Here is a 108943-nt window from a genome sequence, read left to right as displayed (position 1 = left end):
CTCTCCCCTCCCTCTAATATATACCTCCCTCCTCTCCCCTCCCCTCTAATAATACCCTCCCTCCTCTCCCTCCCCTCTAATATATACCCTCCCTCCTCTCCCCTCCCCCTAATATATACCCTCCCCCTCTCCCCTCCCCCTAATATATACCCTCCCTCCTCTCCCCTCCCCTCTAATATATACCCTCCCTCCTCTCCCCTCCCCTCTAATATATACCCTCCCTCCTCTCCCCTCCCCTCTAATATATACCCTCCCCTCCCCTTCACTATATACCCTCCCTCGTCTCCCCTCCCCTCTAATATATACCCTCCCCCTCTCCCCTCCCCCTAATATATACCTCCCTCGTCTCCCCTCCCTCGTCTCCCCTCCCCTCTAATATATACCCTCCCTCCTCTCCCCTCCCCTCTAATATATACCCTCCCTCCTCTCCCCTCCCCTCTAATATATACCCTCCCTCCTCTCCCCTCCCCTCTAATATATACCCTCCCCCCTCCCCTTCACTATATACCCTCCCTCCTCTCCCCTCCCCTCTAATATATACCCTCCCCTCTCTCCCCTCCCCTCTAATATATACCCTCCCTCGTCTCCCCTCCCTCGTCTCCCCTCCCCTCTAATATATACCCTCCCTCGTCTCCCCTCCCTCGTCTCCCCTCCCTCGTCTCCCCTCCCTCGTCTCCCCTCCCTCGTCTCCCCTCCCTCGTCTCCCCTCCCCTCTAATATATACCCTCTCTCCTCTCCCCTCCCCTCTAATATATACCCTCCCTCGTCTCCCCTCCCTCGTCTCCCCTCCCTCGTCTCCCCTCCCTCGTCTCCCCTCCCCTCTAATATATACCCTCTCTCCTCACCCCCTCCCCCTCTAATATATACCCTCCCCCTCTCCCCTCCCCCCCCTAATATATACCCTCCCCCCTCTCCCCTCCCCTCTAATATATACCCTCCCTCCTCTCCCCTCCCCTCTAATATATACCCTCCCTACCTCCTCTCCCCTCCCCTCCCCTCCACTATATACCCTCCCTCCCTCCTCTCCCCTCCCCTCCCCTCCACTATATACCCTCCCTCCCTCCTCTCCCCTCCCCTCCCCTCCACTATATACCCTCCCTCCCTCCTCTCCCCTCCCCTCTCCTCCACTATATACCCTCCCTCCCTCCTCTCTCCCTCCCCTCCCCTCCACTATATACCCTCCCTCCCTCCTCTCTCCCTCCCCTCCCCTCCACTATATACCCTCCCTCCCTCCTCTCTCCCTCCCCTCCCCTCCACTATATACCCCTCCCTCCCTCCTCTCTCCCTCCCCTCCCCTCCACTATATACCCTCCCCTCCCTCCTCTCTCCCTCCCCTCCCCCTCCACTATATACCCTCCCTCCCTCCTCTCTCCCTCCCCTCCCCTCCACTATATACCCTCCCTCCCTCCTCTCTCCCTCCCCTCCCCTCCACTATATACCCTCCCTCCCTCCTCTCTCCCTCCCCTCCCCTCCACTATATACCCTCCCTCCCTCCTCTCTCCCTCCCCTCCCCTCCAGTCCAAAGTGAATCAGACTGGATCACATGAAACACTTCCCTTCAAGTGACATCATCCCTCAATGGAAGATTACAACATCCCCCTTTCTTTTTAAGGATACTTCCCCCTTCCAAACAAGTAGGACTATTCTCAATCCACCTTCATGTTTAGCTCCCATTGAATCAGCGGATAGGACTGGTGAACATTTGAGTCTCTGAAGCGTCGAGGTTACGCCCGGTTCTGCTGATGGTAACCTTGTCTGGAGGTGCCTTTCATCGCTCAGTGATCTGGGAGATTCTCATTCTTGGCTGTCGATCTGATTTGGGATCTGGTCCTCGATGTAAGAGGACTGTACAGTGGTTGGGAAGCGGGACTGGATCTGATTTATCCTTGGTTACCTGTCGCCGCTGTGCCCTTGTGTGTGACGCCTCCATTGCACCTTGGTTCTGAACAAATCCTTGTCACCTCGGCTGGTGTTCACGAACCTCCTGTGGGATCCTGGTCGTGAACTTATTGTCCCCACTGTAAACTTGGCAACTCTGTGTCTGCACCGTTAGCTTGCACGTTGGACATCTGCTCTGGGAGTTTGAACAGTTGCTCTCTGGTTTCTGAGAGTGTTGAATGGGTAAGAGGAGGTCAGTTGGTGCAGACTGGTCTATCAGACATGAGCTCTGCTGGTGATGGAATAGTTGCATTAAAGGTGTCGCTCTCAGGTGTAACATTACAGGGAGTGGACCTTGCTCGGTCTGTCTACATTTGAGAACGAGGGATTTCACCATGTGAATCATTCATACAGCCAGGCCGTTGAATCTAGGGTAGTGAGGAGAAGAAGCAGTGTGATCGCTATTCCACTTCCCACACACATCCTGAGATGGCTGGCCAATTAATTGTGGACTGTTATTCGTAATGATCTCTCTAGACGCACCAAACAAACTGAGTGTATGTGACAGTTGTGCTCGATGTGTTGTGTGACTGTCGAATAACGGGGTACTTGGTAAGGACGAAGTCAGTGCCAAGGGCGTGAAAGGGAGCGGATGTGATTTTGGACTCAGGATGGGCAGGAACGACATGTGGAATCAGTGGTTCTTTGTGCTGACTTGGCCCATGCACTTGACATGCCTCCCACTTCTTGACGATGACTTCAATCTCAGTGCTCATTCCCGGCCAACAGACTGTCTCTCTTGCGGTTCATCTCACAGAATCACGGAATTTAAACAGCACAGAAGGAGGCCATTCAGCCCATTGTGTCTGCACCGGCTCTCCAAATGAGCATTATGACCTAGTGTCATTGCCCTGCCTTTTCCCTGTACCCCTGCACGTTGTTTCTATACAAATAATCATCCACTGCCCTCTCGAATGTCTCGATGGAACCTGCCTCCTCCACACTTCCAGGCCGTGTATTCCAGACCCCAACCACTCGCTGTGTGAAAAAGTTTCTCACCTCGCATTTGCTCCTTTTGCAAATCACTTTAAATCTGTGCTCTCTCGTTCTCGATCCTTTTCTGAGCGGGAACAGCTTCTCCCTATCTACTCTGTCCAGCCCCCCTCATGATTTTGAGCATCTCTATCAAGTCTCCTCTCAGCCTTCTTCTCTCCAAGGAGAACAGTCCCAACCTCTCCAATCTATCCTCATAGCTGAAGTTTCTCATCCCTGGGACCATTCTTGTAAACCTCTTCTGTGCTCTTTCCAATGTGTTCACATCCTTCCTATAATGTGGCACCCAGAACTGTACACAATACTCCAGCTGAGGTCTAATGAGTGTCTTATATAAATTCAGCATAACCTCCCTGCTCTTGTACTCTGTGCCCCTATTAATAAAGCCCAGGATACTATTCCCTCCTTTCACCCCCCACACCCTCATACCCCATCCCCCATACCCCCTCTGCTCCCTCATCCCCCCATTCACCCTCCACACCCTCATTCCTCCTCCACACCCTCATCCCCCAATACGTTCCCAGACCCTCAACACCCAAACCCCATTCCCCCTCCACACCCTCATCACCCCCATTCACCCTCATCACCCTCATTCCCCCTCCACACCCCCATTCCCCCTCCACAACCTCATTCCCCCTCCACAACCTCATTCCCCCTCCACACCCCCATTCCCCCTCCACACCCCCATTCCCCCTCCACAACCTCATTCCCCATCCACACCTCCATTCCCCCTCCACACTCCCATTCCCCCTCCACACCCCCATTCCCCCTCCACACCCTCATTCCCCCTCCACACCCTCATTCCCCCTCCACACCCCCATTCCCCCTCCACACCCCCATTCCCCCTCCACACCCCCATTCCACCTCCACACCCTCATTTACCACCCTACGCCGTTCAGCACCCCGCCCCGCTTCACCCCATTCCCCCTTACCGCAGGCTTTCTCATCGCTGTAATCCCCACAGTCGTTGACTCGGTCACACATCCAGAGTTTGGGTTTACACATTCCGTTAGCACAGGTAAACTGATCGGCCTCGCACTCTGTGACAGGGAGAGAGAGAGGGAGAGACGGTGGGGGGAATGGGCAGAGGGGATTGATGCGGTTAGAATGACTTCACAATTCATCTCCCCGATCGTCAGACTCAACACGTTCATCAAACCCCCGCTCGATACACTCACACTCACAGCACTCCCGCTCGATACACTCACAGCACCCCCGCTCGATACACTCACAGCACCCCCGCTCGATACACTCACACTCACAACACCCCCGCTCGATACACTCACACTCACAGCACCCCCGCTCGATACACTCACACTCACAGCACCCCCGCTCGATACATTCACTGCACCCCCGCTCGATACACTCACTGCACCCCCGCTCGATACACTCACAGCACCCCCGCTCGATACACTCACAGCACCCCCGCTCGATACACTCACACTCACAGCACCCCCGCTCGATACACTCACACTCGCAGCACCCCCGCTCGAAACACTCACACTCACAGCACCCCCGCTCGATACACTCACACTCACAGCACCCCCGCTCGATACACTCACACTCACAGCACCCCCGCTCGATACACTCACACTCACAGCACCCCCGCTCGATACACTCACACTCACAGCACCCCCGCTCGATACACTCACACTCACAGCACCCCCGCTCGATACACTCAAACTCACAGCACCCCCGCTCGATACACTCACACTCACAGCACCCCCGCTCGATACACTCACAGCACCCCCGCTCGATACACTCACACTCACAGCACCCCCGCTCGATACACTCACAGCACCCCCGCTCGATACACTCACTGCACCCCCGCTCGATACACTCACACTCACTGCACCCCCGCTCGATACACTCACACTCACAGCACCCCCGCTCGATACACTCACAGCACCCCCGCTCGATACACTCACAGCACCCCCGCTCGATACACTCACACTCACAGCACCCCCGCTCGATACACTCACACTCACAGCACCCCCGCTCGATACACTCACTGCACCCCCGCTCGATACACTCACTGCACCCCCGCTCGATACACTCACTGCACCCCCGCTCGATACACTCACACTCACAGCACCCCCGCTCGATACACTCACAGCACTCCCGCTCGATACACTCACACTCACAGCACCCCCGCTCGATACACTCACAGCACCCCCGCTCGATACACTCACACTCACAGCACCCCCGCTCGATACACTCACACTCACAGCACCCCCGCTCGATACACTCACAGCACCCCCGCTCGATACACTCACACTCACAGCACCCCCGCTCGATACACTCACAGCACCCCCGCTCGAAACACTCACAGCACCCCCGCTCGATACACTCACAGCACCCCCGCTCGATACACTCACAGCACGCCCGCTCGAAACACTCACAGCACTCCCGCTCGATACACTCACAGCACCCCCGCTCGATACACTCACAGCACCCCCGCTCGATACACTCACACTCACAACACCCCCGCTCGATACACTCACACTCACAGCACCCCCGCTCGATACACTCACACTCACAGCACCCCCGCTCGATACACTCACACTCACAACACCCCCGCTCGATACACTCACACTCACTGCACCCCGCTCGATTCACTCACACTCACAGCACCCCCGCTCGATACACTCACACTCACAGCACCCCCGCTCGATACATTCACTGCACCCCGCTCGATACACTCACACTCACAGCACCCCGCTCGATACACTCACACTCACAGCACCCCCCGCTCGATACACTCACAGCACCCCCCGCTCGATACACTCACTGCACCCCCGCTCGATACACTCACACTCACAGCACCCCCGCTCGATACACTCACACTCACTGCACCCCCGCTCGATACACTCACAGCACCCCCCGCTCGATACATCACCACCTCACAGCACCCCCGCTCGATACACTCACACTCACAGCACCCCCGCTCGATACACTCACACTCACAGCACCCCCGCTCGATACACTCACACTCACAGCACCCCCGCTCGATACAACTCACACTCACAGCACCCCCGCTCGATACACCTCACCCCACTCACAGCACCCCCGCTCGATACACTCACACTCACAGCACCCCGCTCGATACACTCACAGCACCCCCGCTCGATACACTCACAGCACCCCCGCTCGATACACTCACACTCGCAGCACCCCCGCTCGATACACTCACACTCACAGCACCCCCGCTCGATACACTCACAGCACCCCCGCTCGATACACTCACACTCACAGCGCCCCCGCTCGATACACTCACACTCACAGCGCCCCCGCTCGATACACTCACACTCACAGCGCCCCCGCTCGATACACTCACACTCACAGCGCCCCCGCTCGATACACTCACACTCACAGCGCCCCCGCTCGATACACTCACACTCACAGCGCCCCCGCTCGATACACTCACACTCCCAGCGCCCCCGCTCGATACACTCACACTCACAGCGCCCCCCGCTCGATACACTCACACTCACAGCGCCCCCGCTCGATACACTCACACTCACAGCGCCCCCGCTCGATACACTCACACTCACAGCACCCCCGCTCGATACACTCACACTCACAGCACCCCCGCTCGATACACTCACACTCACAGCACCCCCGCTCGATACACTCACTGCACCCCCGCTCGATACACTCACTGCACCCCCGCTCGATACACTCACTGCACCCCCGCTCGATACACTCACACTCGCAGCACCCCCGCTCGATACACTCACACTCGCAGCACCCCCGCTCGATACACTCACACTCGCAGCACCCCCGCTCGATACACTCACACTCGCAGCACCCCCGCTCGATACACTCACACTCGCAGCACCCCCGCTCGATACACTCACACTCGCAGCACCCCCGCTCGATACACTCACACTCGCAGCACCCCCGCTCGATACACTCACACTCACAGCACCCCCGCTCGATACACTCACACTCACAGCACCCCCGCTCGATACACTCACACTCACAGCACCCCCGCTCGATACACTCACACTCACAGCACCCCCGCTCGATACACTCACACTCACAGCACCCCCGCTCGATACACTCACACTCACAGCACCCCCGCTCGATACACTCACACTCACAGCACCCCCGCTCGATACACTCACACTCACAGCACCCCCGCTCGATACACTCACGCTCACAGCACCCCCGCTCGATACACTCACGCTCACAGCACCCCCGCTCGATACACTCACGCTCACAGCACCCCCGCTCGATACACCCACGCTCACAGCACCCCCGCTCGATACACCCACGCTCACAGCACCCCCGCTCGATACACCCACACTCACAGCACCCCCGCTCGATACACCCACACTCACAGCACCCCCGCTCGATACACTCACACTCACAGCACCCCCGCTCGATACACTCACACTCACAGCACCCCCGCTCGATACACTCACACTCACAGCACCCTCGCTCGATACACTCACTGCACCCCCGCTCGATACACTCACTGCACCCCCGCTCGATACACTCACTGCACCCCCGCTCGATACACTCACAGCACCCCCGCTCGATACACTCACAGCACCCCCGCTCGATACACTCACAGCACCCCCGCTCGATACACTCACAGCACCCCCGCTCGATACACTCACAGCACCCCCGCTCGATACACTCACAGCACCCCCGCTCGATACACTCACACTCACAGCACCCCCGCTCGATACACTCACACTCACAGCACCCCCGCTCGATACACTCACAGCACCCCCGCTCGATACACTCACACTCACAGCACCCCCGCTCGATACACTCACACTCACAGCACCCCCGCTCGATACACTCACAGCACCCCCGCTCGATACACTCACACTCACAGCACCCCCGCTCGATACACTCACACTCACAGCACCCCCGCTCGATACACTCACAGCACCCCCGCTCGATACACTCACACTCACAGCACCCCCGCTCGATACACTCACACAACAAACACACACTCACAACACCACACTTGATACATCCCACCCCATTAAGCTGAACCCACTGTCAGTCACTCTCTCTCCTGCCAGATATAGAAATGTGTTTGTATGTAAGTTTTATGTGACTCACCACACTGCAGTTCATCGCTCAGGTCCCCACAGTCATTCCAACCATCACACCGAAGACTGGAGCTGATACACAATCCAGATTTACAGGCAAATTCTCCTGGACAGGCTGTGTACACACAGAACAGATCGATCACAGATAGCAACATGTACTAGAGAGACCGAGATCAACACAGAGAACATGGACCACGCAGGGGACACGGAGAGTGACACGGACAACACAGGGAACACGGAGAGTGACACGGTCAATGCAGGGAACATGGACAACACAGGGAACACCGGGAACACAGTGACAGGGAAAACACAGGGAACATGGGCAGTGACACGGACAACACAGGGAACACAGAGAGTGACACCAACAACACAGGGAACACAGAGAGTGACACGGACAACACAGGGAACACAGAGTGACAGGGAAAACACAGGGAACACGGAGAGTGACACGGACAACACAGGGAACACAGTGTGACACAGACAATACAGGGAACACGGAGAGTGACACGGACAACACAGGGAACACGGAGAGTGACACGGACAACACAGGGAACACGGAGAGTGACACGGACAACACAGGGAACACAGTGTGACAGGGAACACGGAGAGTGACACAGACAACACAGAGAACACGGAGAGTGACACCGACAACACAGGGAACACAGAGAGTGACACCGACAACACAGGGAACACGGAGAGTGACACGGACAACACAGGGAACACGGAGAGTGACACGGACAACACAGGGAACACGGACAACACAGGGAACACGGACAACACAGGGAACACGGACAACACAGGGAACACGGACAACACAGCGAACACGGACAACACAGCGAACACGGAGAGTGACACCGACAACACAGGGAACACGGAGAGTGACACCGACAACACAGGGAACACAGAGTGACAGGGAAAACACAGGGAACACGGAGAGTGACACGGACAACACAGGGAACACAGTGTGACACAGACAATACAGGGAACACGGAGAGTGACACGGTCAATGCAGGGAACATGGACAACACAGGGAACACCGGGAACACAGTGACAGGGAAAACACAGGGAACATGGGCAGTGACACGGACAACACAGGGAACACAGAGAGTGACACCAACAACACAGGGAACACAGAGAGTGACACGGACAACACAGGGAACACAGAGTGACAGGGAAAACACAGGGAACACGGAGAGTGACACGGACAACACAGGGAACACAGTGTGACACAGACAATACAGGGAACACGGAGAGTGACACGGACAACACAGGGAACACGGAGAGTGACACGGACAACACAGGGAACACAGTGTGACAGGGAACACGGAGAGTGACACAGACAACACAGAGAACACGGAGAGTGACACCGACAACACAGGGAACACAGAGAGTGACACCGACAACACAGGGAACACGGAGAGTGACACGGACAACACAGGGAACACGGAGAGTGACACGGACAACACAGGGAACACGGACAACACAGGGAACACGGACAACACAGGGAACACGGACAACACAGGGAACACGGACAACACAGCGAACACGGACAACACAGCGAACACGGACAACACAGCGAACACGGAGAGTGACACCGACAACACAGGGAACACGGAGAGTGACACCGACAACACAGGGAACACAGAGTGACAGGGAAAACACAGGGAACACGGAGAGTGACACGGACAACACAGGGAACACAGTGTGACACAGACAATACAGGGAACACGGAGAGTGACACGGACAACACAGGGAACACGGAGAGTGACACGGACAACACAGGGAACACAGTGTGACAGGGAACACGGAGAGTGACACAGACAACACAGAGAACACGGAGAGTGACACCGACAACACAGGGAACACAGAGAGTGACACCGACAACACAGGGAACACGGAGAGTGACACGGACAACACAGGGAACACGGAGAGTGACACGGACAACACAGGGAACACGGACAACACAGGGAACACGGACAACACAGGGAACACGGACAACACAGGGAACACGGACAACACAGCGAACACGGACAACACAGCGAACACGGAGAGTGACACCGACAACACAGGGAACACGGAGAGTGACACCGACAACACAGGGAACACAGAGTGACAGGGAAAACACAGGGAACACAGAGTGACAGGGAAAACACAGGGAACACGGAGAGTGACACGGACAACACAGGGAACACAGTGTGACACAGACAACACAGGGAACACGGAGAGTGACACGGACAACACAGGGAACAGGGAGAGTGACACGGACAACACAGGGAACACGGAGAGTGACACTGACAACACAGGGAACACGGAGAGTGACACGGACAACACAGGGAACACGGAGAGTGACATGGACAATGCAGGGAACACGGAGAGTGACATGGACAACACAGGGAACACGGACGACACAGGGAACACGGACGACACAGGGAACACGGAGAGTGACATGGACAACAGGTTCAATGAAGAGTACAGGAGGGTATTCCCAGAGAAGCACCAGGCATATCTAAAACTGTCAACCTGGTGAAGCTATAACACAGGACTACTTGCGTGCCAAACAGCATAAGCAGCAAATGATAGACAGAGCTAAGCGATCCCACAACCAACAGATCATGTCTGAAGTCTGCAGTCCTGCCACATCCAGTTGTGAATGGTGTTGGACAATTAAACAATTCACTGGGGGAGGAGGCTCCACAAATATCCCCATCCTCAATGATGGGAGAGCCCAGCACATCAGTGCAAGAGATAAGACTGAAGCATTTACTACAATCTTCAGCCAGAAGTGCCGAGTGGATGATCCATCTCAGCCTCCTCCGGAGGACCCCAGCATCACAGATGCCAGTTTCAGCCAATTCAGTTCACTCCACGTGATATCAAGAAACAGCTGAAGGCACTGGATACTGCAAAGGCTCTGGGCCCTGGCAATATTCCAGCAATAGTACTGAAGACTTGTGCTCCAGAACTTGCTGTGCCCCTAGCCAAGCTGTTCCAGTACAGCTACAACATTGGCATCTACCCGGCTATGTGGAAAATTGCCCAGGTATGTCCTGAACACCAAAAGCAGGACAGATCCAACCCAGTCAATTACTGCCCCATCAGTCTACTCTCCATCATCAGAAAAGTAATGGAAGGGATCATCAACAGTGCTATCAAGTGGCACTTGCTTAGCAATAACCTGCTCACTGATGCCCAATTTGGTCCTGCCAGGGTCACTCAGCTCCTGACCTCATTACAGCCTTGGTTCAAACATGGACAAAAGAGCTGAACTCCTGAGGTGAGGTGAGAGTGACTGCCCTTGACATCGAGGCAGCATTTGACCGAGTGTGGTATCAAGGAGCCCCAGCAAAACTGGAGTCAGTGGGAATCAGGGGGAAAACTCTCCACTGGTTGGAGTCATACCCAGCACAAAGGAAGATGGTTGTGGTTGTTGGAGGTCAGTCATCTCAGCTCCAGGACATCACTGCAGGAGTTACTCAGGGTAGTGTCCTCGGCCCAACCATCTTCAGCTGCTTCATCAATGACCTTCCTTCCATCATAAGGTCAGAAGTGGGGATGTTCACTGATGATTGCACAATGTTCAGCACCATTCACGACTCCTCAGATACTGAAGCAGCCCATGTCCAAATGCAGCAAGACCTGGACAATATCCAGCCTTGGGCTGACAAGTGGCAAATAACATTCACACCACACAAGTGTCAGGTAATGACCATCTCCAACAAGAGAGAATCTAACCATCACCCCTTGACATTCAATGACATTACCATCACTGAATCCCCCACTATCAACATCCTGGGGGTTACCATTGACCAGAAACTGAACTGGACCAGCCATATAAATCCTGCGGCTACAAGAGCAGGTCAGAGGCTGGGAATCCTGCGGTGAGTAACTCACCTCCTGACTCCCCAAAGACAGTCCACCATTTACAAGGCACAAGTCAGGAGTGGGATGGAATACTCCCCACTTGCCTGGATGAGTGCAGCTCCCACAACACTCAAGAAGTTCCCCTCCAAGTCACTCACCATCCTGACTTGGAAATATATCAGCCGTTCCTTCACTGTCGCTGGGTCAAAATCCTGGAACTCCCTCCCTAACAGCGCTGTGGGTGTACCTACACCACACGGACAAAATCCTGGAACTCCCTCCCTAACAGCGCTGTGGGTGTACCTACACCACAGGGACAAAATCCTGGAACTCCCTCCCTAACAGCGCTGTGGGTGTACCTACACCACAGGGGACAAAATCCTGGAACTCCCTCCCTAACAGCGCTGTGGGTGTACCTACACCACACGGACAAAATCCTGGAACTCCCTCCCTAACAGCGCTGTGGGTGTACCTACACCACACGGGGACAAAATCCTAGAACTCCCTCCCTAACAGCGCTGTGGGTGTACCTGCACCAAACGGGGACAAAATCCTGGAACTCCCTCCCTAACAGCACTGTGGGTGTACCTGCACCAAACGGGGACAAAATCCTGGAACTCCCTCCCTAACAGCACTGTGGGTGTACCTGCACCAAACGGGGACAAAATCCTGGAACTCCCTCCCTAACAGCGCTGTGGGTGTACCTACACCACAGGGGACAAAATCCTGGAACTCCCTCCCTAACAGCGCTGTGGGTGTACCTACACCACAGGGACAAAATCCTGGAACTCCCTCCCTAACAGCACTGTGGGTGTACCTACACCACACGGACAAAATCCTGGAACTCCCTAACAGCACTGTGGGTGTACCTACACCACACGGGCAAAATCCTGGAACTCCCTCCCTAACAGCACTGTGGGTGTACCTACACCACACGGACAAAATCCTGGAACTCCCTCCCTAACAGCGCTGTGGGTGTACCTACACCACATGGACAAAATCCTGGAACTCCCTCCCTAACAGCGCTGTGGGTGTACCTACACCACATGGACAAAATCCTGGAACTCCCTCCCTAACAGCACTGTGGGTGTACCTACACCACACAGACAAAATCCTGGAACTCCCTCCCTAACAGCGCTGTGGGTGTACCTACACCACACGGTGACAAAATCCTGGAACTCCCTCCCTAACAGCGCTGTGGGTGTACCTACACCACAGGGGACAAAATCCTGGAACTCCCTCCCTAACAGCACTGTGGGTGTACCTACACCACAGGGGACAAAATCCTGGAACTCCCTCCCTAACAGCGCTGTGGGTGTACCTACACCACACGGGACAAAATCCTGGAACTCCCTCCCTAACAGCGCTGTGGGTGTACCTACACCACACGGGACAAAATCCTGGAACTCCCTCCCTAACAGCGCTGTGGGTGTACCTACACCACACGGACAAAATCCTGGAACTCCCTCCCTAACAGCGCTGTGGGTGTACCTACACCACAGGGACAAAATCCTGGAACTCCCTCCCTAACAGCGCTGTGGGTGTACCTACACCACAGGGGACAAAATCCTGGAACTCACTCCCTAACAGCGCTGTGGGTGTACCTACACCACAGGGACAAAATCCTGGAACTCCCTCCCTAACAGCGCTGTGGGTGTACCTGCACCACACGGGGACAAAATCCTGGAACTCCCTCCCTAACAGCGCTGTGGGTGTACCTACACCACAGGGGACTGCAGCGGCTCAAGAAGGCAGCTCACCCACCACCTTCTCAAGGGGCAATTAGGGATGGGCAATAAATGCTGGGCCCAGCCAGCGAAGCCGACACCCTGAGAAAATACACATTTTTAAAAGGATGGGCACAGATTGCCAGGGAATCTCACAGAGCGAGTGAGGGTTATACAGAGGTAATTAACAGGCAGGGGTAACTCACAGTTATACAGAGGTGATTAACAGGCAGGGGTAACTCACAGTTATACAGAGGTGATTAACAGGCAGGGGTAACTCACAGTTATACAGAGGCGATTAACAGGCAGTGGTAACTCACAGTTATACAGAGGTGATTAACAGACAGGGGTAACTCACAGTTATACAGAGGTGATTAACAGGCAGGGGTAACTCACAGTTATACAGAGGTGATTAACAGGCAGGGGTAACTCACAGTTATACAGAGGTGATTAACAGGCAGGAGTAACTCACAGTTATACAGAGGTGATTAACAGGCAGGGGTAACTGACTGTTATACAGAGGTGATTAACAGACAGGGGTAACTGACTGTTATACAGAGGTGATTAACAGGCAGGGGTAACTCACGGTTATACAGAGGTGATTAACAGGCAGTGGTAACTCACAGTTATACAGAGGTGATTAACAGGCAGGGGTAACTCACAGTTATACAGAGGTGATTAACAGGCAGGGGTAACTCACAGTTATACAGTGGTGATTAACAGGCAGGGGTAACTCACAGTTATACAGAGGTGATTAACAGGCAGTGGTAACTCACAGTTATACAGAGGTGATTAACAGGCAGGGGTAACTGACTGTTATACAGAGGTGATTAACAGACAGGGGTAACTGACTGTTATACAGAGGTGATTAACAGGCAGGGGTAACTCACGGTTATACAGAGGTGATTAACAGGCAGGGGTAACTCACGGTTATACAGAGGTGATTAACAGGCAGGGGTAACTCACGGTTATACAGAGGTGATTAACAGACAGGGGTAACTCACAGTTATACAGAGGTGATTAACAGGCAGGGGTAACTCACGGTTATACAGAGGTGATTAACAGACAGGGGTAACTGACTGTTATACAGAGGTGATTAACAGGCAGTGGTAACTCACAGTTATACAGAGGTGATTAACAGGCAGGGGTAACTCACAGTTATACAGAGGTGATTAACAGGCAGGGGTAACTCACAGTTATACAGAGGTGATTAACAGGCAGGGGTAACTCACGGTTATACAGAGGTGATTAACAGACAGGGGTAACTGACTGTTATACAGAGGTGATTAACAGGCAGTGGTAACTCACAGTTATACAGAGGTGATTAACAGGCAGGGGTAACTCACAGTTATACAGAGGTGATTAACAGGCAGGGGTAACTCACAGTTATACAGTGGTGATTAACAGACAGGGGTAACTGATTGTTATACAGAGGTGATTAACAGGCAGGGGTAACTCACGGTTATACAGAGGTGATTAACAGGCAGGGGTAACTCACGGTTATACAGAGGTGATTAACAGGCAGGGGTAACTCACGGTTATACAGAGGTGATTAACAGGCAGGGGTAACTGACTGTTATACAGAGGTGATTAACAGGCAGGGGTAACTCACGGTTATACAGAGGTGATTAACAGGCAGGGGTAACTCACGGTTATACAGAGGTGATTAACAGGCAGGGGTAACTGACTGTTATACAGAGGTGATTAACAGGCAGGGGTAACTCACGGTTATACAGAGGTGATTAACAGGCAGGGGTAACTCACGGTTGCTCGGGTCATAAGCCTGGTAAAATCCGGTAAATCCTTTGTCAGTGTGGGACTCATCGGAGTGGAACCGGACATCAACCTCAGATCTCTCAATCCGCAGAGTGATTAAAGAGTGGTCACCGCAGTACCTGTTAGAGAGGGGTCGACCAGAGGATCAGAGGTCAACCAGAGGGTCAGGGGTCAGTGAAAGAGAGAGAGAGAGAGAGAGAGCACGGGGTCCGGTGTCAGTGAGTGCGAGCAGGGTAAAGGTTCCACGAGAGCGAGGGGAGTGGGGTGAGGGGTCAGTGAGAGGGAGAGAGAGTGGGGTCAGCGAGAGTGAGAGGGAGTGGGCTCTGGGGTCAGCGAGAGGGAGAGTGAGCGGGGTCAAGGGTCAGCGAGAGTGGGGGAAAGGTAGTCAGGGATAGGCTCAATGGGAGAGTTAGGATCAGCGAGATGAAAATCGTGGCAGGTATCAGCAAGAGGGAGATAGGAGGTCAGGGGTCAGCGAGAGGGAGCGAGTGGGGCCAGGGGTCAGTGACAGGGAACGAGTGGGGCCAGGGGTCAGCGACAGGGAACGAGTAGGGCTAGGGGTCAGCGACAGGGAACGAGTGGGGCTAGGGGTCAGCGACAGGGAACGAGTGGGGCTAGGGGGTCAGCGACAGGGAACGAGTGGGGCTAGGGGGTCAGCGACAGGGAACGAGTGGGGCTAGGGGTCAGTGACAGGGAACGAGTGGGGCTAGGGGTCAGCGACAGGGAACGAGTGGGGCCAGGGGTCAGCGACAGGGAACGAGTGGGGCCAGGGGTCAGCGACAGGGAACGAGTGGGGCTAGGGGTCAGCGACAGGGAACGAGTGGGGATAGGGGGTCAGCGACAGGGAACGAGTAGGGCTAGGGGTCAGCGACAGGGAACGAGTAGGGCTAGGGGTCAGCGACAGGGAACGAGTGGGGCTAGGGGTCAGCGACAGGGAACAAGTGGGGCTAGGGGTCAGCGACAGGGAACGAGTGGGGCTAGGGGGTCAGCGACAGGGAACGAGTGGGGCTAGGGGTCAGCGACAGGGAACGAGTGGGGCCAGGAAAGGTCAGCGAGAGGGAGTGAGTTATAGATACTGTGAGTATTTAATGGGTGAAGATGAAATTGGAGTGTACCTCTCCCCATCAACCTCCAGATAATCTTTGATACAATCACCATGTCGAACTCCCGGCTCCTCCATACGAATCATCTCAAACCTCAACCTGATCTTCAACTGTGATGGAACCTGGTCAGAGAGACCGAGAGACAGAGAACAGACACAGAGATTAACCAGCACCGAAACTGCCCATTCCGCCCATCTGCTCCATGCTGGTGTTCCTGCTCCACACCAGCCACCTCCTACCCTCACTGTCCATCTCATCCCAACCCCATATCCTTCTATTCCTTTCTCTCCCTCATGTATTTAAGGGGGAAGCTGGATAAACACATCGACACTATTCACCTCGACCACTCCCTGTGGGAGCGAGTCCCACATTCTCCCCACTCTCTGGGTAAAGAGGTTTCTCCTGAATTCCCCATTGGGTTTATTAGAGATGATCTTATATTGAAGATCTCTAGTTTTTGGTCTCCCTCCCAGTGTAGTCTAACCAAGGGATATGGAGACCGGAACTGTGCACAGTGCTCCCAGTGTGGTCTAACCAAGGGATATGGAGACCGGAACTGTGCACAGTGCTCCCAGTGTGGTCTAACCAAGGGATATGGAGACCGGAACTGTGCACAGTGCTCCCAGTGTGGTCTAACCAAGTGATATGGAGACCGGAACTGTGCACAGTGCTCCCAGTGTGGTGTAACCAAGGGATATGGAGACCGGAACTGTGCACAGTGTTCCCAGTTTGGTCGAACCAAGGGATATGGAGACCGGAACTGTGCACAGTGCTCCCAGTGTGGTCTAACCAAGGGATATGGAGACCGGAACTGTGCACAGTGCTCCCAGTGTGGTCTAACCAAGGGATATGGAGACCGGAACTGTGCACAGTGCTCCCAGTGTGGTCTAACCAAGGGATATGGAGACCGGAACTGTGCACAGTGCTCCCAGTGTTGTCTAACCAAGGGATATGGAGACCGGAACTGTGCACAGTGCTCCCAGTGTGGTCTAACCAAGGGATATGGAGACCGGAACTGTGCACAGTGCTCCCAGTGTGGTCTAACCAAGTGATATGGAGACTGGAACTGTGCACAGTGCTCCCAGTGTGGTCTAACCAAGGGATATGGAGACCAGAACTGTGCACAGTGTTCCCAGTGTGGTCTAACCAAGGGATACGGAGACCCGAACTCTGCACAGTGCTCCCAGTGTGGTCTAACCAAGGGATATGGAGCCCAAAACTGTGCACAGTGCTCCCAGTGTGGTGTAAACAAGGGATATGGAGACCGGAACTGTGCACAGTGCTCCCAGTGTGGTGTAACCAAGGGATATGGAGACCGGAACTGTGCACAGTGCTCCCAGTGTGGTGTAACCAAGGGATATGGAGACCGGAACTGTGCACAGTGCTCCCAGTGTGGTCTAACCAAGGGATATGGAGACCGGAACTGTGCACAGTGCTCCCAGTGCGGTCTAACCAAGGGATATGGAGACCGGAACTGTGCACAGTGCTCCCAGTGTGGTCTAACTAAGGGATATGGAGACCGGAACTGTGCACAGTGCTCCCAGTGTGGTCTAACCAAGGGATAGGGAGACTGGAACTGTGCACAGTGCTCCCAGTGTGGTCTAACCAAGGGATAAGGAGACTGGAACTGTGCACAGTGCTCCCAGTGTGGTGTAACCAAGGGATAGGGAGACTGGAACTGTGCACAGTGCTCCCAGTGTGGTGTAACCAAGGGATATGGAGACTGGAACTGTGCACAGTGCTCCCAGTGTGGTCTAACCAAGGGATATGGAGACCGGAACTGTGCACAGTGTTCCTAGTGTGGTCTAACCAAGGGATACGGAGACCCGAACTCTGCACAGTGCTCCCAGTGTGGTCTAACCAAGGGATATGGAGCCCAAAACTGTGCACAGTGTTCCCAGTGTGGTCTAACCAAGGGATATGGAGACCAGAACTGTGCACAGGGCTCCCAGTGTGGTGTAAACAAGGGATATGGAGACCGGAACTGTGCACAGTGCTCCCAGTGTGGTGTAACCAAGGGATATGGAGACCGGAACTGTGCACAGTGCTCCCAGTGTGGTCTAGCCAAGGGATATGGAGACCGGAACTGTGCACAGTGCTCCCAGTGTGGTCTAACCAAGGGATATGGAGACCGGAACTGTGCACAGTGCTCCCAGTGTGGTCTAACCAAGGGATATGGAGACCGGAACAGTGCACAGTGCTCCCAGTGTGGTCTAACCAAGTGATATGGAGACCGGAACTGTGCACAGTGCTCCCAGTGTGGTCTAACCAAGGGATATGGAGACTGGAACTGTGCACAGTGCTCCCAGTGTGGTCTAACCAAGGGATATGGAGACTGGAACTGTGCACAGTGCTCCCAGTGTGGTCTAACCAAGGGATATGGAGACTGGAACTGTGCACAGTGCTCCCAGTGTGGTCAGAGCACATTTCTGTACACGGATTAAACAGAACATCTCTACGTGTCATTTCTATCCCTCTGGATAAGTGACCTAATTCTCTTTCTTTATTTATGATATTATTAACTTGTGTTGCTACTCGGAGTAAATTTCCCCACTGTTCCCCAGAATCCTCTGCTCCACCATCCCATTGAGATCCTTATTATCCGGTGGGAGGGGGGGGGTGAGACTGCCTTAACGTTCCTGTCGAAATGCAGCAACTGACGGTGATCGATATCGGGTTTGATTCGTCAACGACACGGCCTTTCCTGTAAACGCCTCGGTACCTCGCTCCCCGCTTCGGTACCTCTCTCCCCCCTTCGGTACCTCTCTCTCTCCCCCCCTCTGTACCTCGCTCTCTCCACCCTCTGTACCTCGCTCTCTCCACCCTCTGTACCTCGCTCTCCCCCCCTCTGTACCTCGCTCTCCCCCCCTCTGTACCTCGCTCTCTCCACCCTCTGTACCTCGCTCTCTCCACCCTCTGTACCTCGCTCTCCCCCCTCTGTACCTCGCTCTCTCCCCCCCTCTGTACCTCGCTCTCTCCCCCTCTGTACCTCGCGCTCTCCCCCCTCTTTACCTCGCGCTCTCCCCCCTCTCTACCTCGCTCTCCCCCCTCTGTACCTCGCTCTCTCCCCCCCTCTGTACCTCGCTCTCTCCCCCTCTGTACCTCGCGCTCTCCCCCCTCTTTACCTCGCGCTCTCCCCCCTCTGTACCTCGCTCTCTCCCCCCCTCTGTACCTCACTCTCTCCCCCCCTCTGTACCTCGCTCTCTCTCCCCACTCTGTACCTCGCTCTCTCCCCCTCTGTACCTCGCTCTCTCTCTCCCCCTCTGTACCTCGCGCTCTCCCCCCCTCTGTACCTCGCTCTCTCCCCCCTCTGTACCTCGCGCTCTCCCCCTCTGTACCTTGCGCTCTCCCCCCTCTGTACCTCACGCTCTCCCCCTCTGTACCTCGCGCTCTCCCCCCTCTGTACCTCGTTCTCTCTCCCCCTCTGTACCTCGCTCTCTCCCCCTCTGTACCTCGCGCTCTCCCCCTCTGTACCTCGCTCTCTCTCTCCCCCTCTGTACCTCGCGCTCTCCCCCCTCTGTACCTCGCGCTCTCCCCCTCTGTACCTCGCTCTCTCCCCCTCTGTACCTCGCGCTCTCCCCCCTCTGTACCTCGCTCTCCCCCTCTGTACCTCGCTCTCTCCCCCTCTGTACCTCGCTCTCTCCCCCTCTGTACCTCGCTCTCCCCCCTCTGTACCTCGCGCTCTCCCCCCTCTGTACCTCGCGCTCTCCCCCCTCTGTACCTCGCGCTCTCCCCCCTCTGTACCTCGCGCTCTCCCCCCTCTGTACCTCGCGCTCTCCCCCCTCTGTACCTCGCGCTCTCCCCCCTCTGTACCTCGCGCTCTCCCCCCTCTGTACCTCGCGCTCTCCCCCCTCTGTACCTCGCGCTCTCCCCCCTCTGTACCTCGCGCTCTCCCCCCTCTGTACTAACCACAGACACCGTCGCGCTCAGTGCAGTTGGGGAGGGAGTGGTTTCTGTTTTACTGGCCCCAGTGCTGCTCTCTGTCTAACCTCCCACCATTTCTCCATCCGTCCCCCGGACCGTCTGGCCTGTTCCATCACGAGCGTTGCTTCCCCATTCAGTGCCCCGTCTCCGGAATCCACCCCCTCCTGATCTTAGTCAGGATCCCACGCACCGCGCTGAGTCCGCTCACCGTGCCTCTCTCACGCTTTCCTCCTGAACGACAGCGAGTCAGCCGCTCGTTCCGTGACTTCACCCAGGGACACACACCAACCAGGAGCAGGAGGAGGCCATTCAGCCCCTTCATCCTGCTCCACCATTCAACAGGACCAAGGCTGACCTGACAGAGGCCTCAACTTCACTTTCCACTGACCCCCCCCTCCTCCTCCTCCTCCTCCTCCTCCTCCTCCCCCGCCCCCCGCTAACCTTTGACCCCCTTGTGCGTCCAGAATCTGACCACCTCTGCCTCAAAAATATTCCAGGACCCAGCTCCCGGGGGGAAGAGACTTCCACAGACTCTCAGCCCTCAGAGGGAAAAATCCTCCTCATCTCCACTTTAAATAGGAGGAGACCCTTATTTTCAAACTGTGTCCCCTCGTTCTGGTCCGTCCCACAAGGGGAAACATCCGCTCAGCACCCACCCTGTCAAGTCCCCTCAGGGTCTTTATATACTTCACTAAGATCACCCCTCGTTCTTCTAAACTCCAGCGAGTACGGGCCCAACCTGTCCAACCTTTCCCCGTAAGACAACAGACACCCCCCCCTCATCCCAGAAATCCATCGAGTGAGCCTTCTCTGAACAGCTTCTAACACATCTACTGCCTTTTTTAAACAAGGAGACCACAACTGGTGCACCGCTGTCCAGATGTGGTCTCACCAACCGTAGCTAAACATCCCGACTTTTATATTCCACCCCCCCTCGCAACAAAGGCCAACATTCCACTTGCCGTCCTGATCACTCGCTGGTCCGACACACTAACTCTTCCTTACTCGTGTACCAGGACGCCCAGGTCCCTCTGTGCCCCAGAGTCCTGCAGCCTCTCTCCGTTTAGATCATTTGCTGATTTTCTATTCTTCCTGCCCAAGTGGACGAGTTCACGTTTTCCCACGTTATGCTCCATCTGCCAAATTTTTGCCCAGTTACTTAATCTCTCTACGTCCCTTTGCAGACTCCTCATGTCCTCTTCACAACTCACTTTCCTGCCTATCTTTGTGTCATTAACAGACTCAGCAAAAATACATTTGGTCCCTTCATCTAAGTCACTGAGATAAAATGTAAGTAGCTGAGGCCCCAGTACTGATCTCTCTGGCGCCCCATTCGTCACATCTTGCCAACCTGAAAAAGGCCCATTTTTCCTTACTCCCTGTTTTCTGTTAGCTAACCAACCCCCTAGATGTCTGAAGGTGAGTCATACGGACCCGAAACGTTAGCTCTGTTTCTCTCTCCGCAGACGCTGTCAGGCGTGCTGTGCTTTCCCAGCATTTTCTGTTTTTGTTCCAGGTTTTCACTTCCACGATGTCTTGCTTTTACCCAATCCTCTATCCGTGCTAATGGGTTCCCCCCTCCAAACCTGAGCTCTTATTTTGTGTAGTGACCTTTGACATGGCACCTTGCCAAGTGTCTTCTGGAAATCTAACTACAGCACATCCACAGGTTCCCCTTGATCCATGCCGCTTGTTGCTTCCATAAAGAACACCAATCAATTAGTCAACTGTGATTTCCCTTTCACAAAACCATGGTGACTCTGCCTGATTACATTGGGATTTTCTAAGTGCCGCGCTCTAACCTCCTTAATAATAGACTCCAGCATTTTCCCTATTGCAGGTGTTAATCTAACTCGTCTGTAGTTTCCTGCTTTCTGTCTCCCTCCTTTCTTGAATAGAGGAGTCACATTCCCTATTTTCCAATCTGATGGGGCCTCTCCAGAATCGAGGGAATTTTTGAAAATTAAAACCAATGCATCCACGATCTCAGCAGCCTCTCCTTTTCAGACCCGAGGATGAAGTCCATCAGCACCCGGGGACTTGTCAGCTTTTAGTTCTAATCATTTTCTCAGTCCCCCTTCTCCTGGGGATCGGAATTGTTTTAAGTTCCTCCTTCTCTCCCACCTCCTGATTCACAATTATTTCTGTGGTGTTATTTGTATCCTCTACAGTGACGATGCAAAATATCTGTTCAGTTCATCCACCATTTCCTTATTTTCTGTTATTAATTCCCCAGTCTCGCTCTCTACAGGACCAATGCTCACTTTACTCACTCTTTTCCTTTTTAAATACCTGCAGAATCTCTTACTATCTGTTTCTAGCTGTTTCTCTCACACTCTAACTTCTCCTCCCTTATTATTTACTTAGTCATTCTTCGCTGTTCTATATATCCTGTCCAATCTTCTGATCTGCAGAATTATATGCCATTTCTTTCAATTTGATACTATCTTAGCCACATATAGCATGTCCTTCCCCTAGAGTCTTTCTTTCTCACTGGAATGTACCTTTTCTGAGTATTCTGAAATATCTCCTTAAATTTCTGCCAATGTATCTCTACTGACCCATCCCTTAACCTAATTTCCCAGTTCACTTTAGCTAGCTCTGTCTTCATGCCCTCATGATTACCCCTATTTCAGTTTAATTTTTAATTTTACTTTTTAACATTAGTTTTAGATCCACTCCTCTCTCCCTCAAACTGAATGTGAAAATCAATCATATTATGATATGAGGTCATTAATTAATTCTGCCTCATGCACATTACCAGATCAAGTATAGCCTGCTCTCTGGTTGGCATTAAAATGTGCTGCTCTAAGAAATTGTCTCGAAAACACGCTATGAACTCATCATCCAGGCTACCTTTGCCAATCTGATTTGTCCAATCCATATGTAGATTAAAATCACCCAAGAATATTGCTGTACTCTTCTCACAAAATCACTCAAGCCTTACCTTGATCGTCCAGGTGCAGTCTATGTTCGGGGGGTAGAAGGTCGGATAGTATGGAGTGCTGATATTCCCAGCTAATTTCGTCAAAGTGCCTCCACATTCTGAAAGAGGAAATATTTCACATATTGACCGAACTTTAGCAGGAAAAACACTTACAAAACAAAGAATTAAAGGAACAGGAGGAGGCCCATTCAGCCCCCTCGAGCCTGTTACACAGGAACAGGAGGAGGCCCATTCAGCCCCCTCGAGCCTGTTACACAGGAACAGGAGGAGGCCCATTCAGCCCCCTCGAGCCTGTTCCTCCATTCTATGAGATCATGGCTGCTCTCTGTTCTCACTCCACATACCCACCTTTACCCATATCCCTTAATATCCCCTTTGGATAACAAAAATCTCTCAATCTCAGATTTAAAATTAACAATAGATCAATTTCCATTTGGGGAAAAGAATTGAAACTTCTCCCCGTCCGTGTGTGTCGAAATCTTTCCTAATTTCACTCCTGAAAGATCGGCCTCTCACTTTTAGGCTCTTCCCCCCTCGTCAATGTAAGATTAACCCCCACCCATGGGTGCTGCTCAGTGTGGGGTACTCACCGTCCATCTGTGGGTGCTGGTCTGTGTCGGGGTTTCACCTCATCCCTGGGTGCAGCTCCATTTAGGGAACTTGCTCCCCACCCGTGGGTGCAACTCCAGTGGGTGTCTCACTCCCCCCACCCATGGGTGCTGCTCCAGTGGGTGTCTCACTCCCCCCACCCATGGGTGCTGCTCCAGTTGGTGTCTCACCCCCGCCCCACCCATGGGTGCTGCTCCAGTTGTTGTCTCCCCCCGCCCCACCCATGGGTGCTGCTCCAGTTGGTGTCTCCCCCCGCCCCACCCATGGGTGCTGCTCCAGTTGGTGTCTCACCCCCCCCACCCATGGGTGCTGCTCTGTGGGCGGGGCCCACAGCCGGTTGACTGAGCTCTCTTGAAGGTTGAGCTCACAAACTCACCTTTCAGTTTCTCTCGCTGGCTGAAATTGGCTGAGAATCCTTTGAAGCTCTCGTTCTCATCACTCAGGAGAGTGACAAGCATCACATTGCCAGACGATATCACAGAGAGGTGGTTAGTGGAGGGTCGCTTCCCACACTTCCTGTGAGGAAAGGGAGAGAGAGTATGAGAGAGAGTCCGGGACAGAGAGGGAGAACGTCGGAGAGAGAGAGGGAGAGAGAGTAAGAGGGAGAGTGAGAGGAGCGATTGAGGGTCACTCACTCGGAGAGAGGAGGGTGAGGAGCGAGTGATGTTCGCTCACTCGGAGAGAGGAGCGTGAGGAGCGAGTGAGGTTCGCTCACTCGGAGAGGGGAGGGTGAGGAGTGGGTGAGGTTCACTCACTCGGAGAGAGGAGGGTGAGGAGCGGGTGAGGTTCACTCACTCGGAGAGAGGAGGGTGAGGAGTGGGTGAGGTTCACTCACTCGGAGAGAGGAGGGTGAGGAGCGAGTGAGGTTCACTCACTCGGAGAGAGGAGGGTGAGGAGTGGGTGAGGTTCACTCACTCATATTTCTAATGATAAGAGACAAAGAGAGTGACAGTAAGATGGACACAGAGACACACAGAGAGACACACAGGGAGAGACACAGGGAGAGACACAGGGAGAGACACAGTAAGAGAGACACAGTAAGAGAGACACAGAGAGAGACAGTAAGAGACACAGAGTGACGCACAGAGAGACAGTAAGAGAGACACAAAGAGAGACACAAAGAGACACAGAGAGACATAGAGAGACAGAGACACACAGAGACACACAGAGAGAGACAGTAAGAGAGAGAAAGTAAGAGAGACACACAGAGAGAGACAGTAAGAGAGAGAAAGTAAGAGAGACACAGGGAGACACACAGAGAGACACACAGAGAGAGACACAGAGAGAGACACAGAGAGAGACACAGAGAGAGACACAAAGAGAGACACAAAGAGAGACACAAAGAGAGACACAAAGAGACACAGAGAGACATAGAGAGACATAGAGAGACATAGAGAGACAGAGAGACACAGAGAGACACACAGAGAGAGACAGTAAGAGAGAGAAAGTAAGAGAGAGAAAGTAAGAGAGAGAAAGTAAGAGACACACAGAGAGACACACAGAGAGACAGTAAGAGAGACACACAGTGAGAGACAGTAAGAGAGAGAACGTAAGAGAGACACAGGGAGACACACAGAGAGACACACAGAGAGAGACACAGAGAGAGACACAGAGAGAGACACAGAGAGAGACACAGAGAGAGACACAGGGAGAGACACAGGGAGAGACACAGGGAGACACAGAGTGAGAGACACAGGGAGACACAGAGTGAGAGACACAGAGCGAGAGACACAGACAGAGACACAGACAGAGACACAGACAGAGACACAGACAGAGACACAGACAGAGACACAGACAGAGACACAGACAGAGCGAGGATTGAGGGAGCACGAGGCGGAGGGAGGGTGAGTTGGAGAGAGTAAATTATGATTCAGCCAACAGTCTAACATCAGAGGGTAAACCCTGAAGCCAAAACGAATCAGAGAGAATTATCACATAAGACTCAGCTCATGTATTGTGAATTCCCTGATCCATACACTCATAAAGACTCAGGACAGGTACAGCACGGGGTTAGATAAAGAGTAAATCTCCCTCCACACTGTCCCCATCAAACACTCCCAGGACAGGTACAGCACGGGGTTAGATACAGAGTAAATCTCACTCTCTACTGTCCCCATCAAACACTCCCAGGACAGGTACAGCACGGGGTTAGATACAGAGTAAATCTCCCTCTACACTGTCCCCATCAAACACTCCCAGGACAGGTACAGCACGGGGTTAGATACAGAGTAAATCTCCCTCTACACTGTCCCCATCAAACACTCCCAGGACAGGTACAGCACGGGGTTAGATACAGAGTAAATCTCCCTCCACACTGTCCCCATCAAACACTCCCAGGACAGGTACAGCACGGGGTTAGATACAGAGTAAAACTCCCTCCACACTGTCCCCATCAAACACTCCCAGGACAGGTATAGCACGGGGTTAGATACAGAGTAAAACTCCCTCCACACTGTCCCCATCAAACACTCCCAGGACAGGTATAGCACGGGGTTAAGAGTAAACCTCCCTCTACACTGTCCCCATCAAACACTCCCAGGACAGGTACAGCACGGGGTTAGATACAGAGTAAAGATCCCTCTACACCGTCCCCATCAAACACTCCCAGGACAGGTACAGCACGGGGTTAGATGTGGAACACATGGTGACCGCTTACTTGGTGATGACATCATCCTCTGCCGGGCTCAGCGAATCGTGAACCATGACGAAATCATTGCCACAGTCATCGTCAGTGTTGAAGTCCAGGAATTCGAGATAGATGACGTGATCTCTTGTCGCTCGTAGGATCCACTGGCAATGAATGTTGTTGGGATATCCGTCTTTGTTATATCCCGGAGAGGTGAATGTCATGTCTGTGTCCTTTGCATGGAAAGTGTGATAACAGGCTCCTGTGGATATACCATACAGAGCATTAAAAAATCCACCCAGCAGAACAGGTGTCCAACTGTGAGTGAGAGAACGAGAGATAGAGAGAGAGACAGGCCGATAGGGAGAGAGACAGGCCGATAGGGAGGGAGACAGGCCGATAGGGAGGGAGACAGGCCGATAGGGAGGGAGACAGGCCGATAGGGAGGGAGACAGGCCGATAGGGAGGGAGACAGGCCGATAGGGAGGGAGACAGGCCGATAGGGAGGGAGACAGGCCGATAGGGAGGGAGACAGGCCGATAGGGAGGGAGACAGGCCGATAGGGAGGGAGACAGGCCGATAGGGAGGGAGACAGACCGATAGGGAGGGAGACAGGCCGATAGGGAGAGAGACAGGCCGATAGGGAGAGAGACAGGCCGATAGGGAGAGAGACAGGCCGATAGGGAGAGAGACAGGCCGATAGGGAGAGAGACAGGCCGATAGGGAGGGAGACAGGCCGATAGGGAGGGAGACAGGCCGATAGGGAGGGAGACAGGCCGATAGGGAGGGAGACAGGCCGATAGGGAGGGAGACAGGCCGATAGGGAGAGAGACAACCGATAGGGAGAGAGACAGGCCGATAGGGAGGGAGACAGGCCGATAGGGAGGGAGACAGGCCGATAGGGAGGGAGACAGGCCGATAGGGAGGGAGACAGGCCGATAGGGAGAGAGACAGGCCGATAGGGAGGGAGACAGACCGATAGGGAGAGAGACAGGCCGATAGGGAGAGAGACAGGCCGATAGGGAGAGAGACAGGCCGATAGGGAGAGAGACAGGCCGATAGGGAGAGAGACAGGCCGATAGGGAGGGAGACAGGCCGATAGGGAGGGAGACAGGCCGATAGGGAGGGAGACAGGCCGATAGGGAGGGAGACAGGCCGATAGGGAGGGAGACAGGCCGATAGGGAGGGAGACAGGCCGATAGGGAGGGAGACAGACCGATAGGGAGGGAGACAGGCCGATAGGGAGAGAGACAGGCCGATAGGGAGAGAGACAGGCCGATAGGGAGAGAGACAGACCGATAGGGAGGGAGACAGGCCGATAGGGAGGGAGACAGGCCGATAGGGAGAGAGACAGGCCGATAGGGAGAGAGACAGGCCGATAGGGAGGGAGACAGGCCGATAGGGAGAGAGACAGACCGATAGGGAGGGAGACAGGCCGATAGGGAGAGAGACAGGCCGATAGGGAGGGAGACAGGCCGATAGGGAGGGAGACAGGCCGATAGGGAGGGAGACAGGCCGATAGGGAGAGAGACAGACCGATAGGGAGGGAGACAGACCGATAGGGAGGGAGACAGGCCGATAGGGAGAGAGACAGGCCGATAGGGAGAGAGACAGGCCGATAGGGAGGGAGACAGGCCGATAGGGAGGGAGACAGGCCGATAGGGAGAGAGACAGGCCGATAGGGAGGGAGACAGGCCGATAGGGAGAGAGACAACCGATAGGGAGAGAGACAGGCCGATAGGGAGGGAGACAGGCCGATAGGGAGGGAGACAGGCCGATAGGGAGGGAGACAGGCCGATAGGGAGAGAGACAGGCCGATAGGGAGGGAGACAGACCGATAGGGAGAGAGACAGGCCGATAGGGAGAGAGACAGGCCGATAGGGAGAGAGACAGGCCGATAGGGAGAGAGACAGGCCGATAGGGAGAGAGACAGGCCGATAGGGAGGGAGACAGGCCGATAGGGAGGGAGACAGGCCGATAGGGAGGGAGACAGGCCGATAGGGAGGGAGACAGGCCGATAGGGAGGGAGACAGACCGATAGGGAGGGAGACAGGCCGATAGGGAGAGAGACAGGCCGATAGGGAGAGAGACAGGCCGATAGGGAGAGAGACAGGCCGATAGGGAGGGAGACAGGCCGATAGGGAGAGAGACAGGCCGATAGGGAGGGAGACAGGCCGATAGGGAGGGAGACAGGCCGATAGGGAGAGAGTCAGGCCGATAGGGAGGGAGACAGGCCGATAGGGAGAGAGACAACCGATAGGGAGGGAGACAGGCCGATAGGGAGAGAGACAGGCCGATAGGGAGGGAGACAGGCCGATAGGGAGGGAGACAGGCCGATAGGGAGGGAGACAGGCCGATAGGGAGGGAGACAGGCCGATAGGGAGGGAGACAGGCCGATAGGGAGAGAGACAGGCCGATAGGGAGGGAGACAGACCGATAGGGAGAGAGACAGGCCGATAGGGAGAGAGACAGGCCGATAGGGAGGGAGACAGGCCGATAGGGAGGGAGACAGGCCGATAGGGAGGGAGACAGGCCGATAGGGAGGGAGACAGGCCGATAGGGAGGGAGACAGGCCGATAGGGAGGGAGACAGGCCGATAGGGAGGGAGACAGGCCGATAGGGAGGGAGACAGGCCGATAGGGAGGGAGACAGGCCGATAGGGAGGGAGACAGACCGATAGGGAGGGAGACAGGCCGATAGGGAGAGAGACAGGCCGATAGGGAGGGAGACAGGCCGATAGGGAGGGAGACAGGCCGATAGGGAGGGAGACAGGCCGATAGGGAGGGAGACAGACCGATAGGGAGGGAGACAGGCCGATAGGGAGGGAGACAGGCCGATAGGGAGAGAGACAGGCCGATAGGGAGAGAGACAGGCCGATAGGGAGAGAGACAGGCCGATAGGGAGGGAGACACGTGGAGAGAGAGAAAGGGAGGGTGAGACAGACATGCGCGAGAGGGTGAGCCGGGGGGAGAGAGAGGGAGAGCTGGGGGGGGAGAGAGGGAGAGCTGGGGGGGGAGAGAGGGAGAGCTGGGGGGGGAGAGAGGGAGAGCGGTGGCGGGGGGAGAGAGAGAGCGGGAGGGGGGAGAGAGGGAGAGCGGGGGGGGGGAGAGGGAGAGCGGTGGCGGGGGGAGAGAGAGAGCGGGAGGGGGGAGAGAGGGAGAGCGGGGGGGTGGAGAGAGGGAGAGCTGGGGGGGGGAGAGAGAGAGAGCGGGGGTGGGAGAGAGGGAGAGCGGGGGGGTGGGAGAGAGGGAGAGCGGGGGGGTGGAGAGAGGGAGAGCGGGGGTGGGAGAGAGGGAGAGCGGGGGTGGGAGAGAGGGTGAGCGGGGGTGGAGAGAGGGTGAGCGGGGGGGGGGGAGAGAGGGAGAGCGTGGGGCGGGGGGGTGAAGAGGGAGAGCGGGGGGCTGGGAGAGAGGGAGAGCAGATGAGGGGAGAGAGGGAGAGCGGGGGGTGGGAGAGAGGGTGAGTGGGGGGGGAAGAGGGAGAGCGGGCACCGGGAGGAAAACACGGCCCAAAAGAAAGAAATGGCATCGGAGAAACAGACCGAAGGCGAAGAGCTGGACAGACAGACGAGGGGAGACAGATGGACAGATAGGTTATTGCTGACAGACAGACAGGGGGAGACAGACAGACGGGGGGAGACGAACTGTTAAACAGACGTGGGTGAGACTTACGTACAGACAAGGTGAGACAGACAGCCGGACGGGGGGACAGACAAGACAAACGGGCGGGGGGATAGACAGACAAACATGCAGAGGGAGACAGGCAGTAGGGGATGGGAGAGGAGAGGGGCAGATCAGGAAAACAGGCAGGACTTACTCTCTTCAGGGTTCATCACCAGCTTCGAGTTAGCAACTGGGGAAGGAATTCAAGAAAGAGTTAAATATTTAAATATAATCACCCCAGTGAGAGTCAGTGTGTGTGGGACCCGTAAACCAGTGAGGGTCAGTGTGTGTGGGACCCGTACCCCAGTGAGAGTCAGTGTGTGTGGGACCCGTACCCCAGTGAGAGTCAGTCTGTGTGGGACCCGTACCCCAGTGAGAGTCAGTGTGTGTGGGACCCGTACCCCAGTGAGAGTCAGTGTTTGTGGGTCCTGTACCCCAGTGAGAGTAAGTGTGTGTGGGACACGTATTTCTGTGAGAGTCAGTGTGTGTGGCTCCGTACCCCAGTGAGAGTCAGTCTGTGTGGGACCCGTACCCCAGTGAGAGTCAGTGTTTGTGGGTCCTGTACCCCAGTGAGAGTAAGTGTGTGTGGGACACGTATTTCTGTGAGAGTCAGTGTGTGTGGCTCCGTACCCCAGTGAGAGTCGGTGTGTGTGGGACCCGTATCCCAGTGAGGGTCAGTGTGTGTGGGACCCGTACCCCAGCGAGAGTCAGTGTGTGTGGGACCCGTATCCCAGTGAGGGTCAGTGTGTGTGGGACCCGTACACCAGTGAGAGTCAGTGTGTGTGGGACCCGTACCCCAGTGAGAGTCAGTGTGTGTGGGACCCGTACCCCAGTGAGAGTCAGTGTGTGTGGGACCCGTAAACCAGTGAGAGTCAGTGTGTGTGGGACCCGTACCCCAGTGAGAGTCAGTGTGTGTGGGACCCGTACCCCAGTGAGAGTCAGTGTTTGTGGGTCCTGTACCCCAGTGAGAGTAAGTGTGTGTGGGACACGTATTTCTGTGAGAGTCAGTGTGTGTGGCTCCGTACCCCAGTGAGAGTCGGTGTGTGTGGGACCCGTATCCCAGTGAGGGTCAGTGTGTGTGGGACCCGTACCCCAGCGAGAGTCAGTGTGTGTGGGACCCGTATCCCAGTGAGGGTCAGTGTGTGTGGGACCCGTACCCCAGTGAGAGTCAGTGTGTGTGGGACCCGTACCCCAGTGAGAGTCAGTGTGTGTGGGACCCATACCCAGTGAGAGTCAGTGTGTGTGGGACCCGTACCCCAGTGAGGGTCAGTGTGTGTGGGACCCGTACCCCAGTGAGGGTCAGTGTGTGTGGGACCCGTACCCCAGTGAGGGTCAGTGTGTGTGGGACCTGTACCCCAGTGAGAGTCAGTGTGTGTGGGACCCGTACCCCAGTGAGAGTCAGTGTGTGTGGGACCCGTACCCCAGTGAGAGTCAGTGAGTTTGGGACCCGTACCCCAGTGAGTGTCCCTGTGTGTGGGACCCGTACCCCAGTGAGAGTCAGTGTGTGTGGGACCCGTAAACCAGTGAGAGTCAGTGTGTGTGGGACCCGTATCTCAGTGAGATTCAGTGTGTGTGTGGGACCCGTACCCCAGTGAGAGTCAGTGTGTGTGGGACCCGTATCCCAGTGAGAGTCAGTGTGTGTGTGGGACACGTATCCCAGTGAGAGTCAGTGTGTGTGTGGGACACGTACCCCAGTGAGAGTCAGTGTGTGTGGGACCTGTACCCACTGAGAGTCAGTGTGTGTGGGACCCGTACCCCAGTGAGAGTCAGTATGTGAGGGACCCGTACCCCAGTGAGAATCAGTGTGTCTGGGACCTGTACCCCAGTGAGAATCAGTGTGTCTGGGACCCATACCCAGTGAGAGTCAGTGTGTGTGGGACCCGTACCCCAGTGAGGGTCAGTGTGTGTGGGACCCGTACCCCAGTGAGGGTCAGTGTGTGTGGGACCCGTACCCCACTGAGAGTCAGTGTGTGTGGGACCCGTACCCCAGTGAGAGTCAGTGTGTGTGGGACGTGTACCGCGGTGGGAGTTAGTTCGGGTGCTGGTACAGCTGTCGATCTGTATACTCACGGGAAGATGTCACTGCGGTGATGGTCACATCGGTGAGTAGTTGTGATCGGCGAACTTGTTGAACAGTCTGCCGCAGGCTCCCAGTCAGCGCATCCTCACGGAACTTGGGAAGCACATCCTGATTTTCCGGAGGTATCTCGAATTGGGCGTAGTAATAAACCTTCAGGTCAGGGCCATCACTAACAGAGGGAGACACACACCGGGGAATGGGGGTTACATTTCACCTCCAGAGGACTGCCCCAAGATTCACAGCCAGCGAAGCAGCTTTTACTTTTTTGGAAGCGAGGTCACTGTTGTAATGTAGGAAATGCAGCAGCCAATTTGGGCACAGCAAGATCCCACAAACAGCAATGTGTTTGGGGGATCCATTTTGTCCCCAGGACATCAAGGAGATCTCCCTCCCTCCCACCCATCCCCCCACCCGACCCCGATCTTCTCCCAAATAGTGGCCGTGGGATCTTTTACACCCACCTGAGAGAGCAGAAGGGACGTCGGTTTAATGTCTCATCTGAAAGGCTCACCCTCTGACAGTGCAGCACTCCCTCAGTACTGACCCTCTGACAGTGCAGCACTCCCTCAGTACTGACCCTCTGACAGTGCAGCACTCCCTCAGTACTGACCCTCTGACAGTGCAGCACTCCCTCAGTACTGCCCCTCCGACAGTGCGGCACTCCCTCAGTACTGACCCTCTGACAGTGCAGCACTCCCTCAGTACTGACCCTCTGACAGTGCAGCACTCCCTCAGTACTGTCCCTGCGACAGTGCAGCACTCCCTCAGTACTGACCCTCCGACAGTGCAGCACTCCCTCAGTACTGTCCCTGCGACAGTGCAGCACTCCCTCAGTACTGACCCTCCGACAGTGCGGCACTCCCTCAGTACTGACCCTCCGACAGTGCGGCACTCCCTCAGTACTGACCCTCCGACAGTGCGGCACTCCCTCAGTACTGACCCTCCGACAGTGCAGCACTCCCTCAGTACTGACCCTCCGACAGTGCGGCACTCCCTCAGTACCAACACTCCGACAGTGCAGCACTCCCTCAGTACTGACCCTCTGACAGTGCAGCACTCCCTCAGTACTGGCCCTCCAACAGTGCAGCTCTCCCTCAGTACTGACCCTCTGACAGTGCAGCACTCCCTCAGTACTGACCCTCCGACAGTGCGGCACTCCCTCAGTACCAACACTCCGACAGTGCAGCACTCCCTCAGTACTGACCCTCTGACAGTGCAGCACTCCCTCAGTACTGGCCCTCCAACAGTGCAGCTCTCCCTCAGTACTGACCCTCTGACAGTGCAGCACTCCCTCAGTACCGACCCTCTGACAGTGCAGCACTCCCTCAGTACTGACCCTCTGACATTGCGGCACTCACTCAGTACTGACCTTCTGACAGTGCAGCACTCCCTCAGTGCTGACCCTCTGACAGTGCGGCACTCCCTCAGTACTGAGCCCCCGACAGTGCAGCTCTCCCTCGGTACTGACCCTCCGACAGTGCGGCACTCCCTCAGTACTGACCCTCTGACAGTGCAGCACTCCCTCAGTACTGACCCTCCAACAGTGCAGCACTCCCTCAGTACTGGCACTGGGAATATCAGCCTGGATTTTGTGCTCCAGTATCAGGATTGGAATCTTGAACTGACAACCGCTTTATCCAGAACCAGAGGAGCCTCCTGCTGATCAACCCCCAGCCCAATTCCCTCCTTACCTGTAGTCAAACACACGCGATGTCACAAAAAATGAGGAGAGTTCAGGTACTTTCCTACAAGAGGCATTAATCTGCAACAAGGAACAGAACAGCATTCACCATTAGAGGCCCCATGTTACAGTGCATTACACACACACACACACACACACACACACACACACAGAGACACACACACACACACACACAGACACACACTGACTGTCCATTACATGCTGACACACAGTATTACAGTCCAACACGCACTATCACACATAGTGTTATAGTCCATTTCATACAGTAAGGAACATATCTTATTATTTTCTGTTAGACTGTGGATTAGAATTACAATGGCTACAGTCTGAAAGACATGTCTACTGGAACAGGATGAGAGATATATACAATGCTGCAGTCCTGGAACAGTGTGCCTCATGAAAGACAGGATGGTGCCATAAAGGAGTCCTGGACCAAGGGAGCTGCCTGACAACAGCATTTTAATTGGCTCCTGACTAGGTGACCAAGGTTTTGTGTGAGAGCAAATAAACTCCTAGCCTGAAAGGAAAAAGACCTAAAACCTCTCTCTCCTGTGTGTGTCAGGTTCCAGTAATTCTACAATAATAGCGAGCTGGCTTTTTCTCCACATCTCTCTATAACCTGCTCTCTCTCTGAAAACACCTGTCAAGAGGAAAAGGGGAAAATCACTGTTAGAGACACTGAAAGGGTAAAGGCTCAACCAGTGAACTAAAGACTGAAAGTGCTGGAAAGACACCTCATGTCATCAATAAAGAACTGAAAGGAATCTGGGAGACATCGATCAAAATCAACCCATCGAATCCTGTACTCTGGGATTGGTGCAATTGAACTGTTTTATCCTACCCTTAAAATCCATGTTTTTCTGTGAATTTAATATTTATATATTTAAGGATTTAAGAATTTAAGGATTTAAGAAGGAGGTGGAGTTTAAATTATAGAGTTAGAAGTTAGCAGTTCATATTTCTTTCTTTTGTCGCTAGTTAAAGACAATTTGTTCAATAAACAGTTAAGTTTACAAACCCGGTGCTCGTATTCTGTTAACCCGAAATTAAACAGTTAGGTGGAATCGGGGGATTCTGGTGGTTTGATCAAACCTGTCCACATTTGTCACATCTCAGGGAGGAGTGGGGCTCGATGTTACAGTCCAGTGTCCCCTGTGATTCCTGACAAATCTTGGGGGCTCAAACGAGATATGTTGGAACAAAAGACCAGGACGATTGGGGTGTGGATTTAGTAAGTAATAAAAGACGGAAGGAAGCAAATATAAGATGGCACAGGAAAATGCTAGAGATTTCCTGCAAGTGGGAGAGAGTTCCCTGACAATTTCACCAGGGATCCCAAAAGCCCGGTTCATCGAAATGGCAAGTGAACTAGGAGTGGGATTGCCTGCCAAAGCTATGGAGGCAGAGATAATCGAAGAGGTGGCACAGGATTTAAAACGCGAAGGAATAGCCGAGAGACTGAGTTCTCCAAGGGGTGGTACATTGGAATGGGCTCGAATTCAGTTGCATGTTAAAAAAAACCTGGAACTAGAAGCAGTAGAAACAGGAAAGGAAAGAGCGAGAGTATTCCGAAGGGAAGTAGAAATGGCGAGGTCAGAAATGGAGAACCATAAACTGGAACAGGAAAGAACAGGAAGAGTAAAAGAGAGAAAATTCCACTTTAAAATGCTGGCAGCTAAAAGAGAGAGGCCAGTAGGTGAGACAGGACTTATTTCCAGATCTCCCCAGTGGGGGAGATGTTTAACTTGGTACAAGCCCTTCCAAGGATTGAGGAAAGGGGTGTTGAAGGACGTTTGACATCGTTTGAGAAGACAGCTAAGCAGGTGAGCGGGCCAAAAGAAGCCTGGGCAATGCCAGGGGGGAGTAAATTGACAGGTAGAGCACAGGAAGTTTATGCTTCACTGTCAGAGGAGGTTTCTCGGGGAGTGGAAAAGAGCTTTGAAATTTAAGGAAACAGCCAGGGCAAACTTACCATGAATCTGAGAGGAATAAGCAAAGTAATTTTGAAAGGTGGATACGGGCATTGGGATTTGAAACTACATATGAGGGTGTCAGAGGGACCATTATCTTGGAAGAGTGTAAAAGCCCATTATCGTCTGTAATAAGAACCCATGTTAAAGACCAAAAGAGTTACAACTGCTGGACACTGTCAGATTCCATTACACACTGGAGTAACACAGTGTCACAGTCCATTACACACTGGGGTACACACACTGTCACATTCCATTATACACTGGGGTACACACAGTGTCACAGTCCATTACACACTGGGGTACACACACTGTCACATTCCATTATACACTGGGGTACACACAGTGTCACATTCCATTACGCATTGGGGTACACACAGTGTCACATTCCATTATACACTGGGGTACACACAGTGTCACAGCCCATGGCAAACTGGGGTACACAAAGCGTCACAGCCCATTACACACTGGGGTACACACAGCGTCACAGTCCATTACACACTGGGGTACACACAGTGTCACAGTCCATTACACGCTGGGGTACACACAGTGTCACAGTCCATTACACACTGGGGTACACACAGTGTCACAGCCCATTACACACTGGGGTACACACAGTGTCACAGCCCATTACACACTGGGGCACACACAGATTCACAGTCCATTACACACTGGGGTACACACTGTGTCACAGTCCATTACACACTGGGGTACACACTGTGTCACAGTCCATTACACACTGGGGTACACACAGTGTTAAAGCCCATTACAATTTGGGGTACACACAGTGTCACATTCCATTACACACTGGGGTACACACAGTGTTAAAGCCCATTACACACTGGGGTACACACAGCGTCACATTCCATTACACACTTGGGTACACGCAGAGTCACAGTCCATTACACACTGGGGTAAACACAGTGTTACAGTCCATTACACACTGGGGAACACACTGTGTGAAATTCCATTACACACTGGGGTACACACAGTGTCACATTCCATTGCACACTGGGGTACTCACTGTGTCACAGTCCATTACACACTGGGGTACTCACAGTGTCACATTCAATTACACAATGGGGTAAACACATGGTCACAGCCCATTACACACTGGGGTACACAAAGTGTCACAGTCCATGGGTCAAAGAGGTACACACAGTGTCACAGCGCATGGAGCACTGGCGTACAGACAGTGTCACAGTCCATTACACACTGGGGTACACACAGCATCACATTTCATTACACACTGGGATACACATAGCGTCACAGTCCATTACACAAAAGGGTACACACAGTGTCACAGTCCTTTACACACTGGGGTACACACAGTGTCACAGCCCATTACACACTGGGGTACACACAGTGTCACAGCCCATTACACACTGGGGCACACACAGATTCACAGTCCATTACACACTGGGGTACACACTGTGTCACAGTCCATTACACACTGGGGTACACACTGTGTCACAGTCCATTACACACTGGGGTACACACTGTGTCACAGTCCATTACACACTGGGGTACACACAGTGTTAAAGCCCATTACAATTTGGGGTACACACAGTGTCACATTCCATTGCACACTGGGGTACTCACTGTGTCACAGTCCATTACACACTGGGGTACTCACAGTGTCACATTCAATTACACAATGGGGTAAACACATGGTCACAGCCCATTACACACTGGGGTACACAAAGTGTCACAGTCCATGGGTCAAAGAGGTACACACAGTGTCACAGCGCATGGAGCACTGGCGTACAGACAGTGTCACAGTCCATTACACACTGGGGTACACACAGCATCACATTTCATTACACACTGGGATACACATAGCGTCACAGTCCATTACACAAAAGGGTACACACAGTGTCACAGTCCTTTACACACTGGGGTACACACAGTGTCACAGCCCATTACACACTGGGGTACACAGTGTCACAGTCCATTACACACTGGGGTACACAGTGTCACAGTCCATTACACACTGGGGTACACACAGCGTCACACTCGATTACACACTGGGGTACACAGAGCGTCAGAGCCCATTATATACTGGGGTACACACAGTGTCACGTCCATTACACTCTGGGTACACACAGTGTCACATTCAATTACACAATGGGGTTCACACATTGTCACAGTCCATTACACACTGGGGTTCTTACAGTGTCACAGTCCATTACACACTGGGATACGCACAGTGTCACATTCCATTACACACTGGGGTACACACAGTGTCACTTTCCATTACAACCTGGGGTACACATAGTTTCACATTACATTAGACACTGGGGTACACACAGTGTCACAGCCATTAAACACTGGGGTAAACCAAGGGTCACTTTCCATGGTGCAACTAGGTGCCCACAGTGTCACAGCACATGGAGCACTAGACTACACACAGTGTCACAGACCATTACACACTGGGGTACACACAGTGTCACAGTCCATTACACACTGGGGTACACACAGTGTCACAGTCCATTACACACTGGGGTACACACAGTGTCACAGTCCATTACACACTGGGGTACACACAGTGTCACAGTCCATTACACACTGGGGTACACACAGTGTCACAGCCCATTACACACTGGGGTACACACAGATTCACAGTCCATTACACACTGGGGTACACACAGATTCACAGTCCATTACACACTGGGGTACACACTGTGTCACAGTCCATTACACACTGGGGTACACACAGTGTTAAAGCCCATTACACACTGGGGTACACACAGTGTCACATTCCATTACACACTGGGGTGCACACAGTGTTAATGCCCATTACACACTGAGGTACACACAGCGTCACATTCCATTACACACTTGGGCACACGCAGAGTCACATTCCATTGCACACTGGGGTACTCACTGTGTCACAGTCCATTACACACTGGGGTACTCACAGTGTCACATTCAGTTACACAATGGGGTAAACACATGGTCACAGTCCATTACACACTGGGGTACACACAGTGTCACAGCCCATTACACACTGGGGTACACAAAGTGTCACAGTCCATGGGTCAAAGAGGTACACACTGTGTCACTGCGCATGGAGCACTGGCGTACAGACAGTGTCACAGTCCATTACACACTGGGGTACACACAGCATCACATTTCATTACACACTGGGATACACATAGCGTCACAGTCCATTACACAAAAGGGTACACACAGTGTCACAGTCCTTTACACACTGGGGTACACACAGTGTCACAGCCCATTACACACTGCGGTAGACAGTGTCACAGTCCATTACACACTGGGGTACACACAGCGTCACATTCGATTACACACTGGGGTACACAGAGCGTCAGAGCCCATTATACACTGGGGTACACACAGTGTCACGTCCATTACACTCTGGGGTAGACACAGTGTCACATTCAATTACACAATGGGGTTCACACATTGTCACAGTCCATTACACACTGGGGTTCTCACAGTGTCACAGCCCATTACACACAGGGGTACACAGAGTGTCACAGCCCATTACACACTGGGATACGCAGAGTGTCACATTCCATTACACACTGGGGTACACACAGTGTCACTTTCCATTACAACCTGGGGTACACATAGTTTCACATTACATTAGACACTGGGGTACACACAGTGTCACAGTCCATTACACACTGGGGTACACACAGCAATACAGCCCATTACAATCTGGGGTGCACACAGTGTCACTGCCTATTACACAGGGGGGTACACACAGTGTCACAGACCATTACACACTGGGGTACACACAGTGTCACAGTCCATTACACACTGGGGTACACACAGCGTCACAGTCCATTACAATCAGGGGTACATACAGTGTCACAGCCCATTACACATGGGGGTACACACAGTGTCACAGACCATTACGCACTGGGGTTCACACAGCTTCACAGCCCATTACACTCTGGGGTACACACAGTGTCACAGCCCATTAAACAGGGGGGTACACACTGTCACACAGCATTACACACTGGGGTACACACAGTGTCACAGTCCATTACACTCTGGGGTACACACAGTGTCACAGCCCATTACACATGGGGGTACACACAGTGTCACAGCCCATTACACATGGGGGTACACACAGTGTCGCAGACCATTACACACTGGGGTACGCACAGTGTCACATTCCTTTACACACTGTGGTACACACTGTTACAGTCCATTACACGCTGGGGTACACACAGCATCACAGCCCATTACACATTGGGGTACACACAGCGTCACAGCCATTAAACACTGGGGTAAACCAAGGGTCACTTTCCATGGTGCAACTAGGTGCCCACAGTGTCACAGCACATGGAGCACTAGACTACACACAGTGTCACAGACCATTACACACTGGGGTACACACAGTGTCACAGTCCATTACACACTGGGGTACACACAGTGTCACAGCCCATTACACACTGGGGTACACACAGTGTCACAGCCCATTACACACTGGGGTACACACAGTGTCACAGCCCATTACACACTGGGGTACACACAGATTCACAGTCCATTACACACTGGGGTACACACAGTGTTAGAGCCCATTACACTTCGGAGTACACACAGTGTCACATTCCAATACACACTGGGGTACACACAGTGTTAAAGCCCATTACAATTTGGGGTACACGCAGAGTCACAGTCCATTACACACTGGGGTAAACACAGTGTTACAGTCCATTACACACTGGGGAACACACAGTGTCACATTCCATTGCACACTGGGGTACTCACTGCGTCACAGTCCATTACACACTGGGGTACTCACAGTGTCACATTCAATTACACAATTGGGTACACACAGTGTCCCAGTCCTTTACACACTGGGGTACACACAGTGTCACATTCCATTACACACTGGGGTACACAGAGCGTCACATTCGATTACACATAGGGGTACACAGAGCGTCAGAGCCTATTATACACTGGGGTACACACAGTGTCACATTCAATTACACAATGGGGTTCACACATTGTCACAGTACATTATACACTGGGGTACACACAGTGTCATGTCCATTACACTCTGGGGTACACACAGTGTCACATTCAATTACACAATGGGGTTCACACATTGTCACAGTCCATTACACACTGGGATACGCACAGTGTCACATTCCATTACACACTGGGGTACACACAGTGTCACTTTCCATTACAACCTGGGGTACACATAGTTTCACATTACATTAGACACTGGGGTACACACAGTGTCACAGTCCATTACACACTGGGGTACACACAACAATACAGCCCATTACACTCTGGGGTACACACAGTGTCACTGCCCATTACACAGGGGGGTACACACAGTGTCACAGACCATTACACACTGGGGTACACAACGTGTCACAGTCCATGGGTCAAAGAGGTACACACAGTGTCACAGCGCATGGAGCACTGGCGTACAGACAGTGTCACAGTCCATTACACACTGGCGTACAGACAGTGTCACAGTCCATTACACACTGGGGTACAAACAGCATCACAGACCATTACACACTAAGGTACACACAGCATCACATTTCATTACACACTGGGATACACATAGCGTCACAGTCCATTACACACTGGGGTACGCACAGTGTCACATTCCTTTACACACTGTGGTACACACTGTTACAGTCCATTACATGCTGGGGTACACACAGCGTCACAGCCCATTACACATTGGGGTACACACAGCGTCACAGCCATTAAACACTGGGGTAAACCAAGGGTCACTTTCCATGGTGCAACTAGGTGCCCACAGTGTCACAGCACATGGAGCACTAGACTACACACAGTGTCACAGACCATTACACACTGGGGTACACACAGTGTCACAGTCCTTTACACACTGGGGTACACACAGTGGCACAGCCCATTACACACTGGGGTACACACAGTGTCACAGCCCATTACACACTGGGGTACACACAGATTCACAGTCCATTACACACTGGGGTACACACTGTGTCACAGTCCATTACACACTGGGGTACACACAGTGTTAGAGCCCATTACACTTCGGAGTACACACAGTGTCACATTCCAATGCACACTGGGGTACACACAGTGTTAAAGCCCATTGCACACTGGGGTAAACACAGTGTCACAGTCCACTATACACTTGGGTACACACAGAGTCACAATCCATTACACACTGGGGTACACACAGTGTCACAGCCCATTACATACTGGGGTACACACAGCTTCACATTCCATTACACACTGGGGTAAACAGAGCGTCACAGTCCATTACACACTAAGGTACACACTGTGTCACAGCCCATTACGCACTGGAGTACACACAGTGTCACGGTCCATTACACACTGGGGTACACACAGTGTCACAGCCCATTACACACTGGGGTACACACAGCGTAACAGCCCATTACACACTGGGGAACACAGAATCACATTTCATTATACACTGGGATACACATAGCGTCACAGTCCATTACACAATTGGGTACACACAGTGTCACAGTCCTTTACACACTGGGGTACACACAGTGTCACATTCCATTACACACTGGGGTACACACAGTGTCACATTCCATTACACACTGGGGTACACAGAGCGTCACATTCGATTACACATAGGGGTACACAGAGCGTCAGAGCCTATTATACACTGGGGTACACACAGTGTCACGTCCATTACACTCTGGGGTACACACAGTGTCACATTCAATTACACAATGGGGTTCACACATTGTCACAGTCCATTATACACTGGGGTACACACAGTGTCACGTCCATTACACTCTGGGGTACACACAGTGTCACATTCAATTACACAATGGGGTTCACACATTGTCACAGTCCATTACACACTGGGATACGCACAGCGTCACATTCCATTACACACTGGGGTACACACAGTGTCACTTTCCATTACAACCTGGGGTACACATAGTTTCACATTACATTAGACACTGGGGTACACACAGTGTCACAGTCCATTACACACTGGGGTACACACAACAATACAGCCCATTACACTCTGGGGTACACACAGTGTCACTGCCCATTACACAGGGGGGTACACACAGTGTCACAGACCATTACACACTGGGGTACACACAGTGTCACAGTCCATTACACACTGGGGTACACACAGCGTCACAGTCCATCACACTCAGGGGTACATACAGTGTCACAGCCCATTACACATGGGGGTACACACAGTGTCACAGCCCATTACACATGGGGGTACACACAGTGTCACAGCCCATTACACATGGGGGTACACACAGTGTCGCAGACCATTACACATTGGGGTACACACAGCGTCACAGCCATTAAACACTGGGGTAAACCAAGGGTCACTTTCCATGGTGCAACGAGGTGCCCACAGTGTCACAGCCCATGGAGCACTAGACTACACACAGTGTCACAGACCATTACACACTGGGGTACACACAGTGTCACAGCCCATGGAGTACTAGACTACACAGAGTGTCACAGTCCATTACACACTGGGGTACAAACAGCATCACAGACCATTACACACTAAGGTACACACAGCATCACATTTCATTACACACTGGGATACACATAGCGTCACAGTCCATTACACACTGGGGTACACACAGTGTCACATTCCTTTACACACTGTGGTACACACTGTTACAGTACATTACACGCTGGAGTACACACAGCGTCACAGCCCATTACACATTGGGGTACACACAGCGTCACAGCCATTAAACACTGGGGTACACACAGTGTCACATTCCATTACACATGGGGGTACACAGAGTGTCACAAAACATTACACACTGGGGTACACACAGTGTCACAGCCCATTACACATGGGGGTACACACAGTGTCGCAGACCATTACACATTGGGGTACACACAGCGTCACAGCCATTAAACACTGGGGTAAACCAAGGGTCACTTTCCATGGTGCAACGAGGTGCCCACAGTGTCACAGCCCATGGAGCACTAGACTACACACAGTGTCACAGACCATTACACACTGGGGTACACACAGTGTCACAGCCCATGGAGTACTAGACTACACAGAGTGTCACAGTCCATTACACACTGGGGTACAAACAGCATCACAGACCATTACACACTAAGGTACACACAGCATCACATTTCATTACACACTGGGATACACATAGCGTCACAGTCCATTACACACTGGGGTACGCACAGTGTCACATTCCTTTACACACTGTGGTACACACTGTTACAGTCCATTACACGCTGGGGTACACACAGCGTCACAGCCCATTACACATTGGGGTACACACAGTGTCGCAGACCATTACACACTGGGGTACACACAGTGTCACATTCCTTTACACACTGTGGTACACACTGTTACAGTCCATTACACGCTGGAGTACACACAGCGTCACAGCCCATTACACATTGGGGTACACACAGCGTCACAGCCATTAAACACTGGGGTACACACAGTGTCACATTCCATTACACATGGGGGTACACAGAGTGTCACAAAACATTACACACTGGGGTACACACAGTGTCACAGCCCATTACACATGGGGGTACACACAGTGTCGCAGACCATTACACATTGGGGTACACACAGCGTCACAGCCATTAAACACTGGGGTAAACCAAGGGTCACTTTCCATGGTGCAACGAGGTGCCCACAGTGTCACAGCCCATGGAGCACTAGACTACACACAGTGTCACAGACCATTACACACTGGGGTACACACAGTGTCACAGCCCATGGAGTACTAGACTACACAGAGTGTCACAGTCCATTACACACTGGGGTACAAACAGCATCACAGACCATTACACACTAAGGTACACACAGCATCACATTTCATTACACACTGGGATACACATAGCGTCACAGTCCATTACACACTGGGGTACGCACAGTGTCACATTCCTTTACACACTGTGGTACACACTGTTACAGTCCATTACACGCTGGGGTACACACAGCGTCACAGCCCATTACACATTGGGGTACACACAGTGTCGCAGACCATTACACACTGGGGTACACACAGTGTCACATTCCTTTACACACTGTGGTACACACTGTTACAGTCCATTACACGCTGGAGTACACACAGCGTCACAGCCCATTACACATTGGGGTACACACAGCGTCACAGCCATTAAACACTGGGGTACACACAGTGTCACATTCCATTACACACTGGGATACACACAGTGTCACATTCCATTATACACTGGGGTACACACAGTGTCATAGCCCATGGTACACTGGGGTACACAAAGTGTCACAGTCCAATTAACACTGGGGCAAACACAGTGTCAAAGCCCATTACACACTGGGGTACACACAGCGTCACATTCCATTACACAGTGAGGTATACACAGCGTCACAGTCCATTACACACTGGGGTACACACAGCATCACAGTCCACTACACACTGGGGTACACACAATGTCAAAGCCCATTACACACTGGGGTACACTCAGTGACACAGTCCATAACACACTGGGGTACACAATGTGTCTCGTTCCATTAATCACTGCGGTGCACACAGCGTCACAGCACATTACACACTGGGGTACACACTGTGTCACAGCCCATTACACACTGGGGTACACACAGTGTCACAGTCCATTACACACTGGGGTACACACAGTGTCTCATTCCATTAATCACTGGGGTACACACAGTGTCACAGCACATTATACACTGGGATACACACAGCGTCACAGTCCATTACACACTGGGGTACACACAGCGTCACAGGCCTTTACACACGGGGGTACACACAGTGTCACATTCCATTACACACTGGGATACACACAGTGTCACATTCCATTATACACTGGGGTACACACAGTGTCATAGCCCATGGTACACTTGGGTACACAAAGTGTCACAGTCCAATTAACACTGGGGTAAACACAGTGTCACAGCCCATTACACACTGGGGTACACACAGCGTCACATTCCATCACACAGTGAGGTACACACAGCGTCACAGTCCATTACACACTGGGGTACACACAATGTCAAAGCCCATTACACACTGGGGTACACTCAGTGACACAGTCCATAACACACTGGGGTACACAATGTGTCTCGTTCCATTAATCACTGCGGTGCACACAGCGTCACAGCACATTACACACTGGGGTACACAGAGCGTCACATTCCATTACACACTGGGGTACACATAGCGTCACAGTCAATTACACACTTGAGTGCACACAGTGTCACAGTCCATTACACACTGGGGTACACACAGTGTCACAGCCAATTACACACTGGGTACACAGTGTCACAGTCCATTACACACTGGGGGACACACAGTGTCACATTCCTTTACACACTGGTGTACACACAGCGTCACAGTCCTTTACTCACTGGGGTACACACAGTGTCACAGCCCATTTCATACTGGGGTACAGTGTCACAGTCCATTACACACTGCGGTACACACAGTGTCACAGCCCATTACACACTGGGGTACACACTGCGTCACAGTCCATTTCACACTGGGGTACACACAGCGTCACAGCCCATTACACACTGGGGTACACACAGCGTCACGGTCCATTACACACTGGGGTACACACAGTGTCACAGTCCATTACACACTGGGGTACACACAGCATCACATTCAATTACACAATGGGGTACACACATGGTCATTGTCCATTATACACTGGGGTACACACAGCGTCACAGCCCATTACACACTAGGGTACACACAGTGTCGCAGTCCATTACACACTGGGGTACACACAGCATCACATTCAATTACACAATGGGGTACACACATGGTCATTGTCCATTATACACTGGGGTACACATAGTGTCACAGTCCATTACACACTGGGGTACACACAGCGTCACATTCCAACAAACACTGGGGTACACACAGCGTCACGGTCCATTACACACTGGGGTACACACAGTGTCATGGCCCATTACACACTGGTGTACACACAGTGTCACAGTCCATTACACACTGGGGTACACACAGCATCACATTAAATTACACAATGGGGTACACACATGGTCACAGTCTATTACAAACTGGGGTACTCACAGTGTCACAGCCCATTACACACAGGGGTACACACAGTGTCACTGCCCATTACACACTGGGGTACACACAGTGACACAGCCCATTACACATTGCGGTACACACAGTGTCACATACCATTAAACACTGTTGTACACACAGCATCACAGCCCATTACACACTGGGGTACACACAGCGTCACATCCCATTACACACTGGGGTACACACAGTGTCACAGCCGATAACACACGGGTGTACACACAGTGTCACAGACCATTACACACTGGGGTACGCAAAGTGTCACAATCCATGGTGCAAAGAGGTACACACAGTTTCACATTCCATTACACACTGGGGTACACAGAGTGTCACAGTCCAAGAAACACTGGGGTAAACACAGTGTCACAGCCCATTACACACTGGGGTACTCACTGTGTCACAGTCCATTACACACTGGGGTACTCACAGTGTCACAGTCCATTACACACTGGGGTACTCACAGTGTCACAGTCCATTACACACTGTGGTACACACATGGGCACAGTCCATTACACACTGGGGTACACACAGTGTCACAGCCCATTACACACTGGGGTACACACTGCGTCACAGTCCATTTCACACTAGGGTACACACAGTGTCACAGCCCATTACACACTGGGGTACACACAGCGTCACAGCCCATTACACACTGGGGTACACACAGCGTCACAGCCCATTACACACTGGGGTACACACAGCGTCACAGCCCATTACACACTGGGGTACACACAGCGTCACGGTCCATTACACACTGGGGTACACACAGTGCCACAGTCCATTACACACTGGGGTACACACAGCATCACATTCAATTACACAATGGGGTACACACATGGTCATTGTCCATTATACACTGGGGTACACACAGCGTCACAGCCCATTACACACTAGGGTACACACAGTGTCGCAGTCCATTACACACTGGGGTACACACAGCATCACATTCAATTACACATGGGGTACACACATGGTCATTGTCCATTATACACTGGGGTACACACAGTGTCACAGTCCATTACACACTGGGGTACACACAGCGTCACATTCCAATAAACACTGGGGTATACACAGCATCACATTCAATTACACAATGGGGTACACACATGGTCATTGTCCATTATACACTGGGGTACACACAGTGTCACAGTCCATTACACACTGGGGTACACACAGCATCACATTCAATTACACAATGGGGTACACACATGGTCATTGTCCATTATACACTGGGGTACACATAGTGTCACAGTCCATTACACACTGGGGTACACACAGCGTCACATTCCAACAAACACTGGGGTACACACAGCGTCACGGTCCATTACACACTGGGGTACACACAGTGTCATGGCCCATTACACACTGGTGTACACACAGTGTCACAGTCCATTACACACTGGGGTACACACAGCATCACATTAAATTACACAATGGGGTACACACATGGTCACAGTCTATTACAAACTGGGGTACTCACAGTGTCACAGCCCATTACACACAGGGGTACACACAGTGTCACTGCCCATTACACACTGGGGTACACACAGTGACACAGCCCATTACACATTGCGGTACACACAGTGTCACATACCATTAAACACTGTTGTACACACAGCATCACAGCCCATTACACACTGGGGTACACACAGCGTCACATCCCATTACACACTGGGGTACACACAGTGTCACAGCCGATAACACACGGGTGTACACACAGTGTCACAGACCATTACACACTGGGGTACGCAAAGTGTCACAATCCATGGTGCAAAGAGGTACACACAGTTTCACATTCCATTACACACTGGGGTACACAGAGTGTCACAGTCCAAGAAACACTGGGGTAAACACAGTGTCACAGCCCATTACACACTGGGGTACACACACTGTCAAATCCCATTACACAATTGGGTACACACAGTGTCACAGTCCATTATACACTGGGGTATTCACAGTATCACAGTCCATTACACACTGTGGTACACACATTGGCACAGTCCATTACACACTGGGGTACACACAGTGTCACAGCCCATTACACACTGGGGTACACACTGCGTCACAGTCCATTTCACACTAGGGTACACACAGTGTCACAGCCCATTACACACTGGGGTACACACAGCGTCACAGCCCATTACACACTGGGGTACACACAGCGTCACAGCCCATTACACACTGGGGTACACACAGCGTCACAGCCCATTACACACTGGGGTACACACAGCGTCACGGTCCATTACACACTGGGGTACACACAGTGCCACAGTCCATTACACACTGGGGTACACACAGCATCACATTCAATTACACAATGGGGTACACACATGGTCATTGTCCATTATACACTGGGGTACACACAGCGTCACAGCCCATTACACACTAGGGTACACACAGTGTCGCAGTCCATTACACACTGGGGTACACACAGCATCACATTCAATTACACATGGGGTACACACATGGTCATTGTCCATTATACACTGGGGTACACACAGTGTCACAGTCCATTACACACTGGGGTACACACAGCGTCACATTCCAATAAACACTGGGGTATACACAGCATCACATTCAATTACACAATGGGGTACACACATGGTCATTGTCCATTATACACTGGGGTACACACAGTGTCACAGTCCATTACACACTGGGGTACACACACCGTCACATTCCAACAAACACTGGGGTACACACAGCGTCACGGTCCATTACACACTGGGGTACACACAGTGTCATGGCCCATTACACACTGGTGTACACACAGTGTCACAGTCCATTACACACTGGGGTACACACAGCATCACATTAAATTACACAATGGGGTACACACATGGTCACAGTCTATTACAAACTGGGGTACTCACAGTGTCACAGCCCATTACACACAGGGGTACACACAGTGTCACTGCCCATTACACACTGGGGTACACACAGAGACACAGCCCATTACACACTGGGGTACACACAGTGTCACATACCATTAAACACTGTTGTACACACAGCATCACAGCCCATTACACACTGGGGTACACACAGCGTCACATCCCATTACACACTGGGGTACACACAGTGTCACAGCCGATAACACACGGGTGTACACACAGTGTCACAGACCATTACACACTGGGGTACGCAAAGTGTCACAATCCATGGTGCAAAGAGGTACACACAGTTTCACATTCCATTACACACTGGGGTACACAGAGTGTCACAGTCCAAGAAACACTGGGGTAAACACAGTGTCACAGCCCATTACACACTGGGGTACACACACTGTCAAATCCCATTACACAATTGGGTACACACAGTGTCACAGTCCATTATACACTGGGGTATTCACAGTATCACAGTCCATTACACACTGTGGTACACACATTGGCACAGTCCATTACACACTGGGGTACACACAGTGTCACAGTCCATTATACACTGGGGTATTCACAGTATCACAGTCCATTACACACTGTGGTACACACATTGGCATAGTCCATTACACACTGGGGTACACACAGTGTCACAGCCCATTACACACTGGGGTACACACAGTGTCACAGCCCATTACACACTGGGGTACACACAGAGACACAGCCCATTACACACTGGGGTACACACAGAGACACAGCCCATTACACACTGGGGTACACACAGCGTCACAGCCCATTACACACTGGGGTACACACAGTGTCACGGTCCATTACACACTGGGGTACACACAGTGCCACAGTCCATTACACACTGGGGTACACACAGCATCACATTCAATTACACAATGGGGTACACACATGGTCAGTGTCCATTATACACTGGGGTACACACAGCGTCACAGCCCATTACACACTAGGGTACACACAGTGTCGCAGTCCATTACACACTGGGGTACACACAGCATCACATTCAATTGCACAACGGGGTACACACATGGTCATTGTCCATTATACACTGGGATACACACAGTGTCACAGTCCATTACACACTGGGGTACACACAGCGTCACATTCCAATAAACACTGGGGTACACACAGCATCACATTCAATTACACAATGGGGTACACACATGGTCATTGTCCATTATACACTGGGGTACACACAGTGTCACAGTCCATTACACACTGGGGTACACACAGCGTCACATTCCAATAAACACTGAGGTACACACAGCGTCACGGTCCATTACACACTGGGGTACACACAGTGTCATGGCCCATTACACACTGGTGTACACACAGTGTCACAGTCCATTACACACTGGGGTACACACAGCATCACATTCAATTACACAATGGGGTACACACATGGTCACAGTCTATTACAAACTGGGGTACTCACAGTGTCACAGCCCATTACACACAGGGGTACACACAGTGTCACTGCCCATTACACACTGGGGTACACACAGTGACACAGCCCATTACACACTGGGGTACACACAGTGTCACATACCATTAAACACTGTTGTACACACAGCATCACAGCCCATTACACACTGGGGTACACACAGCGTCACATCCCATTACACACTGGGGTACACACAGTGTCACAGCCGATAACACACGGGTGTACACACAGTGTCACAGCCCATTACACACTAGGGTACACACAGTGTCGCAGTCCATTACACACTGGGGTACACACAGCATCACATTCAATTACACATGGGGTACACACATGGTCATTGTCCATTATACACTGGGGTACACACAGTGTCACAGTCCATTACACACTGGGGTACACACAGCGTCACATTCCAATAAACACTGGGGTATACACAGCATCACATTCAATTACACAATGGGGTACACACATGGTCATTGTCCATTATACACTGGGGTACACACAGTGTCACAGTCCATTACACACTGGGGTACACATACCGTCACATTCCAACAAACACTGGGGTACACACAGCGTCACAGCCCATTACACACTAGGGTACACACAGTGTCGCAGTCCATTACACACTGGGGTACACACAGCATCACATTCAATTACACATGGGGTACACACATGGTCATTGTCCATTATACACTGGGGTACACACAGTGTCACAGTCCATTACACACTGGGGTACACACAGCGTCACATTCCAATAAACACTGGGGTATACACAGCATCACATTCAATTACACAATGGGGTACACACATGGTCATTGTCCATTATACACTGGGGTACACACAGTGTCACAGTCCATTACACACTGGGGTACACACACCGTCACATTCCAACAAACACTGGGGTACACACAGCGTCACGGTCCATTACACACTGGGGTACACACAGTGTCATGGCCCATTACACACTGGTGTACACACAGTGTCACAGTCCATTACACACTGGGGTACACACAGCATCACATTAAATTACACAATGGGGTACACACATGGTCACAGTCTATTACAAGCTGGGGTACTCACAGTGTCACAGCCCATTACACACAGGTGTACACACAGTGTCACTGCCCATTACACACTGGGGTACACACAGAGACACAGCCCATTACACACTGGGGTACACACAGAGACACAGACCATTACACACTGGGGTACACACAGTGTCACATACCATTAAACACTGTTGTACACACAGCATCACAGCCCATTACACACTGGGGTACACACAGCGTCACATCCCATTACACACTGGGGTACACACAGTGTCACAGCCGATAACACACGGGTGTACACACAGTGTCACAGACCATTACACACTGGGGTACGCAAAGTGTCACAATCCATGGTGCAAAGAGGTACACACAGTTTCACATTCCATTACACACTGGGGTACACAGAGTGTCACAGTCCAAGAAACACTGGGGTAAACACAGTGTCACAGCCCATTACACACTGGGGTACACACACTGTCAAATCCCATTACACAATTGGGTACACACAGTGTCACAGTCCATTATACACTGGGGTATTCACAGTATCACAGTCCATTACACACTGTGGTACACACATTGGCACAGTCCATTACACACTGGGGTACACACAGTGTCACAGTCCATTATACACTGGGGTATTCACAGTATCACAGTCCATTACACACTGTGGTACACACATTGGCATAGTCCATTACACACTGGGGTACACACAGTGTCACAGCCCATTACACACTGGGGTACACACAGCGTCACAGCCCATTACACACTGGGGTACACACAGCGTCACAGCCCATTACACACTGGGGTACACACAGCGTCACGGTCCATTACACACTGGGGTACACACAGTGCCACAGTCCATTACACACTGGGGTACACACAGCATCACATTCAATTACACAATGGGGTACACACATGGTCATTGTCCATTATACACTGGGGTACACACAGCGTCACAGCCCATTACACACTAGGGTACACACAGTGTCGCAGTCCATTACACACTGGGGTACACACAGCATCACATTCAATTGCACAACGGGGTACACACATGGTCATTGTCCATTATACACTGGGGTACACACAGTGTCACAGTCCATTACACACTGGGGTACACACAGCGTCACATTCCAATAAACACTGGGGTACACACAGCATCACATTCAATTACACAATGGGGTACACACATGGTCATTGTCCATTATACACTGGGGTACACACAGTGTCACAGTCCATTACACACTGGGGTACACACAGCGTCACATTCCAATAAACACTGAGGTACACACAGCGTCACGGTCCATTACACACTGGGGTACACACAGTGTCATGGCCCATTACACACTGGTGTACACACAGTGTCACAGTCCATTACACACTGGGGTACACACAGCATCACATTCAATTACACAATGGGGTACACACATGGTCACAGTCTATTACAAACTGGGGTACTCACAGTGTCACAGCCCATTACACACAGGGGTACACACAGTGTCACTGCCCATTACACACTGGGGTACACACAGTGACACAGCCCATTACACACTGGGGTACACACAGTGTCACATACCATTAAACACTGTTGTACACACAGCATCACAGCCCATTACACACTGGGGTACACACAGCGTCACATCCCATTACACACTGGGGTACACACAGTGTCACAGCCGATAACACACGGGTGTACACACAGTGTCACAGCCCATTACACACTAGGGTACACACAGTGTCGCAGTCCATTACACACTGGGGTACACACAGCATCACATTCAATTACACAATGGGGTACACACATGGTCATTGTCCATTATACACTGGGGTACACACAGTGTCACAGTCCATTACACACTGGGGTACACACAGTTTCATGGCCCATTACACACTGGTGTACACACAGTTTCAAAGCCCATTACACACTGGGGTACACACAGCGTCACATTCCATTACACACTGGGGTACACGTAGCATCACAGTCAATTACACACTTGGGTACACACAGTGTCACAGTCCATTACACACTGGGGTCCACACAGTGTCACAGCCCATTACACACTGGGTAAACAGTGTCACAGTCCATTACACACTGGGGTACACACAGTATCACATTCCATTACACACTGGGGTACACACAGCGTCACATTCCAATAAACACTGGGGTACACACAGCGTCACAGTCCATTACACACTGGGGGACACACAGCGTCACAGCCCTTTACACACTGGGGTACACACAGCGTCACATTCCAATAAACACTGGGGTACACACAGTGTCACGGTCCATTACACACTGGGGTACACATAGTGTCACAGTCCATTACACACTGGGGTACACACAGCATCACATTCAATTACACAATGGCGTACACACATGGTCACAGTCCATTACAAACTGGGGTACTCACATTGTCACAGCCCTTTACACACTGGGGTACAAACAGTGTCACGGTCCATTACACACTGGGGTACACACAGCATCACATTCAATTACACAATGGGGTACACACATGGTCATAGTCCATTGCACACTGGGGTACACTCAGCGTCACAGCCCATTACACACTGGGGTACACACAGCGTCACATTCCAATAAACACTGGGGTACACACAGCGTCACGGTCCATTACACACTGTGGTACACACAGTGTCACAGCCCATTACACACTGGGGTACACACAGCATCACATTCAATTACACAATGGGGTACACACATGGTCACATTCCATTACACACTGGGGTGCACACAGTGTCACAGCCCATTACACACTGGGGCACACACAGTGTCACATTCCATTAAACACTGTTGTACACACAGCATCACAGCCCATTACACACTGGGGTACACACAGCGTCACAGCCCATTACACACTGGGGTACACACAGCATCACAGCCGATAACACACGGGGGTACACACAGTGTCACAGACCATTACACACTGGGGTACGCAAAGTGTCACAATCCATGGTGCAAAGAGGTACACACAGTTTCACAGCCCATGGAGCACTAGTGTACACAAAGTGTCACCTTCCATTACACACTGGGGTACACACAGTGTCACAGCCCATTACACACTGGGTTTTCACACAGTGGCACAGCCCATTACACACTGGGGTGCACACAGTGTCACAGTCCATTACACACTGGGGTGCACACAGTGTCACAGTCCATTACACACTGGTGTACACACAGTGTCACAGTCCATTACACACACCGGGGTACACACAGTGTCACAGCCCATTACAGACAGTTTTATGGTGCACTACACACACGCACACATTCTGTTCCCATCTACGAGGCACAGAGAGCGCTCCAGTCCATTATAAACACGTGGAAGGTGATGGGGAGATAGGAGATGGAAGGGGAGTAGAGAGGGAATCTTCTCAGCTCGGAAGGCTGTGACAAGCGTCCATCCCGACTTCTCTCTTCAGGAGTCTCAACTTTTCACAATATTGATTTCTGATTTGGAAGGAGAAAGGGGTGATTGGAGAGGAAAGCTGGTCAGGCTCCTCCTCTTGTTTAGGATACAAAGATCTTGGCTATGGGTGGTGGATTGTCCTTTTAGGACAAAGGGAGTGGGGGGGGGTGGCAAATGTGGTGGCCTAGACAGCTGTAGGGAGCCCAATCAGTATTGAAAGGGTTAATGGAGAAATTGGGTTAAATGCTGAGGCCTAAGAGAAAAATACTGGAACCTTGCAGAACAACAGCATCTTGTCTGACCACGATCGCAGGATTGAGAAGTTCCATGTCTCTCTCTCTCTCGGGCCGAATGTAATTCAAGTTGTGATAGTCAAATTCTAAACAACTGCACTTGTGGTATAGGAATGGAAACTTACTGGAACACGGATTGGTCAGTTAACGTATGCAAATAAGTGGATTGAGATGTGCAAAATTTACTGATTGGCTGTAAAATGCTTTTAAGCAAGTGCTTGTGTAATCCAAAACAGAAGCAGAATTACCTGGACAAACTCAGCAGGTCTGGCAGAAATGGCGGAGAAGAAAAGAGTTGACGTTTCGAGTCCTCATGACCCATCGACAGAACTGGGTGAATCTAAGGAAGGGGTGAAATATAAGCTGGTTTAAGGTGGGGGGTGGGGGGGAAGAGAGAAGTGGAGGGGGTGTGTGGTTGTAGGGACAAACAAGCAGTGATAGAAGCGGATCATCAAAAGATGTCACCAACAATAGAACAAAAGAACACAGAGGTGTTGAAGTTGGTGATATTATCTAAACAAATGTGCTAATTAAGAATGGATGGTAGGGCACTCAAGGTATAGGTCTAGTGGGGGTGGGGGAGAATAAAAGATTTAAAAATAATGGAAATAGGTGGGAAAATAAAAATCTATATAAATTATTGGGGAAAAAAGGAAGGGGGAAGAAACGGAAAGGGGTTGGGGATGGAGGAGGGAGTTCAAGATCTAAAGTTGTTGAATTCAATATTCAGTCCGGAAGGCTGTAAAGTGCCTAGTCGGAAGATGAGGTGTTGTTCCTCCAGTTTGCGTTGAGCTTCACTGGAACAATGCAGCAGGCCAAGGACAGACATGTGGGCAAGAGAGCAGGGTGGAGTGTTAAAATGGCAAGCGACAGGGAGGTTTGGGTCATGCTTGCAGACAGACCGCAGGTGTTCTGCAAAGCGGTCGCCCAGTTTACGTTTGGTCTCTCCAATGTAGAGGAGACCACATTGGGAGCAACGAATGCAGTAGACTAAGTTGAGGGAAATGCAAGTGAAATGCTGCTTCACTTGAAAGGAGTGTTTGGGTCCTTGGACGGTGAGGAGAGAGGAAGTGAAGGGGCAGGTGTTGCATCTTTTGCGTGGGCATGGGGTGGTGCCATAGGTGGGGGTTGAGGTGTAGGGGGTGATGGAGGAGTGGACCAGGGAGTCCCGGAGGGAGCGATCCCTACGGAATGCCGATAGGGGGGGCGAAGGGAAGATGTGTTTGGTGGTGGCATCATGCTGGAGTTGGTGGAAATGGCAGAGGATGATCCTTTGAATGCGGGGGCTGGTGGGGTGATAAGTGAGGACAAGGGGGACCCTATCATGTTTCTGGGAGGGAGGAGAAGGCGTGAGGGCAGATGCGCGGGAGATGGGCCGGACACGGTTGAGGGCCCTGTCAACGACCTTGGGTGGAAAACCTCGGTTAAGGAAGAAGGAGGACATGTCGGAGGAACTGTTTTTGAAGGTAGCATCATCAGAACAGATGCGACGGAGGTGAAGGAACTGAAAGAATGGGATGGAGTCCTTACAGTCCTTTCATCTCTGACACTTCCCTTCCCTTCCTTGACCTCTCTGTCTCAACCTCTGGTGATAGACTGTCCACCAATATCCATTACAAGCCTACCAACTCCCACAGCTACCTCGACTACAGCTCCTCACACCCCGCCCCCTTTCTGTTTCTTCCCCCTTCCTTTTGTTTTTTCCAATAATTTATATAGATTTTTCTTTTCCCACCTATTTCCATTATTTTTAAATCTTTTATGCTCCCCCCACCCCCAATAGAGCTGTACCTTGAGTGCCCTATCATCCATTCTTAATTAGCACATTTGTTTAGATAATATCACCAACTTCAACACCTCTGTGTGGTTTTGTTCTGTGGTCTGTGACATCTTTTGATGATCTGCTTCTATCACTGCTTGCTTGTCCCTGCAACCACACCAACCCCCTCCACTTCTCTCCCCCCTACTCCTTAAACCAGCTTATATTTCACCCCTTTCCTAATATTCACTTAATTCTGTCGAAGGGTCATGAGGACTCGAAACGTCAACTCTTTTCTTCTCCACCGATGCTGCCAGACCTGCTGAGTTTTTCCAGGTCATTCTGTTTTTGTTTTGGATTTCCAGCATCCGCAGTTTTTTGGTTTTATCTCTGAGTTTGTGTATTCTGATTGGAGACGGTACAATAGCTCTCACTGTATCGTCCTCCCTTGTGCATGAGTAATAAAAGGAGTTTCTATGTATTAATGATGCCCCGGTGTTAACTAACCTCCGACAGAGTTTATTTGAAACGTGGTTTTCTCACTTCTCGCCTGAGAAGTGTACAATGGGAAGCTTCAGAAAGATCCATCAGTAATGTCCCACAGACGGAGCCAAATGATGGAACTGTTGATGGAGCCTTGGTGAATGAGCGAGGGATCATTCAAACGGAGGTGGGGTTGGGGGGGGGAGGTGCGAGTTGTTGCAGAAGGGACATGGGCAGATTGGTTAACGGGGTAAAGCTGTGGTTGATCGAGGTCCCCCACCAGCAAGGCCTAGCTCCCGTGAGCGAGAGACCGCTCCCCCTACCCCCCCCACCACCGCTTCAGTCCTGAGTAAGGCCGACGAGAGTTATTTACCAAGTGGACAAGAAGGCAGGGAGCTGAGAGGGAGGAGTTGATCAGAGAGTGAACCGGGGGTGGAGAAGGGAGAGTGGGCTAAGGATGAGGAGGAAGGGGCACTCACAATCTGTTCAAGTTCCCTGGCGATCTGCTGGAACTCTGTCGTCTCTGGTCTCTCCAGCTGGCTGGTGTACTGAATGTTTGACAGGGTGAGGTGTCCGCTGTACGTCTGGACTGTGTTCCCCACCCGACCCTCAGGGAAATGTCCATTAGACGGGTCTGCAAGTTGAGGACGGAGAGAGAGAGAGAGAGGGGGTGAGCGACAAAACACGTATCGGTTCACTGACGTCACACTCAGCTCATCGCGCAGGCTCACCCAGCCCATTCAGCCCATCGTTCCGGTGCTGGCTCTTTGATAGCTCTATCCAATTAGCCCCCACTGTCTCCCCCCCCCTGCTCTTTCCCCCCACAGACCTGCAAATTTTTCCCCTTCGAGTATTTCTCCAATTCCCCCCCCCTTTTTTTGAAAGTTCCTATTGAATCTGCTTCCATCGCCTTCCAGATCCCAACAACTCGCTGGGTCAAAAAATAATCCTCCTCATCTCCCCCACTCTGGTCCTTTTCCCTGATTCTCTTCAATCTGTGTCCCTCTGGTTACCGATCCTCCGGCCACTGGAAACACTTTCTCCTCATCGACTCTATCCAAACCCCCCTCCTGATTTTGAACGTCCCGATTCAATCTCCCCCTTAACCTTCTCCGCTCCGAGGAGAACAACCCCAGCTTCTCCCAGTTCCTCCACACGGACTTAAGCCTCCCTCATACCCTGGGACCGGTCCCAGTCGTTAAAAGCAGATTAGCGACCCTGCTTTTGGGCTCGTTCCCTCCTTTCCACGAAGTCAGGGAGCCCAACAGGGTCTCAGCAGCAACGGTATCCCAACACAAAGAGCTATCAGCCTTCAGACAGCCGGTTTCACGCTGCACCCCCAGGATTCTCGAGACTTGCGCCCCTCTTAGTGAAATTGTGGCTGTTCAAATTCTCAGGGAGAATGAGAGAGCGGTTCCCACCTGTAAAGTACCAGCACAAGATACCAGCCAGGGTCCCCAGTACCAGCACCGATACCAACACAGCGGCAATAATCACTGCAGGGCGAGGACCCTTCCTCAGTCTCTTCTTAGGGTGAGAACCTGGGCTGGGAAGGAAAGATTCCACAACTTGTCCATCGTTCATGGCCTGTGGGAGAGACAGAGAGTGAGAGAGGGTCACGAGCTGTACAGAGAGAGAGAGGCAGGAGTCCAAGAGAGCTCGCAACAGAGACAGAAACATCAGGAATAACCAAACTCAACTCTGTACCCCAGTGAGAGTCTGTGTGTGTGGGACCCGTACCCCAGTGTGAGTCAGTGTGTGTGTGGGACCCGTACCCCAGTGAGAGTCAGTGTGTGTGTGGGACCCGTACCCCAGTGAGAGTCAGTGTGTGTGTGGGACCCGTACCCCAGTGAGAGTCAGTGTGTGTGGGACCTGTACCCCAGTGAGAGTCAGTGTGTGTGGGACCCGTATCCCAGTGAGAGTCAGTGTGTGTGGGACCCGTACCCCAGTGAGAGTCAGTGTGTGTGTGGGACCTGTACCCCAGTGAGAGTCAGTGTGTGTGGGACCCGTACCCCAGTGAGAGTCAGTGTGTGTGTGGGACCCGTATCCCAGTGAGAGTCAGTGTGTGTGGGACCCGTACAAAGTGAGAGTCAGTATGTATGTGGGACCCGTACCTCAGTGAGAGTCAGTGTGTGTGGGACCCGTACCCCAGTGAGAGTCAGTGTGTGTGGGACCCGTACAAAGTGAGAGTCAGTATGTATGTGGGACCCGTACCTCAGTGAGAGTCAGTGTGTGTGGGACCCGTACCCCAGTGAGAGTCAGTGTGTGTGTGGGACCCGTACCCCAGTGAGAGTCAGTGTGTGTGTGGGACCCGTACCCCAGTGAGAGTCAGTGTGTGTGGGACCCGTACCCCAGTGAGAGTCAGTGTGTGTGGGACCCGTACCCCAGTGAGAGTCAGTGTGTGTGGGACCCGTACCCCAGTGAGAGTCAGTGATGTGGGACCCGTACCCCAGTGAGAGTCAGTGTGTGTGGGACCCGTACCTCAGTGAGAGTCAGTGTGTGTGGGACCCGTACCCCAGTGAAAGTCAGTGATGTGGGACCCGTACCCCAGTGAGGGTCAGTGTGGGTTCGAGGGTTGAAGGGTGGGCTCCCTGTCCCCCCAGGTCATCGGCCCTGCTCCAGAGTGAGGTGTGGTGTAGCAGGTTAAAGGGCCCCCGGTGTGGGACAGTGTGAGGGAACCCAGCACATACGGAATCACTTCAAACCTCTCGGGAAGATGCCATTGAACAGCCCCGAGGGTTCGGAGCTGAGTGCGGTTTTCTGCTGCCTCTGGTCTTGGGTCTGATCAGGGGTCCCGCTCGCTGTTAACCCCGAACACGTTCCCCACGTACCCCCTTGGCAGCGCTGTCTCGCTCCCGCACCGTTACCCCGAGAGATGTCCGGAGCGAGGGGAGCGGCTGCGCAGGAAGATCCAAACCAGCCCCTCGATACCAAGGGGACAACCCCGGAGAACCACCCCCCCACCCCCCACGCCCCCAACGTCTAGTCCACGGCCCACCTGAGCAGACGTTACCTGAGCCCCCCCTACCCCCCCCCCACCCCTCAGGCCATGAAGGCCCAGACAGACATGGGCAGCGTGGGAGGGGGTGTCCAAAGGGATGGGTCATGTTGGGCTGGATTAGGTGGGAGGCGCCGGCCGGTGGGGGGGGTGGAGGTGAATGGTCCCAGCGCCAGGAAAGGTCGAACGACCTGATGAGCAAGGACGCAGCTTGGTCAACAATGTCGCTGTGCATTGAAAGTCTCCTCCCGGTCGTAGCGTGGGCTGGTTGGTAGAATGACAATCATGGCGGGCGAGCCGACCATCCAGGCTGACACACACCGAGCTAAAAATGAACGGGCAGCAGGCCAGGAAATAAGCTGAAAGGGGGGAACTAACCCAAGCCCCCTTTACACATCTCTTCAGATAACGCCCGGACACAAAGCCCATCTCTCTCAGAGAGCTCACAGTCCCGGGAGGTGGGCAGGAACCAAATATAACACTCAGCAGATCACTCAGCAGCCGAGACAAGGCCTCTAACTCATACGTAATTTTAAAATCGATAGTCTGCTCATTCAGATAAGCACTCCCAGCCCTATCAGATCTACTAACTGCTACACTGAGACTTGGGATCAGTTGTAACTTGTAATCTCACCTCAGCAAGCCGCCGGTTAAAAAAATAAAGGGAACACTACACAGTGTAATCTGACTCTTCGGCGTGTTATAGCGCTCACACTGTTTTATGCCAGTCAATGGTGAGGTGAGAGTGATTGCCCTTAACATCAAGGCAGCATTTGACCGAGTGTGGTATCAAGGAGCCCCAGCAACACTGGAGTCAGTGGGAATCAGGGGGGAAACTCTCCGCTGGTTGGAGTCATACCCAGCACAAAGGAAGATGGTTGTGGTTGTTGGAGGTCAGTCATCTCAGCTCCAGGACATCACTGCAGGAGTTACTCAGGGTAGTGTCCAAGGCCCAACCATCTTCAGCTGCTTCATCAATGACCTTCCTTCCATCACAAGGTCAGAAGTGGGGATGTTCGCTGATGCTTGCACAATGTTCAGCACCATTCACAACTCCTCAGATACTGAAGCAGCCCATGTCCAAATGCAGCAAGACCTGGACAATATCCAGGCTTGGGCTGAGAAGTGGCAAATAACGTTCACACCACACAAGTGTCAGGCAATGACCATCTCCGACAAGAGAGAATCCAACCATCGCCCCTTAACATTCAATGATATTACCATCACTGAATCCCCCACTATCAACATCCTGGGGGTTACCATTGACCAGAAACTGAACTGGACCAGCCATATAAATACTGTGGCTACAAGAGCAGGTCAGAGGCTGGGAATCCTGCAGTGAGTAACTCACCTCCTGACTCCCCAAAATCTGTCCACGATCTACAAGGCACAAGTCAGGAGTGTGATGGAATACTCCCCACTTGCCTGGATGGGTGCGGCTCCCACAACACTCAAGAAGCTCAATACCATCCAGGACAAAGCAGCCCCGCTTGATCGGCACCCCATCCACAAACATTCACTCCCTCCACCACCACCGACGCACAGTAGCAGCAGCGTGTGTACCATCTACAAGATGTGCCGCAGCAACTCGCCAAGGTTCTCCTCCTCCCCCACCTCTCAGTCTGTGTGACAGAGGCAGTCGGATGGTTTAATGACGGGGCCCATTGACACTTTGCTGCTGATTCGGGTTTGATAGGATTCTTCCACTCCACACTGCGCCGGTCCCACCCTCCAACTGTAGCAAGGCAGGGAGAGAGACCAGAAAAACTGGAAAAGCCTGTCCTGGCCCAAAAAGGAAGATTCCCCCGGGGGCCTTCAGAGCGAGGCGTGGCGAAACCTCAGGCGGACAGATCCGGGGGCACAGAGCCCAAGCCTGTACAGCGCCACACAGCCCAGGGCCCAGGTACCGGGGAAAAGCCACAAGGCTGAGACCTCGAGGCGGCCCAGGGCTGTCTCCAAGGGGGCACGGACCCGCGCCCGACACCCTGCCACCTGGTTACCGACCGTGGAGCCAACCCCACACACCGTCAAAGCCCATGCCCCAGGCTGCAGTAGGCCAAACTGGGCCCACTGAGGCACGCTCGGGGAAGTGGGCACACCGGGCAGAAGTTCAAAGATAAAAGCAAAACACTGGGGATGTTGGGAATCCGAAACAGAAAGAAAAAACAGCTGGAAAAACTCAGCAGGTCTGACAGCATCTGCGGAGAGAGGGACACAGTTAACGTTTCGAGTCCGCACGACCCTTCATCAGAACTAAGACGTGTAGAAATGAGGTGAAATACAAATGGTAGAGGTGGGGTGGGACAGGTAGAGCTGGATAGAGGGCCAGTGATAGATGGAGGCAAAGGAGAGATTGCCAAAGACGTCACAGACAAAAGGACAAAGGGGTGTTGACGGTGGTGATATTAGCTCAAGGATGTGCTAATGGGGACATTGAGGGTAGTAAGCTAGTGGCAGATGGCCCTAGTGGGGGTGGGGTGGTGGGGTGGTGGGAAGGGATCGAAATGAGCTAAAAGGTGGAGTTAAAACAACGGATCGAAATAAATTTTAAAATAGGTGGGAAACGATTTTTTTTAAATTTTTAATTATTAGAAAAAGGGGTAGGGATGGAGGAGGGAGTTCAAGATCTAAATTTGTTGAATTCAATATTCAGTCCGGAAGGCTGTAAAGTACCCAGTCGGAAGATGAGGTGCTGTTCCTCCAGTTTGCGTTGGGCTTCACTGGAACACCGCAGCAGGCCAAGGATGGACATGTGGGCAAGAGAGCAGGGCGGGGTGTTAAAACGGCAAGCGACAGGGAGGTCGGGGTCATGCTCAAAGGCCTGCTCCAGGCCCAGAATCTCGCAGACACTTGGACAGAGAAAGAGAGACAGGATGGAATGACATTTCCCTAGCGCCGGTCACCTCCTCAGGAGGTCCCAAAGTGCTTAACAGGCAACAAGGGACTTGTTTGGGAAGCGAGGTTACTGTCGGATTTTAGGAAATGTGTCAGCCAATTGGTGCACAGCAAGATCCCACAAGCAGCAATATGATAATGACCCAGATCATCTGTTTTTAGTGATGATGGTTGAAGGATAAATATTGGCCCCGAGACAACAGGGAGAACTCCGCCCCCCCCCACCCCACCCACTGCTCTAACGGTGGCCGTGGGATCTTTCACACCCACTTGAGAGGGCAGACGAGGCCTCAGTTTAATGTCTCATCCGAAAGACAGTGCAGCGCTCCCTCAGTACTGACCCTCTGACAGTGCAGCACTCCCTCAGTACTGACCCTCCGACAGTGCAGCACTCCCTCAGTACTGACCCTCCGACAGTGCAGCACTCCCTCAGTACTGACCCTCCGACAGTGCAGCACTCCCTCAGTACTGACCCTCCGACAGTGCAGCACTCCCTCAGTACTGACCCTCCGACAGTGCAGCACTCCCTCAGTACTGACCCTCTGACAGTGCAGCACTCCCTCAGTACTGACCCTCCGACAGTGCAGCACTCACTCAGCACTGACCCTCTGACAGTGCGGCACTCCCTCAGCACTGACCCTCCGACAGTGCGGCACTCCCTCAGCACTGACCCTCCGACAGTGCGGCACTCCCTCAGTACTGACCCTCCGACAGCGCGGCACTCCCTCAGTACTGACCCTCCGACAGCGCGGCACTCCCTCAGTACTGACCCTCCGACAGCGCGGCACTCCCTCAGTACTGACCCTCCGACAGCGCGGCACTCCCTCAGTACTGACCCTCCGACAGCGCGGCACTCCCTCAGTACTGACCCTCCGACAGCGCGGCACTCCCTCAGTACTGACCCTCCGACAGCGCGGCACTCCCTCAGTACTGACCCTCCGACAGCGCGGCACTCCCTCAGTACTGACCCTCCGACAGCGCGGCACTCCCTCAGTACTGACCCTCCGACAGCGCGGCACTCCCTCAGTACTGACCCTCCGACAGCGCGGCACTCCCTCAGTACTGACCCTCCGACAGCGCGGCACTCCCTCAGTACTGACCCTCCGACAGCGCGGCACTCCCTCAGTACTGACCCTCCGACAGCGCGGCACTCCCTCAGTACTGACCCTCCGACAGCGCGGCACTCCCTCAGTACTGACCCTCCGACAGCGCGGCACTCCCTCAGTACTGACCCTCCGACAGCGCGGCACTCCCTCAGTACTGACCCTCCGACAGCGCGGCACTCCCTCAGTACTGACCCTCCGACAGCGCGGCACTCCCTCAGTACTGACCCTCCGACAGCGCGGCACTCCCTCAGTACTGACCCTCCGACAGCGCGGCACTCCCTCAGTACTGACCCTCCGACAGCGCGGCACTCCCTCAGTACTGAACCTCCGACAGTGCAGGACTCCCTCAGTACTGACCCTCTGACAGTGCAGCACTCCCTCAGTACTGACCCTCTGACAGTACAGCACTCCCTCAGTACTGACCCTCCGACAGTGCGGCACTCCCTCAGTACTGACCCTCTGACAGTGCGTCACTCCCTCAGTACTGACCCTCCAACAGTGCAGGACTCCCTCAGTACTGACCCTCCAACAGTGCGGCACTCCCTCAGTACTGACCCTCCAACAGTGCAGGACTCCCTCAGTACTGACCCTCCGACAGTGCAGCACTCCCTCAGTACTGACCCTCTGACAGTGCAGCACTCCCTCAGTACTGACCCTCTGACAGTACAGCACTCCCTCAGTACTGACCCTCCGACAGTGCGGCACTCCCTCAGTACTGACCCTCTGACAGTGCGTCACTCCCTCAGTACTGACCCTCCAACAGTGCAGGACTCCCTCAGTACTGACCCTCCAACAGTGCGGCACTCCCTCAGTACTGACCCTCCAACAGTGCAGGACTCCCTCAGTACTGACCCTCCGACAGTGCAGCACTCCCTCAGTACTGACCCTCTGACAGTGCAGCACTCCCTCAGTACTGACCCTCCAACAGTGCAGCACTCCCTCAGTACTGAACCTCCGACAGTGCAGCACTCCCTCAGTACTGACCCTCCGACAGTGCTGCACTCCCTCAGTACTGACCCTCCGACAGTGCAGCGCTCCCTCATTACTGACCATCCAACAGCGCCTTTGCTGACATCTCTGCACTTGAACCCACGATCGTGAGACTCAGGGACACAAAGGACACCACGGGTCCGAGATAATGGAGAGAGAGTTAGCGCCAGACCTGACACTGGGGATGTTCTCAACCCTCGAGGCTCAGGCAGCATTCACTCCCTGGGGAGCTGGGCTGTGTTCCAGACCCAGGCACCAGGACAAGGGGCCCTTTTCAGTGGAGAACGAGTGATTGCCCCTTCTAGGGGCAGTTTTGATAAAGCTTCTCGAGATAAAAATCCCCATTCCTTCTGTAGATTTCACAACCTCAGAGCAGCCAGTGAAATACCTCAGGATTGATTTCACCAGGTTGTAATGTAGGAATCGCAGTCTCTCACCTCACACCCTCTCTCCTTGACCCGCACACCTGGAGATGAGCTTCAACCTCTTCTGGGGTCAGATCGCAAACTCCAAACTCCTCACTCTCCAAACTGGAGTATCCCAAACTCACACAAACACTCAGATTACCTCACACTTACTCCCAAAAAACAGAAAGCTCCACTCTCGGTCACACAGGTGTGGCTCCCACTCTCCACAGACTTCAAACTCTTCCTTCACTTCCTGCTCGAACTGAATCACAATCAGTAAACTCATTACCAATTCCCCTCCCCCATCCAGCTCATAAAGGCACTTAAAGGCACAGAACACACTGACTCTCACTGGGGTACGGGTCCCACACACACTGACTCTCACTGGGGTACGGGTCCCACACACACTGACTCTCACTGGGGTACAGGTCCCACACACACTGACTCTCACTGGGGTACGTGTCCCACACACACTGACTCTCACTGGGGTACACGTCCCACACACACTGACTCTCACTGGGGTACGGGTCCCACACACACTGACTCTCACTGGGGTACGGGTCCCACACACACTGACTCTCACTGGGGTACACGTCCCACAAACACTGACTCTCACTGGGGTACGGGTCCCACACACACTGACTCTCACTGAGATACGGGTTCCACACACACTGACTCTCACTGGGGTACGGGTCCCACACACACTGACTCTCACTGGGGTACGGGTCACACACACACACTGACTCTCACTGGGGTACGGGTCCCACACACACTGACTCTCACTGGGGTACGGGTCCCACACACACTGACTCTCACTGGGGTACGGGACCCACACACACTGACTCTCACTGGGGTACGTGTCCCACACACACTGACTCTCACTGGGGTACGTGTCCCACACAGACTGACTCTCACTGGGGTACGGGTCCCACACACACTGACTCTCACTGGGGTACGGGTCCCACACACACTGTCTCTCACTGGGGTACGGGTCCCTCACACACTGACACTCACTGGGTTACAGGTCCCACACACACTGACTCTCCCTGGGGTACGGGTCCCACACACACTGAATCTAACTGGGGTACGGGTCCCACACACACTGACTCTCACTGGGTTACGGGTCCCACAAACACTGACTCAAACTGGAGTACGGGACCCGCACAAACTGACTCTCACTGGGGTAAGGGTCCCACACACACTGACTCTCACTGGGGTACGTGACCCACATACACTGACTCTCACTGGGGTACGGGTCCCACAAACACTGACTCAAACTGGAGTACGGGACCCGCACAAACTGACTCTCACTGGGGTAAGGGTCCCACACACACTGACTCTCACTGGGGTACGTGACCCACATACACTGACTCTCACTGGGGTACGGGTCCCACACACACTGACTCTCACTGGGGTACGGGTCCCACACACACTGACTCTCACTGGGGTACGGGTCCCACACACACACTGTCTCTCACTGGGGTACGGGTCCCACACACACACTGTCTCTCACTGGGGTACGTGTCCCACACACACTGACTCTCACTGGGGTACGGGTCCCACACACACACTGTCTCTCACTGGGGTACGTGTCCCACACACACTGATTCTCACTGGGGTACGGGTCCCACACACACTGACTCTCACTGGGGTACGGGTCCCACAGGCACTGACTCTCACTGGGGTACAGGTCCCACACACACTGTCTCTCACTGGGGTACGGGTCCCACACACACTGACTCTCACTGGGGTACGGGTCCCACACACACTGACTCTCACTGGGGTACGGGACCCACACACACTGACTCTCACTGGGCTACGGGTCCCACACACACTGACTCTCACTGGGGTACGGGTCCCACACGCACTGACTCTCACTGGGGTACGGGTCCCACCCACACTGACTCTCACTGGGGTACGGGTCCCACACACACTGACTCTCACTGGGGTACGGGTCCCACACACACTGACTCTCACTGGGGTACGGGACCCACACACACTGACTCTCACTGGGGTACGGGTCCCACACACACTGACTCTCACTGGGGTACGGGTCCCACACGCACTGACTCTCACTGGGGTACGGGTCCCACCCACACTGACTCTCACTGGGGTACGGGTCCCACACACACTGACCCTCAGTGGGGTACGGGTCCCACACACACTGACTCTCACTGGGGTACAGGTCCCACACACACTGACTCTCACTGGGGTAAGGGTCCCACACACACTGACTCTCACTGGGGTACGGGTCCCACACACACTGACTCTCACTGGGGTAAGGGTCCCACACACACTGACTCTCACTGGGGTAAGGGTCCCACACACACTGACTCTCACTGGGGTACGGGTCCCACACTCACTGACTCTCACTGGGGTACGGGTCCCGCACACACTGACTCTCACTGGGGTACGGGTCACAAACACACTGACTCTCACTGGGGTACGGGTCCCACACGCACTGACTCTCCCGGATTTGGGACAAAGTGAGGCTGTTTACTCTGCGTGTTCTCTGGTGAAGCAGGAGATGGAAATTCGTGGCCCATTTCACACTCAGAAGCTGATTCACTGTGAGTCCACTCGCTGCTCTCCCCTCACTGGGTGAGAGAGGCCTGGATTGACCGTCTCCACCATCACCTGACCACCTGGCTGTGATGGTTATAGCCAACCCACTCCCAGCTACTCAGCCCCCCGGCTGTGTGTGTGTGTGTGTGTGTGTGTGTGTGTGTGTGTGTGTGTGTGTGTGTGTGTGTGTGTGTGTGTGTGTGTGTGTGTGTGTGTGTTTGGGGGGTTGGGGGGGGAAACCCCCTGATCTCCCTCCACTGACAAGGGAACGCTGCTCTTCACACCCCCTCCTCCATTGAGTCTGCGAGCACTGGGACACCTTCTATCCAACTGATGACCCCAGGCTGACCTCACACCTCCGACCCTCCACACCGGCTGCCCACCCGACCAGCTGCTTGGTCGTCCCCCTGCCCCCCCACCTCCCATCAAGGCCGGCAGTGGGTGAATGGCCTGACTCGCTCTGCCAGGGCAAATCAACCTTGGGCTCACTGCAAATCTCTCTCCCTTTCCGAAATCTGGAGTGCAAGGGGACTTGGGAGTCCGAGTCCAGGATTCTCTTAACGTTAACTTGCAGGTTGAGTCGGTACTTAGGAAGGCAAATGCAATGTTGGCATTTATTTCGAGAGGACTAGAATATAAAAGCAGGGATGAGCTGCTGAGGCTTTATAAGGCTCTGGTCAGACCACGTTTAGAATATTGTGAGCAATTTTGGGCCCCGTATCTCAGGAAGGATGTGCTGGCCCTGGAGAGGGTCCAGAGGAGGTTCACGAGAACGATCCCAGGAATGAAAGGCTTAACATATGAGGAACGTTTGAGGACTCTGGGTCTATACTCGATGGAGTTTAGAAGGATGAGCCGGGGGGGATCTGATTGAAACTTACAGAATACTGAAAGGCCTGGATAGAGTGGACGTGAGGAAGATGTTTCCATTAGTAGGAGAGACTAGGACCCGAGGGCACAGCCTCAGAGTAAAGGGAAGACCTTTTAGAACAGAGATGAGGAGAAACTTCTTTAGCCAGAGAGTGGTGAATCGATGGAATTCATTGCCACAGAAGGCTGTGGAGGCCGGGTCATTGAGTGTATTTAAGACCGAGATAGATAGGTTCTTGATTGGTAAGGGGATCAAAGGTTACGGGGAGAAGGTGGGAGAATGGGGTTGAGAACCTTATCAGCCGTGATTGAATGGCGGAGCAGACTCGATGGGCCGAATGGCCTAGTTTCTGCTCCTGTGTCTCGTGGTCTTATGGTCCCTCACCTCGTGGAACCCCAAAACTGAAAGGGTTACACAGCCCAGGGGAACTGACCCTCTGATTGGCCGCCGAGACCTCAGCACTGATTGGCTGGAGGGCTCTTTCACATCATCGCCAGCCTCACCCTCAGGCCCCACACCCGCCCTCCCCACAGCCTCTCCTGCGCCCCCTCTCCCCGCGTCCCACTCCGTTCAACCCCACGCGGGCTGAGACCTCCTCCACCCCTCCCCCACCGGACGCTGATGTCCCAGACGGCAGACGTCCCGGGGCTGTCTCGCTTTGAGGAAGCTCGGTGGTGGTGGGGTGGGGGGGTTGGGGGGAGAGTGGGGCAGGTGGGGGAGGAGGGTGCGGGGGGAGGAGCTGCATCCGGAGACCCCCCCCCAGGACCACCCACCCTGTTGACCACGAGAGAGTCCGGCCCGATCCCAAACTCGCCTCTGCCTGTGAGCTCCTGCTCCGCGGGCCGAGGAGGGTGGGTTTGCCCCAGAGCAGGGGACCCCAAGCAGGACTGGGCCCACCAGTGGATGCCCGCCAAAGTTATCACAGGCAAGAGGGCGTAGGAGTCAGCAAGCAGCCTTCACCTTTGCTCCGAATGTCAGCGATGAAGCTAGACACAGCAGCAGGGCCAGGAAAATCAGGACACGTTGACATCGCTCCTGGGTCCCAGCACTTCCATCGGCATCGACAACAAACACCATTGTACTCCTCATGACAATGGGCCTCATCGTTTGAAAGCACCCACCTCTCCTCCCATTGTCAGAGCGATCAGCGCGAGCTCTCACACGCTCACCCTCCCTTTGCCAGAATCACATTCCTGTGGTCAGCAGCTGAGACATGACTGATACTGGGGCCCGTGTGTTACGTCAGGGGAGATGTGTCAAACTCTTTACTGGAAGTGAATGCAAAACACGTGGGCAACCCAGACTCCAGACAGGAAGGCCTGGAGTTAGGTAAGGTGTGCTCACCAGACTGACAGAGGTACGGGTCCCACACACACCCACACACACACTGACTCTCACTGGGGTACGGGTCCCACCCACACTGACACTCACTGGGGTACGGGTCCCACACACACTGACACTCACTGGGGTACGAGTCCCACACACACTGACTCTCACTGTGGTACAGGTCCCACACAAACTGACTCTCACTGTGGTACGGGTCCCACACACACTGACTCTCACTGGGGTACGGGTCCCACACACACTGACTCTCACTGGCGTAAGGGTCCCACACACAATGAATCTCACTGGGGTAGGGGTCCTACAGAAACTGCCTCTCACTGGGGTACGGGTCCCACACACACTGAAACTGACTGGGGAATGGGTCCCACATACACTGACTCTCACTGGGGTACGAGTCCCACAGTCACACATTGACTCTCACTGGGGTACGGGTCCCACACACACTGACTCTCACTGGGGTATGGGTCCCACTCACACTGTCTCTCACTGGGGTACGGGTCCCACACACACTGACTCTCACTGGGGTGCGTGTCCCACACACATTGACTCTCACTGGGGCACAAGTCCCACACACACTGACTCTCACTGGGGTACGGGTCCCACACACACTGACCCTCACTGTGGTACGGGTCCCACACAAACTGATTCTCACTGTGGTACCGGTCCCACACACACTGACTGTCACTGGGGTACGGGTCCCACACACACTGACTATCACTGGGGTACGAGTCACACAATCACACATTGACTCTCACTGGGGTAAAGTTCACACACACCCTGACCCTCACTGGGGTACGGGTGAAACAAACACTGACTGTCACTGGGGTACGGGTCCCACACACACTGACTCTCACTAGAATACGGGTCCCACACACACTGACTGTCACTAGAATACGGGTCCCACACACAATGACTCTCACTGGCGTACGGGTCCTACAGACACTGAAACTCACTGGGGTACGGGTCCCACACACACTGACTCTCACTGGGGTACGGGTCCCACACACACTGACTCTCACTGGGGTACGAGTCCCACACAAACTGACCCTCACTGGGGTATGGGTCCCACAAACACACACTGACTCTCACTGGGGTACGAGTCCCACAAACACACACTGACTCTCACTGAGGTACGGGTCCCAAACAAACTGATTCTCACTGTGGTACGGGTCACACACACACTGACCCTCACTGTGGTACGGGTCCCACACAAACTGATTCTCACTGGGGTACGTGTCCCACACACACTGACTCTCACTGGGGTACGGGTCCCACACACACTGACTCTCACTGGGGTATGTGTCCCACACACACTGACTCTCACTGGGGTACGGGTCCCACACACACTGACTCTCACTAGAATACGTGTCCCACATACACTGACTCTCACTGGGGTACGGGTCCCACAAACACTGCCTCTCACTGGGGTACGTGTCCCACACACACTGACTCTCACTGGGGTACGAGTCCCACACACACTGACTCTCAGTGGGATACAGGTCCCACACACACTGACTCTCACTGGGGTACGGGTCCCACACACACAGAATCTCACTGGGGTACGGGTCCCACACACACTGAATCTCACTGGGGTACGGGTCCCAGACACACTGACTCTCACTGGGGTATGGGTCCCACAAACACTGCCTCTCACTGGGGTATGGGTCCCACACACACACTGCCTCTCACTGGGGTACAGGTCCCACACACACTGCCTCTCACTGGGGTATGGGTCCCACACACACACTGACTCTCACTGGGGTACAGGTCCCACACACACTGCCTCTCACTGGGGTATGGGTCCCACACACACACTGACTCACACTGTGGTACGGGTCCCACACACACTGACTCTCACTGGGGTATGGGAAACACACACACTGACTCTCACTGGGGTACGAGTCCAACAAACACACACTGTCTCTCACAGGGGTACGAGTCCAACAAACACACACTGTCTCTCACTAGCGTAGGGGTCCCACACACACTGACTCTCACTGGGGTACGGGTCCCACACACACTGACTCTCACTGGGGTACGGGTCCCACACACACTGACTTTCACTGGGGTACGGGTCCCACACACACTGACTCCCACTGGGGTACGGGTCCCACACACACTGACTCCCAATGGGGTACGGGTCCCACACGCACTGACTCTCAATGTGGTAAGGGTCCCACAAACACTGACTCTCACTGGGGTACGAGTCCCACAAACACACACTGAGTCTCACTGGGGTACGGGTCCCACACACACTGACTCTCACTGGGGTACGAGTCCCACAAACACACACTGAGTCTCACTGGGGTACGGGTCCAAAACAACTGACTCTCACTGGGTTACGGGTCCCACACACACTGACACTCACTGGGGTACGGGTCCCACACACAATGACTCTCACTGGTGTACGGGTCCCACACACAATGACTCTCACTGGTGTACGGGTCCCACACAAACTGACATTCACTGGGGTACGGGTCCCACACACACTGACTCTCACTGGGGTAGGGGTCCCACACACACTGACTAACACTGGGGTACGGGTCCAACACAAACTGACTCTCACTTGGGTACGGGTCCCACACACACTGACTCTCACTGGGGTACGGGTCCCACACACAGAATGACTCTCACTGGTGTACGGGTCCCACACACACTGACATTCACTGGGGTACGTGTCCCACACACACTGACTCTCACTGGGGTACGGGTCCCACACACACTGACTCTCACTGGGGTACGGGTCCCACACACACTGACTCTCACTGGGGTACATTTCCCACACACACTGTCTCTCACTGGTGTACGGGTCCCACACACACTGACTCTCACTGGGGTACGGATCCCACACACACACTGACACTCACTGGTGTACGGGTCCCACACACACTGACTCTCACTGGGGTACGGGTCCCACACACACTGACTCTCACTGGGGTACGAGTCTCACAAACACACACTGACTCTCACTGGGGTACGGGTCCCACACACACTGACTCTCACTGGGGTAAGCGTCCCACACGCACTGACTCTCACTAGAGTACGGGTCCAAAACAACTGACTCCCTCAGGGGAACCGGTCCCACAAACACTGACTCTCACTGGGGTACGGGTCCCACACACACACTGATTCTCACTGGGGTACGGGTCCCTCACACACTCTGACTCTCACTGGGGTATCGGTCCACACACGCTGAATCTCACTGGGGTAAGCGTCCCACACACGCTGACTAACACTGGGGTACGGGTCCCACACAAACACAGATGCTCACTGGGGTACAGATAACACACACACTGACTCTCACTGGGGTATGGGTCCCAAACACACACTGTCTCTCACTGGAGTACGGGAACCAAACAAACGCTGACTCTCACTGCGATACGGGTCCCACACCCACTGACTCTAACTGGAGTACGGTTCCCACACACACTGACTCTCACTGGGGTACGGGTTCCACACACACTGACTCACACTGGTGTACGGGTCCCACACAAACTGACACTCACTGGGGTACGGGTCCCACACACACTGATTCTCCCTGGAGTACGGGTCCCACACACGCTGACTAACACTGGGGCATGGGTCCCTCACGCACACTGACTCTCACTGGGGTACGGGTCCCACACACACTGACTCTCACTGGGGTACGAGTCCCACAAACACACACTGACTCTCACTGAGGTACGGGTCCCAAACAAACTGATTCTCACTGTGGTACGGGTCACACACACACTGACCCTCACTGTGGTACGGGTCCCACACAAACTGATTCTCACTGGGGTACGTGTCCCACACACACTGACTCTCACTGGGGTACGGGTCCCACACACACTGACTCTCACTGGGGTATGTGTCCCACACACACTGACTCTCACTGGGGTACGGGTCCCACACACACTGACTCTCACTAGAATACGTGTCCCACATACACTGACTCTCACTGGGGTACGGGTCCCACAAACACTGCCTCTCACTGGGGTACGGGTCCCAGACACACTGACTCTCACTGGGGTACGGGTCCCACACACACAGAATCTCACTGGGGTACGGGTCCCAGACACACTGACTCTCACTGGGGTACGGGTCCCACACACACAGAATCTCACTGGGGTACGGGTCCCACACACACTGAATCTCACTGGGGTACGGGTCCCAGACACACTGACTGTCACTGGGGTATGGGTCCCACAAACACTGCCTCTCACTGGGGTATGGGTCCCACACACACACTGCCTCTCACTGGGGTACAGGTCCCACACACACTGCCTCTCACTGGGGTATGGGTCCCACACACACACTGACTCTCACTGGGGTACAGGTCCCACACACACTGCCTCTCACTGGGGTATGGGTCCCACACACACACTGACTCACACTGTGGTACGGGTCCCACACACACTGACTCTCACTGGGGTATGGGAAACACACACACTGACTCTCACAGGGGTACGAGTCCAACAAACACACACTGTCTCTCACTGGCGTAGGGGTCCCACACACACTGACTCTCACTGGGGTACAGGTCCCACACACACTGGCTCTCACTGGGGTACGGGTCGCACACACACTGACTCTCACTGCGGTACGGGTCCCACACACACTGACTCTCACTGGGGTACGGGTCCCACACACACTGACTTTCACTGGGGTACGGGTCCCACACACACTGACTCCCACTGGGGTACGGGTCCCACACACACTGACTTCCACTGGGGTACGGGTCCCACACGCACTGACTCTCAATGTGGTAAGGGTCCCACAAACACTGACTCTCACTGGGGTACGAGTCCCACAAACACACACTGAGTCTCACTGGGGTACGGGTCCCACACACACTGACTCTCACTGGGGTACGAGTCCCACAAACACACACTGAGTCTCACTGGGGTACGGGTCCAAAACAACTGACTCTCACTGGGTTACGGGTCCCACACACACTGACTCTCACTGGGGTACGGGTCCCACACACACTGACACTCACTGGGGTACGGGTCCCACACACAATGACTCTCACTGGTGTACGGGTCCCACACACAATGATTCTCACTGGTGTACGGGTCCCACACAAACTGACATTCACTGGGGTACGGGTCCCACACACACTGACTCTCACTGGGGTAGGGGTCCCACACACACTGACTAACACTGGGGTACGGGTCCAACACAAACTGACTCTCACTTGGGTACGGGTCCCACACACACTGACTCTCACTGGGGTACGGGTCCCACACACAGAATGACTCTCACTGGTGTACGGGTCCCACACACACTGACATTCACTGGGGTACGTGTCCCACACACACTGACTCTCACTGGGGTATGGGTCCCACACACACTGACTCTCACTGGGGTACGGGTCCCACACACACTGACTCTCACTGGGGTACATTTCCCACACACACTGTCTCTCACTGGTGTACGGGTCCCACACACACTGACTCTCACTGGGGTACGGATCCCACACACACACTGACACTCACTGGTGTACGGGTCCCACACACACTGACTCTCACTGGGGTACGGGTCCCACACACACTGACTCTCACTGGGGTACGAGTCTCACAAACACACACTGACTCTCACTGGGGTACGGGTCCCACACACACTGACTCTCACTGGGGTAAGCGTCCCACACGCACTGACTCTCACTAGAGTACGGGTCCAAAACAACTGACTCCCTCAGGGGAACCGGTCCCACAAACACTGACTCTCACTGGGGTACGGGTCCCACACACACACTGATTCTCACTGGGGTACGGGTCCCTCACACACTCTGACTCTCACTGGGGTATCGGTCCACACACGCTGAATCTCACTGGGGTAAGCGTCCCACACACGCTGACTAACACTGGGGTACGGGTCCCACACAAACACAGACGCTCACTGGGGTACAGATAACACACACACTGATTCTCACTGGGGTATGGGTCCCAAACACACACTGTCTCTCACTGGAGTACGGGAACCAAACAAACGCTGACTCTCACTGCGATACGGGTCCCACACCCACTGACTCTAACTGGAGTACGGTTCCCACACACACTGACTCTCACTGGGGTACGGGTTCCACACACACTGACTCACACTGGTGTACGGGTCCCACACAAACTGACACTCACTGGGGTACGGGTCCCACACACACTGATTCTCCCTGGAGTACGGGTCCCACACACGCTGACTAACACTGGGGCATGGGTCCCTCACGCACACTGACTCTCACTGGGGTACGGGTCCCACACACACTGACTCTCACTGGGCTACGTGTCCCACACACACTGACTCTCACTGGGGTACGGGTCCCACACACACTGACTCTCACTGGGGTACGGGTCCCACACACACTGACTCTCACTGGGGTACGGGTCCCACACACACTGACCCTCAGTGGGGTACGGGACAAACACACACTGACTCTCACTGGTTTACGGGTCCCACACACAGAATGACTCTCACTGGGGTACGAGCCCCACAAACACACACTGACTCTCACTGGGGTACGGGTCCCACAAGCACTGACTCTCACTGGGGTACGTGTCCCACACACACTGACCCTCACTGGGGTATCGGTCCACAGACGCTCAATCTCACTGGGGTGCGGGTCCCACAAGCACTGACTCTCACTAGAGTACGGGTCCAAAACAACTGACTCTCTCTGGGGTACCGTCCCACACACGCTGACTAACACTGGGGTACGGGTCCCACACAAACACAGACTCTCACTGGGGTACGGGTCCCACACACACTGACTCTCACTGGGGTATGGGTCGCAAACACACACCGACTCTAACTGGAGTATGGTTCCCACACACACTGGCTCTCACTGGGGTACGGGTCCCACACACACTGACTCTCACTGGTGTACAGGTCCCACACACACTGACTCACACTGGGGTACGCGTCTCACACACACTGACTCTCACTGGAGTACGGGTCAAAACAACTGACTCTCACTGGGGTACGGGTCCCACACACACTGACTCTCACTGGGGTACGGGTCCCACACACATTGACTCTCACTAGAGTACGGGTACCACACGCACTGACTCTCACTGGGGTACGGGTCCCACACACACTGACTCTCACTAGAGTACGGGTCCCACACGCACTGACTCTCACTGGTGTACGGGTCCCACACACACTGACTCTCACTAGAGTACGGGTCCCACACGCACTGACTCTCACTGGGGTACGTGTCCCACACACAATGACAATCAGTGAGGTACGGGTCCCAGACACACTGACTCTAACAGGAGAACGTGTCCCACACACACTGTCTCTCACTGGAGTACGGGGCCAACAAACTGATTCTCACTGGAGTACGGGTCCCACACACGCTGACTAACACTGGGGCATGGGTCCCTCACGCACACTGACTCTCACTGGGGTACGTGTCCCACACACACTGACTCTCACTGGGGTACAGATAACACACACACTGACTCTCACTTGGGTACGGGACAAACACACACTGACTCTCACTGCGATACGGGTCCCACAGCCAATGACTCTCACTGGGGTACGCGTCCCACACACACTGACTCTCACTGGGGTACGTGCCCCACACACACTGACTCTCACTGGGGTACGCGTCCCACACACACTGACTCTCACTGGGGTACGGGTCCCACACACACTGACTCTCACTGTGGTACGGGTGCCAAACACGCTGACTAACACTGGGGCATGGGCCCCTCACGCACACTGACTCTCACTGGGGTACAGATAACACACACACAAACCCTCACTGGGGTACGGGACAAACACACACTGACTCTCACTGGTTAACGGGTCCCACACACAGAATGACTCTCACTGGTGTACGGGTCCCACACACACTGACTCTCACTGGAGTACGGGTCCCACACACACTGACATTCAGTGGGGTACGGGTCCCACACACACTGACCCTCACTGGGGTACAGGTCCCACACACACTGACTCTCACTGGGGTACGAGTCCCACACACACTGACTCCCGCTGGGGTACGGGTCCCACAAACATTGACTCCCACTGGGGTACGGGTCCCACACACACTGACTCTCACTGGGGTACAGATAACACACACACAAACCCTCACTGGGGTACGGGACAAACACACACTGACTCTCACTGGTTAACGGGTCCCACACACAGAATGACTCTCACTGGTGTACGGGTCCCACACACACTGACTCTCACTGGAGTACGGGTCCCACACACACTGACATTCAGTGGGGTACGGGTCCCACACACACTGACCCTCACTGGGGTACGGGTCCCAGACACACTGACTCTCACTGGGGTACGGGTCCCACACACACTGACTCTCACTAGAATACGTGTCCCACATACACTGACTCTCACTGGGGTACGGGTCCCACAAACACTGCCTCTCACTGGGGTACGGGTCCCAGACACACTGACTCTCACTGGGGTACGGGTCCCACACACACAGAATCTCACTGGGGTACGGGTCCCAGACACACTGACTCTCACTGGGGTACGGGTCCCACACACACAGAATCTCACTGGGGTACGGGTCCCACACACACTGAATCTCACTGGTGTACGGGTCCCAGACACACTGACTGTCACTGGGGTATGGGTCCCACAAACACTGCCTCTCACTGGGGTATGGGTCCCACACACACACTGCCTCTCACTGGGGTACAGGTCCCACACACACTGCCTCTCACTGGGGTATGGGTCCCACACACACACTGACTCTCACTGGGGTACAGGTCCCACACACACTGCCTCTCACTGGGGTATGGGTCCCACACACACACTGACTCACACTGTGGTACGGGTCCCACACACACTGACTCTCACTGGGGTATGGGAAACACACACACTGACTCTCACAGGGGTACGAGTCCAACAAACACACACTGTCTCTCACTGGCGTAGGGGTCCCACACACACTGACTCTCACTGGGGTACAGGTCCCACACACACTGGCTCTCACTGGGGTACGGGTCGCACACACACTGACTCTCACTGCGGTACGGGTCCCACACACACTGACTCTCACTGGGGTACGGGTCCCACACACACTGACTTTCACTGGGGTACGGGTCCCACACACACTGACTCCCACTGGGGTACGGGTCCCACACACACTGACTTCCACTGGGGTACGGGTCCCACACGCACTGACTCTCAATGTGGTAAGGGTCCCACAAACACTGACTCTCACTGGGGTACGAGTCCCACAAACACACACTGAGTCTCACTGGGGTACGGGTCCCACACACACTGACTCTCACTGGGGTACGAGTCCCACAAACACACACTGAGTCTCACTGGGGTACGGGTCCAAAACAACTGACTCTCACTGGGTTACGGGTCCCACACACACTGACTCTCACTGGGGTACGGGTCCCACACACACTGACACTCACTGGGGTACGGGTCCCACACACAATGACTCTCACTGGTGTACGGGTCCCACACACAATGATTCTCACTGGTGTACGGGTCCCACACAAACTGACATTCACTGGGGTACGGGTCCCACACACACTGACTCTCACTGGGGTAGGGGTCCCACACACACTGACTAACACTGGGGTACGGGTCCAACACAAACTGACTCTCACTTGGGTACGGGTCCCACACACACTGACTCTCACTGGGGTACGGGTCCCACACACAGAATGACTCTCACTGGTGTACGGGTCCCACACACACTGACATTCACTGGGGTACGTGTCCCACACACACTGACTCTCACTGGGGTACGGGTCCCACACACACTGACTCTCACTGGGGTACGGGTCCCACACACACTGACTCTCACTGGGGTACATTTCCCACACACACTGTCTCTCACTGGTGTACGGGTCCCACACACACTGACTCTCACTGGGGTACGGATCCCACACACACACTGACTCTCACTGGTGTACGGGTCCCACACACACTGACTCTCACTGGGGTACGGGTCCCACACACACTGACTCTCACTGGGGTACGAGTCTCACAAACACACACTGACTCTCACTGGGGTACGGGTCCCACACACACTGACTCTCACTGGGGTAAGCGTCCCACATGCACTGACTCTCACTAGAGCACGGGTCCAAAACAACTGACTCCCTCAGGGGAACCGGTCCCACAAACACTGACTCTCACTGGGGTACGGGTCCCACACACACACTGATTCTCACTGGGGTACGGGTCCCTCACACACTCTGACTCTCACTGGGGTATCGGTCCACACACGCTGAATCTCACTGGGGTAAGCGTCCCACACACGCTGACTAACACTGGGGTACGGGTCCCACACAAACACAGACGCTCACTGGGGTACAGATAACACACACACTGACTCTCACTGGGGTATGGGTCCCAAACACACACTGTCTCTCACTGGAGTACGGGAACCAAACAAACGCTGACTCTCACTGCGATACGGGTCCCACACCCACTGACTCTAACTGGAGTACGGTTCCCACACACACTGACTCTCACTGGGGTACGGGTTCCACACACACTGACTCACACTGGTGTACGGGTCCCACACAAACTGACACTCACTGGGGTACGGGTCCCACACACACTGATTCTCCCTGGAGTACGGGTCCCACACACGCTGACTAACACTGGGGCATGGGTCCCTCACGCACGCAGACTCTCACTGGGGTACGGGTCCCACACACACTGACTCTCACTGGGCTACGTCTCACACACACACTGACTCTCACTGGGGTACGGGTCCCACACACACTGACTCTCACTGGGGTACGGGTCCCACACACACTGACTCTCACTGGGGTACGGGTCCCACACACACTGACCCTCAGTGGGGTACGGGACAAACACACACTGACTCTCACTGGTTTACGGGTCCCACACACAGAATGACTCTCACTGGGGTACGAGCCCCACAAACACACACTGACTCTCACTGGGGTACGGGTCCCACAAGCACTGACTCTCACTGGGGTACGTGTCCCACACACACTGACCCTCACTGGGGTATCGGTCCACAGACGCTCAATCTCACTGGGGTGCGGGTCCCACAAGCACTGACTCTCACTAGAGTACGGGTCCAAAACAACTGACTCTCTCTGGGGTACCGGTCCCACACACGCTGACTAACACTGGGGTACGGGTCCCACACAAACACAGACTCTCACTGGGGTACGGGTCCCACACACACTGCCTCTCACTGGGGTATGGGTCCCAAACACACACCGACTCTAACTGGAGTATGGTTCCCACACACACTGGCTCTCACTGGGGTACGGGTCCCACACACACTGACTCTCACTGGTGTACAGGTCCCACACACACTGACTCACACTGGGGTACGCGTCTCACACACACTGACTCTCACTGGAGTACGGGTCAAAACAACTGACTCTCACTGGGGTACGGGTCCCACACACACTGACTCTCACTGGGGTACGGGTCCCACACACATTGACTCTCACTAGAGTACGGGTACCACACGCACTGACTCTCACTGGGGTACGGGTCCCACACACACTGACTCTCACTAGAGTACGGGTCCCACACGCACTGACTCTCACTGGTGTACGGGTCCCACACACACTGACTCTCACTAGAGTACGGGTCCCACACGCACTGACTCTCACTGGGGTACGTGTCCCACACACAATGACAATCAGTGAGGTACGGGTCCCAGACACACTGACTCTAACAGGAGAACGTGTCCCACACACACTGTCTCTCACTGGAGTACGGGGCCAACAAACTGATTCTCACTGGAGTACGGGTCCCACACACGCTGACTAACACTGGGGCATGGGTCCCTCACGCACACTGACTCTCACTGGGGTACGTGTCCCACACACACTGACTCTCACTGGGGTACAGATAACACACACACTGACTCTCACTTGGGTACGGGACAAACACACACTGACTCTCACTGCGATACGGGTCCCACAGCCAATGACTCTCACTGGGGTACGCGTCCCACACACACTGACTCTCACTGGGGTACGTGCCCCACACACACTGACTCTCACTGGGGTACGCGTCCCACACACACTGACTCTCACTGGGGTACGGGTCCCACACACACTGACTCTCACTGTGGTACGGGTGCCAAACACGCTGACTAACACTGGGGCATGGGCCCCTCACGCACACTGACTCTCACTGGGGTACAGATAACACACACACAAACCCTCACTGGGGTACGGGACAAACACACACTGACTCTCACTGGTTAACGGGTCCCACACACAGAATGACTCTCACTGGTGTACGGGTCCCACACACACTGACTCTCACTGGAGTACGGGTCCCACACACACTGACATTCAGTGGGGTACGGGTCCCACACACACTGACCCTCACTGGGGTACAGGTCCCACACACACTGACTCTCACTGGGGTACGAGTCCCACACACACTGACTCCCGCTGGGGTACGGGTCCCACAAACATTGACTCCCACTGGGGTACGGGTCCCACACACACTGACTCTCACTGGGGTACAGATAACACACACACAAACCCTCACTGGGGTACGGGACAAACACACACTGACTCTCACTGGTTAACGGGTCCCACACACAGAATGACTCTCACTGGTGTACGGGTCCCACACACACTGACTCTCACTGGAGTACGGGTCCCACACACACTGACATTCAGTGGGGTACGGGTCCCACACACACTGACCCTCACTGGGGTACAGGTCCCACACACACTGACTCTCACTGGGGTACGAGTCCCACACACACTGACTCCCGCTGGGGTACGGGTCCCACAAACATTGACTCCCACTGGGGTACGGGTCCCACACACTCTGACTCTCACTGGGGTAAGGGTCCCAAACAGAACACTGTCTCTCACTGGAGTAGGGTCCAAAACACACACTGACTCTCACTGCGATACGGGTCCCACACACACTGAGTCTCAATGGGGTACGGGTCCCACACACACACTGACTCTCACTGAGGTACGGGTCCCACAGACGCTGACTCTCACTGGGGTATGGTTCCCACACACATTGACTCTCACTAGATTACGGGTCCCACACGCACTGACTCTCACTAGGGTAAGGGTCCCACACACACTGACTCTCACTGAGGTACGGGTCCCACAGACGCTGACTCTCACTGGGGTATGGTTCCCACACACATTGACTCTCACTAGAGTACGGGTCCCACACGCACTGACTCTCACTAGGGTAATGGTCCCACACACACTGACAATCACTGGGGTAACTGTCCCACACACATTGACAAACACTGGGGTACATGTCCCACACGCACTGACTCTCACTAGAGTACGGGTCCAAAACAACTGACTCTCTCTGGGGTACGGGTCCCAAACACACACTGACTCTCACTGCGATACGGGTCCCACACCCACTGACTCTAACTTGAGTATGGTTCCCACACAAACTGACACTCACTGGGGTACGGGTCCCACATACACTGACTCTCACTGGTGTACGGGTCCCACACAAACTGACACTCAATGGGGTACGGGTCCCACACACACTGATTCTCACTGGGGTACGGGTCCCTCACACAATGACTCTCACAGGGGTACGGGTCACACACACACTGACTCTCCCTGGGGTACGGGTCCCACACACACTGACTCTCACTGGGGTACGGGTCCCACACAAACTGACACTCACTGGGGTACGGGTCCCACACACACTGATTCTCACTGGGGTACGGGTCCCTCACACACTGACTCTCATTGGGGTACAGGTACCGCACACACTGACTCTCACTGGGGTACGGGTTCCACACACACTGACTCTCACTGGGGTACGCGTCTCACACACACTGACTCTCACTGGAGTACGGCTCAAAACAACTGACTCTCACTGGGGTACGTTTCCCACACACGCTGAATAACACTGGGGCATGGGTCCCTCACGCACATTGACTCTCACTGGGGTACTGGTCCCACATACACTGACTCTCACTGGGGCACAGATAACACACACACTGAATCTCACTGGGGTACGGGTCCCACACACACTGACAATCAGTGGGGTACGGGTCACAGACACACTGACTCTAACAGGAGAACGTGTCCCACACACACTGATTCTCACAGGGGTACGGGTCCCACACACACTGACTCTCACTGGCGCACAGATAACACACACACTGACTCTCACTGACGTACGGGTCCCACACACACTGACAATCAGTGGGGTACGGGTCCCAGACACACTGACTCTAACAGGAGAAAGTGTCCCACACACACTATCTCTCACTGGGGTACCGGTCCAACAAACTGACTCTCACTGGGGTACAGATAACACTCACACAGACTCTCGCTGGGGTATGGGTCCCAAACACACACTGACTCTCACTGTGATACGGGTCCCACACCCACTGACTCTCACTGGGGTACGTGTCCCACACACACTGACTCTCACTGGGGTACGGGTCCCACACACACTGACTCTCACTGGGGTACGGGTCCCACACACACTGACTCTCACTGGGGTACGGTTCCCACACACACTGACTCTCACTGGGGCACGGGTCCCAAACACACACTGCCTCTCACTCGGGTAGGGGTCCCACACCCACTGACTCTCACTGGGGTACGCGTCCCACACACACTGACTCTCACTGGGGTACGGGTCCCACACAGACTGACTCACACTGGGGTACGGGTCCCACACACACTGACTCTCACTGGGGTACGTGTCCCGCACACACTGTCTCTCACTGGGGTACGTGTCCCGCACACACTGACTCTCACTGGGGTACGGGTCCCACACACACTGACTCTCACTGGGGTACGTTCCCACAAACACTGAATCTCACAGGGGTACGGGTCCCGCACACACACTGACTTTCACTGGTTTACAGGTACCACACACACACTGACTCTCACTGTCTACGATTCCCACAAACACAGACTGAATCTCTCTGGCGTACGGGTACCGCACACACTGACCCTCACTGGGGTACGGGTCTCACACACACTGACCCTCACTGAGGTACGGGTCCCACACACACTGACTCTCACTGGGGTACGAGTCCCACACTGACTCTCACTGGGGTACGGGTCCCACAAACATTGACTCCCACTGGGGTACGTGTCCCACACACACTGACTCTCACTGAGGTACGGGTCCCACACACACTGACTCTCACTGGGGTAGGGGACCCGCACACAATGATTCGCACTGGGATTCGGGTCCCACACACACTGTCTCTCACTGGGGAAGGGTCCCACACACACTGACAGTCACTGGGGTACGGGTCCCACTAACACTGACTCTCACTGGGGTACGGGTCCCACACACACTGACTCTCACTGGGGTACGGTTCCCACACACACTGTCTCTCACTGGGGTACGGGTCCCACACACACTGATTCTCACTGGGGTACGGGTCCCTCACACACTCTGACTCTCACTAGAGTACGGGTCCCAAACACACTGACTCTCACTGGGGTACGGGTCCCACACACACTGACTCTCACTGGGGTACTGGTCTCACACACACTGACTCTCACTGGGGTACGGGTCTCACACACACTGACTCTCACTGGGGTACAGGTCCTACACACACTGACAGTCACTGGGGTACGGGTCCCACACACACTGACTCTCACTAGGGTACGGGACCCACACACACTGACTCTCACTGGGCTACGGGTCCCACACACACTGACTCTCACAAGGGTACGGGTCCCACACACACTGACTCTCACTAGGGTACGGGACCCACACACACTGACTCTCACTGGGCTACGGGTCCCACACACACTGACTCTCACTAGGGTACGGGTCCCACACACACTGACCCTCACTGGGGTATGGGTCCCACACACACTGACACTCACTGGGGTACGGGTCCCACACACACTGACTCTCACTTGGGTACGGGTCCCACACACACTGACTCTCACGGGGGTACTGGTCCCACACACAGTATGACTCTCACTGGTGTACGGGTCCCACACACCCTGACATTCACTGGGGTACGGGTCCCAGACACACTGACTCTAACAGGAGAACGCGTCCCACACACACTGACTCTCACTGCGGTACGTGTCCCACACACACTGACCCTCACTGGGGTACGGGTCCCACACATATTGACATTCAGTGGGGTACGGGTCCCAGACACACTGACTCTAACAGGAGAACGCATCCCACAAAAACTGACTCTCACTGGGGTACGGGTCCCACACACACTGACTCTCACTGGGGTATCGGTCCACACACGCTGAATCTCACTGGGGTAAGCGTCCCACACGCACTGACTCTCACTAGAGTACTGGTCCAAAACAACTGACTCTCACTGGGGCATGGCTCCCTCACGCACACTGACTCTCACTGGGGCACAGATAACACACACACTGACTCTCACTGGTTTACGGGTCCCACACACAGAATGATTCTCTCTGGTGTACGGGTACCGCACACACTGACTCTCCCTGGGGTACGGGTCCCACACACACTGACTCTCACTGGGGTACGGGTCCCACACACACTGACTCTCACTGGGGTACGGGTCGCACACACACTGACTCTCACTGGGGTACGGTTCCCACACACACTGACTCTCACTGGGGCACAGATAACACACACACTGACTCTCACTGGGGTACGGGTCCCACACACACTGACCCTCACTGGGGTACGGGACAAACACACACTGACTCTCACTGGGTTACGGGTCCGCCACACACTGACACTCACTGGAGTACGGGTCCCAAACACACTGACTAACACTGGGGTACAGCTAACACACACACTGACTCTCACTGGGGTACAGATAACACACACACTGACTCTCACTGGGGTACAGATAACACACGCACTGACTCTCACTGGGGTACGGGTCCCACACACACTGACTCTCACTGGGGTACGGGTCCCACACACACTGAGTCTCAATGGGGTACGGGTCCCACACATACTGAAACTCACTAGAGTTCGGGTCCCACACGCACTGACTCTCACTGGGGTACCGGTCCCACACACACTGACTCTCACTGGGGTACGTGTCCCGCTCACACTGTCTCTCACTGGGGTACGTGTCCCGCACACACTGACTCTCACTGGGGTACGGGTCCCACACACACTGACTCTCACTGGGGTACGTTCCCACAAACACTGAATCTCACAGGGGTACGGGTCCCGCACACACACTGACTTTCACTGGTTTACAGGTACCACACACACACTGACTCTCACTGTCTACGATTCCCACAAACACAGACTGAATCTCTCTGGCGTACGGGTACCGCACACACTGACCCTCACTGGGGTACGGGTCTCACACACACTGACCCTCACTGAGGTACGGGTCCCACACACACTGACTCTCACTGGGGTACGAGTCCCACACTGACTCTCACTGGGGTACGGGTCCCACAAACATTGACTCCCACTGGGGTACGTGTCCCACACACACTGACTCTCACTGAGGTACGGGTCCCACACACACTGACTCTCACTGGGGTAGGGGACCCGCACACAATGATTCGCACTGGGATTCGGGTCCCACACACACTGACTCTCACTGGGGTACGGGTCCCATACACACTGACAGTCACTGGGGTACGGGTCCCACTAACACTGACTCTCACTGGGGTACGGGTCCCACACACACTGACTCTCACTGGGGTACGGTTCCCACACACACTGTCTCTCACTGGGGTACGGGTCCCACACACACTGATTCTGACTGGGGTACGGGTCCCTCACACACTCTGACTCTCACTAGAGTACGGGTCCCAAACACACTGACTCTCACTGGGGTACGGGTCCCACACACACTGACTCTCACTGGGGTACTGGTCTCACACACACTGACTCTCACTGGGGTACGGGTCTCACACACACTGACTCTCACTGGGGTACAGGTCCTACACACACTGACAGTCACTGGGGTACGGGTCCCACACACACTTACTCTCACTAGGGTACGGGACCCACACACACTGACTCTCACTGGGCTACGGGTCCCACACACACTGACACTCACTGGGGTACGGGTCCCACACACACTGACTCTCACTTGGGTACGGGTCCCACACACACTGACTCTCACGGGGGTACTGGTCCCACACACAGTATGACTCTCACTGGTGTACGGGTCCCACACACCCTGACATTCACTGGGGTACGGGTCCCAGACACACTGACTCTAACAGGAGAACGCGTCCCACACACACTGACTCTCACTGCGGTACGTGTCCCACACACACTGACCCTCACTGGGGTACGGGTCCCACACATATTGACATTCAGTGGGGTACGGGTCCCAGACACACTGACTCTAACAGGAGAACGCATCCCACAAAAACTGACTCTCACTGGGGTACGGGTCCCACACACACTGACTCTCACTGGGGTATCGGTCCACACACGCTGAATCTCACTGGGGTAAGCGTCCCACACGCACTGACTCTCACTAGAGTACTGGTCCAAAACAACTGACTCTCACTGGGGCATGGCTCCCTCACGCACACTGACTCTCACTGGGGCACAGATAACACACACACTGACTCTCACTGGTTTACGGGTCCCACACACAGAATGATTCTCTCTGGTGTACGGGTACCGCACACACTGACTCTCCCTGGGGTACGGGTCCCACACACACTGACTCTCACTGGGGTACGGGTCCCACACACACTGACTCTCACTGGAGTACGGGTCGCACACACACTGACTCTCACTGGGGTACGTGTCCCACACACGCTGACTAACACTGGGGCACAGATAACACACACACTGACTCTCACTGGGGTACGGGTCCCACACACACTGACCCTCACTGGGGTACAGATAACACACGCACTGACTCTCACTGGGGTACGGGTCCCACACACACTGACTCTCACTGGGGTACGTGTCCCACACATACTGACTCTCACTAGAGTTCGGGTCCCACACGCACTGACTCTCACTGGGGTACCGGTCCCACACACACTGACTCTCACTGGGGTACGTGTCCCACACACACTGACTCTCACTGGGGTACGGGTCCCACACACACTGACTCTCACTGGGGTACATTTCCCACACACACTGACTCTCACTGGGGTACGGATCCCACACACACTGACTCTCACTGGGGTACGGGTCCCACACACACTGACTCTCATTGGGGTACGAGTCTCACAAACACACACTGACTCTCACTGGGGTACGGGTCCCACACACACACTGATTCTCACTGGGGTACGGGTCCCTCACCCACTCTGACTCTCACTGGGGTATCGGTCCACACACGCTGAATCTCACTGGGGTACGGGTCCCACACACGCTGACTAACACTGGGGTACGGGTCCCACACAAACACAGACGCTCACTGGGGTACAGATAACACACACACTGACTCTCACTGGGGTATGGGTCCCAAACACACACTGTCTCTCACTGGAGTACGGGACCCAAACAAACGCTGACTCTCACTGCGATACGGGTCCCACACCCACTGACTCTAACTGGTGTACGATTCCCACACACACTGACTCTCACTGGGGTACGGTTCCCACACACACTGACTCTCACTGGGGTACGGGTCCCACACACATTGACTCTCACTGGGGTACGGGTCCCACACACACTGACTCTCCCTGGGGTACGGGTCCCACACACACTGACTCTCACTGGGGCACAGATAACACACACACTGACTCACACTGGTTTACGGGTCCCACAAACAGAATGACTCTCACTGGTGTACGGGTCCCAAACACACACTGACTCTCAGTGCGATACGGGTCCCACACCCACTGACTCTAACTGGAGTACGGTTCCCACACACAATGACTCTCACTGGGGTACGGGTCCCTCACACACTGACTCTCACTGGGGCACAGATAACACACACACTGTCTCTCACTGGGGCACGGGTCCCACACACACTGATTCTCACTGGGGTACAGGTCCCACACACACTGACTCTCACTGGGGCACAGATAACACACATACTGTCTCTCACTGGGGTACGGGTCCCACACACATTGATTCTCACTGGGGTACGGGTCCCACACACACTGACTCTCACTGGGGCACAGATAACACACACACTGTCTCTCACTGGGGTACGGGTCCCACACACACTGATTCTCACTAGAGTACGGGACCCACACACACTGACTCTCACTGGGGTACGGGTCCCACACACACTGACTCTCACTGGTGTACGGGTCCCACACACACTGACACTCACTGGAGTACGGGTCCCACACACACTGACAATCAGTGGGGTACGGGTCCCAGACACACTGACTCTAACAGGAGAACGTGTCCCACACACACTGACTCTCACTGGGGTACGGGTCCAACACACTGACTCTCACTGGGGTACGGGTCCCACACACACAGACCCTCAATGGGGTACGGGACAAACACACACTGACTCTCACAGGAGTACGGGTCCCACACACACTGACTCTCACTGGGGTACGGGTCCCAGACACACTGACTCTCACTGGGGTACGGGTCCCAGACACACTGACTCTAACAGGAGAACGTGTCCCACACACACTGACTCTCACTGGGGTACGGGTCCCACAGACACAGACCCTCACTGGGGTACGGGTCCCACACACACAGACCCTCACTGGGGTACGGGACAAACACACACTGACTCTCACTGGAGAACGGGTCCCAGACACACTGACTCTCACTGGGGTACGGGTCCCAGACACACTGACTCTAACTGGGTTACGGGTCCCAGACACACTGACTCTAACAGGAGAACGTGTCCCACACACACTGACTCTCACTGGGGTACGGGTCCCACACACACACGGACCCTCACTGGGGTACGGGTCCCAAACACACTGACATTCAGTGGGGTACGAGACCCAGAAACACACAATGACTCTCACTGGAGTACGGGTCCCACACACACTGACACTCACTGGGGTACGGGTCCCACACACACTGACTCTCACGGGGGTATCGGTCCACACACACTGACTCTCACTGGGGTATCGGTCCACACACGCTGAATCTCACTGGGGAAAGCGTCCCACACACGCTGACTCTCACTGGGGTACGGGTCCCACACACACTGACTCTCACTGGGGTACGGGTCCCACACACACTGACTCTCACTGGGGTACGGGTCCCACACACACTGACTCTCACTGGGGTACGGGTCCCACACACACTGACTCTCACTGGGCTACGGGTCCCACACACACTGACTCTCACTGGGGTACGGGTCCCACACACACTGACTCTCACTGGGGTACGTGTCCCACACACACTGACCCTCACTGGGGTACGGGGCAAACACACACTGACTCTCACTGGGGTATGGGTCCCACACACACTGACCCTCGCTGGGGTACAGGTCACACACACACTGACTCCCGCTGGGGTACGGGTCCCACAAACATTGACTCCCACTGGGGTAAGGGTCCCACACACACTGACTCTCACTGGGGTACGGGTCCCACACACAAATGACTCTCACTGGGGTACGGGTCCCACACACACTGACTCTCACTGGGGTACGGGTCCCACACACACTGACTCTCACTGGGGTACGGGACCCACACACACTGACTCTCGGGGTATGGGTCCCACACCCACTGACTCTAACTGGAGTACGGGTCCCACACACACTGACTCTCACTGGGGTACTGGTCCCACACACCCTGACCCTCACTGGTTTACGGGTCCCACACACACACAGACACTCACTGGGGTACGGGTCCCACACACACTGACTCTCACTGGGGCACAGATAACCCACACACTGTCTCTCACTGGGGTACGGGTCCCACACACACTGATTCTCACTAGAGTACGGGACCCACACACACTGACTCTAACTGGGGTACGGGTCCCACACACACTGACTCTCACTGGTGTACGGGTCCCACACACACTGACACTCACTGGAGTACGGGTCCCACACACACTGACAATCAGTGGGGTACGGGTCCCAGACACACTGACTCTAACAGGAGAACGTGTCCCACACACACTGACTCTCACTGGGGTAAGGGTCCAACACACTGACTCTCACTGGGGTACGGGTCCCACACACACAGACCCTCAATGGGGTACGGGACAAACACACACTGACTCTCACTGGAGTACGGGTCCCACGCACACTGACAATCAGTGGGGTACGGGTCCCACACACACTGACTCTCACTGGGGTACGGGTCCCAGACACACTGACTCTCACTGGGGTACGGGTCCCAGACACACTGACTCTAACAGGAGAACGTGTCCCACACACACTGACTCTCACTGGGGTACGGGTCCCACACACACAGACTCTCACTGGGGTACGGGACAAACACACACTGACTCTCACTGGAGTACGGGTCCCACACACACTGACTCTCACTGGGGTACGGGTCCCAGACACACTGACTCTCACTGGGGTACGGGTCCCAGACACACTGACTCTAACAGGAGAACGTGTCCCACACACACTGACTCTCACTGGGGTACGGGTCCCACACACACACGGACCCTCACTGGGGTACGGGTCCCACACACACTGACATTCAGTGGGGTACGAGACCCACAAACACACACTGACTCTCACTGGAGTACGGGTCCCACACACACTGACACTCACTGGGGTACGGGCCCCACACACACTGACACTCACTGGGGTACGGGTCCCACACACACTGACTCTCACGGGGGTATCGGTCCACACACACTGACCCTCACTGGGGTATCGGTCCACAGACGCTGAATCTCACTGGGGTACGGGTCCCACACGCACTGACTCTCACAAGAGTACGGGTCCAAAACAACTGACTCTCACTGGGGTACGGGTCCCACACAAACACAGACTCTCACTGGGGTACGGGTCCCACACACACTGCGTCTCAATGGGGTATGGGTCCCAAACACACACCGACTCTAACTGGAGTATGGTTCCCACACACACTGTCTCTCACTGGGGTACGGGTCCCACACACACTGACTCTCACTGGTGTACGGGTCCCACACACACTGACTCTCAATGGGGTACGCGTCCCACACACACTGACTCTCACTGGAGTACGGGTCAAAACAACTGACTCTCACTGGGGTACGGGTCCCACACACACTGACTCTCACTCAGGTACGGGTCCCACACACACTGACTCTCACTAGAGTACGGGTCCCACACACACTGACTCTCACTGGTGTACGGGTCCCACACACACTGACACTCACTGGGGTACGGGTCCCACACACACTGACAATCAGTGAGGTACGGGTCCCAGACACACTGACTCTAACAGGAGAACGTGTCCCACACACACTGATTCTCAATGGGGTACGTGTACCACACACACTGTCTCTCACTGGGGTACGGGGCCAACAAACTGACTCTCACTGGAGTACGGGTCCCACACACGCTGACTAACACTGGGGCATGGGTCCCTCACGCACACTGACTCTCACTGGGGTACGGGTCCCACACACACTGACTCTCACTGGGGTACAGATAACACACACACTGACTCTCACTTGGGTACGGGACAAACACACACTGACTCTCACTGCGATACGGGTCCCACAGCCAATGACTCTCACTGGGGTACGCGTCCCACACACACTGACTCTCACTGGGGTACGCGCCCCACACACACTGACTCTCACTGGGGTACGCGTCCCACACACACTGACTCTCACTGGGGTACGGGTCCCACACACACTGACTCTCACTGGGTTACGGGTCCCAAACACGCTGACTAACACTGGGGCTTGGGCCCCTCACGCACACTGACTCTCACTGGGGTACAGATAACACACACACAAACCCTCACTGGGGTACGGGACAAACACACACTGACTCTCACTGGTTAACGGGTCCCACACACAGAATGACTCTCACTGGTGTACGGGTCCCACACACACTGACTCTCACTAGAGTACGGGTCCCACACACACTGACATTCAGTGGGGTATGGGTCCCACACACACTGACCCTCACTGGGGTACAGGTCCCACACACACTGACTCTCACTGGGGTACGAGTCCCACACACACTGACTCCCGCTGGGGTACGGGTCCCACAAACATTGACTCCCACTGGGGTACGGGTCCCACACACACTGACTCTCACTGGGGTAAGGGTCCCAAACACACACTGTCTCTCACTGGAGTAGGTCCAAAACACACACTGACTCTCACTGCGATACGGGTCCCACACACACTGAGTCTCAATGGGGTACGGGTCCCACACACACACTGACTCTCACTGAGGTACGGGTCCCACAGACACTGACTCTCACTAGAGTACGGGTCCCACACGCACTGACTCTCACTAGGGTAAGGGTCCCACACACACTGACAATCACTGGGGTACCTGTCCCACACACATTGACAAACACTGGGGTACATGTCCCACACGCACTGACTCTCACTAGAGTACGGGTCCAAAACAACTGACTCTCTCTGGGGTACGGGTCCCACACATGCTGACTAACACTGGGGTACGGGTCCCACACACACTGACTCTCACTGCGATACGGGTCCCACACCCACAGACTCTAACTTGAGTATGGTTCCCACACAAACTGACACTCACTGGGGTACGTGTCCCACATACACTGACTCTCACTGGTGAACGGGTCCCACACAAACTGACACTCAATGGGGTACGGGTCCCACACACACTGACTCTCACTGGGGTACAGATAACACACACACTGACTCTCACTTGGGTACGGGACAAACACACACTGACTCTCACTGCGATACGGGTCCCACAGCCAATGACTCTCACTGGGGTACGCGTCCCACACACACTGACTGTCACTGGGGTACGCGCCCCACACACACTGACTCTCACTGAGGTACGCGTCCCACACACACTGAATCTCACTGGGGTACGGGTCCCACACACACTGACTCTCACTGGGGTGCGGGTCCCAAGCACGCTGACTAACACTGGGGCATGGGCCCCTCACGCACACTGACTAACACTGGGGTACGGGTCCCACACAAACACAGACTCTCACTGGTGTACGGGTCCCAAACACAAACTGACTCTCACTGCGATACGGGTCCCACACCCACTGACTCTAACTTGAGTATGGTTCCCACACAAACTGACACTCACTGAGGTACGGGTCCCACATACACTGACTCTCACTGGTGTACTGGTCCCACACAAACTGACACTCAATGGGGTACGGGTCCCACAAACACTGACTCTCACTGGGGTACAGGTCCCACACACACTGACTCTCACTGGGGTACGGGTCCCTAACACACTGACTCTCACTGGGGTACGGGTCCCACACACACTGACTCTCACTGGGGTACGGGTCCCACACACACTGACTCTCACTGGGGTACGGGTCACACACAAACTGACACTCACTGGCGTACGGGTCCCACACACACTGATACTCACTGGGGTACGGGTCCCTCACACACTGACTATCATTGGGGTACGGGTACCGCACACACTGACTCTCACTGGGGTACGGGTCCCACACACACTGACTCTCACTGGGGTACGCGTCTCACACACACTGACTCTCACTGGAGTAAGGGTCAAAACAACTGACTCTCACTGGGGTACGGGTCCCACACACGCTGAATAACACTGGGGCATGGTTCCCTCACGCACATTGACTCTCACTGGGGTACGGGTCCCACACACACTGACTCTCACTGGGGCACAGATAACACACACACTGACTCTCACTGTGGTACGGGTCCCCCACACACAATCAGTGGGGTACGGGTCCCAGACACACTGACACTAACAGGAGAACGTGTCCCACGCACACTGATTCTCACTGGGGTACGGGTCCCACACACACTGACTCTCACTGGGGCACAGATAAAACACACACTGACTCTCACTGGGGTACGGGTCCCACACACACTGACAATCAGTGGGGTACGGGACCCAGACACATTGACTCTAACAGTAGAACGTGTCCCACACACACTGTCTCTCACTGGGGTACGGGTCCAACAAACTGACTCTCACTGGGGTATAGATAACACACACACAGACTTTCACAGGGGTATGGGTCCCAAACACACACTGACTCTCACAGCGATACGGGTCCCACACCCACTGACTCTCACTGGGGTACGTGTCCCACACACACTGACTCTCACTGGGCTACGGGTCCCACACACACTGACTCTCACTGGGGTACGGGTCCCAAACACACACTGACTCTCACTGGGGCACGGGTCCCAAAGACACACTGCCTCTCACTGGGGTACGGGTGCCACACCCACTGACTCTCACTGGGGTACGCGTCCCACACACACTGACTCTCACTGGGGTACGGGTCCCACACACGCTGACTAACACTGGGGCATGGGCCCCTCACGCACACTGACTCTCACTGGGGTACAGATAACACACACACTGACACTCACTTGGGTACGGGTCCCACACACACTGACACTCACTGGGGTACGGGTCCCACACACACTGACATTCAGTGGGGTACGGGTCCCAGACACACTGACTCTAACAGGAGAACGCGTCCCACACAGACTGACTCTCACTGGGGTACGTTGCCACACACACTGACTCTCACTGGGGTACGGGTCCCACACACACTGACTCTCACTGGGGTACGGGTCCCACAAACACTGACTCTCACTGGGGTACGGGTCCCACACACACTGACTCTCACTGGGGTACGGGTCCCACACACACTGACTCTCACAGGGGTACGGGTCCGACACACACACTGACTTTCACTGGTTTACAGGTACCACACACACACAGACTCCCACTGGGCTACGATTCCCACAAACATATACTGAATCTCTCTGGTGTACGGGTACCGCACACAATGACCCTCACTGGGGTACGGGTCTCACACACACTGACCCTCACTGAGGTACAGGTCCCACACACACTGACTCTCACTGGGGTACGAGTCTCACACACACTGACTCTCACTGGGGTACAGGTCCAACACACACTGACTCTCACTGGGGTACGGGTCCCACACACACTGACTCTCACTGGGGTACGGGTCCCACAAACACTGACTCTCACTGGGGTACGGGTCCCACACACACTGACTCTCAATGGGGTACGGGTCCCACACACACACTGACTTTCACTGGTTTACAGGTACCACACACACACTGACTCTCACTGGGCTACGATTCCCACAAACACATACTGAATCTCTCTGGTGTACGGGAACCGCACACACTGACCCTCACTGGGGTACGGGTCTCACACACACTGACCCTCACTGAGGTTCGGGTCCCACACACACTGACTCTCACTGGGGAACGAGTCCCACACACACTGACTCTCACTGGGGTACCGGTCCCACAGACATTGATTCCCACTGGGGTACGTGTCCCACACACACTGACTCTCACTGGGGTACGGGTCCCACACACACTGACTCTCACTGGGGTACGGGACCCGCACACACTGACAGTCACTGGGGTACGGGTCCCACTCACACTGACTCTCACTGGGGTACGGGTCCGACACACACTGACTCTCACTGGGGTCGGGTCCCATACACACTGTCTCTCACTGGGGTACGGGCCCCACACACACTGACTCTCACTCGGGTACGGGACCCACACACACTGACTCTCACTGTGCTAAGGGTCCCACACACACTGACTCTCACTAGGGTACGGGTCCCACACACACTGACCCTCACTGGGGTACGGGTCCCACACACACTGACATTCAGTGGGGTACGGGTCCCACACACGCTGAATCTCATTGGTGTACGGTTCCAACACAAACTGACACTCACTGGGCTATCGGTCCACACACACTGACTCTCACTGGGGTATCGGTCCACACACAATGACTGTCACTGGGGTACGAGTCCCACAAACACAGACTGACTCTCACTGGTGTACGAGTCCCACAAACACACACTGACACTCACTGGGGTACGGGTCCCACACACACTGACTCTCACTGGGGTACGGGTTCCACAAGCACTGACTCTCACTGGGGTATCGGTCCACACACACTGACTCTCACTGGGGTACGGGTACCACACACACTGACTCTCACTGGTGTACGGGTCCCACACACACTGACTCTCACTGGGGTACGGGTCTCACACACACTGACCCTCACTGAGGTACGGGTCCCACACACACTGACTCTCACTGGGGTACGAGTCCACAACACACACTGACTCTCACTGGGGTACGGGTCCCACACACACTGACTCTCACTGGGGTACGGGTCCCACACGCACTGACTCTCACTAGGTACGGGTCCACAACAACTGACTCCCTCAGGGGAACGGTCCCACAAACACTGACTCTCACTGGGGTACGGGTCCCACACACACACTGATCTCACTGGGGTACGGGTCCTCACACACTCTGACTCTCACTGGGGTATCGGTCCACACACGCTGACTCTCACTGGGGTAAGCGTCCCACACACGCTGACTCACACTGGGGTACGGGTCCCACACAACACAGAGCTCACTGGGGTACAGATAACACACACACTGACTCTCACTGGGGTATGGGTCCCAACACACACTGTCTCTCACTGGAGTACGGGAACCAACACACACTGACTCTCACTGGGGTACGGGTCCCACAATCACTGACTCTCACTGGGGTACGTGTCCCACACAAACTGAACCTCACTGGCGTATCGGTCCACAGACACTCAATCTCACTGGTGTACGGGTCCCACACAAACTGACACTCACTGGGGTATCGGTCCACACACACTGACTCTCACTGGGGTACGGGTCCCACACACGCTGACTAACACTGGGGCATGGGTCCCTCACGCACACTGACTCTCACTGGGGTACGGGTCCCACACACACTGACTCTCACTGGGGTACGAGTCCCACAAACACACACTGACTCTCACTGAGGTACGGGTCCCAAACAAACTGATTCTCACTGTGGTACGGGTCACACACACACTGACCCTCACTGTGGTACGGGTCCCACACAAACTGATTCTCACTGGGGTACGTGTCCCACACACACTGACTCTCACTGGGGTACGGGTCCCACACACACTGACTCTCACTGGGGTATGTGTCCCACACACACTGGACTCTCACTGGGGTACGGGTCCCACACACACTGACTCTCACTAGAATACGTGTCCCACATACACTGACTCTCACTGGGGTACGGGTCCCACAAACACTGCCTCTCACTGGGGTACGGGTCCCAGACACACTGACTCTCACTGGGGTACGGGTCCCACACACACAGAATCTCACTGGGGTACGGGTCCCAGACACACTGACTCTCACTGGGGTACGGGTCCCACACACACAGAATCTCACTGGGGTACGGGTCCCACACACACTGAATCTCACTGGGGTACGGGTCCCAGACACACTGACTGTCACTGGGGTATGGGTCCCACAAACACTGCCTCTCACTGGGGTACAGGTCCCACACACACTGCCTCTCACTGGGGTATGGGTCCCACACACACACTGACTCTCACTGGGGTACAGGTCCCACACACACTGCCTCTCACTGGGGTATGGGTCCCACACACACACTGACTCACACTGTGGTACGGGTCCCACACACACTGACTCTCACTGGGGTATGGGAAACACACACACTGACTCTCACAGGGGTACGAGTCCAACAAACACACACTGTCTCTCACTGGCGTAGGGGTCCCACACACACTGACTCTCACTGGGGTACAGGTCCCACACACACTGGCTCTCACTGGGGTACGGGTCGCACACACACTGACTCTCACTGCGGTACGGGTCCCACACACACTGACTCTCACTGGGGTACGGGTCCCACACACACTGACTTTCACTGGGGTACGGGTCCCACACACACTGACTCCCACTGGGGTACGGGTCCCACACACACTGACTTCCACTGGGGTACGGGTCCCACACGCACTGACTCTCAATGTGGAAAGGGTCCCACAAGCACTGACTCTCACTGGGGTACGAGTCCCACAAACACAGACTAACTCTCCCTGGGGTACGGGTCCCACACACACTGACTCTCACTGGGGTACGCGTCTCACAAACACACACTGAGTCTCACTGGGGTACGGGTCCAAAACACTGACTCTCACTGGGGTACAGGTCCCACACACACTGTCTCTCACTGGGGAAGGGTCCCACACACACTGACAGTCACTGGGGTACGGGTCCCACTAACACTGACTCTCACTGGGGTACGGGTCCCACACACACTGTCTCTCACTGGTGTACGGGTCCCACACACACTGACTCTCACTGGGGTACGGGTCCCACACACACTGACTCTCACTGGGGTACGGGTCCCACACACACTGACTCTCACTGGGGTACGGGTCCCACACACACTGACTCTCACTGGGGTACGGGTCCCACACACACTGACTCTCACTGGGGTACGGGTCCCACACACACTGACTCTCACTGGGGTACGGGTCCCACACACACTGACTCTCACTGGGGTACGGGTCCCACACACACTGACTCTCACTGGGGTACGGGTCCCACACACACTGACTCTCACTGGGGTACGGGTCCCACACACACTGACTCTCACTGGGGTACGGTTCCCACACACACTGACTCTCACTGGGGTACGGGTCCCACACACACTGACTCTCACTGGGGTACGGATCCCACACACACTGACACTCACTGGTGTACGGGTCCCACACACACTGACTCTCACTGGGGTACGGGTCCCACACACACTGACTCTCACTGGGGTACGAGTCTCACAAACACACACTGACTCTCACTGGGGTACGGGTCCCACACACACTGACTCTCACTGGGGTAAGCGTCCCACACGCACTGACTCTCACTAGAGTACGGGTCCAAAACAACTGACTCCCTCAGGGGAACCGGTCCCACAAACACTGACTCTCACTGGGGTACGGGTCCCACACACACACTGATTCTCACTGGGGTACGGGTCCCTCACACACTCTGACTCTCACTGGGGTATCGGTCCACACACGCTGAATCTCACTGGGGAAAGCGTCCCCACACACGCTGACTAACACTGGGGTACGGGTCCCACACAAACACAGACGCTCACTGGGGTACAGATAGCACACACACTGACTCTCACTGGGGTATGGGTCCCAAACACACACTGTCTCTCACTGGAGTACGGGACCCAAACAAACGCCGACTCTCACTGGGGTACGGGTCCCACACACACTGACTCTCACTGGGGTACGGTTCCCACACACACTGACTCTCACTGGGGTACGGGTCCCACACACACTGACTCTCACTGGGGTACAGGTCCCACACAACTGACACTCACTGGGGTACGGGTCCCACACACACTGACTCTCACTGGGGTACGGGTCCCACACACACTGACACTCACTGGGGTACGGGTCCCACACACACTGACTCTCACTGGGGTACGGGTCCCACACACACTGACTCTCACTGGGGTACGGGTCCCACACACACTGACTCTCACTGGGGTACGGGTCCCACACACACTGACTCTCACTGGGGTACGGGTCCCACACACACTGACTCTCACTGGGGTACGGGTCCCACACACACTGACTCTCACTGGGGTACGGTTCCCACACACACTGACTCTCCCTGGGGTACGGGTCCCACACACACTGACTCTCACTGGGGTACGGGTCCCACACACACTGACTCTCACTGGGGTACGGGTCCCACAAGCACTGACTCTCACTGGGGTACGTGTCCCACACACACTGACCCTCACTGGGGTATCGGTCCACAGACGCTCAATCTCACTGGGGTGCGGGTCCCACAAGCACTGACTCTCACTAGAGTACGGGTCCAAAACAACTGACTCTCTCTGGGGTACCGTCCCACACACGCTGACTAACACTGGGGTACGGGTCCCACACAAACACAGACTCTCACTGGGGTACGGGTCCCACACACACTGCCTCTCACTGGTGTATGGGTCGCAACACACACCGACTCTAACTGGAGTATGGTTCCCACACACACTGGCTCTCACTGGGGTACGGGTCCCACACACACTGACTCTCACTGGTGTACGCGTCTCACACACACTGACTCTCAATGGGGTACGCGTCTCACACACACTGACTCTCACTGGAGTACGGGTCAAAACAACTGACTCTCACTGGGGTACGGGTCCCACACACACTGACTCTCACTGGGGTACGGGTCCCACACACACTGACTCTCACTGGGGTACGGGTCCCACACACACTGACTCTCACTGGGGTACGGGTCCCACACACACTGACTCTCACTGGGGTACGGGTCCCACACACACTGACTCTCACTGGGGTACGGGTCCCACACACACTGACTCTCACTGGGGTACGGGGCCAACAAACTGACTCTCACTGGGGTACGGGTCCCACACACACTGACTCTCACTGGGGTACGGGTCCCACACACACTGACTCTCACTGGGGTACGGGTCCCACACACACTGACTCTCACTGGGGTACGGGTCCCACACACACTGACTCTCACTGGGGTACGGGTCCCACACACACTGACTCTCACTGGGGTACGGGTCCCACACACACTGACTCTCACTGGGGTACGGGTCCCACACACACTGACTCTCACTGGGGTACGGGTCCCACACACACTGACTCTCACTGGGGTACGGGTCCCACACACACTGACTCTCACTGGGGTACGGGTCCCACACACACTGACTCTCACTGGGGTACGGGTCCCACACACACTGACTCTCACTGGGGTACGGGTCCCACACACACTGACTCTCACTGGGGTACGGGTCCCACACACACTGACTCTCACTGGGGTACGGGTCCCACACACACTGACTCTCACTGGGGTACGGGTCCCACACACACTGACTCTCACTGGGGTACGGGTCCCACACACACTGACTCTCACTGGGGTACGGGTCCCACACACACTGACTCTCACTGGGGTACGGGTCCCACACACACTGACTCTCACTGGGGTACGGGTCCCACACACACTGACTCTCACTGGGGTACGGGTCCCACACACACTGACTCTCACTGGGGTACGGGTCCCACACACACTGACTCTCACTGGGGTACGGGTCCCACACACACTGACTCTCACTGGGGTACGGGTCCCACACACACTGACTCTCACTGGGGTACGGGTCCCACACACACTGACTCTCACTGGGGTACGGGTCCCACAAACACTGACTCTCACTGGGGTACGGGTCCCACACACACTGACTCTCACTGGGGTACGGGTCCCACACACACTGACTCTCACTGGGGTACGGGTCCCACACACACTGACTCTCACTGGTTTACAGTCCCACACACACTGACTCTCACTGGTGTACGGGTCCCACACACACTGACTCTCACTGGGGTACGGGTCCCACACACACTGACTCTCACTGGGGTACGGGTCCCACACACACTGACTCTCACTGGGGTACGGGTCCCACACACACTGACTCTCACTGGGGTACGGGTCCCACACACACTGACTCTCACTGGGGTACGGGTCCCACACACACTGACTCTCACTGGGGTACGGGTCCCACACACACTGACTCTCACTGGGGTACGGGTCCCACACACACTGACTCTCACTGGGGTACGGGTCCCACACACACTGAATCTCACTGGGGTACGGGTCCCACACACACTGACTCTCACTGGGGTACGGGTCCCACACACACTGACTCTCACTGGGGTATCGGGTCCCACACACACTGACTCTCACTGGGGTACGGGTCCCACACACACTGACTCTCACTGGGGTACGGGTCCCACACACACTGACTCTCACTGGGGTACGGGTCCCACACACACTGACTCTCACTGGGGTACGGGTCCCACACACACTGACTCTCACTGGGGTACGGGTCCCACACACACTGACTCTCACTGGGGTACGGGTCCCACACACACTGACTCTCACTGGGGTACGGGTCCCACACACACTGACTCTCACTGGGGTACGAGTCCCACACACACTGACTCTCACTGGGGTACGGGTCCCACACACACTGACTCTCACTGGGGTACGGGTCCCACACACACTGACTCTCACTGGGGTACGGGTCCCACACACACTGACTCTCACTGGGGTACGGGTCCCACACACACTGACTCTCACTGGGGTACGGGTCCCACACACACTGACTTCACTGGGGTACGGGTCCCACACACACTGACTCTCACTGGGGTACGGGTCCCACACACACTGACTCTCACTGGGGTACGGGTCCCACACACACTGACTCTCACTGGGGTAAGGGTCCCACACACACTGACTCTCACTGGGGTACGGGTCCCACACACACTGACTCTCACTGGGGTACGGGTCCCACACACACTGACTCTCACTGGGGTACGGGTCCCACACACACTGACTCTCACTGGGGTACGGGTCCCACACACACTGACTCTCACTGGGGTACGGGTCCCACACACACTGACTCTCACTGGGGTACGGGTCCCACACACACTGACACTCACTGGGGTACGGGTCCCACACACACTGACTCTCACTGGGGTACAGTCCCACACACACTGACTCTCACTGGGGTACGGGTCCCACACACACTGACATTCAGTGGGGTACGGGTCCCACACACACTGACTCTCACTGGGGTACGGGTCCCACACACACTGACTCTCACTGGGGTACGGGTCCCACACACACTGACTCTCACTGGGGTACAGGTCCCACACACACTGACTCTCACTGGGGTACGGGTCCCACACACACTGACTCTCACTGGGGTACGGGTCCCACACACACTGACTCTCACTGGGGTACGGGTCCCACACACACTGACTCTCACTGGGGTACGGGTCCCACACACACTGACTCTCACTGGGGTACGGGTCCCACACACACTGACTCTCACTGGGGTACGGTTCTCACACACACTGACTCTCACTGGGGTACGGGTCCCACACACACTGACTCTCACTGGGGTACGGGTCCCACACACACACTGACTCTCACTGGTGTACGGGTCCCACACACACTGACTCTCACTGGGGTACGGGTCCCACACACACTGACTCTCACTGGGGTACGGGTCCCACACACACTGACTCTCACTGGGGTACGGGTCCCACACACACTGACTCTCACTGGGGTACGGACGCACACACACTGACTCTCACTGGGCTACGGGTCCCACACACACTGACTCTCACTGGGGTACGTTTCCGACACACACTGACTCTCACTGGGGTACGGGTCCCACACACACTGACTCTCACTGGGGTACGGGTCCCACACACACTGACTCTCACTGGGGTACGGGTCCCACACACACTGACTCTCACTGGGGTACGGGTCCCACACACACTGACTCTCACTGGGGTACGGGTCCCACACACACTGACTCTCACTGGGGTACAGTCCCACACACACTGACTCTCACTGGGGTACGGGTCCCACACACACTGACTCTCACTGGGGTACGGGTCCCACACACACTGACTCTCACTGGGGTACGGGTCCCACACACACTGACTCTCACTGGGGTACGGGTCCCACACACACTGACTCTCACTGGGGTACGGGTCCCACACACACTGACTCTCACTGGGGTACGGGTCCCACACACACTGACTCTCACTGGGGTACGGGTCCCACACACACTGACTCTCACTGGGGTACGGGTCCCACACACACTGACTCTCACTGGGGTACGGGTCCCACACACACTGACTCTCACTGGGGTACGGGTCCCACACACACTGACTCTCACTGGGGTACGGTCCCACACACACTGACTCTCACTGGGGCACAGGTCCCACACACACTGACTCTCACTGGGGTACGGTTCCGACACACACTGACTCTCACTGGGGTTAGGTTCTCACACAACTGACCCTCACTGGGGTACGGGTCCCACACACACTGTCTCTTTCTCTGTGGTACGGGTCCCACACACACTGACTCTCACTGGGGTACGGGTCCCACTCACACTGACTCTCACTGGGGTACGGGTCCCACACACTGTGACTCTCACTGGGGTACGGGTCCCACACACACTGACTCTCACTGGGGTAACGGGTCCCACACACACTGACTCTCACTGGGTACGGGTCCCACACACACTGACTCTCACTGGGGTACGGGTCCCACACACAATGACTCTCACTGGGGTACGGGTTCCACACACACACTGACTCTCACTGGGAAACGAGTCCCACACACACTGACTCTCACAGTGGTACGGGTCCAAAACACACTGACTCTGACTGGGGTATGGGTCCCACACACACGGACTCTGACTGGGGTGCGGGTCCCACACTCACTGACTCTCACTGGGGTACGGGTCCCACACACACTGACTCTCACTGGGGTGCACGTCCCACACACACTGACTCTCACTGGGGTACGGGTCCCACACACACTGACTCTCACTGGGGTACGGGTCCCACACACACTGACTCTCACTGGGGTACGGGTCCCACACACACTGACTCTCACTGGGGTACGGGTCCCACACACACTGACTCTCACTGGGGTACGGGTCCCACACACACTGACTCTCACTGGGGTACGGGTCCCACACACACTGACTCTCACTGGGGTACGGGTCCCACACACACTGACTCTCACTGGGGTACGGGTCCCACACACACTGACTCTCACTGGGGTACGGGTCCCACACACACTGACTCTCACTGGGGTACGGGTCCCACACACACTGACTCTCACTGGGGTACGGGTCCCACACACACTGACTCTCACTGGGGTACGGGTCCCACACACACTGACTCTCACTGGGGTACGGGTCCCACACACACTGACTCTCACTGGGTACAGGTCCCACACACACTGACTCTCACTGGGGTACGGGTCCCACACACACTGACTCTCACTGGGGTACGGGTCCCACACACACTGACTCTCACTGGGGTACGGGTCCCACACACACTGACTCTCACTGGGGTACTGGTTCCTACACACACTGACTCTCACTGGGGTACGGGTCCCACACACACTGACTCTCACTGGGGTACGGGTCCCACACACACTGACTTCACTGTGATACAGTTCCACACACACTGACTCTCACTGGGGTACGGGTCCCACACACACTGACTCTCACTGGGGTTCAGTCCCACACACACTGACTCTCACTGGGGTACGGGTCCCACACACACTGACTCTCACTGGGGTACGGGTCCCACACACACTGACTCTCACTGGGGTACGGGTCCCACACACACTGACTCTCACTGGGGTACGGGTCCCACACACACTGACTCTCACTGGGGTACGGGTCCCACACACACTGACTCTCACTGGGTACGGGTCCCACACACGCTGACTCTCACTGGTGTACGGGTCCCACACACACTGACACTCACTGGGGTACGGGTCCCACACACACTGACTCTCACTGGGGTACGGTCCCCACACACACTGACTCTCACTGGGGTACGGGTCCCACACACACTGACTCTCACTGGGGTACGGGTCCCACACACACTGACTCTCACTGGGGTACGGGTCCCACACACACTGACTCTCACTGGG

At 54.5% G+C, this 108943-nt stretch overlaps 1 protein-coding gene across 1 annotated transcript; it reads right to left on the bottom strand.

Annotated features, from left to right (window-relative positions):
• Positions 1-3813: 3813 nt before the first annotated feature.
• Positions 3814-71347, bottom strand: LOC121275206 (suppressor of tumorigenicity 14 protein homolog; the record flags this gene model as incomplete). Its single annotated transcript, XM_041182631.1, has 13 exons — positions 71187-71347; positions 59816-59981; positions 58874-59028; positions 34013-34083; positions 32312-32490; positions 30396-30431; positions 26610-26841; positions 24330-24469; positions 23345-23442; positions 16486-16595; positions 15359-15489; positions 8017-8121; positions 3814-3971 (listed from the first exon to the last, which is right to left on the bottom strand). Coding segments are annotated over exons 1-13 (1725 nt in total), but the record flags the coding sequence as incomplete, so codon positions are not given.
• Between the last annotated feature and the right edge of the window lie 37596 nt (positions 71348-108943).

This window comes from Carcharodon carcharias, unplaced genomic scaffold (genome assembly GCF_017639515.1).
Source record: "Carcharodon carcharias isolate sCarCar2 unplaced genomic scaffold, sCarCar2.pri scaffold_850_ctg1, whole genome shotgun sequence".
Classification (NCBI taxonomy): domain Eukaryota; kingdom Metazoa; phylum Chordata; class Chondrichthyes; order Lamniformes; family Lamnidae; genus Carcharodon; species Carcharodon carcharias.
Note: the sequence above shows the minus strand (reverse complement) of the source record. Positions and strands in the feature narration are given on the sequence as shown.